The 144,179-nt window shown below is 44.4% G+C and overlaps 2 protein-coding genes across 3 annotated transcripts; both read right to left on the bottom strand.

Annotated features, from left to right (window-relative positions):
• Positions 1-23,760: 23,760 nt before the first annotated feature.
• LOC145859586 (uncharacterized) lies at positions 23,761-29,743 on the bottom strand. The gene is made up of 7 exons (XM_082959564.1): positions 29,682-29,743; positions 29,521-29,529; positions 28,904-29,133; positions 28,333-28,464; positions 27,789-27,851; positions 25,471-25,653; positions 23,761-24,493 (listed from the first exon to the last, which is right to left on the bottom strand). Exons 1-7 carry the CDS (start codon positions 29,741-29,743, stop codon positions 24,465-24,467), a joined length of 708 nt encoding a protein of 235 aa, XP_082815690.1. The 3' UTR covers positions 23,761-24,464.
• A 5-nt stretch (positions 29,744-29,748) lies between these two features.
• LOC106565565 (collagen alpha-1(VII) chain-like) lies at positions 29,749-122,840 on the bottom strand. 2 transcript variants are annotated; one of them, XM_014132828.3, is made up of 115 exons: positions 122,491-122,840; positions 102,913-102,985; positions 102,576-102,756; positions 102,244-102,400; positions 102,044-102,137; positions 101,486-101,644; positions 101,196-101,353; positions 99,163-99,292; positions 98,536-98,655; positions 95,268-95,423; positions 93,131-93,250; positions 92,008-92,157; positions 89,820-89,936; positions 89,458-89,604; positions 89,196-89,321; positions 88,955-89,101; positions 88,381-88,503; positions 87,923-88,195; positions 85,869-86,012; positions 85,515-85,646; positions 84,603-84,749; positions 83,999-84,130; positions 83,689-83,835; positions 83,313-83,432; positions 83,042-83,191; positions 82,789-82,925; positions 82,568-82,694; positions 81,871-82,014; positions 81,414-81,589; positions 81,175-81,213; positions 81,004-81,030; positions 80,853-80,897; positions 80,643-80,756; positions 80,239-80,310; positions 79,793-79,828; positions 79,638-79,691; positions 79,459-79,533; positions 79,145-79,258; positions 75,719-75,745; positions 75,521-75,574; positions 75,297-75,368; positions 75,143-75,202; positions 74,110-74,145; positions 73,940-73,984; positions 73,809-73,844; positions 73,489-73,533; positions 73,268-73,303; positions 73,086-73,121; positions 72,872-72,904; positions 72,667-72,738; positions 72,409-72,468; positions 71,744-71,779; positions 71,482-71,562; positions 67,925-67,960; positions 67,260-67,304; positions 65,398-65,469; positions 65,032-65,076; positions 64,900-64,935; positions 64,685-64,726; positions 64,484-64,564; positions 63,850-63,885; positions 63,660-63,695; positions 63,134-63,214; positions 62,975-63,010; positions 54,937-55,008; positions 54,674-54,718; positions 54,068-54,103; positions 53,824-53,859; positions 53,082-53,186; positions 52,904-52,969; positions 52,734-52,769; positions 52,575-52,610; positions 52,408-52,455; positions 52,258-52,293; positions 51,891-52,016; positions 51,444-51,653; positions 51,272-51,307; positions 51,136-51,180; positions 50,906-51,022; positions 50,641-50,712; positions 50,281-50,325; positions 49,608-49,643; positions 47,448-47,483; positions 47,301-47,345; positions 47,081-47,113; positions 46,312-46,374; positions 46,068-46,103; positions 45,836-45,916; positions 45,634-45,702; positions 44,358-44,393; positions 40,071-40,130; positions 39,864-39,908; positions 39,734-39,769; positions 39,606-39,641; positions 39,460-39,519; positions 39,151-39,276; positions 38,967-39,038; positions 38,442-38,477; positions 38,295-38,354; positions 38,125-38,169; positions 35,512-35,547; positions 35,284-35,319; positions 35,037-35,093; positions 34,781-34,852; positions 34,451-34,522; positions 34,134-34,169; positions 33,838-33,918; positions 32,476-32,529; positions 32,165-32,218; positions 31,944-32,006; positions 31,778-31,840; positions 30,614-30,730; positions 30,455-30,532; positions 29,983-30,036; positions 29,749-29,823 (listed from the first exon to the last, which is right to left on the bottom strand). In XM_014132828.3, the coding sequence occupies exons 2-115, from the start codon at positions 102,974-102,976 to the stop codon at positions 29,764-29,766; spliced, it is 8,940 nt and encodes a 2,979-aa protein (XP_013988303.3). In that variant the 5' UTR covers positions 102,977-102,985; positions 122,491-122,840; the 3' UTR covers positions 29,749-29,763. The 2 variants fall into 2 exon arrangements, with proteins under 2 accessions (XP_013988303.3, XP_045547601.2); XM_045691645.2 differs by lacking the exon at positions 49,608-49,643 and adding an exon at positions 49,223-49,258 and having other exon boundaries at positions 122,491-122,839.
• Positions 122,841-144,179: the final 21,339 nt, after the last annotated feature.

Raw genomic sequence — 144,179 nt, 5'->3', positions numbered from 1 at the left:
ACCCTTCTGATAGTGTCTTGAACGCACGAACAAAATGCCGCTATTTGGATATAACAATGGATTATTTGGGACCAAACCAACATTTGTTATTGAAGTAGAAGTCCTGGGAGTGCATTCTGACGAAGAACAGCAAAGGTAATAACATTTTTCTTATAGTAAATCTGACTTTGGTGAGTGCTAAACTTGCTGGGTGTCTAAATAGCTAGCCCTGTGATGCCGGGCTATCTACTGAGAATATTGCAAAATGTGCTTTCACCGAAAAGCTATTTTAAAATCGGACATAGCGAGTGCATAGAGGAGTTCTGTATCTATAATTCTTAAAATAATTTATGTTTTTTGTGAACGTTTATCGTGAGTAATTTAGTAAATTCACCGGAAGTTTGCGGGGGGTATGCTAGTTCTGAACGTCACATGCTAATGTAAAAAGCAGTTTTTTTTATATAAATATGAACTTGATTGAACAAAACATGCATGTATTGTATAACATAATGTCCTAGGGGTGTCATCTGATGAAGATCATCAAAGGTTAGTGCTGCATTTAGCTGTGGTTTGGATTTATGTGACATTATATGCTAGCTTGAAAAATGGGTGTCTGATTATTTCTGGCTGGGTACTCTGCTGACATAATCTAATGTTTTGCTTTCGTTGTAAAGCCTTTTTGAAATCGGTCAGTGTGGTTAGATAAAGGAGAGTCTTGTCTTTAAAATGGTGTAAAATAGTCATATGTTTGAAAAATGGAAGTTTTTGTATTTTTGAGGAATTTGTAATTCGCGCCACGCCCATCATTGGCTACTGGAGCAGTGTTCCGCTAGCGGAACGTCTAGATGTAAGAGGTTAATCAAACATGCCATAGCATGTTTACAGTGTCTTTGTTTGAGAGCTTACTATTGGCAATGCACAAAGAGTTCTTATTCTGAAAACTGGAAGCATCTACAGGTATCAGATGAAATGTTACTAGTCACATGCGCCGAATACAACAAGGGTAGACCTTACAGTGAAATTCTTACTTACGAGCCCCTAACCAACAATGCATTTAAAAAAAATATGAATAAGAAATAAAAGTAACAAGTAATTAAAGGGCAGCTGTAAAATAACAATAGCGAGACTATATACAGGGGGGTACCAGTACAGAGTCAATGTGCGAGGGCATCGGTTAGTTGAGGTAATATGCACATGTAGGTAGAGTTATTAAAGTGACTATGCATAGATGAAAACAACAGAGAGTAGCAGCAGTGTAAAGGGGGGGGGGGGGGGGGGGGGGCAATGCAAATAGTCCGGGTAGCCATTTGATTAGATGGGGGTTGAAGCTGTTTAGAAGCTGTTTAGAAGCCTCTTGGACCTAGACTTGGCGCTCCGGTACCGCTTGCTGTGCGGTAGCAGAGAGAACAGTCTATGATTAGGGTGGCTGGAGCCTTTGACAATTTTTAGGGCCTTCCTCTGACACCACCTGGTATAGAGGTCCTGGATGGCAGGAAGCTTGGCCCCAGTGATGTACTGGGCCGTTCATATTACCCTCTGTAGTGCCTTGCGGTAGGAGGCCGAGCAGTTGCCATACCAGGCAGTGATGCAACCAGTCAGGATTCCCATCTGTGAGGGTAGTCTGTCTGGCATTAGGAGAGTCTGTCTGGCAGTAGGAGAGTCTGTGTGGCAGTAGGAGAGTCTGTCTGGCAGTAGAGGAGTCTGTGTGGCAGTAGGAGAGTCTGTCTGGCAGTAGGGGAGTCTGTCTGGCAGTAGGGGAGTCTGTCTGGCAGTAGGGGAGTCTGTCTGGCATTAGGGGAGTCTGTCTGGCAGCAGGGGAGTCTGTCTGGCATTAGGGGAGTCTGTCTGGCAGTAGGGGAGTCTGTCTGGCAGTAGGGGAGTCTGTCTGGCATTAGGGGAGTCTGTCTGGCAGTAGGGGAGTCTGTCTGGCAGTAGGGGAGTCTGTCTGGCATTAGGGGAGTCTGTCTGGCAGTAGGGGAGTCTGTCTGGCATTAGGGGAGTCTGTCTGGCAGTAGGGGAGTCTGTCTGGCATTAGGGGAGTCTGTCTGGCAGTAGTAGGTGTTTAGTAGACCTAAAAAGCATTCTATAATTGTATTTGACCATAAGAAAAATAGCTATTGTGTAGGAAATACTGACCAAATCGAGATCTCAACCTATACACTTGAGGAAACAAGGTCCATCTCACAATGTGAGCATACGGGTTTATAAATCAGTGTTTGTTGGTTATCATGCACCAGGCAGCTGTTCTGTCTCTGTTTGTTTACTTGCCATTGTGGTTTTCACATGTCTAATGGGGTGTGAAATGAGTTTCTTCTGTGAACACAATGATGCTTAGAGACCAACTCTGGCCCTAAGGCAGCTCTCAATATAACATTTAGGAGGGGCATCATGTCAAATGATGGAAGCATCAACTGAAAGATATAACCACTGGCCAAGTCATTTCACAGAGGGCCGATAGTCCATCCTGTTATGTTGGCCTAAATACATAATCAGTTAAAATGTGTGTGTCAGTGTATATAACCGTGTGTGTGGATGATCTATACAAGTGTTCCCCAACTGTAGTCCTCGAATACTCCCAACAGCATACATTGTTGTTGTGGACCTGGACACCTAATTCAACTTGTCAACTAATCATCGAGTCCTCAACAAGTTGAATCAGGTGAGTTTGTCTGGAGCTACAACAAAGATGTGTGCTGTCTGAGGTACTGGAGGACGGGAGTTGTGAAACACTGGTCTATACAATGGTTCCTACATGTACACCTGTGTACATGTGGCTGTGTGTGTACGTGCCTGTGCGAGGCAGGCTATCTGTGCAGTCTAGATAGCTTTCATTCCACAGCACCATAGAGGGCATCCAGTGACAGATAGAGGATGAGAAGCGCATTGGCTGTCACTGCAACCCCTACTTTCCCTCCTCCACCCTCCCTAGTATGTTCTCCCAGGATGCCAGTGTCCCATGTACCTATATCTGTCAGCTCACCCCCTCACCCCCTTCCTGTCAAGCCCTCCCACCTTTTCCTCCCCTCCCTCATCCCCTGCCCTCTGTTCTCTCTCACCTCCGCATCCCATTTTTTATAAATCTCCACCATATTCCACCTGAATGGCTGATGGCATCACAACGGTTCACAACTGTATAAACCTCTACTCTAGAGAGTATCCTTCACAATATGACCAGTGGTGACTGTCTCCGACTGGCTCTGAATGGGACCACTGACGTAGCGCAGTTTCTCTGGACCCCCCAGCAAAGGCAGAGCTTGCCAATAAAAATGCAGTCGATGGGATGTGGGATGCCACCAAAGGTTTTATAAAAAATTATGCACCTTAATTTGCATCTGGGTTGAATACATCACAATTAAAGAAGATATCAGAATTGGAAATGTTAACTGCCTTCTCAACCATCACTATTTTCAGACCAGGTAGCTATTACTCTTTCCAAAGTCAAGACAGAACCGAAAGGAAAGTTTCACCCATTTTGAATGTTATATTGCCTTTGTGCATCTCTGAGTGATATTCTATCGATTTCCTGGGTAATTTCATGTTTTCATGTATATCAAGCAGGCAGAAATCTGGCACAGCAGAGTTTTGTATGACCCCCCCCCCCCCCCCCCCCCCCCCCCTTTGTTTCATGCTGGCTGAAGACCTAGATAACACCAGACACAGATAAAAGGGGAAGTGCAAGTGCTGGTTAAGTGTTATTTTATTATTATTATTGTTTTATTTTATTTTGGGAGGGAGGATCGAGGTGAGTAAAGTTTATGCGAGTAAAATCATACCATATATTTAAAAAAATCACGACGAAGTTTCAGTACAATTTTATAAATGCAGACAGATAATTTGTTTGTTCGAAATGGTGGGATCTTTCTGTGTCGGAAAAAATGTATAATGCGACAAATGGAGGTGGAAATGCCTTTATGCACAAATATTGATATTATAACCATCAAATCGAAGTAAACTTGGAGTCACGCAATGATATGGTGTGTGCTCCTCCCACTACGACTTAGGAAACCATGCAGTTTATTAGGCTACAGATGAAATAAGTTATGATGAACTTCACAGGGTGGTGGAAGTGCACGGTATGATCTTGATGCTCCTTTCCAATAAATGTCGAGGGTCTTATTCTGGTGACATTATGATCGATGCTTGACTGACGTTTGACAACAACAAAAAGATTCTCGCCCTTATCCATAATAATCTCATCATGTTCAGGTGATTAAAATTAGCATCACCTGATTCAACTACTCAAGGGCTTGATGAATTGTTGAATCAGGTGTGTTAATGTTGGCTTGGAAGAAAAGCAATGTGCCATCTGAGGGGGACCGAGAACTGGAATAGAACCACCTGGATTAAATCCTATAGAGCTCAAGATGGTGAATTGACTTGATAGAGAAGGCAGTGTGACATTGTCCCAGGGTTGGGGCGGAGGTAATAGCAGGGTAGGGTTGAGGGACTCAACTTACCTCAAGCGTCCAAATAACCCCGCAGTCCTCTCAATTAAATTGAAGGGCTTTATTGGCATGGGACACATATAACATTGAAATAAACAATGAAAATGAACAGTAAACATTACACTCACAGAATTTCCAAAACAATAAAGACATTTCAAATGTCATATGTCTATAGACAGTGTTGTAATGATGTGCAAATAGTTAAAGTACAAAAGGGAAAATAAATAAACATAAATATGGGTTGTATTTACAGTGGTGTTAGTTCTTCACCCTTTTCTTGTGACAACAGGTCACACATCTTGCTGCTGTGATGGCACACTGTGGTATTTCTGTCACAGGTGTCGTATGGATTTGACCAAAATGCAGCGGGAATATGTATACTCATCTTTTTATTAGGCAGAAAGAAGGAAAACCAAAACAAACGTATACAAAAACAACGACGATAAACAGTCCTGTAAGGCGTACAGCTATACAAGGAACAACTACCCACAAAATCCCATAGAAAAACACCCCTCTTAAATAGGACCTTCAATTAGAAGCAACTAGGAGCAGCTGCTTCCAATTGAAGGTCAACCCAACAAACACCACATAGAAATAGACATACTAGAACTAACATTGAAATAGACTAACAAGAACATAACCCAACAAACCCAGAAACACGCTAAACAAACACCCCTCTTTAAACAGAACATAGCCCAACAAACCCCGAAACACTCTAAACAAACACCCCTCTTAAAACAGAACATAGCCCAACAAACCCCGAAACACTCTAAACAAACACACCCCTGCCACGTCCTGACCAAACTACAATAACAAATAACCCCTTTACTGGTCAGGACGTGACAATTTCACCCATTAGATATGGGAGTCTCTTTTTCTCCGCCCCCTTCTTTCTCTCCCTAAATGACAGCTCCACTTCCTGCTCAGCTGCAAAATTATCCTCCTTTTAGCTGAGAGAGGGAAGAAGATAGGAGGAGAGAGGAGAGAGGGAGGATGGAGAGAGACAGAGGGAGAGATGCTCTATCCTCTCATGTTGTCATTTTGTCTTGTGGTACATGTTAGTCATCATCCCTTCGTATGGTGTCCCATATAAGACAGTTCCTTGACATCTTTGAAGAATACACAGGGTCCCCCCTTACCATTCAATTCAATAACAACAAAAGACGATGAAAAGTAATAGATTGTGCATGATTTTAATGCTGCGTGTAAAGTCTCTCCCAGTTCAGACATATGTATCAACCTGTCTTTTAGTCAGGGGACTCCATGATAGGGTTGAATTAGCGCAAACCAGGTTACCGAGATTTACCGGCATTTACCGCCCAAAAATGCTCCCTTTTCCCCGGATAAATAGCGGCAAAAAAAGTATAAATTATTTATATGAATAACATGGCTTGAAATGGAACTGTTAAATTATATGCGATGTCTAAATCTGGCTTCTCTAGAGCCTCTGCATGATGAATCAACGCTCAGGGTGGGGACAGACAGCCCATCTCAGTATGGAGCGCAGTTCACAATGCATGTAGACCTATCATCTCATCATGGTAAAGGTTTTTCTTGTAGGCCTACATTTTCTACAGCAGTGCCTATGCTACAGTAATATAAAGACCGAATGCATGTCCAATTTACCTCGTGTCCAAAATAGCCCATCATTCCTCTCTCTCTCTTTCCCATCCTCTCTTTCTCTAAATGACGTTTCTTTCCACCACTCTCCACTTCCTGTTCAACAGCAAAACAATCCTTCTATTAGCAGAGAGAGGGTAGAAGATAGGGGAGAGAGAGGATGGAGAGAGGGTAGAAGATATGAGAGAGAGGGTAGAAGATAGAGAGAGAGGATGGAGAGAGGGTAGAATATAAGAGAGAGAGGATGGAGAGAGGGTAGAATATAGGAGAGAGAGGATGGAGAGAGGGTAGAATATAGGAGAGAGAGGATGGAGAGAGGGTAGAATATAGGAGAGAGAGGATGGAGAGAGAGTAGAATATAGGAGAGAGAGGATGGAGAGAGGGTAGAATATAGGAGAGAGAGGATGGAGAGAGGGTAGAATATAGGAGAGAGAGGATGGAGAGAGAGTAGAATATAGGAGAGAGAGGATGGAGAGAGGGTAGAATATAGGAGAGAGAGGATGGAGAGAGGGTAGAATATAGGAGAGAGAGGATGGAGAGAGGGTAGAATATAGGAGAGAGAGGATGGAGAGAGGGTAGAATATAGGAGAGAGAGGATGGAGAGAGGGTAGAATATAGGAGAGAGAGGATGGAGAGAGAGTAGAATATAGGAGAGAGAGGATGGAGAGAGACAAAGAGGAAGAGAAGCTCTATCCTCTTGTGTTGGTAAAGCCGAAGATCAGTTGAGAGCAGTCCAGCAAAGCACCAACCAGGGTAGAAAGTTAAGCTGAGCCACCTCTCAAAGTCAATGGCAGTTGTCTGTCCAGAGAATCTGTGTGTGTGTATGTGTGTGTGTGTGTGTGTGTGTGTGTGTGTGTGTGTGTGTGTGTGTGTGTGTGTGTGTGTGTGTGTGTGTGTGTGTGTGTGTGTGTGTGTGTGTGTGTGTGTGTGTGTGTGCGTGTGTGTGTGTGTGTGTGTGTGTGCGTGTGTGTGTGTGTGTGTGCGTGTGTGTGTGTGTGTGTGTGTGTGTGTGTGTGTGTGTGTGTGTGTGTGCCATGCACACATCATGTAAGGGGAGAGCAGTGCAACAGAAACAACCTAATAAAACTGGGTCTGTTAATAGTTTTAACATCAATTGGAGTGAAGAATGAAACAGTGAATGACAGCTGTCGGGGAAGAGGAATTGCGCATGTTAATGTAGGCTTATGAGCTGGAGACGGCCCCCAGAGAGACTTTCAAGAACGCTCAGCCATTCTGGCACAGGCATTCAGGTGGCCCATAATCTGCACTGTCTTAATTAAGAGAATATGCTGATAAAAAATTTTAAAAAAGGTTTTGTGCATGTTCGTGTGTGAGTGTGAGTGTGAGAGAGAGAGAGAGAGAGAGAGCGAGAGATAGTTCACAAACACAAACAGACACCACAGAGCCCCAGGACAAACAACACAATTTGACCCAACCAAATCATGAGAAAACAAAAAGATAATTACATGAAAAAATGGAAAGAATTAACAAAAGAACTAAGCAAAATAGAATGCTATTTGGTTCTGAACAGAGAGTACACAGTGGCAGAAAAACTGACCAATGTGACTGACCCAAAATTAAGGAAAGCTTTGTACCGACTCAGTGAGCATAGCCTTGCTATTGAGGAAGGCCGCCGTAGGCAGACCTGGTAATCTCCCATATCTACTGGGTGAAATACCACAGTGTGCCATCACAGCAGCAAGATTTGTGACCTGTTGCCACAAGAAAAGGGCAACCAGTGAAGAACAAACACCATTGTAAATACAACCCATATTTATTTATTTGCATTGTGAACTGCGCTCCATACTGAGATGGGCTGTCTGTCCCCACCCTGAGCGTTGATTCATCATGCAGAGGCCGGTGAGAAGCCAGATTTGGGCATTGCATTTAATTTCACGCCATGCTGTTCATATAAATCATTTATTATAATTTACCATTTCTTTGCAGTTTTTTATCCCGGGGAAAAGGGAGTGTTTTAGGCGGTAAATGCCGGTAAATCTCGGTAACCTGGTTTGCGCTAATTCAACCCTATCATGGAGTCCCCTGACTAAAAGACAGGTTGATACATATGTCTGAACTGGGAGAGACTTTACACGCAGCATTAAAATCATGCAAAATCTATTACTTTTCATCATCTTTTGTTGTTATTGAATTGAATGGTAAGGGGGGACCCTGTGTATTCTTCAAAGATGTCAAGGAACTGTCTTATATGGGAGACCATACGAAGGGATGATGACTAACATGTACCACAAGACAAAATGACAACATGAGAGGATAGAGCATCTCTCCCTCTGTCTCTCTCCATCCTCCCTCTCTCCTCTCTCCTCCTATCTTCTTCCCTCTCTCCTCTCTCCTCCTCTCTCCTCTCTCCTCCTATCTTCTTCCCTCTCTCCTCTCTCCTCCTATCTTCTTTCCTCTCTCCTCCCTCCTCCTATCTTCTTCCCTCTCTCCTCCTATCTTCTTCCCTCTCTCCTCTCTCCTCCTATCTTCTTCCCTCTCTCCTCTCTCCTCCTATCTTCTTCCCTCTCTCCTCTCTCCTCCTATCTTCTTCCCTCTCTCCTCTCTCCTCCTATCTTCTTCCCTCTCTCCTCTCTCCTCCTATCTTCTTCCCTCTCTCGGCTGAAAGGAGGATAATTTTGAACCACTGAAGAACAAACATCGTTGTAAATACAACCCATATTTATGTTTATTTATTTTCCCTTTTGTACTTTAACTATTTGCACAATGTTACAACACTGTATATAGAGATACTATGACATTTGAAATGTCTCTATTCCTTTGGAACTTTTGTGAGTGTAATATTTACTGTTCATATGTTTCAAATTGGGAGAGCGAGAGAGAAAGAGAGAGAGAGAGGTGAAAAGGAGGTTATTGCTTCTCATACTCTGACCTTACCCACATTGTCTCTCCAGAACTTCTCAAATGTGTCATGGGTATTGAAACCATGATAAGCTCTCAATTTTGCAGTTTTAGCTTCAATTAGTGGTTCTCAACACCGTCATAAGCGTTAAATCACTTCCCTGAATAAATATCTGCCATGCATTATAGACCCCCGCTAATAGTAGCAATGGTCATCAAAATTGTTAAAAAGTTTTAAAACCAATTGTAATACATGCAACAGTTGGACAATAGATTCATATATTCCAAAACTTTTAGCATTTTTAAAATCCATCAAATATTGACTGTATTAACATTTTACTGGCAGGGACAAATAATGAATTCAGTTTGAGGATTTTGGTGGGAATTCATAGAATGCAGTCATATATACATTTTCTAACAGTATCAGGTATTTTTTTTTATGTTGCGTAAAATGAATAATAATGTGCCTATTTGCATAAATACACTGGGAGCATTTGCATATACAAATACATTAACATAAATAGTGGGCCAGGGCTGGAACCACCAAAAACATGCACTGTCTAGGCCTACCTGCACTCACCTGCGCTGTCTAGACTGCCTCATTAAAGGTGAACTGCACTCACTGATTCCGCATGTGTTTCTTCCGGTGCTCATTAAGAAATACAGTGGCCATTACTGAAGACCAAAAGAGAGTTGGCTTTGGGGTGTGGTTTAATGTGGGTGTTTATTGGGTGTGTCTTTGCCATTCAATCACAACAAACAAACAAGGGCAGTAGTGAGTAACTTAGTGAGAGCGAGGTAAGATAAGCTAGCTTTGCTTTGGAGAGAAGTTTTGAAGTTGAGAACTTCTCCTCTCCTGCTCGACTCGCCATCTCAAGATCATCAGCTGATTCAGTTCTATGTGTAGGCTAAAGCCTGTGCTGACCTTGTGTGTAGCCAACCTGACAACAGCTAGCTAGCATAGCTTGGGGATAGCTACAACTGGCCAGCCTATCTAGCTAGCTGATATTATATTTCAAGAAGTACCAGTGTCTGGAATGTGTTTCATGAGACACTCGTTCTACAACACCTTGCTACGAAAGTAGCTTGCAACTTGAAGTTTTATCACATCATGTGAAGACATGTTACAGTGGAAATGGTATTAACAACTGTGAGTTGAAAGGGAAAGGGGGATACCTTGTCAGTTGCACAACTGAATGCATTCAGCTGAAATGTGTCTTCCGCATTTAACCCAACCCCTCTGAATCAGATAAGACATGAGGTCAAAGCCTGAAAGGAGATGACGGGTAAAATAGGAATCAGAGGGGTGCGGGGGATGCCAAAATTGATATCCACATCTTCGGCGCCTGGGGAACAGTGTGTTAACTGCCTTGTTCAGGGGCAGAACGACAGATTTTTACCTTGTCAGCTCGGGGATTCCATCCAGCAACCTTTCGGTTATTGGCCCAACGCTCTAATGCCCAGTCTTCAGTCAGCTCAGCTGTCAACACAATATTCTACAACTGGCTAGTTTTGTCTCGTCTCGTCTCTCCTTCTGTCTGCTGTTAGAGCTTTAGGTCTCAAATCCCAGAACTAATATCCCTACAGGTGTAGGCTACATGTGGACAATGCACAAACATGGCCAGCTTGAATGTAGATACATTTATCAACAAAAAAATCGATGGGAGTGTTTGTGTTTCAAAGACAAAACATTTTCTGCTGTAAATAGGCTATCATATTGATTTGCTTATGAAGACAGTAGCCTAAACTTTAACTAGCAAATGAAAATAAGTTGTGGGTAGAGTACAACCACAGATAGAACAAGGAGCATAAAGATATTTGTTACAACTTCAGCTGTCCCAGAACTAACATGTCATTCTGTTCTATTTCTATGGTCTATTCTAAGGATTTGTCAGTCTAACCACACTGACATGTACAGCTCTCTGTCTTCAAGTCTCCAGTGGGTGGAGAAGTCCCTTCCATCTATGTCATGTATTACAGGTTATGGACAGGTGCAGTCAGGTGACAGGAGGGGTGAAGTGCATGGCACTCCATCCTGGATATGACAGTTTGCCTCAAACCATGGGTCCAGCAGGCAGAGATCAATAAATATAGGCAGTTGTGAGATCCAGGAGGAAGCTTTGAATCGGTCAGTAGCCTACAGAGTAATATAAGAAGAGAGCAATTGCTGAACTTATGTACATATTCTTAACTTGTTTTGATAACTTTCAAGTGTAACACTTCCATGTACACCGAACAAAAATATAAACGCAACATGTAACAATTTCAAAGGTTTTACTGAGTTATAGTTCATTTAAGAAAATCAGTCAATTGATGTAAATAAATGAAATGAACACTCTGTTGTACACGTCGATCCAGACCATTCCAAACATGCTCAATGGGAGACATGTCTGGTGAGTGTGTAGGCCATGGAAGAACTGGGACATTTTCAACTTCCAGGAATTGTGTACAGATCCTTGCAATATGGGGCTGTGCATTATCATGCTGAAACATGAGGTGATGGCGGCGGATGAATGGCTCGACAACGGGCCACAGGATCTCGTCACGGTATCTCTGTGCATTCAAATTACCATCGATAAAATGCAATTGTGTTTGTTGTCCGTAGCTTAGCCTGGTTCACCAACTACCTCTCAGACAGAGTTCAGTGTGTCAAATCGGAGGGCCTGTTGTCCGGACCTCTGGCAGTCTCTATGGGGGTGCCACAGGGTTAAATTCTCGGGCCGACTCTTTTCTCTGTATACATTAATGATGTCGCTCTTGCTGCTGGTGATTCTCTGATCCACCTCTACGCAGACGACACCATTATGTATAGTTCTGGCCCTTCTTTGGACACTGTGTTAACTAACCTCCAGACGAGCTTCAATGCCATACAACTCTCCTTTTGTGGCCTCCAACTGCTCTTAAATGCTAGTAAAACTAAATGCATGCTCTTCAACCGATCGCTGCCCGCACCTGCCCACCTTTCTAGCATCACTACTCTGGACGTTTCTAACTTAGAATATATGGACAAGTACAAATACCTAGGTGTCTGGTTAGACTGTAAACTCTCCTTCTAGACTCACATTAAGCATCTCCAATCCAAAATTAAATCTAGAACAGGCTTCCTATGTCGCAACAAAGCATCCTTCGCTCATGCTGCCAAACATACCCTCGTAAAACTGACAATCCTACCAATCCTTGACTTCGGCGATATCATTTAAAAAATAGCCTCCAACACTCTACTCAGCAAATTGGATGCAGTCTATCACAGCGCCATCTGTTTCGTCACCAAAGCCCATATACTACCCACCACTGCGACCTGTATGCTCTCGTTGGCTGCCCCTCTACATATTCGTCGCCAAACCCACTGGCTCCAGGTCATCTATAAGTATTTGCTAGATAAAGCCCCGCCTTATCTCAGCTCACTGGTCACCATAGCAGCACCCATACCATAGCACGCGCTCCAGCAGGTATATTTCACTGGTCACCCCCAAAGCCAATTCATCTTTGGCCGCCTTTCCTTCCAGTTCTCTGTTGCCAATGACTGGAACGAATTGCAAAAATCACTGAAGATGGAAACTCATATTTCCCTCACTAACTTTAAGCATTAGCTGTCAGAACAGCTTACAGATCATTGCACCTGTACATAGACCATCTGTTAATTTCCCACCCAACTACCTCATCCCCATATTGTAATTTTTTTGTTCTTGCTCTTTTGTACCCAAGTATCTCTACTTGCACATTCATCTTCTGCACATCTATCACTCCAGTGTTTAATTGCTAAATTGTAGTTATTTCGCCACTATGGCCTATTTATTGCCTTACCTTCCTAATCTTACCTCATTTGCACACACTGTATATATACTTTTCTATTGTGTTATTGACTGTACGTTTGTTTATTCCATGTGTAACTCTGTGTTGTTGTTTGTGTCGCACTGCTTTGCGAACTTGTTCTCAACTGGCCTACCTGGTTAAATAAAGGTGAAATGAATAAAAAAAAAATAAAAAAAAATGCCTGCCCATACCATAATGCCTGCCCATACCACCATGGGGCACTCTGTTCACAATGTTGACATCAGCAAACCACTCACCCACACGATGCAATACACGCCATACATGCCCAGTAGAGTTGAAACCAGGATTCATCTGTGAAGAGCACACTCCAGCATACCAGTGGCCATCGAAGATGAGCATTTGCCCACTCAAGTCGGTTACGACCCCAAACTGCAGTCAGGTCAAGACCCTGGTGAGGACGACGAGCACGCAGATGAGCTTCCCTGAGACGGTTTCTGACAGTTTGTGCAGCTGTCTGGGTGGCCGGTCTCAGATGATTCCGCAGGTGAAGAAGCCAAATATGGAGGTCCTGGACTGGCATTGTGGTCTGCGGTTGGGAGGCCGGTTGGACGTACTGCCATATTCTCTAAAATGACGTTGAAGGCGGCTTATGGTAGAGAAATGAACATTCAATTCTCTGGAAACACCTCTGGTGGACATTTCTGCAGTCAGCATGCCAACCGCACGGTCCCTCAAAACTTGAGGCATCTGTGGTATTGTGTAGTGTGACAAAACTACGCATTTTAGAGCGTTTGACAGTTCATTACAAACATTTCCATGGTCATAACGTTAATGGGAAAAAACAACAGGCACAAGCAAGAGTATGAAAGAGTTGTATGAGTGAAATGAAAGCAATCAATTCAGTGATATTTAAGTGACAAGTGGATTTTGCACCCATCTAACAAGAAATATAGATGGCAGAAAAAGACAGATCCTCAGGTAGGTGGGGCACCCACATTGCTACTAATGGTAATTGAGAAAGGCAGATAGGGTATGTATAAAGAGGCAGAGAGTAAGGTGTGCAATATCCATTTCTAATTTGTTTCTAGTGAAACTGCTTACTGGCAGCGGAGAGACAGCCAAAAGCACAGCAGGGTGCAACTAAGGTTCGGATCAATAGGCCAAATAAATGCTTACAGTGGCACTACTCTGAGTTAAATTCTTAGAGGACAGAGGGACCTTTGAATGCCCATACTCACACACTCCTGCAGACACACACACACACACACACACACACACACACACACACACACACACACACACACACACACACACACACACACACGATAGATAAAGGGAAACTGAATGCATTCAGCTGAAATGTGTCTTCCGCATTTAACCCAACCCCTCTGAATCAGATAAGACATGAGGTCAAAGCCTGAAAGGAGATGACAGGTAAAATAGGACACACGCATGTGCTCTCACACATGATATGTGCACACTCATTCATGCCAAACACACACACACACACACACACACACACACACACACACACACACACACACACACACACACACACACACACACACACACACACACACACACACACACACACACACACACACACACACACACTACGGTTATCTGAGGATTGAACAAAAGTATCATAGTTACATATATCACATGACAGAGGGTAAAAAGCAATGGAAGCAAAAAATACATGCCAGTAAATGTTCATTGCCATGGCAATAGCCCTTGGGGCACATGGATAGGGAAGTTGGCAGGAGAAGGAGTGAGCGGAGGAGAGGTGGAGGGAGGGAGAAAGAGTGACTTCTTGGCATGCGCTGTCCTCCTGTTGGCTTGTTCCTACTACTCTAGCGCTCTGCCAACTACAGACCCTGCGGCTTCAAACAGACAAGGTCACTCAAGAGGAAAAATGAACAACTTCAGAATGTGCCTCTGCTTCATGCTGATAGGTGTTAGGGTGCAGTACTGGCACATGGAGACAGGGGGAGACACCTCTGTCTAATACAGTGCTAATTTTGGCAGCTATTTTATTTGTAGTCTTTATGACTAAAATACTTTTTAGTCTTAGCCTCATTTTAGTAATTTCATCCTTCTTAGTTTTAGTTACTATTAGTAGACTAAAACTCTGGACAATTTTAGTCTAGTTTTAGTCACAGTTGTTTAGTCACCTGTCGTCAGTGCATTGTTTTCCATTAAATAATTAATATTTACCTTTAACTTCGATCATGTGCACATTAATATAGCCTTGTCCAATTAGGCCCACTATCCCCTCATATACAGGTAACTAACAAAGTAAAGGAAACACTTGTGTAAATGAGAGATATAATATAGTATATTGAAAGTAGGTGCTTCCACACAGGTATGGTTCCTGAGTTAATTAAGCAATTAAAATCCCATCATGCTTATGGTCATGTATACAAATGCACAGTTGCATATTATTTTGTCTACCATGGCTAGAAGAAGAGATCTTATCCTGGTTGCGCATTTGGACTAACAGCAGACATATCCATGAACGTGTCCTGTCTTGTTACCTGAAGGTATAAAGAAGAGATCTCAGTGACTTGAAAGAGGGGTCACAAAGGAGCATAGGGGGTTTAAAGTCTGTCTGTCTGTGTCTGTGTCTGTGTCTGTGTGTGTGTCATTAGATCTCAGCCCAAATGAACACCTATGGGAGATTTTGGAGGGGTGCCTAAGACAGAGTTTTCCACCACCATCAACAAAACACAGAATGATGGAATTTCTCATGGAAGGTTGATGTCGCATCCCTCCAATAGAGTCCCAGACACTTTTAGAATCTATGCCAAGGCGCATTGAAACTGTTCTGGTGGCTTGTGTTGGCCCAACGCCCTATTAAGACACTTTATGTTGATGTTTCCTTTATTTTGGCAGTTACCTGTAGCTGGCACATTGCTATTGTGGTAGATTGTAACCAAAAACACCCAGAACAAAAATTATTTTTGTATGGGTTGATACATTTTTCAAATCAAGTCTGACATTTTAAAGTGGAAATGAAAAACTTGGAAGCATTTTTAAACTTCGAATACACTGCAAGTTTTAATTTCCTGCGGCGAAGGAACATTTCTCTTGCAAAGGGGTGGTCAAATTAAGATCCTGTATACTGTAGGCCTAACAACCAATTATATGTATTGACAAGAACAAACAGCCCAGCAAACCGGGAACATTCCCAGAACATCAGCTAACATTCCCATTAAGTTCTAGTTAGGGTTTGAGCTAACATTAGGATGAAAACATCCCATAAACATTCAAAGAATGTTTTTGATCACCAAACATTATTTTCAAGAAAATGTTAGAAATTAAATATAATTGGAACATTCTCTTAACATTCAGTAAAATGTTCACAACATCAGTAAAAACTACTACAGAACATTCCATTAAGGTTATCATTACATTGCCAGGGAATGTAATAACAGTGTTCTGATAATGCTCTTAGAACATACTGGCAACAAAATGTGGGAGCAATAGAAGTGGTTCTGAGGAAACATTACAGGAACGTTCTGGATGTGTTATTCAAAACAGCCATAACAACAAGCAGGGAATATTCCTACAATAATCTCATAAAATTATAGTGTGACATTATGACATGATGGTTATAATAAAGTTCACTGAACATACAATACATCAGCAATAAAATGTTAGGGATTCCTGGAATATTCAGTTAATCTTGATGGAGATATTACTACTAACACCTACAACAACAAACATTTGCGCTAGACTTTTATAAAGTTAATCTATAAGGTAATGACATGATGATCCAGGGGCCTCATTTATCCACCGTACATACATTTCTTACTAAATTCTGGCGTGCATGGAGATTCTAGGATTTGCCGTGCACACACACACACAACATACAGTATATGCATGTTTTCATTGATAAATCAGAGCCATATTATATTTGTGCACTCGTGAGCAAGCTCTACAACCCCTCCTGGAAAACACCCTCTATTCACCTTTTGGTAACACTTTACTTGACACCCAGCGCCATAACACATTAAGACACGGTCATAACCATGTCATAACAGCTCACATAACTTGTCATACCCTGTTATAATATGGTCGTAACACTGCCATGACACATTTAGACCTGTTGGGACATATATTGCATTATTTTATGGCTATAATGGAAGTAGTGATGAAAACATTGCTGCAATGTTCTGCTAATATTTATATGAAATGTAACATTAATATATCAAGTTGCCAAACTTTGAATGACATTTACATTTTCTTACAACATATTTTCTTAGATTATTGTCCAAACATATAGTTTTTTAAAAGAATGACAATGAAGCACATAGATTTTAACCTGCGATCTGCCATCGTCGAGCCTTGTAGGTTACTGAGTCTGCTGCACCACCAGGATCATAATATGATTGCCTTTGATACTGTGAACCATCAGATCCTCCTCTCCACCCTCTCCGAGTTGGGCATCTCCGGCGCGGCCCACGTTTGGATTGCGTCCTACCTGACAGGTCGCTCCTACCAGGTGGCGTGGCGAGAATCTGTCTCCGCACCATGCGCTCTCACCACTGGTGTCCCCCAGGGCTCTGTTCTAGGCCCTCTCCTATTCTCGCTATACACCAAGTCACTTGGCTCTGTCATATCCTCACATGGTCTCTCCTATCATTGCTATGCAGACGACACACAATTAATCTTCTCCTTTCCCCCTTCTGATAACCAGGCGGCGAATCGCATCTCTGCATGTCTGTCAGACATATCAGTGTGGATGACGGATCACCACCTCAAGCTGAACCTCGGCAAGACGGAGCTGCTCTTCCTCCCGGGGAAGGACTGCCCGTTCCATGATCTCGCCATCACGGTTGACAACTCCCTTGTGTCCTCCTCCCAGAGTGCTAAGAACCTTGGCGTGATCCTGGACAACACCCTGTCGTTCTCCACTAACATCAAGGCGGTGACCCGATCCTGTAGGTTCATGCTCTACAACATTCGCAGAGTACGACCCTGCCTCACACAGGAAGCGGCGCAGGTCCTAATCCAGGCACTTGTCATCTCCCGTCTGGATTACTGCAACTCGCTGTTGGCTGGGCTCCCTGCCTGTGCCATTAAACCCCTACAACTCATCCAGAACGCCGCAGCCCGTCTGGTGTTCAACCTTCCCAAGTTCTCTCACGTCACCCCGCTCCTCCGCTCTCTCCACTGGCTTCCAGTTGAAGCTCGCATCCGCTACAAGACCATGGTGATTGCCTACGGAGCTGTGAAGGGAACGGCACCTCCATACCTTCAGGCTCTGATCAGGCCCTACACCCAAACAAGGGCACTGCGTTCATCCACCACTGGCCTGCTGGCCCCCCTACCTCTGAGGAAGCACAGTTCCCGCTCAGCCCAGTCAAAACTGTTCGCTGCTCTGGCACCCCAATGGTGGAACAAGCTCCCTCACGACGCCAGGACAGCGGAGTCAATCACCACCTTCCGGAGACACCTGAAACCCCACCTCTTTAAGGAATACCTAGGATAGGATAAGGTAATCCTTCTAACCCCCCCCCCCCCCCCCTTAAAAGATTTAGATGCACTATTGTAAAGTGGTTGTTCCTCTGGATATCATAAGGTGAATGCACCATTTTGTAAGTCGCTCTGGATAAGAGCGTCTGCTAAATGACTTAAATGTAAAATGTAATAATGTTTCTAGTGGATTTCCCTTTGCACTGAAATCCTTAAATTATGATCCAAACTATGGCTATATGTCTTAGTACATACAGTGCGTTGGGAAAGTATTCAGACCCCTTGACTTTTTCCCAAAACAATTTACATTACAGTCTTATTCTACAATTGATTAAATTGTTTTCCCCCCTAATCAATCTACTGTACACACAGTACCCCATAATGACAAAGCAAAAGCAGGCTTTTAGAAATAGTTGCTAATTTATGAGAAATTCCCACCTGGAAATATCACATTTACATACAGTTGAAGTCGGAAGTTAACATAGACTTAGGTTGGAGTCATTAAAACTCGTTTTTCAATCACTCCACAAATTTCTTGTTAACAAACTATAGTTTTGGCAAGTTGGTTAGGACATCTACTTTGTGCATGACACAAGTCATTTTTCCAACAATTGTTTACAGACAGATTATTTCACTTATAATTCACTGTATCACAATTCCAGTGGGTCAGAAGTTTACATACACTAAGTTGACTGTGCCTTTAAACAGCTTGGAAAATTCCCGAAAATGACTTTAGAAGATGTTGAAGGAAACCGTTACAAAATTATCTATATCCACAGTAAAACGAGCCCTGTATTGACATAACCTGAAAGGCCGCTCAGCAAGGAAGAAGCCACTGCTCCAAAATCGCCATAAAAAAGCCAGAATACGGTTTGTAACTGCACATGGGGACAAAGATCGTACTTTTTGGAGAAATGTCCTCTGGTCTGATGAAACAAAAATAGAACTGTTTGGCCATAATGACCATTATTATGCTTGGAGGAAAAAGGGGGAGGCTTGCTAGCTGAAGAACACCATCCCAACCGTGAAGCACGGTGGTGGTGGCAGCATCAAGTTGTGGGGATGCTTTGCTGCAGGAGGGACTGGTGCACTTCACAAAATAGATGGCATCATGAGGGAGGAAAATGATGTGGCTATATTGAAGCAACATCTCAAGACATCAGTCAGGAAGTTAAAGCTTGGTCGCAAATGGGTCTTCCAAATGGACAGTGACCCCAAGCATACTTCCAAAGTTGTGGCAAAATGGCTTTAAGGACAACAAAGTCAAGGTATTGGAGTGGCCATCACAAAGCCTGACCTAAATCCTATAGAAAATTTGTGGGCAGAACTGAAAAAGCGTGTGCCCGCAAGCAGGCCTACAAACCTGACTCAGTTACACCAGCTCTGTCAGGAGGAATGGGCCAAAATTCACCCAACTTATTGTGGGAAGCTTGTGGAAGGCTACCCAAAACATTTGACCCAAGTTAAACAATTTAAAGGTAATGCTACCAAATACTAATTGAGTGTATGTAAACTTCTGACCCACTGCGAATGTGATGAAAGAAATGAAAGCTGAAATAAATCATTCTCTCTACTATTATTCTGACATTTCACATTCTTAAAATAAAGTGGTAATCCTAACTGACCTAAAACAGGGAATTTTTACTAGGAATAAATGTCAGGAATGGCGAAAAACTGAGTTTAAATACATTTGGCTAAGGTGTATGTAAACTTCTGACTTCAACTGTAAGTATTCAGACTCTTTCTTTACTCAGTACTTTGTTGATGCACCTTTGGCAGTGATTACAGCCTCGAGTCTTCTTGGGTATGGCGCTACAAGCGTGGCACACCTATATTTGGGGAGTTTCTCCCATTCTTCTCTGCCGATCCTCTCAAGCTTTGTCAGGTTGGATGGGAGCTTTGCTGCACAGCTATTTTCTGCTCTCTACAGAGATGTTCGATCAGGTTCAAGTCCGGGCTCTGGCTGGGCCACTCAAGGACATGCACACAGCTGGATGCTGCCACCACCATGATTCACCGTAGGGATGGTGCCACGGTTTCCTCCAGATGTGACGCTTGGCATTCAGGCCAAAGAGTTCAATCTGGTTTCATCAGAGCACAGAATCTTGTTTATCATGGTCTGAGAGTCTTTAGGTGCCTTTTGGCAAACTCCAATGCTGGCTATCATGTGCCTTTTACTGAGGAGTGCCTTCCGTCTGGCCACTCTACCACAAAGGCCTGATTGGTGGAGTGCTGCAGAGATGATTGTCCTTATGGAAGGTTCTCCCATTTCCACAGAGGAACTCTAGAGCTGTTAGAGTGACCATCAGGTTCTTGGTCACCTCCTTGACCAAGGTACTTCTCTCCAGATTGCTCAGTTTGGCCGGGTGGCCAGCTCTAGGAAGAGTCTTGGTGGTTCCAAACTTCTTCCATTCAAGAAGGATGGAGGCCACTGTGTTCTTGGGGTCCTTCAATGCTGCCAAAATGTTTTGGTACCAGAGTAAATGTTTGTGTTAGTCCCATGTCAGTGTTGCAGTGGATTAATTCCAGAGATAACACTCCAAAGCTCCCAGGTTTTATCCCTGCTCATGACTATCAACAAAATACGGTAAAATTATGTTTGTACAATAAATGTCTAATAAATTGTCATGTGATTCCAAATTATTGCCATATATGTGTGTCTACATGGATTGTTGTATACTGTAACTATCTTCATCAACATTAAATTAACACTGACACATGAAAGAAATCTTCATGGACTGTTCAAAACTTAATTTTATAATTCTGGGAACATATGAATAACATTCAAAGGCCATTGAGGGAATGTTTCGTGTACCTTGATATAAAAATTATAACAATGTTATCACAACTGGACAGATTTTGTGTTTTGGGAATCTCTCTCTTGTCATATCCACACAATGTTCCCGAAACTTAAAGAAATGTTTTCTTTAAATTGCGTACTAGTTCACATATGTGCACCACATCATTGCTCTCTCCCTCTTTCGCGCTTCTGCTCTACCTTTCTCATTAGTACCACAGCACCCCAGCCCCCCTCTCCTCAGAAGTACCACATTCCCCCAGCCCCTCTCTCCTCATAGGTACCACATCCCCCCAGCCCCCTCTCCTCATAGGTACCACATCCCCCCAGCCCCCTCTCCTCATAGGTACCACATCCCCCCAGCCCCCACTCCTCATAGGTACCACATCCCCCCAGCCCCCTCTCCTCATAGGTACCACATCCCCCCAGCCCCCTCTCCTCATAGGTACCACATCCCCCCAGCCCCCTCTCCTCAGAAGTACCACAGCCCCCCAGCCCCCCTCTCCTCAGAAGTACCACAGCCTCCCAGCCCCCCTCTCCTGAGGTACCACAGCCACACAGCCCCTCTCCTCAGAGATACCACAGCCTCCCAGCCCCTCTCTCCTCAAAGGTACCACAGCCCCCCTCTCCTCAGAGGTACCACATCCCCCCAGCCCCTCTCTCCTCAGAGGTACCACAGACTCCCAGCAACCCTCTCCTCTATCAGAGATACCACAGCCACCCTCTCCTTTCTCAGAGGTACCACAGCCCCCCTCTCCTCTCTAAGTTGGTACCACAGAGGAAAGCAGGAAAGAAGCCCCCCAGACAGAGACTCATGGGAAGGGTAACCCCCCCCCCCCCCCCCCCCCTCCCTTGATCAGGCAGGGTCAGAAGATGTTACTGTATGCACCACTGGTTGCTAAAATCTGTATGATTCAATGACAGATGCTGTTGATCAGATATAAGGAGAGGAAAACATTTACTCTACACAGCAAATTGGCTAGTGTTGATTTTTCAGTGAAACATTTCTAGTAAAAAAAAAACAGTGTTGGTGTTAATAACCAGTGTTGAGTGTGAGAGTCTGGTGTGTCAGTTTTACTCTGTGGAGAGTAAAACATTTCCATCAAAACCACGCTCATCATTATCAGATTTCCCAGCATACGCTACTGCATTTTTTGGGGGCATTGTTTTAAATATCTATGTTTTTGCATGTACATTGATTAATTAATCTTATGCTAGACAAAGATAAATAACATAGATTTTCACAAACTAATCAAATCAGTCCTAACTCTGGCTGGATTCAAATGAAAATGACACATCATTTTGCAAGCCAGCATAATGTTATTTGCAGGGCCTGATGTACTTGCAGTGCCTGATGTGAGTGACCTGTAAACCAGGAGTTTAGGGTAAAACTTGTCCATCAAAGTATGTAATGTATTGTCAACCAAGGAACTCACTTTTTGACGGCCACAGGACTTTAAAAGGAACAAATTTAACAACCATGTCGCTGTCACTAACAAATAAAGTAATGGGTGGTAACTCTACAATTCACTTGAAAAGGCAAGGCACCCTGGGAAATATGCAAATTAGGGTTTTACACCAGACAGTGTTAAAACATCAAAAAACGAGTTAATGTAACACTATAGGTGTTCATTTCTTAGACAGAGAAAGATGAACAGCGTCAGCACTAAGCAAAGCGATAATAGTACACTGAAGAGTGTGAACCCATATAGACACTGGAATAGTGTTAAACTTAACACTCTTAGTGTTGATTCAACACTGGAGAATTTGCAGTGTACCATAGACAACGCACACACACACACACACACACACACACACACACACACACACACACACACACACACACACACACACACACACACACACACACACCCTGAGTAACAGTAATAGACAGAGGAACTGAGCAGATTGAGGGCAAGGCTGGGTGCAGAGAAGTGTGATGAATGAATGCTAAAACACATCCAGGTCTTAGGGCTTGTCCTGAAGTGTCTCCCCAGGGGAAATCAGAGGAGAGAGAGAGAGAGAGAGAGAGAGAGAGAGACAGACAGAGAGAGAGAGAGAGAGACAGAGAGAGAGACAGAGAGACAGACAGAGAGACAGAGAGAGAGAGAGAGAGCGACAGAGTGAGAGAGAGAGAGATAGAGACAGAGAGACAGGCAGAGAGACAGAGAGAGATAGAGAGAGATAGAGAGAGAGAGCGACAGAGAGAGAGAGAGAGAGAGAGATAAAGAGAGACAGGCAGAGAGACAGAGAGAGAGATAGAGAGAGCGACAGAGAGAGAGATAGAGAGAGAGATAGAGAGAGACAGCCAGAGAGACAGAGAGAGAGAGAGAGAGAGAGAGAGAGAGAGAGAGAGAGAGAGACAGAGAGAGACAGAGAGGACCAGGGGAGGATGAGTCACACCCAACAGACAGAACATCCTCTCAATAATAAAACATTCTCCGTTGGAATTAGAACATTCAACACACATCATACACACAGTAAAGACATATGAAGGAGGGAAGTGTAAACAGATCGAAGTATCAGCCTCAACATGGTCATCATCAATATCCTCATCCTCTCTACGTTCCAGGTGGTGCCATCAATAATTCATCCTTACTCAGGTACAGGAACTGCACATGACATAGCTAAAACTAAGGCCAGGAATCTTTCCTGACCATGTGACCTGACCAGGAAAAACTCTTGGCTTCTCAGCTATACCGACATTATCATATATCCCAGTGTGCTGACCCAAGCCCTAAACAAACTACCACTTCAAAAAGTCTCTTTCATTAAAAAAACATTGTAGAAATACTCTTGTTCAAATTCTCTGGTTAATTTATATATTTAATAAAACAATGATTAATGTTGTCAAGCCAACATGAGTGTGTTCCTTTGCAATTTGAACATTAAACTTGACGAAAAAACTAACTTTAGTTTTTTCTTTGAAAACAACAAATGAAAAGTGCAATACAAAAATACATTTTAAAATAGCACCTTTCCTCTGTCAGGTAAAAACATGCAGAGTTTAACATGAATCATTAGGGCACACAAAACACTTTTTCCCAGGTAATAAAAATATACATTTATATGTACATCACATTGGCAAAATATTATAACATACTATATAACGTATTGTGCGTGCCTCTTCATACATACAGAACAGCTCTGTACTTTAGTGGACAGATTTGGAACTCATGAGCTGTACATCCACCAAAGGCAGGTCCTGCTTTCTGTGGTAAGGTTGTGTCAATGTTTGGACAACATTGTCTTCCAGTAATACAGGACTGCTGTAATCGCTAGATGTAATTCTGAGAGGGATTAAAATGTTTGGCTGCAATTAATGTAATATAAATGTACTTGAAATAAATAAGCAAATCAACAATGTGACCTGTGGCCATGAGACAAGATCCATTAATGCTATATATATATATATATTCAAAACCTTGCCAATGTTTATAGTTTTAAATATTAAACAAACATTTGTTGACATTCTTTAGGGTGGAGAGGTGGTCATGACATGCAGTTCATCATCGCCCCTTCTTCAAAGGAACATCACCTGCAACAAAAGACAACGTGCTGTTTTTTTTTATATATATTTGCTTGTGTGTACGTGTGTATGTGTAGCATGAATGTATCTGTATTCAGCATAATGTACAGGTAACTACCTAAATATAGGAAACATTTGAGTAAATGAGGAATACAAAGTATATGGAAAGCAGGCACTTCCACACAGGTGGTTCTTGAGTTAATTAAGCAATCAACATCCCATCATGCTTAGGGTAATGTATAAAAATGGCCAGTTGAGCATAGGGGAGTGTGTATCTGTCTGTGTGCGTGCGTGTCTGTCTGTCTGTCTGTCACCAGCTCTCAACCCAATTGAACACTTATGGGAGATTCTGTAGAGGTTCGTGGTGGCCCAACAACCTATTAAGACACTGCGTTGGTGTTTCCTTTATTTTGCCAGTGTCAGGGATTTCTTAGTCGGAGGACGATATAGCGAAATCATCATCGGAAAATGAGGACCAATATGCAGCAGAGTTGAGATGGTTCATTTTGAACTTTTAATAAATTCCAAAACGAACATACAAAATAACAAAAACGAACGCACGATAGTCCTGTTAGGTTTACACACACTAAACACGGAACAATCTCCCACAAATACGCAGACAAACACACCCAACTAATATAGGACTTCCAATCAAAGGCAACACCACACAGCTGCCTTCAATTGGAAGTCCACCCCAATTAACTCAACATAGAAACAGATCAACCAGACTACACATAGAAATACATCAACATAGACCATAACTCAAAACCCGGAAATAATAAATCAAACGCCCTCCTAACTAACACACCACCCTGAACCACATAAAACAAATACCCTCTGCCACGTCCTGACCAAACTAAAATGACAATTAACCCTTATACTGGCCAGGACATGACAGCCAGTTAACTGTATGCATGTGTGTGTGTGTGTGTGTGTGTGTGTGTGTGTGTGTGTGTGTGTGTGTGTGTGTGTGTGTGTGTGTGTACCTGTGTCCTCCCCAAGGCAGCGCTCCTCACAGGTCTCCTGCTGGAGGAACCGGTTGGCGTTGCCCTCACAGCCGCTGTAGATGAAGGGTCGGCAGGCCTGGACCTGGCTGTTAAAGTACCAGCGCAGAGTAAATCTCCCACAGTTTCCCTCCTCCAGGGGCAACACACAAGGATCCACTGGAGCTGGAATACATCACACACACACACAATGAGGCAGATGGAGAGAGAGAGGCAGAGAGAGAGAGAGAGAGAGAGAGAGAGAGAGGCAGAGAGAGAGAGAGAGAGAGGCAGAGAGAGAGAGAGAGAGAGAGAGAGAGAGAGAGAGAGAGAGAGCGGCAGAGAGAGAGAGAGCGGCAGAGAGAGAGGCAGAGAGAGAGAGGCGCCGAGAGAGAGACGCAGAGAGAGATGCAGAGAGAGAGAGAGAGGCAGAGAGAGAGAGAGAGGCAGAGAGAGAGAGAGAGGCAGAGAGAGAGAGAGGCAGAGAGAGAGAGAGCGGCAGAGAGAGAGAGTGGCAGAGAGAGAGAGAGCGGCAGAGAGAGAGGCAGAGAGAGAGAGAGACGCAGAGAGAGAGATGCAGAGAGAGATGCAGAGAGAGAGAGAGAGAGAGAGAGAGAGAGAGAGAGGGACAGACCAAAAATCTGGAATCAGAACAGAGGCAAAGTCACAGTGAGGGGTTCAAGCTTCAAAGGCTACAGTAAGCTGTAGGTGATTGTTAGATGAATGTGATATTAGTATTAATGTTACTGTACAGTTGCTAAACATTCTGTGATTATCATGAAATAAGTGATCATACAATTTAAGAGTTTATTTCCAAACGCTATATCCACAAATGTTTCACATTTATGTTTTTTAATCAGAGATTAATGCTTATGGGTACCTTTATGTGTTTGTAAAATATTACTGTCCTCAGATTTTGAATTCAATTTTTGTTATGTGTATTGCAATAGATTTAGTTGCAAAACACTATATATCCAATGTTTAGCTTGAATGGAATGCTTGTTTCCCGCATAACAAGGTTATTATATTTTTGCGTTTTTTATATTTGGTTTTATTTTGATTCATTTTTAGATTTTTATTTAAAATTCTTTTTTGTTTCAGTTCGTTTTCAGACCTGATTTGCTGGTTTTTATTTAGTTATGATTGTATATTTCTATTTCATTTGTATATTATTTAGTTTCAGTTTTAGGGACTAAAAGCATGAGTAGGAAACTAGGGTGGCAGTAGTACACAGGTGATGGGTCAGGTCATAGGTTTAAAAGTCCTGAACAGTCATTCTGATAACTACTTTTACGCTCATGGCTAACTACCTGGAAGTTTGAAAAGACAGGCTCAGTGAGATTCATGAGCTCGCCTTGACTGACAGTTCTTTGAAACGCCTATGTCACGCAAATTGGATGTCAAATCATCTCAAGCAAATTTGGTGACACACAAAGCAACTCAAACATCATCCAAATTGCATCAATGATGTAATATCTTTTTATACATTTCCCGATTGGCATGTCTCTTTTGATGCAGTTCACAGCGGCACTGACAGATGTGTTGACATGACAACTGCGTCAGAGTTTTGAATGACCCTCCCCCCTTTTGTTCCATGCTGGCTGGAGATCTAGCTAGCCAGTAACTAGCTAACACCAAACACAGATGAAAAGGGAAACATATAAGTATCTTTGCCATAGATGAATAGGTTAAACAGCTAGTAAAAATATTAAGTGTGTTTTGAAGTGTCTGTCCTATATCTGAGAGATATAAGAAAGATCAATAAATTATTTCTATTTTTTTGACCCATATTTTAACACCTTTTTTGGCACTAAACTACTTCCATATATACTGTACTTCCATAAAATGTTTTAACTGGTACCGGGCTACCGTCACACGAGTCTTATGGGTGTTCTAGAGCAAAACAATGTACGTGTTCATGAGCGTGTTCACATTAGTTTTGATGCCAAACCGCTCAGACACTACAGACGTTTTCGTGAGAAGACTGATTTTCTGGATGCCTCCTGGTCTGACAAACACCGCTGTAGCTCGGTCACCTTCCACCGCAGACGCAGAAGGCCGACATTGGTGGATGCGGTGGATTGAGACGCAGCCCATACAAAATAAACTGCTCTCTCTTTGGTGTTTTGATTTGTTATCGACAGAAATAAAAATACATCTCAATTGATTATTTGGGATATTTCTTCTGCGAGTGTGTATGTGTGTTCTTCAGAACATCAAAACCCATCACGCTGGAGAAGCCCATGACATGCAGAGATGGGGTGGTGGAGTAAGCCCTTGAAATACCCCAGTAGTGGAGAGGAGGAAGTGGGCGGGTTTACCTTGCCCTTTGACCTCTCTCCTGGGCCTCTTTGTTTTCAGAGGGTCAACAGTGACTCTCTCACCTGCCGACACGTAATCATACAACAAACATGAACATTTATCAACAGACATACTGTAATAAGCACACTAACAACACAAAACAGAAACACTTCAGACACATTAACACAAACAAATACAATCCTAACTTGAGAAACATGCACATAATCGAACAATTCATGTAAATCCCCCATTGTTGGAAATGAGAGATTTGCAAGGCTGTAATAAATACCCATGTATCTCAGGTTAGAAACAGACCAATGTACACAACACATACAAACACACTATCAACACAACAGAGACACCCAGGAAGCTGCATGTTGAGAGCAGAGTGTGAAGGGGAAACAGGGTTGGTCTTAGTGTGGGACTGGGTTTAGTACTTGAAGGTTAGTTAAGTGGATGGTTGGGCTGGGTATGTGAGAGGGATACAAGGTTGAGTTTGTGTGTTAGACTGACCTCAGTGTGTGAGGTTGGATCCAAGGTTAAGGGTGTGCGTGTGTGACGTACCATGGCTCTGATTGGCAGTGGGAGTCAGGTGGATGCTCTGCTCCATGGCCATGGGGTCGTCGTAACTCTCTATAGAGTAGAAGTGTTCGTAGTCGGGGTCGTTGGTGTTCACCACTACACGCAGCTCACGCCCTACAACATATCACAGGGCAGGGGCCGCCACAACGGTCACAAACCTAACCCCCAACCCCTCACTGACCACCGCAACTCCTACAGCACAACGCTGGACTTTCACCAAGGGCTCAGTCCACCAAGGAACGGCGAAGGCCTTTATTCAGCTGGAATACCCCCACTTACAAACCCCCTAACTTTAAAAATCAGACAAAACACAGAGTTAAAAAGTGTGCAAAACTGTCATAGACAGACATATTATTCCTAATGTTCAGAGATTATTGATGAGAAAACAGTGTTCACAGCATCCCCCTGGGCTGTTTGTTAAGACAGACCGACGGACACAGACAGAGACAGACAGACCAACGGACACAGACAGACATACAAACAAACAGGCAGACAGACAAGAGGAGTGATGAGGGATGGAAGGACAGTTGGACGGATGGATGGACACACTCACCGTCCTTGCCCTGCTTGCCCTTCCGGGCCAGCTGTTGCTCTGGAGCAGGACGTACCCTGGGGCTGGGCAGGGTTTCTGTCACAACAATACCTGAGAGCCGGGCCGGAACAGGGGACAGGGGGGGAAGGAAGAGGGTCCAGGAACATAAAAACAACAGGACATCCAGGTTGGTCAGTAAAACACAAACATAACAACCAGACACCACCGAAACCCACAGGCAGCCACACACACTAACATATACACACACATGAGAACATACACTACAGCCAGTGCTTGAAGTGGACTGAAATAGGTACCGATTCTCATTTTGGGTGCCGGTACTATTTATATTTAGTTGCCGATACTCATCATATTTTAGAGCCAATATTCTGTACAGGTCAGTTCTGTACTGGCCCACTTCAAGCACTGAGTAGAACACCTACATGGACCACACCACATGACAACAAAACCAAGACTACATATAGTACGAACACATGTCAGAACCAAAAACACATTGAGTACATACAACTAATAATAAAGCTAATCTAATTGAATAGTTCATGTCAAAGCTAATTATTGCTACAGCCCTTAAACCACCTAGTCCACGTGTCAGACCGTGTCAGACAGAGCCCACTCACCTCCACAAGCTGAAAGACAAAGAGAGAAGGAGGAGAAAATAGAATGTTACTCTCTCTTTCAGTCAACAGCACTGAGAGGTTCTAGATGGATGAGGATGTGCATAACACTCCGTGGCGCATTACGTTCAATAGACATGTGTTAGCACCATTACTTGTTTCACTTGATGATGATGATGATGAACTGAAGTTGAACTGAGAACACCAGCATGTTAGATTGGGACATTGTGTTTTTGGCAGGTGACTTTAAGACTTACCACAGTGTTGGCTCATCTCTGTGCGGACGTATGCACGAATCTCATCCTCCTGCCACAGAGAGCCGGAGGGGAAGAGGAGGAGAGTAAGGGACAGGCAGAGAGACATGACTACATTATAATGTGTGTGTGTGTTTGTGCATGTGTGTGTGGGCAGGTTGGTGGTAGAACCTGCAGATTTGGGCCCTTTAGGCCAAGGTGAAGCACTGACCGTCAAGCCTGGCTCTCCTCTGTCTCCCTTGGCTCCATCTAGACCCAACTCGCCCTGCAGCAGAGACAGGTATTAGAACACACAGCACATGACTGACATAAAGACACTGTTCTCAGAACAGTTGGGCAAACTAATAGCTATACAACCCCAAGGTCAGATGTACTACGCACTGGGTACCTATCTGGCTCAAAGGACCAGAAATAAGCACTGGAAAGGAACAACAGCTGTTTTTTTCAGGGGTTAAATATATAATTTCTTTACAAAACCTTTTCACAAAAACTTGTATTTGACCCTTTTCTACATTTTATGTTGAAGTCCCCAAATGTTCCATGTAGTGCATAATGTTTAGTAAAAGGCCCCCAGTGTCAGAGCTGTGTCTGTTCTATGGCCAGTTTGAAGGAGTTCTTGGGGGACAGTTGCAGTCAGATACTCTATGAGCAGACATACCACACAGTAGAAGGGTGACACTCACCTGCCCGCCTCTTTCTCCTGGTATACCTGGGATACCACGTGGACCAATCTTGGCAGGACCAATAGGCCCCCTCTCCCCCTGACAACAACAACAATCACATTGACCATGTTTAATTTACAACATAACTAGGTGGCATCAACAAACAAAGGAAGTGAGTACCTTCTGTCCTTGGAGCCCTTCTGGGCCCTTAGCTCCAGCGGGCCCCTGAGGCCCTGTCAGTCCAGAGGCCCCGTCCACTCCTGTGGGGCCCGGAGGGCCAGGGATACCCGAGGGGCCCTGTAGAGAGGAAGAGGTAGAGGAAGGGAGCCACAGTCAGATACTATTTACAACCAGTTGTTTTCATCAGACTTGAAATACAGCAGGGGAGAGTGGGGTAAGTTGAGAGAGTTTTTATATTCAGCATCACTCCGTCAAGGATAATATCACATTCTTTCTAACAAAGATATCTACATATATTTCAAGATGTTGTGTATCCCAGGAAATAATCAGACTGAATGGTCAAATTACAGTTTTGAAAACATAGCTTGCACTTGGCACAACTTATCCCGTGTAAGGTTTAAGTTGATCCGCGGGACAGGGTAAGTTAAGCAGCCCATACATTTCTGTACTAAATTAAATATTACCACTACCTTTTTAAAACCATGTCTGTCTTTATTTCCCAAACACAATTGAAAACAATCACATTCGCTTTTTTGTCTTTTAATCATTTTAAGCATCTTTTAACACAGGCTTAACACCTAAGAAACACTTTGTACTTTTTTAAAACACTTTTAACATAGGCCAGGCCCTGTTGTTACCTCATATCCCAGTGATAATGCCGTAACTTGCCATTGGCTCAACTTACCCCATGGCCAAAGGCTCAACTTACCCCAAGGCAAACATTTTTACGAAATTAGCCCACACAGCTACAAAGATGCACTTTCATGCTAGGTTTAGAGCCTCATATAGAAGCTTATAGAGACCCTACCTGATGTATTGAACAATCTTAAAAATATTTACTTTGGTTTAGATACAAGCATCATGAAACCTCTAACACAATGAATTAATTTGACTTGGTAAAATCTGTTTACCACTTTTTCCATGTGGTTTATTCCTTCACCGACCCCATGAAATTATTCTTCCTAAATATTTGGTCAAATGAATCATTTTGTGTATGGTTTCCTAGAAACAAGGGTGTCTCAACCTACCCCACTGGCTCAACTTACCCCACTCTCCCCTACATCTACAGTCAGTGGTCAGCTTGCGGTTTGGCTGTGGTCACATTCAGAGTATTTGTGCCGATCTGCACTTCATGAGTGGATTCAATTGTGGTTAAAGACTCACCCTTTCGCCCTTCTCTCCCTGCGTTCCTTTGGGTCCTAGTACTCCATCAATGCCTCGGTCACCCTACAAACACACAGAGATTAAGTAACACATTAACACACAGTTCTCTTGATACACACACAATTAAGTACACACGCACACACAGACACCATACAAAGACAAATACCTTGGGGCCGATCAGTCCCTCCTTGCCAGGGGTTCCAATGGCCCCTGGAGGCCCCAAGTCTCCCTGAAACACACAGGTACAATACCTGGTAACATGTCTACCCTTTGCTGATAAGGCTGAAAATACAGTTGTAATACCAAATTCCAGATATCAGACAATGGTGTACTGTTCAGAGCCCTTTAAACATTAGGTTATAGTGTACTTCATGGGATAATTCTTACCTGCTCACCTTTCCTTCCAGGCAACCCTGACCTCCCATGGATCCCTGAATCTCCCTGAACACACACAGAGCCAGGTCATTAGAAAGACACAGCATGGTGCATCCCCTACTGTTAATCTTATAAAATGTTCTCATTAACAACTAAAGTGAGAGAGGTCATAGTTACAGTGGTTATGAAAGACTTTCATTATAAAACTTACCATGCAACTACAATAATGGCTCCTCTGGATAAATAAAGTTGATTAAATGTAACTTCCTGTCATTTCTTTCCCTCTCCCCTCCTCATCCCTCCTTCTCTCTCTCCCACTGTACCTTTTCTCCTTTCGGTCCGTCTGATCCACACGCCCCCTTTGATCCTCGGTCACCCTGGAAACGATCAGTTAGTTAGTTAGTCAGAGAGCCAGATGAGGGACCCTGTCAGTCAAAGTGGGACAAACTGCTCCAAACTGCCAATTCAGAATGAAAGAAAGCTTATAGATAGATTTTACAATCCTTTCAGCTGCCAAGAAAAGCCAGCCTAATGCACACAACCCCTCATTCACCAAGTGACTCATCAATAACAACCTTCAATCAGATGGTTGCCAATAACAACCAGCTGGTCAGATCCGGTCTGTGTTGAGTGGGGGTCAACATGGGCTTGTCACAGTGACCAGCAGAACTGAGTTGGATCATGAACAGACCACTGTTTCAGTCTTAAAAGACTTAAAGCAGTCCATCCAGGATTTCACAGGATGTTTTGGTGATATTTGCAGGAAAAAATACTTGACAATGTTTGCAGGAAAAAAATATGACAATGTTATGATTTTGACAAATGTATTGCAAAAATGAGCTGACGAGGGAAAAAGTTTGTTGACGTGTGGCTTGATTGAACCATATCATGCAGTAAATGTGTGTGATTGGTTGAAAACACAAGCCCTGTTTTTGTACTGTGGTGATGGGTCATTTTTTTGCAATAATATTGCAATGATTTGACTGCTTTATGCACAAATAGCGCAATGATCGGTCAGATTCACAAGCCTTCGCATAATATGCAGGATATTGTTGATTTAGCAAAAAAATTGCGATCGCTGAATCCTGGATGGATTAAAGGATGAGTAACTGGGTGATTTGTGGAGAATAATAGCAAGTGACAGATAAGAGGAAATTGAGGGGGTTTGATAGCATGGTGAGACTGAGTGGGCTGGCAGATATTGTGCTGTCTGGATTAGTCATTTCTAAACCCAGATTATCATGCTGTGATTATATTGCCGTTAGTGTGGCAAGGTCATGTGAAGAAAACACAGAACACATCTCAAAGTTTTCCTCAGACACACTTTGCCTCTACTTAAGAGGACAGTGATTCACACAGTAGGAAGGTTAGAGGGTTCTGCAATTAGTCTGTCAGAATGCCAGAGAAACACACTAGTTATATTTCCAACAGTCATTAAAGGTATTTATAGAATATATGAGGATGAAAATCAATTTCCATCTGAATTTCAACTAATCCTCCACAACGTGACGTCAATTTGGAACCATTGAAGCGTTATGACCCAGTGGCATCATCTGGGAGGCTGGCAGTCGCTTAGAGGACATCTCAAGGTTGGCACTAAACTTCTTCACATTTAGTGCCAGACACGTACACAAATAAGATACATCGCGCTGCATACACACACACAAACACACGTGAGTACAAACCTTAATTCCACGCATTCCAGTTATTCCCACGTCTCCCTTATCCCCTCTAAAGCCTGGCATTCCATCTTTTCCTGGTGTACCCTGGGAGAACACACACAATCGACCAGAGGCTTTTATCCACCAACAGGAGAGTAAATGTGGAGTTAGTCATGGGGCTAGGAGTTTTTCCTGACCATGTGACCAGACCAGGAAGAACTTTGGATCCTAGTTATAGGCTATAATAGAGATTTTCAGTTCATGTGGTCAGGAAAAAGTACACATTGTTTTCATAACTGAGGGTGAAATGGGAGACTCACTGATTCTCCAGGTACACCAGGCTGTCCCGCCTCTCCCTTCAGACACAAAGACAAACCCATTAAAACATTGCATTTTTAATGGGTCACCTACAGCATCCAGTCTGAGAAATACACTGTTCATTTTCACAGGGTACACTGTTGTGTGATAATATATTCTCACACGATGGGTGGGAAAACTGTGTGCAATGTCATCCATAATACACAGAGGACATTATGACATTGATGAATATTGATTGACTATTGATGCCATTGGTTCTGACATAGATGACACAGCAGTTTTGATGAAAGCATTGACACAGATCAGGTCATGTAGTCACCTTCTGTCCTCCTGGACCTCTGGCTCCCTGGAACCCTGTAGAGCCCCTGTCTCCTGGCTCACCCCTCAGACCCTGTGGAGACATGCGCACACACACACACACACACACACACACACACACACACACACACACACACACACACACACACACACACACACACACACACACACACACACACACACACACACACACACACACACACACACACACACACACACACACACACACAGTTACAAACACACAGTTACAAACCTGTTATTAATAGCCTGCTCCCAGATCTGTTTATGCTCTTGAAAACTCCAATGGTGTCATTGTCAAGGCCAACCTCACCTGCTCCCCAGCTGGGCCGTCATTGCCTTTCAAGCCTTTCTCCCCCTGCACCCCTTTGGGCCCTCGGTCACCCTGATAAAGAAGAGAACAACAGTTGTAAATGACCATTCTGCACATGCACACACACAGAAGCACAGAGAGATTAGTAGTGTCATAGTCAATACTTGGTGCTCTGAGGTATTTTTGTGATCAATTGTTTATTAGATTAGTCAATAATAAGTGTTGTGGGGTATTTAAGGCAGAGAGGTTCATTCACCGTCTCTCCTTTATTTCCTTTCTCTCCTGTAGGTCCTCCCACCAGGAGAGTATCACCCTGAAAGGGGACAACATCACTGTTAGGCAGAGCAGTATATGTCGTTTTCTGTAATTATTTTCACAACTTTTTTATTTTAACGGTTTTATTCTCATTGTCTCTCCTTTGCTCTTTTCCTGCGATTCTCCACATTATTCTACCACGCACGAGCACACAAACAATATTACTCATCACACATTAAAATTCATACCTTTTCTCCTTTGCCACCTTGCAGCCCCAATTCACCCTGAAATATATTGAGAGTAGGACTCACTAGTCAGGCATGTCAATTTGATTCACTATTTTACATGAGCAGAATGCTGTGGACAGAGAGAGAGAGAGAGAGAGAGAGAGAGAGAGAGAGAGAGAGAGAGAGAGAGAGAGAGAGAGAGCATGATGCAAAATATAATAATCTAATAATAATATTCACAATATTCACCTTATCTCCCCTGCCTCCTTTGCCACCTGGAGAGCCCTGGTGAACACACACAGACACACGCGAGCGCAACACACACACCACACACACAGAGGAATACATTTATCAAGTACAGAACACACACACCACACACACAGAGGAATACATTTATCAAGTACAGAACACACACACCACACACACAGAGGAATACATTTATCAAGTACAGAACACACACATCACACACACAGAGGAATACATTTATCAAGTACAGAACACACACACCACACACACAGAGGAACACATTTATCAAGTACAGAACACACACATCACACACACAGAGGAATACATTTATCAAGTACAGAACACACACACCACACACACAGAGGAATACATTTATCAAGTACAGCACACACACCACACCCGAGGAATCCGCGCACACACGTCCCTTGTACTCCCACATGCACATCCTCAACAGCAATCATCACCATTATGGTTTAAATCATCCAGAACTGCAATAAATAGCTCTCTATATCCACACTGACTAGCACTCTCCTGTATGAGGAAGGACTGTACTATAATAGAAGAGTTGCTGGCTGTTTCTCACCTGAGTTTAAAATGGAATGCCATTGGCACTCTACAATATCCAACCCCCTTTCTAGAGGTTACCAGGCAACTAATGTGAGAGAGGCTGAGTATGTTCCAGATGAGAGCTAGGGTGAAGAGTTTCATATATATATATATATATATATGTCATTTAGCAGATGCTTTTATACAAAGTGACTTACAATCATACATGTATACATTTTTTCGTATGCGTGGTCCCGGGAATTGAACGCTCTACCAACTGATCTACAAAGGACCAGGCTTAGTTTTCTCAGCCTAGAACAAAAGCCTTACTCTCAGTAGGACTGATGTACCGGAAGTGAAGAGGGTCAGAGCCTGGCTGGCAGCTTTTAAAAGAGCTATGTAGTACAAGGTCAATATCATTAAATTAAAGTGGAGGATAAAACATATCGTAAGGACAGATCTACTGCATTACTAGTGATATGTTCAGAGAAACAGGATATACCTATGTTCTATGTTTGGAGCGGTAATGGGCATGACAATAATGGATTGCATTGATTCCTACAATCAAGGTATACTAGGGATGGAGAGTGAAACGATTGAACTGTATACGCATGCTGCTGATGATGATGCTGACGATGATGCTGACGTCTTTTGCTTTCATTACTTTTCCTTTCGTTTGAGTTATTTGTGCACTGCTTAAGCAACATCGTTTTTACAGTTTTTTTTTTAGCTCAATCTATGTCCACTTCAGCCTTCCCACATGCTTTCTCTCATTTTCACTCTCTCTATTAAGTTGGATCAATATCGAGGAATGGGCCAATGACCTCTAATAGTAAACAAACACAAATAAATAAACACCATATAGGCGGTAGAATCAAAATTGGTCATGATGAATTGCCATTTGTGACCCGATTCAGGAAACTCTCTGGAGGATCAAGTTTTGAAATCAGTGGAATTAGAGTATGATAGCTAAAGAGATGGAGAAAACACCTGTATCCGGATTAGAGCTTCAAAATAAGGGCAACTGTGGCACATGTCATCCATGACAAGGAGACGCATCCATCATGCATGATGATGTATACAGGTAAGATATCGAGCGTTAGCTAGCTACATTTTCATATATTACACATTTCTAATTTTGACAGAAAGTGGTTTCATTTCAAGCTAAAGTGTACTGTTATCTAGCTAGCTTGCTAACGTTAGCTGGTTGGCTCCCTAGCTGACGTTATTATTCATATCCCTGAGCTGTTTGCTTTGCTAGTTAAAGCCTAATGTTAGCTAGCAACATTGAACCTGGTTGGTTAGCTCCCAGCATATTCATGCAGTGTAGTAACGACATGATTTGGCACTATGTTCATTGTTATTAAACTAGCTAACGTTAGCTGGCTGGCTCGTTAGCTAACGTTACGTGATGTGTGATTTTACACGTTGTTTACTCAGCTAGGTTCATTGTTTACCTATCTAGCTAGCTGCATGTCTTAAGCTAAAGTGTACTGTTAGCCAACTAGCTAACGTTAGCTGGCTGGCTTCTTAGATTACGTTGTTTTTCATATCCCACCGCTGTTTGCTTCGCTAGTTAGAGCCTAATGTTACCTAGCTAACATTGAACCTGGATGGTTAGTTCCCAGCATATTCATGCAGTGTAGTAACGACATGAGTTGGCACTATGTGCATTGTTGTTTAACTAGCTAACGTTAGCTGGCTGGCTCGTTAGCTAACTTTACATGACGTGTGATTTTACACATTATTTACCTAGCTAGGTTCATCGTTTACCTAGCTAGCTACATGTCTTAAGCTAAAGTGTACATCACGCGTTGAATATGGCTGGGTGTCAGTAAACGTCTGCAAAGAAGCGTAATGAAATGTGCCGCGGCTGGTTGGCCGTTCATGTTATCCATAGGTAATCAAATCATCGGCCAGAGTGTGTAGACAAAGAAGAGCTCTTCACTAGATACCAACACATTCAAAGGCCAATTTCTCAAAAGTGAGTTTACAAGTTGATCAACTTTCAAAGCAGAATTACTTTCCCAGTAAAAAGACAGTGATGTTAACATTAGGCAAGAGATTTACCGCTGGTCCTCTCTCCCCGTTCTGACCACCTCGACCCTCCTCCCCCTGCAAACATCAGACACATAGATCTGTAAATCCCGCAACACACACACACAAATCTTCAATACAACACGTAACTTTCAAAATTAGATACAATTGAAATTCAAACTGAAATGGTGATGTGATTTTACCCTGGGTCCTGGGTCTCCTCTCTCGCCTCTCAATCCAGGTACTCCGGCTCCAATCGCTCCCTAAAGAGGGGATTTATGAGCATCAACATCATATTTGATAAGATATTATACAGTATAGAAGACGTGTTTATCTCGTTGTTAACTCACCTTATCCCCTTTGCCTCCAGCAGTGCCCGGTGAACCCTGGTATGGAAAAAACAGTATACTGATCATGAACACTTACATCACAAAAACGCAAACACACAAAGTCTTTCCCACTGGGCAAAGACGTCAGTTTAATGTCTAGCTTTGATTTACATTTGGTTGAGTTGTCAACTAACGTGAATTCAACAAAACATTTCACAATGTCTTTGGATTTAGTTTAAAAGTTGGGTGAAAAAAATATGACATGCTGTTACATTAATGACTTTTTGCAAATCCAATTAGTTTCCCACCTTGTTTCAAAGTCATCACACTGACTTCTTAGGTGGAAATGACGTGGAAACAACGAAGATTTAACCAGTTTCTGCCTAGTGGGTTCTCTCACTCACTCACTCACTCACTCACTCACTCACTCACTCACTCACTCACTCACTCACTCACTCACTCACTCACTCACTCACTCACTCACTCACTCACTCACTCACTCACTCTCACTCACTCTCACTCATGATGCAATCCAAAGTCACTCACAACTAGGCCAGGGGGTCCGGGAGGCCCAGGAGCTCCAGGGGTCCCTGCCTGACCAGTAAAGCCTTGGATACCCTGGAGATGAGACAACATACAACATAAACATTCCACACAGAGCAGGGCTAAAAAGACCACACCAGTCACCCATGTAATAACTATAGTATTGTGGCGATATAGGCACTCTCACCCTGGGTCCTAGAGGTCCTGGGGGTCCTGGAGTTCCGTTCTCTCCTCTCAGGCCGGCCAGACCAGGGGTCCCTGCTACGCCCTGGGCTCCTGGAGGGCCTGCTGGGCCCGGGAGACCTGTGTCCCCCTAAAACACAAACATAGAGGGGTTCACATTCACTGTGGCAATGGTGTAGTTATGGAGATGTTTAGCTCAGGGAAGATGAGACTGAGAAGTCTGCATATGTTAATATGAACATAGCTACATCATTTATATGATTTATGTGTTTATGAGAACATTTAGATGTATTGTCAAGTCCATGATACTAACATTTAACCCTTGAGGTCCCAGCTGACCAGGAGGCCCTGCCAGTCCGATGCCTCTCTCTCCCTGCAACACATTTCCTGTCAGTACTGTCACATGGTTAACAGCCAGGGAAACACAGACACAGGGAATCAGCTGGTGATGTGTATTACCTTGTCTCCTTTAGGCCCTGCTGGTCCTCTGCCCCCCTGAGAGAGAGAAAGTGGATGGAGAATTTAGTAAGAGTGACATCTGTTAGATATGTGAAATATTTGATGTTACAAAATGTCAAATGACTCACATCTTCTCCAGGCTCCCCATTTTCTCCAGCAGCTCCCTATTTCAACGAGACAAACACACACACAATAACTTCCCTGATCACTGTGTCTGTGAATGTTGAGTAACGTTGTGTGTTAAGTGACTTTACTCACCCTGTCCCCTTTGATGCCTGCAGGACCCTTGTCTCCCCTCTCACCCTAAAGGACAACCATTTTAGAAAAATTGCATTTTAGAAATATGTAATTAAGCCATTACTAAACACGTTCTTGTTATAATAATCTGTATAGTATAATGTGTGTAGTAAATGCCTGAATAATAGCTGAAATATGTTGATAATTGGTTCAACCAATGAGACTCACCCGTAGCCCTGGCAGCCCGCTCTCTCCCACTGTCCCAGGTAAGGTCACACCAGGAGGTCCCTGAACCAATTACAACCAATACACTTCAATTACCTTAAACTCTGTTCCATCCTATTCTATTGCACCTAGTTCCTCACCTTAGTATTGCCGTTCTGCTTTATTCTCTTATTATTATAGGGATAACAAGAGATTTTGGCAATTAAGCCCCATGTTCCAGTAGAATTCACGTCATGGCGCTAACACTAGTTAGCAATGGCTTGCGAAATTACCTTTAACTTCCTTCAAACTGCATGCAGGGACATAAAAATAGTATCCATGTGTTCATCTGACTCTGGCATTATGGCACTATTCCTTTAAAGCAGGAGTGGGCACACTTTTTGGTTTGAGGGCCACACTGGGATTGCGAAATTCAAAGGAGGGCCACACAGATTTCAAATCAAATCAAATTATATTTGTCACATGCGCCGAATACAATAGGTGTCGACCTTACAGTGAAATCTTACTTACAAACCCTTAACCAACAATGCAGTTTTAAGAAATAAATAAGTGTTAAGTAAGTATTTACTAAATAAACTGAAGTAAACAATAAATACAAATGATTTTTTTTAAATAATAATTAAAGAGCAACAATAAAATAACAGTAACGAGGAAATATATACCGGGGGTACCGGTACAGAGTCAATGTGCAGGGACACAGGTTAGTCGAAGTAATATGTACAAGTAGGTAGAGGTAAAGTGACTATGCACAGATAATAAACAGAGTAGCAGCAGCTTAAAAATGGGGTGGTCAATGCAAATAGTCCGGCTAGCCATTTGGTTACCTGTTCAGGAGTCTTATGGCTTGGGGGTAAAAATTGTTGAGAAGCCTTTTTTGTCCTAGACTTGGCACTTTGGTACCGCTTGCCATGCAGTAGTAGAGAGAACAGTCTATGACTGGAGAGGCTGGGGTCTTTGACAATTTTTAAGGCCTTCCTCTGACACCGCCTGGTGTAGAGGTCCTGTATGGCAGGCAGCTTAGCCCCAGTGATGTACTGGGCCGTACACCCTCTGTAGTGCCTTGCGGTCGGAGGCCGAGCAGTTGTCATACCAGGCAGTGATGCAACCAGTCAGGATGCTCTCGATGTTGCAGCTGTAGAACCTTTTGAGGATCTGAGGACCCATGCCAAATATTTTTAGTTTCCTGAGGGGGAATAGGCTTTGTTGTGCCCTCTTCACGACTGTCTTGGTGTGTTTGGACCATGTTAGTTTGTTGGTGATGTGGACACCAAGGAACTTGAAGCTCTCAACCTGCTTCACTACAGCCCCGTCGATGAGAATGGGGGTGTGCTCGGTCCTCCTTTTCCTGTAGTCCACAATCATCTCCTTAGTCTTGGTTATGTTGAGGGATAGGTTGTTATTCTGGAACCACCCGGCCAGGTCTCTGACCTCCTCCCTATAGGCTGTCTCATCATTGTCGGTGGTCAGGCCTACCACTGTTGTGTCGTCTGCAAACTTAATGATGGTGTTGGACTCGTGCCTGGCCATGCAGTTGTGGGTGAACAGGGAGTACAGGAGGGGACTGAGCACACACCCCTGAGGGGCTCCAGTGTTGAGGTTCAGCGTGGCAGATGTGTTGCTACCTACCCTCACCACCTGGGGACGGCCTGTCAGGAAGTCCAGGATCCAGTTGCAGAGGGAGGTGTTTAGTCCCTCGATCCTTAGCTTAGTGATGAGCTTTGAGGGTACTATGGTGTTGAACGCTGAGCTGTAGTCAATGAATAGCATTCTCACATAGGTGTTCCTTTTGTCCAGGTGGGAAAGGGGAATGTGGAGTGCAATAGAGATTGCATCATCTGTCGATCTGTTGGGGCGGTATGCAAATTGGAGTGGGTCTCGGGTTTCTGGGATAAGTGTTGATGTGAGCCATTGCCAGCCTTTCAAAGCACTTCATGGCTACGGACGGGTATGTAGTCATTTAGGCAGGTTGCCTTCGTGTTCTTGGGCACAGGGACTATGGGGGTCTGCTTGCAACATGTTGGTATTACAGACTCAGTCAGGGACATGTTGAAAATGTCAGTGAAGACACCTGCCAGTTGATCAGCACATGCCCGGAGCACACGTTCTGGTAATCCGTCTGGCTCCGCAGCCTTGTGAATGTTGACCTGTTTAAAGGTCTTACTCATGTCGGCTATGGAGAGCATGATCACACAGTTGTCCGGACCAGCTGATGCTCTCATGCATGCCTCAGTGTTGCTTGCCTCGATGCGAGCATAAAAGGGATTTAGCTCGTCTGGTAGGCTCGTGTCACTGGGCAGCTCGCGGCTGTGCCTCCCTTTGTAGTCTGTAATAGTTTGCAAGCCCTGCCACATAAGACGAGCGTCGGAGCAGGTGTAGTACGATTCAATCTTAGCCCTGTATTGACGCTTTGCCTGTTTGATGGTTCGTTGGAGGGCATAGCAGGATTTCTTATAAGCTTCGGGTTAGAGTCCCACACCTTGAAAGAGGCAGCTCTACCGTTTAGCTCAGTGCGAATGTTGCCTGTAATCCATGGTTTCTGGTTGGGGTATGTACGTACAGTCACTGTGGGGACGACGTCCTCGATGCACTTATTGATAAAGCCAGTAACTGATGTGGTGTACTCCTCAATGCCATCGGAAGAATCCCGGAACATGTTCCAGTCTCTGATAGCAAAACAGTCCTGTAGTTTAGCATCTGCTTCACTTGACCCTTTTTTTATAGACCGAGTCACTGGTGCTTCCTGCTTTAATTTTTGCTTGTAAGCAGGAATCAGGCGGATAGAATTGTGGTCGGATTTACCAAATGGAGGGCGAGGGAGAGCTTTGTACGCGTCTCTGTGTGTGGAGTACAGGTGATCTAGAATTGTTTTCCCTCTGGTTGCACATTTAACATGTTGATAGAAATGAGGTAGAACTGATTTAAGTTTCCCTGCATTAAAGTCTCCGGCCACTAGCAGTGCCGCCTCTGGGTGAGCGGTTTCCTGTTTGCTTATTTCCTTATACAGCTGACTGAGTGCGGTCTTAGTGTCAGTATCCGTCTGTGGTGGTAAATAAACAGCCACGAAAAGTATAGCAGACAACTCTCTAGGCAAATAGTGTGGTCTGCATTTTATCACAAGATACTCTACTTCAGGCGAGCAAAATCTAGAGACTTCCTTAGATTTCGTGCACCAGCTGTTGTTTACAAATATGCACAGACCACCCCCCACGCCCCCCGGAGTGTGCTGTTCTATCTTGCCGGTGCAGCGTATATCCCGCTAGCTGAATATCCATGTCATCATTCAGCCACGATTCCGTGTGTAACGCCCTGGCCATAGAGAGGGGTTTTTGTTCTTTATTTTGGTTAGGCCAGGGTGTTACATTGGGTGGGCGTTCTACGTTCCTTTTTCTATGTTTTTGTATTTCTTTGTTTTGGGCCGTGTGTGTGTGTGGCTCCCAATCAGGCACAGCTGAAGTTCGTTGTTGCTGATTGGGAGTCACACATAAGGAGCATGTTTTTCCTTTGGGTTTTGTGGGTAATTGTTTCTGTTCAGTGTGTTTCCTGACAGGACTGTTTCTGGTCGTTTTTGTTTCGTTTTCTAAAGTGTTCTCTTCGTTGTATTAAAATTGTAATGATGAACACATCCTCTGCTGCACCTTGGTCTAATTCTGACGACGGCCGTTACACCGTGAAACAGATTTTACAGTTTTTGATGTCCCGTTGGTAGGATATGTGTGATCGTACCTCGTTTAATTTATTGTCCAATGATTGCACGTTGGCGAGTAATATTGATGGTAACGGCAGCTTTCCCACTCGCCTTCTGCGAATCCTTATAAAGCACACCGCTCTGTGTCCTCTGTACCTGCGTTTCTTCCTCTTGCAAATAACTTGGATGTTGGCCTTGTCGGGTGTTCAGAAAATGTCCTGTGCGTCCTGCTTGTTGAAGAAAAAATCTTTGTCTAATCCGAGGTGAGTGATCGCTGTTCTGATATCCAGAAGCTCTTTTTTGCTGTAAGATACGGTTGCGGTAACATTATGTACAAAATAAGTTACAAATAATGCAAAAAAAAACATAATAGCAGAATTGGTAGGGCGCCCGTAAAACTGCTGCCATTTCTTCCGGCGCCATTTTCTCAAAAATGTTCACAATACATCTGTTTGTTGGCCTATGATTCAGTATAATTCAGTATTGTGATTCACTGATTGTGAGTTGTTTCTATTGTGTCTCCATACACCAGTTAGACATGGTAAGGTTAGTCACCATGACTGGATGTTACCACGACTGGAAGAGTAAGCATGACAATAACTCACCTGTGCTCCTTTCACACCAGGGGGTCCTGCTACAGCCTGTGATGGGGATATGCAGGGAGAACATGACATGAAACTCACATATCTGGATTAGATTGTTTGAAAATGCACTGAAGATGGACAGCAATAGTAAACGATTGAGGAAACTCCTACCCACTATGTTATTATGCAAAGTATCACTTTTATTGTGCTACTGCTTTGGCCTTTTGACCTTCATTAGAGCATCAGACCATGAACGGGAGTTTTAATTTGGTTTTCACACAAACTAGAGGAAGAGTTTAACAGATGTGCTGTCTATAAGTACAGTACATCTCATCCCTTCAAAAGCTCTTATTGCTCAAGAACCGTAGTACATCCTGCTAAAGCTTCCGGGGGAATGATGTGAATGTATGTGTGTGTGTATATATGTGTGTGTGTGTCTATATGTGTGCATCCGTGCTCATATGCTTGAGCATTGGTGTGTCATTGTTTGTGTATTTGTACATGTGCCTCTGCCCTCCTATTCATGCCAATGATTTCCTCGTCTTTGAAATGGAGAGACGTTGGATAAAGAGGATGTGAGTCATGGCCATTTACAGTAAATAGAAGAGGGAATCATGTGCAGATAGAGCTTTTGAATAAAGCACTCAAGAGTCCAAAACATGTTCTAGAATATTGGACTGTTGGCTTTCATACTTTTCGATATCGCAGAGCAGCTCAAGCTATTTCTCCAACTGTCACCACAATCAAATGAATAGGCGTTGAGAACATGGAGCTGCGTTGGTTGGGAATTTAGGGGAGGTGCTAGGTCAGGCTGTGCGTCCCCCGCGGACGGTAGTCTCACAATGGGCCGCCGGACTATCTAGGCTCTGCGGCTGTGGACTCTGAATTAGTCTGAAAGCTGCAATATGTAACTTTTTGGGTGACCAGACCAAATTCACATAGAAATATGTGTATAGATCTGTCATTCTCATTGAAAGCAAGTCTAAGAAGCGGTATATCTGTTCCATGTGCTCCGTTTCTATTCTTCCCGTTCTTCAGTTTAGTTTCTGCGCCTTTTACTTTCGGCTTCAAACAGCTGAAAATATAATATTTTGGGTTATGGAAAATATATTTCACAGCAGTTTAGATGGTACAATGATTCTCTACACTATACTTGTATGTTTGGCACATAAACTGACATTATGTGAATTTTAGCAACCAGGAAATGGTGGAGCAATTTATACATTGTGCATATTTAAGTACAGCTCAATTCAACCTCATGTCACTTCCCAGATCCCCTCTCACCCCTCTGACTCACCTTTCCTGGGGGGCCACTGTCCCCCTGCTCCCCCTTCAACCCCGCGGACCCCATTGGTCCAGCGATACCCTGTAATAAAGATCCAACACAGCACTCTAAAAAACTTTTTCAAAGAAAAATCCACACTAAACCTGATGCCATCCTAACACATACTAGAAACACAGTAGGATGTAGAGAGACAGATACCATACACAATACACACCTGTTTCCCTGGCAACCCTGGTGTTCCCTCTTTTCCAGGTATCCCGTCTCTTCCTGGGACACCTGGCTTGCCCCCCTCCCCCTGTGGAGAGACACACTTAATGTCACCACCAGAACTGATGTTTGCGTGAATGGCTTGCTGTGTGTTAACCATGGCGATGATAGAGGTGTGTGTGTGTCGGCTCTACAGTACAGTATGTGAACTGTGAGTCCCACGGAGCTGCTGTACTCACTGTCTGCCCTGGTAGACCTGGAGGCCCAGATGGACCCTGGGAAGAGACGGTATCATTACAATACATTAAACAATATTAAACACACATTGTGTTGATGGCCTTTTTAATTACAGTAAGCTTAAAGGTAAAGGTGTGAGCATACGAGGAATCCCCAGTCCAATGGGAATGTACTACAACACCAGTTCAGCCAGTAAAACTATACAGTATGAGAGTTGGTTTATAGATGATTGATGCTGTGCCCTACCACAGCTCCAGGAGGCCCTGCAGGTCCAGGCACTCCCATGCTGCCTTCGGGACCAGGAAGTCCCTGTGGAACAGGAGGGTCAATTCAAATAGATTATTATGAAGCTCTGTGACTTTCACTGTGAAAAGTGGGTGAGTAATTCTAAAATCACTGAGGCAATAAACATCTAATAGGAATATACAGTAGTAACATAAAACATATAAGGCCAGTTTCTCAGACACAGATTAAGCCTTGTCCTGGACTAAAAAGCTCTCTCAATGGAGAATCTCTATTTATAACACTTTCTAGACTTGGACTAGACTAAATCTCTGCCTGTGCCACGGATCCCTCCGGAACTGTCATTATGCACACCTGGTCTCTATTCCCTGATTAGTAATTGTATAAGTGTGGCCTTGGTTCACCATTGTCTTGTCGATTATTGTTCCGATGACCATTGGTCGTGTGAGTACCTGTGCTATGTTGTGTTGGCTTTCGTACCACGTGTATTGTGCAGATGATTACGGGTCTCGTCCCGTGTGATAATCATTGTGCGCTTGTGTTATTTATTCAAGGTACTCCTCGCTCTTTTGTTTGGGTTTCAACCTTGTGTTTTGTATAGTGTTTGTTTGGTCTTCGTCCCCGTGCCTTTACACGGCACTCTGTGATTTGGGTAAATAAAAACCCCTATTACGCATTCCTGCGCCTGTCTCTTGACCATTTATGCCATCGTGACAGCCTGGGAAACTGGCCCACAATGTACAACACAACATTTATCATATAAAGTTCTGACCTGAACGCCAACCCCAGGTACTCCTTGATTACCCTGTCAGAGATCAAAACACATTCTCAGAACAACAAAGACAACACTTAAATGGATCATTCCAGTGCTGTAATACTAAGCTACTGTAGACCAAAAAAAATCAACACTACTAAATGCATTAGCAATACCCCCACAGAGCTGGAACTAAGAATGAATGATACTGTAGGTCTATGATGGAAGAAGTTCTCACCTTTACCCCTGACGGACCTGGAGGTCCATTGGTACCGATCGGACCCTACAATTACAAAAGCGATAGCATCAGTACAGCGCGGTACAGCGCGGTGTGTGTGTGTGTGTGTGCACATGCGCATGACGGATATTAGAATATCATACTTACAGTTGGCCCTCTAATTCCAGGTTCTCCAGGGTTTCCCTGCAAACAAGATAAGAGCATGCTGGATTCACATGCCCAAGACATAACACACACACAGAGAACACATGCATGATACGACACACAAACACACACACAGCAAATTCTCCAGTGTTAAATCAACACTGAAAGTGTTAAATTAACACACTGCTTAGTGTAAAGCCTTATTTTTATTTTTCCCAGAGTGCCTTGACTTTCTGGTGAATTGTAGAGTTATCACTCATGACTGCATTTGTTAGTGACAGAGACATGGTTGTTGCAGAATTATTATTTTGTCCTATTGCCTTCACCAAGTGAGATCCTAAGCAAATATGTCATCATTAAATTAAATTACTCAACAGAATACAAGTGCTCAATAAGGCCTTATTTTGAGGGCTTTGTTTACCCTAATATAGTGGCCTGAAACCCATGGCTTTCAGGCATGCAAGTCACATTATGCTGGCTTGCAAAGTGAAGTGTAATTCCTATTGGAATTGAAGTGGGGATATCCAACAATTAGAATTTTTATTCACCCCGCCCTAACCTGCATTCAGAAAGAATGCCTGTTGGGAAGTCTAAAATATTGGACTACCTAAACCATCTAAACTGGAACAACCATTTCAGTAATGGGTGCAATAAATCCAAGTAACAGATTGGATTACTTTAGATTTGTTTATATTTCAGTAGCATAATATTAATTCATCGATGCAAAAACATAGATATTGAAACAAACTATTCTAAAAAGCAACCTGCAATAGAGCATGCTAGGAAATATGATAATGATGGGTGTGGTTTTGTTTTAACACTGGTTATTAACACCAATACTGGGGTTATTTTACACCAATGACTGTTAATTTAACAATTGAATCAACACTAGAAATGTTACACTGAAAAATCAACACTAGGTAACACTGGCCAATTTGCTGTGCATACACACAGCATACTGTACATACTTACATACATGTAGGCTTTGTATAGACATACTTGCCTAGTTAAATAAACATTACAAATAAAAAATAAATAAGAAAAGACATACATTTCATACATGAACATCAAAGAAAGTGTTCACACACACAAACAAATACACAACTGCATACACACACAACTGCATACACACACAATACACAAAGACACACACATGATATACAATGTACAAACAGTGCTTTGGGAGGGCTGAGAAGCAGACAACAGAGCAGGTGAAGCCACATGCACAGAAAGCTAGCACACAATGCACAGAGAGCTATGACACTAAGCAAAATGCATCTGTTACAATTCTGATGGGGCAGGTAATCCATCTCAGTATTCACAACCCTATTGTGTCCAATTGATCTTGGTTAGTGTATGTGGCATATGTGTTACAAACGTGTGGTGTTTAATACATAAAACATTTCAGACATCAGTGGTACTCTGGGAACAGGTGGTCCAGATTAATATTTCATGAGTTTCCTATCAAGGCACAACTCTAGTCTCAGACCCCAGGGAGATGGGACCTAATTCAAATGAAAGAAAATTAAAGTGGAGACATGAATGCAGAGGATGGCGCGGTGGAGGACTCTGTGACTGTGTGCATGTTGATACTGATGACACTAGCGTCCCCTGACAATACTCCCCTCTCTCCAAACCCCTCTGCTGCAGTGCAGTGGAAACTGGTACCGTCACAGCATCCTTGGGTCGTGCTTGTACCCCTCCACCCGACTCATGTACCCCCCCTGCCCCCATTTCCCTGGTCACAAGCATGCCAGCCAGCAGCACAGAAAACCTACCGGTCTCCCCAGCACTCCAGGGAACCCAGGCAGGCCCTAGAGTCAGAGAGGGAGGAGAGGAAGAAGGAGAGGGGGAGAAGAAGGGAAAGAGTAGGATAGTAGGACACAAGGGTAATTGGAAGTGTTGAAAAGAGAGGGAGGGACAGAAAGGGTGTAAAATAGATAAAAATTAGACAGATTGAAGGGGGGAGGTAAGAAGAAAGAGGGAGGAGTTGTTAGAAGCAGGGTTGCAAAAGGTTACATTCTAAAGGTTCTACGTAGCCTCAGCCCAAAGGAAAACATACATCAGCTCCATCAGCGGCCTAGCACTGGCAGCCAATCCACAGGCTTTCCTACGCAGGGCCAGCCCTAAAGGAGGCTGCATGCCTGGGTTACTGTTACTCACTGAGCGGCCTTGAGGACCAGCTGGCCCTTGTGGACCCTGCTTCGAAATATTGTGGGATGAAACAAGAAGCGTGAGTTATCTTATCATCTCTCCACCTCCACACCTCCAAATCTCTTTCTCCTTCTACCCATCTCTTTCCTCCTCATGTTATGACTACTAGGACCCTGAGTTCTTACAGAACAGGAGAAACTCCGGACCCTAGTTAGTCATGGCTGATTACACAACATCAACATCAATGCTTCAGTTACTCACCTTCTGTATGGTTGGACATATTATGATCACTGGAACTCAAACACAACATTATCTGCTTAACTATATACTGTAGTGCAGCCATTCTATTGAAGACCTGAAAACTGTGTAACTCCAGTTTGTCCTTTGATGTCTGGGACCTGTCTCCTGGAAGCTGTCTCTTTGAAAACAGATGAGTGCACAGTGTGCACCTGCATAATGCATCCATGCAGTCATATCTAAAAGGCATCATATATCAACAAAGAAGCACCACCGTATATCACTGTATAATTGTATGGTTATTGATATCAATGAAAATAAAAGCCTGATAGACCGACTTTTTCTGAAAATGTATTAGGTAGGCTAGCTACAGTAACCTTATCATACGATTACAATATTATCATCATTTTAATCTTCCCTTCAACCCCACCCCTCCTCCTCTCACCGGCTTCCCATCCTGTCCCGGTTTGCCAGGTTCTCCTGCTGCCCCCTGAAATGATCAAAACACAACCTGGTTACTACTAGCTACCACTACAACACTGTCTTCACAACCTCCTCCGCACCATAATCACACAATGATAAGGGTAATACAACCTGGTATCAGGTAGTGCCAACTGTTAACCCATATGGTTAGAGCCAGTCACATCTCATCTCACAGCGTAGCACAGAGGTGTCAAAGTCCTTTTCACCAAGGGGTGCACATTGAATCAGATGGCGGGCCAGAAATGGCCCCCGGGCTGCATGTTTGACACCTCAGTTGTAGATGAGATGAGGGATAGCCACTTATTGTAAAGCACACAGTCACCTGAAAACCATCGCGTCCCTGTTCTCCAGATGGACCCCGATCACCTTTATCTCCACGGAGCCCTGCAATACCCTGTAACACACACACACACACACACACACACACACACACACACACACACACACACACACACACACACACACACACACACACACACACACACACACACACACACACACACACACACACACAGCTGATTAAACACAGGGACCCACATCAGGCTTCATGATGAAGTACTGTAATATTTTGAGTGAGGTGTTCTGACCCTGTCGCCTTTGGATCCCTGTGGCCCTGAGGCGCCAGGCTCTCCCTTCGGTCCTGTAACCCCAGGGAGGCCCCTTGCTCCGGGGAGTCCAGCTTCACCCGCTACTGCAGCAGCACCCTTAAACACACACACACACCCCAATAAACACACTGCACCCAGTAACCTCTGGATAAACTATGATATGTTTACTGTAATTACGACTTATTAGAAAAGTAGTCTGTACAGGTCACCTTTGGTCCAGGAGGTCCCACTGAGCCCCCTAGCCCGTTTTTCCCCTGGAGATGAGAACAGTCATGCTCTGGTCAACATCCATACAGTATATACATTACATGAAATGATGATTATTGTGGTGATGAATATACTCACAGCCTCTCCTTTGTCACCCTTCTCTCCTCTCTCCCCCTGGAAGTCAAAGTGGTATCACATGACACATCTCTAATCCACATGATCTTCCTCTTTAAAAAAAATTGTATTTCCTCCTTTCATATTCCTCTCCCTCTCTATCTCTCTCCTTAAACCACTCCTTCCTCCTCCTCACCTTATCTCCAGGTCGTCCAGCCTCTCCCAGTTCTCCGGCTCTCCCTGGTACTCCAGGTATTCCAGGTTTTCCAGGCTCTCCAGCCTGTCCTGGGGGTCCCACTGGGCCCTTCTCTCCAATGGCCCTCCCTGTGGGTCCTGTGGCCCCTACAGGCCCCCGTTCCCCCTGCTCTCCCTTCACACCCCTCTCCCCAGACAGCCCGCGGGCACCCTGACATGGAAATGAGTAAAGACATTACTTACACATACTGTCCTAGAAATCATAATTGTTTTACAGTCATACAGAGAATCACTTTTAGAGTAAGCAGAGAGTTATGCATTACATCATGGGTCAAATAAACACACTAACACCATGTTTTAGTTCACTCTACTACACCATTTGCGTGGAGGTCTTGATATAGTCTCTTTGTTCCCCACACTGCTCCCAAATTGGGGACCGCTCACTCACATCTATCCCTGCTGGTCCTCTCTGCCCGGCCTCTCCCTTGTCTCCTCTCTGGCCCTTCTCAGCCTTCTCCAGCACACTCTTGCCCGGCACATTACTGTTATCCACAAGCACCTTCAGGTCCTGCATCTACAGACAGGACAGTACAGGGACAGAAAGGTCATATTCATCAGGCACCAAACAAAAAGAAGCAAACTGAAACAGGAGGGGCCTACTTGGACTTCGTTTCAAGTTTAAATAAACGTTTTAACACCTTGATACGGTGTGTCCTAATGAAAAGAACCCAGGCTTGTTCAAAGGGAAGGAGACTCATATACAGCACTGCTATGCCTTAATGTCACATCATTGCAAACATTTAGTATCCACTTACCTCAATGCCAAGGTTAGAGAGGGCCTTCTGCACATCCTGACGGGAGAGAGGCACAAACAGTGTCAAGGAGGAGTGAATACAGTACATGGTCATGCCTTTATTAGTCACGTGCTGGGGTTATTCTCCTTTCTTGAATCCGTATTTTCTTACCACTGCTGTTCCAGGCCTGCCCGGTTGCCCGTCCTCTCCTGGATCACCCTGTCAATAACATCTCACATCAGTAATACTAAAGATGCACTAACACATACACCCATACACATACTCAGGAAACAGCATGTGTACACATTCATATGCAAGACACACACACACACACTTACCCTTTCACCTTTACTGCCCACTGCTCCTCTCTCCCCCTGAAATACAAGAGTGAGTGGGTCAGAGATCAGACTGAAGGACAGATGAATGGACAGAGCTGGAGCAGACTGACTGACCATAGAAATAGATAATAGTAAATTATCTCTATGAAAATGACTTACTCTAGCTCCTACGGTCCCTGGGATTCCAGGCACACCCTGAGAGACACAGAGAGAAGGGCATCAGAAACAGAATGCATTAGAAATGTACTTAAGACAAGCACACAGTACTGCTACATCAGGCTATACTATACTGCTATACTACACGGCTCATATCCAACATAGTAACTTACTGGGGTTCCTGGAGGCCCCTGAGGGCCAGGGATAGATGGTGTTGGAGCTCCCTTCGCATAGACCACCTAAGAGAGAGAAGAGAGGGGAGAGAGAGTTAACTGTATAATCAGAGCACCAAGTGACCACACACACACACACACACACTCTAGGAAGCAGAGTCATATGACTGTTCTGTACCTGTCCTGGAGGTCCGATGGTGCCAGGGACCCCTTGGGGCCCAGATAGACCAGTTGGCCCTGCAGGCCCGCCAAGGCCCCGGTCCCCCTTCAGCCCGTCACGGCCCTGAAACGCACGCACGCACGCACGCACGCACGCACGCACGCACGCACGCACACACACACACACACACACACACACACACACACACACACACACACACACACACACACACACCACACACAAACACAAACACACGACAACTTCAGACCAGCACGGACACTCTATTCCATTCCTAAGGGCTCTGGCCTGAACTAGAAAGGAGGCAGATGTCCTAGATAATTTCTATGAATTTGGACATGAAACCACAGCCTTGACATTCTATGCCTGTGCGGATCCCCTCTCAGAAGCGGCTGGCCCTCAAAAGCAGAGCTTGATCATTACCCACCGTTGCATTTATACAGCTGCTGCTTAGAGCGCTATTGATTTCATCGTGAAGGTAGGGTGTGATAGAAATATCAATGTCACAGGAGAGTCCGCTTAATAAACACACACTAGGAGGGGGATTGATGGCGAGAAAGAAACGGAACAGGGATAATCGAGAGATGCTCAGGAGCCGAGGAGAGCAGGATCAATGAAGACGGAGGGAAAGAGGGAGCGAGAGGAAGAGAGAGACAGCAGGGGAGGAAAGAAAGGACATTGTACAGACATTAAAAGAGAGCGAGAGGGGAGAGATAAAGATACAGGGTAACAAGTTACTAACGTCTCTTCCAGAAACCCCAGCCTCTCCTTTGTCACCCTGTGAGGTAGAGAAACATCATTTTCATCACATCACTAAAGACAACAGTGGCACTGCAAAGACACTCACATTAACTCCAAATGAACATGAACAGCAATATCAGCACAGCAATGGGAGGAAACCGTGATGTTTACTGGTCAGTGGACCATAGACCATGAATAAAGTTATGTGAATTTAAATAGTCCTGAGTGCCGTAACGAACACTGACCTTTCTGCCATCTTCCCCTGGTACGCCATCCTCACCCTGCGAAAAACAACAACACAATAACAAACTTACCATACTAACAACACTGAAATGCGCATTTATAAAAGCTCACTATGCTGTTGTATCAAGCTGAGCCTCTCAGTTAGATAGATAATGTATTGCAGAGGCTTCGGTTGATCATCCTATTACCTCCTCACTTAACATTACAACAGATGGGCAGCTCCCCAAATGGCTCCCTAACCCTACATAATGCATTCATTTTGACCAGAGCCCTATAGGGCATGGTCAAAAGTAGTGCACTATATAGGGAATAGGGTGCCATTTGGAATGAACACAAAGTCAGCACAGCCACTTAGGTGGAATAAAAGCCTCAGAGTCACATCTGATCAGTGCACTTTAACCTGAGGATGTGACAAACATGTTTAATGGTAATTACACAGACTGACAGAGACAAATAGGACTAACTGGTGATGATAAAGCTCATAATAAATAGCACTGAATCGCATCCAATTAAAAAAAAATTCATTCAGTTTGTTATTAATCAGAGGTATGATGTAGTGTGGTAATGCCCTGCAGGATGCTATGTTAGAGGTCTGACAGATCCCTCACCATTTTCCCAGCAGCCCCTGGTTTTCCATTTTCTCCTGCTTTGCCCTGAAACACAACAATTAGAGTTATGAGACATCAATGAGACACGTGCTTTGGAAAGTGGAGCGTTGTGTGTGTGTGTGTGTGTGTGTGTGTGTGTGTGTGTGTGTGTGTGTGTGTGTGTGTGTGTGTGTGTGTGTGTGTGTGTGTGTGTGGTGTGTGGGTGGGTGCGTCGTGCATGTATGTGTTTTTGTTTGTGTGGTTGACAGTGTTGGCAAACTCACAGGTGTGCCTGGATTTCCAGCGGGCCCAATAGGGCCTGGGAGGCCCTGTACACCTCTTAGTCCTGGCAGCCCCTGGTGAGACAGACAGACAGACACAGTGGAGGAGTGAGGGCTGAAACCACAGAGCAACACAGTGCCCTCTAGTGTTCAAACACAGTAAGTGACGGCTGGAATAAATAAAAAAAATAGGACAAACCCACATCACGACAAGAGAGACAACACAACATAAAGAGAGACCTAAGACAACAACACAGAATGGTAGCAACACATGACAAAAACACAGTAGCAACACAACACAGCAGCAGAAAATGGTAGCAGCACAAAACATGGTATAAACATTATTGGGCACAGACAATAGCACAAAGGGCAAGAAGTCTGAGAGAACAATACATCACGCGAAGCAGACACAAGTGTCAGTAAGTGTCCATGATTGAGTCTTTGAATGAAGAGATGGAGATAAATAAGCATCAACCAGTGGGTCTTGCGACGGGTATACAGAGATGACCAGTTAACAGAGGAGTATAGAGTGCAGTGATGTGTCTTATAAGGAGCATTGGTGGCAAATCTGATGGCAGAATGGTAAAGAAAATCTAGCCGCTCAAGAGCACTCTTACCTGCCGCCGATCTATAAATTACGTCTCCCTAATCTAGCATGGATAGGGTGGTCATCTGAATCAGGGTTAGTTTGGCAGCTCGGGTGATGGAGAAGTGATTATGATAGAGGAAACCAAGTCTATATTTAACCTTAGCCTGCAGCTTTGATATGTGCCAAGAAAAAGAGTGTACCGTCTAGCCATACTCCCAAGTACTTGTATGAGGTGACTACCTCAAACTCTAAACCCTCAGAAGTAGTAATCACACTGGTGGGGAGAGGGGCATTCTTCTCACCAAATCACATGACCTTTGTTTTGGAGGTGTTCAGAACAAGGTTAACTTCACTAGGGTTGGGGGCAGCATTCGGAATTTTGGATGAAAAGCGTGCCCAAATTAAACTGCCTGCTACTCAGGCCCAGAAGCTAGGATATGCATATAATTAGTAGATTTGGATAGAAAACACTCTAACGTTTCCAAAACTATTAAAATAATGTCTGTGAGTATAACAGAACTGATATGGCAGGAAAATGAGGAAAATCCATCCAGGAAGTACTATTATTTTGAAAGGCTGTTTTTCCATTGAAAGCCTATCCACCATACAAAGACTTAGGACCCAGTTCACGATCTCTATGGCTTCTTCTACATGTGGCCAGTCTTTAGGCATTGTTTCAGGCTTTTACTCTGAAAAATGAGGGAGATATAGCACTTTCAATGAGTGGACAGTGGACATTTCCAGACATGAGTCCAGCGCGTGATCGGGAGCATGCCTATCTTGTTTCTCCTTTTCTATTGACGAAGCTTTTGTCCGGTTGAAATATTATTGATTATTTATGACAAAAACAACCTACTAATCTCACTGCAACTCCCCTCCAAGTCTCTGACCACTACCTTGAATCCTTTTCCCTCTCGCTCTCCTCCAACACTACTCACTCTGCCCCTACTCAGATGGTATTGCGCCGTCGCAACCTTCGCTCTCTCTCTCCTGCTACTCTCTCCTCTTCCATCCTATCATCTCTTCCCTCTGCCTAATCCTTTTCCAATCAATCTCCTGATTCTGCTTCCTCAACCCTCCTCTCCTCCCTTTCTGCATCCTTTGACTCTCTATGTCCCCTATCCTCCCGGCCGGCTCGGTCCTCCCCTCCTGCTCCGTGGCTTGACGACTCATTGCGAGCTCACAGAACAGGGCTCCGGGCAGCCGAGCGGAAATGGAGGAAAACTAGCCTCCCTGCGGACCTGGCATCTTTTCACTCCCTCCTCTCTACATTTTCTTCCTCTGTTTCTGCTGCTAAAGCCACTTTCTACGACTCTAAATTCCAAGCATCTGCCTCTAACCCTAGGAAGTTCTTTGCCACCTTCTCCTCCCTCCTTTTCCTCCTTCCCCTCCCCCCCTCCTCCCTCTCTGCGGATGACTTCGTCAACCATTTTGAAAAGAAGGTTGACGACATCCGATCCTCGTTTGTTAAGTCAAACGACACCGCGGGTCCTGCTCACATTGCCCTCCCCTATGCTTTGACCTCTTTCTCCCCTCTCTCTCCAGATGAAATCTTGCGACTTGTGACGGCCGGCCGCCCAACAACCTGCCTGCTTGACCCTATCCCCTCCTGTCTTCTCCAGACCATTTCCGGAGACCTTCTCCCCTACCTCACCTTGCTCATCAACTCATCCTTGACCGCTGGCTACGTCCCTTCCGTCTTCAAGAGAGCGAGAGTTGCACCCCTTCTCAAAAAACTTACACTCGATCCCAACAACTACAGACCAGTATCCCTTCTTTCTTTTCTCTCCAAAACTCTTGAGCATGCCGTCCTTGGCCAGCTCTCTTGCTATCTCTCTCAGAATGACCTTCTTGATCCAAATCAGACAGGTTTCAAGACTGGTCATTCAGCTGAGACTGCTCTTCTCTGTGTCACGGAGGCTCTCCGCACTGCTAAAGCTAACTCTCTCTCCTCTGTTCTCATCCTTCTAGACCTATCTGCTGCCTTTGATACTGTGAACCATCAGATCCTCCTCTCCACCCTCTCCGAGTTGGGCATCTCCGGCGTGGCTCACTCTTGGATTGCGTCCTACCTGACAGGTCGCTCCTACCAGGTGGCGTGGCGAGAATCCGTCTCCGCACCACATGCTCTCACCACTGGTGTCCCCCAGGGCTCAGTTCTAGGCCCTCTCCTATTCTCGCTATACACCAAGTCACTTGGATCTGTCATATCCTCACATGGTCTCTCCTATCATTGCTACGCAGACGACACACAATTAATCTTCTCCTTTCCCCCTTCTGATAACCAGGTGGCGAATCGCATCTCTGCATGTCTGGCAGACATATCAGTGTGGATGACGGATCACCACCTCAAGCTGACCCTCGGCAAGACGGAGCTGCTCTTCCTCCCGGGGAAGGACTGCCCGTTCCATGATCTCGCCATCACGGTTGACAACTCCATTGTGTCCTCCTCCCAGAGTGCTAAGAGCCTTGGCGTGACCCTGGACAACACCCTGTCGTTCTCCGCTAACATCAAGGTGGTGACCCGATCCTGTAGGTTCATGCTCTACAACATTCGCAGAGTACGACTCTGCCTTACACAGGAAGCGGCGCAGGTCCTAATCCAGGCACTTGTCATCTCCCGTCTGGATTACTGCAACTCGCTGCTGGCGGGGCTCCCTGCCTGTGCCAATAAACCCCTACAACTCATCCAGAACGCCGCAGCCCGTCTGGTGTTCAACCTTCCCAAGTTCTCTCACGTCACCCCGCTCGTCCACACACTCCACTGGCTTCCAGTTGAAGCCAAGACCATGGTGCTTGCCTACGGAGCTGTGAGGGGAACGGCACCTCCGTACCTTCAGGCTCTGATCAGTCCCTACACCCAAAGAAGGGCACTGCGTTCATCCACCTCTGGCCTGCTCGCCTCCCTACCTCTGCAGAAGCACAGTTCCCACTCAGCCCAGTCAAAACTGTTCGCTGCTCTGGCACCCCAATGGTGGAACAAGCTCCCCCACGACGCCAGGACAGCGGAGTCAATCACCACCTTCCGGAGACACCTGAAACCCCACCTCTTTAAGGAATACCTGGGATAGGATAAAGTAATCCTTCTACCCCCCCCCCCCAAAAAAAAGATATAGATGTACTATTGTAAAGTGGTTGTTCCACTGGATATCATAAGGTGAATGCACCAATTTGTAAGTCGCTCTGGATAAGAGCGTCTGCTAAATGACGCAAATGTAATGTAAATGATTGATTTTAAACATCGTTTGACATGTTTCTATGAACTTGACTTTTCGTATGGGTGTTGAGAGCGCGCTTTGTGCCTTTGGATTACTTAACTAAATGCACCAACAAAAATAAGATTTTTGGACATAAAGAGGGACATTATTGAACAAAACGAACATTAATTGTGTAACATGGAGTCCTGTGAGTTCCACCAGATGAAGATCATCAAAGGTAAGTGATTAATTTAATCGCTATTTCTGACTTTTGTGAGTCCTCTCCTTGGCTGGAAAATGTCTGTATGGTGTTTTGTAGCTAGGCGCTGTCCTAACATAATCGCATGGTGTGCTTTTGCCAGAAAGCCTTTTTGAAATCTGACACAGCGGCTGGATTAACAAGAAGTGTATCTTTAATCCTATGTATAACACTTGTATCTTTCATCAATGTTTATGATGAGTATTTCTGTAATTTGATTTGGCTCTCTGCAATTTCACCGGATGTCATTTGAGACAATGCATTACTGAACATAACGCGCCAATTTAAACTGAGGTTTTTGGACATAAAGAGGGACATTATCGAACAAAACAAACATTTATTGTGTAACATGGAGTCCTGGTAGTGCCACCAGATTAAGATCATCAAAGGTTAGTGATAAGAGAATTATCTAATAAAGGTAAATGAATAAAGAATCCATTATTAATTAGTAGTTATGTAGCATGGGTAATGAATAATTAAAGTACTGAACGTTAGTCCCATAAGGTCTAGTAGAGACCCGGAAGGGAGAGAAGTGTATGTGTGTGTGTGTGTGTGTGTGTGATTAGTGGGTCTAAGGGAACTGTAGACATGTGTGTGTGTGTGAAGAGACCGGGAGTAGCCTTCAAGGTTCTCCTAATCTCGGGGGAAAGGAACAGGCAGCGCTGGATGGTGATTAACAGTGGTGGGAAGTCAGGGGAGGGATACTATTCACCTACTGTTTGTGTGGAGGTGTGTGCGTAAGCGGAGAGAGAGGATAAAATGACCTTCTTTGTTAATGTTGGGCAGAACGTTCTCTGAGTAAACCGTACGAACCTTTTGCAGAAAGCTGAGTCCTTGCCTAATTATTCTTTACCCAGTGTCTTACAAACCTTAGGCATTAGTCAAGGCTTATTGATTGTTAATTATTATCATGGGGATAAAATAATTCCCATGACAGCTAGTGATTCATTTAATCACTATTTCTGACTTTTGTGAGTCCTCTCCTTGGCTGTGAAATGTCTGTAGGGTTTCTTGTGGCTAGGCGCTGTCCTAACATAATCGCATGGTGTGCTTTCGCCGTAAAGCCTTTTTGAAATCGGACACTGTGGTTGGATTAACAAGAAGTGTATCTTTAAAATGGTGTATAATACTTGTATGTTTGAGGAATTTTAATTATGGGATTTCTGTTGTTTGAATTTGGCGCCCTGCAATTTCACTGACTGTTGTCGAGGTGGGACGCTAGCGTCCCAATGATACCAGAGAGGTTAAGGGCAGAGAAAGCTTGTTGGACACTAACAAAGCTTTGTTGTAGAGCGTTTAAGAACAAAATCCGGGAAGGGGCCAGCTGAGTATAAGACTGCATATAAATGGATGAGAGAGCTTCCTACTGCCTGAGCTATGTTGTTGATGTAAATTGAGAAGAGCGTGGGGTCTAGGATCGAGTCTTGGGGTACTCCCTTGGTGACATACTCCTTAGCCGGCCCACAAGAATGGAATGGTCTACCGTATCAAAAGCTTTGGCCAAGTCAATAAAAACATTAATTAGAATCAAGGACAATAGTGACATCATTTAGGACCTTTAAGTTGCAGTGAACCAGATGTTTTTTTGGGGTCCTTTAGCACCTCAGACTCAGTGACTGCCTGCAGGGAGAAACTTTGTAGTTGGACAGGGGGAAAAGAGTGAGCAGGCAACGGGAGTAGGTGTCACACCCGCTTGGGAGAAGCTTTTTTCAGGAGGCAGAATCCTTGTAAAAAATCCCAGCTAACGTAGCTAGCAAGTCTCTGTCCACCGTTTTTATTTGTTTATTTTTTTTTGTACATGCAATCGGAGAGCATCCTCCACCACATTTACAGTATACTGAACAAAAATATAAACATGCCACAATTTAAGATTTTACTGAGGTACAGACTTCATAACAGTGTGTTATGTGAATGTATTGTAATGTTTAAAAAAATGTATAAACTGCCTTAATTTTGCTGGACCCCAAGGCAGCAGCTAATGGGGATCCATAATAAATACAAATAAGGAAATCAGTCAATTAAAATAAATTCATTAAGTCCTAATCTATGGGTTTACCATGTTTGGGAATACAGATATGCATCTGCTGGTCATAGATACCTTAAAAAAAAGGTTGGGTCGTGGATCAGAAAACCAGTCAGTATTTGGTGTGACCACCATTCTCCTCAATCAGAGCGACACATCTCCTTCGTATAGATTTGATCAGGCTGTTGATTGTAGCCTGTAGAATGTTGTCCCACTCCTTTTCAATGGCTGTTCGATGTTGCTGGTTATTGGCGGGAACTGGAACATGCTATCGTACATGTCGATCCAGAGCATCCCAAACATGCTCAAGGGTGACATGTCTGGTGAGTGTGCAGCCATGGAAGAACTGGGACATTTTCAGGACTTGTGTACAGATCCTTGCGACATGGGGGCATGCATTATCATGCTGAAACATGAGGTGATGGCGGCGGCTGAATGGCACGACAATGGGCCTCAGGATCTCATCACGGAGCATTCAAATTGCCATCGATAAAATGTAATTGTGTTCGTTGTCTGTGGTTTATGCCTGCCCATACCGTAACCTCACCACCACCACGGGGCACTCTGTTCACAACATTGACGTCAGCAAACAGCTCGCCCACACGACGCCATACACGCTGTCTGCTATCTGCTCGGTACAGTTGAAAGCGGGATTCATCCATGAAGGGCACACTCCTACAGGGTGCCAGTGGCCATCGAAGGTGGTTACGACGCCGAACTGCAGTCAGGTCAAGACCCTGGTGAGGACGACGAGCACGCAAATGAGTTTCCCTGAAACGGTTTCTGACAGTTTGTGCAGAAATTCTTTGTTTGTGCAAACCCACAGTTTCATCTGCTGTCTGGGTGGCTGGTCTCAGACGGTCCTGCAGGTGAAGAAGCCGGATGTGGGGGTCCTGGGCTGGCATGGTTACACATAGTCTGCAGTTGTGAGGCCGGTTGGATGTACTGCCAAATTCTCTAAAACGATGTTGGAGGTGGCTTATGGTAGAGAAATTAACATCAAATTATCTGGCAACAGCTCTGGTGGACATTCCATAGGTCAGCATGCCAATTGCATGCTTCTTCAAAACTTGAGACATCAGTGGAATTGTGTTGTGTGACAAAACTGCACATTTTAGGGTGGCCTTTTATTGTCTCCAGCACAAGGTGCACCTGTGGAATGATCATGCTTCTTGATATGCCACACCTGTCAGGTAGATGGATTACCTTGGCAATGGAGAAATGCTCACTAACAGGGATGTAAACAAATATGTGCACAAAATTTAAGAGAAATACGCTTTTTGTGCGTATGGAAAATTCATGGGATCTTTTATTTCAGCTCATGAAACATGGGACCAACACTTTACATGTTGCGTTCATATTTTTGTTCCATGTACATTGACATTTTAGTAATTTGGCAGATGCGATACTAGCCTGAAGCTGAAAGCAAGAGGCAAAGCGAGAGGGTCGACTCCGCCCAAAAGCTGTCCGCGCAGAATGAGCAGATTTGTTCTGCTTAACGCTATAAGCAAGTGAGGTGTTTTTGTCTGGAGGGCAATGTGAAAGTGACAAATTTGTTTAAGCTGAAAGTGAATTGCTATTTTGATAGCTGAGGCTTATTTGATTTCATAATGCTTTGGTTGTTACGAGTGTATTGATACATTTTCTACAAAAGATCACTGGCTAGAATGTTCCCACCTGATCTCGCCTCCTCCCGCCTGCCTTTCACCTTTGCAGACATGTATTTCCATTGAGCGGCCAGTGGACCCATCAATATAATAGATCATCTTTGCATGAAATCCTTTCTCACTTCTTAATGGGACCTCTCCAAGGTTCAGATAAGACAAATGGTAACAGCTCCACTCACTGACTTTAACAGACCAATGAATGTACCAGAGAGCCACACAAGCCAGCAGAAGTGCTGCCCTCTGGGACTGGGGTTGGGCACCCCGAGTCTAGGGGTTGATTCTGGCCTGGGGAACAGTGGTACTCACATCTCTTCCTGGATCTCCTAGTTTCCCTGGGTCTCCCTGTAACACCAAGGGGAAAGGATTGAGAGACAACTAAAGACAGTAATGTTTATGTCATGTTCACAGTACCCTGAGAATCTACAGCTGTTGTAATGTCTGTATGACAGAGACAGAGGTACTGACCCTCAGGCCGGCCGCTCCTGGTGCCCCTGGTTTGCCATCCAGACCGTTGCGTCCATCCAGCCCAGACGCACCTCTCTCTCCCTACAGAGAGAAGCACACATGATGCATAGAGTATGATCAGAATAAGGGCTGCACAGTGGTTGTATTGGACCGGGGAACATTTTGCACAAGAGGATAAAACTCTACTACTACTGTGGAAAGGCAATTCAGTGCTCCAGCGTCGTTACTCAGAGTTAGTTCAATGTTTGAAAATGACTACGGTGAGGTATTTTTTAGGATGCAGAGCATGTGTGTATACAGTAGTAAGTTGCATGTCTCAGGCTGTGGTGATGTTGTGAGCAGGCCCCACTGAGCTTCATCCCACTGGGAATCTGCAGACTGGTAAACAGGATCCGGTGGAATGAAGGACAGCGCAACCTGCCAATCACCAGCCAGTTTGGAGAACCATATCCTATCAGGATTTGTCAATTACAAAATCTGCCTGTGTGAGAATGTGAGAAGTCACTGTAGTATGTGTTGTTCAGACCTTGTCTCCTGGGCCTCCTCTCTCTCCTGTGTCACCCTAGAGAAAAAGAAAGAAAGAGCAATGAGTGAAATAGAGAGAGGGTAGGTGAGCGGGATAGTGATTAGACAGACAGACAAACATAAGAGACAGACATACAGGCAGACAGGCAGACAGAAAGACAGACACACATGACAGACAGACAGTGACTTACTCTCGACCCTGGAGGTCCACGCTGTCCCTCGAGACCCTACACAGACAAACAACAGAGCAGGTGAGAGAGAGAAGACACAGGGTAAGAATTACACACACTACAGCACACAGACAGACAGACAGCCATCACAGGTCAGTATACTTCAGTAACCGACCGAAGCTTAGGCTTCTCAAAACACTAGATTTGGAAGGATAGCCCTGTAAGACTCTGCTTAAAGTTTAGAGGTAGTTAAGAGACAGTGACCCATCAAGGGTACTTATCTATTGAAAAAGTGTCATCCTACAAATACTTAGGTATATGGTTGGATGACAAGTTGTCCTTTAAACCCAATTAGAAATTGGGTTTTTATTTTCGTAAAAAGGCTTGCTTCCCCCTTAAGGCTAGAAAGGAGCCGAGTGGCGCAGTGGTCGGCACTGTATCTCAGCACTAGAGGCATTACTACAGACCCTGGTTTGATTCCAGGCTGTATCACAACCGACCGTGGTTGGGAGTCCCATAGGGCGGCGTACAATTGGCCCAGCATCGTCCGGGTTTGGCCGGGGTAGGCCGTCATTGTAAATAAGAATTTGTTCTTATCTGACTTACCTAGTTAAATAAAGGTTAGATAAGAGACATAGACAGCAGTCTTACTCACCCGGAGCCCCGCGGCCCCTGAGGACCCTGCCTCGCCCTTCTGACCTTTGCCCCCATGCTCTCCCGGGTCACCAGCATCTCCCTAGACACAGGAAGTGACATCAGACACTGGGAGGTTAGGTGTACTGAGAGAGAGCTGTGCTGTATACACACAAAGATGTGTTCGTACAATGTTAGAAGTAAGTAAGGGACATCTACATACCTTTTCTCCTCTTTCTCCTTTAAGCTTTTGCACTGTATCGCCCTGTAGAAGTTAGAGAGAGACAGAGAGGTGTAGGTAGCTATGTGGTTCTTGTGCTTGTAATACCATTTCTTTGGTATGATTCTCACAGGGACCATATTTGTTGACTGAAAGTCACATTTAGTCTCTGCTAAATGAACATATTGTTAAAGAGTTATAATCTTATCAGGACTCACCACTTTCCCTGGAGGTCCTGGGGGGCCTTGAGCTCCCTATTGTGTCATAAACAACATACAGTTTTGTTACTTTGAGCAGATTTGAACTATTATATCAGATTAGATTAGATAACAAACAGCATAACCTCTGACCTCAACTCCTTTCTCTCCTCTTGGTCCGATAGGTCCTGGGCTGCCCTGTGGATGACACACCATACACATCACACCACACACACACCAACTGTCACTACAGACAGACACCAACTGCTACTGTATTACTCACAGTAACCAACACAAATACTGACACATATAGAGTATCAGATCAATCAGGCAGAAGAGTGTCAGATGTGTGCCACATGAATTATTGACTTATTCATGGGTGTACAGAAGTGTCACGTCACAAACACGCGTCTCACATGTCTTCCATGCTCTCAATAACTATTACACAGAAGACACAGACAGTATATCAGCTCAATCTGTCAGAGGAGTGTCACATTGTCACATAAACATGTGTCTCACATTACGTCCGTGCTCTCCAGGGTCTCCCAGGTCTCCCTTCTCTCCTGCTCGTCCAGGCTGACCCGCAAGACCCTGAGGACGGGGGATAAAACCCACACAGATTGTGCTTAGTTACCATGGCAGTCCTAAAAATATCTTAGAAAAGACAGGAATAGCTGCACACTGATGGCTCCGATGCAAAATTGCATTTAATCAACGACAGCTAAGCGGTCTTCATCAGGGTTTCATCTGTCCTGACAACATCCACTTCATATCATGTAGGTCATGGTTCATCAAATCAAATCACATTTTATTGGTCACATACACGTGTTTAGCAGATGTTATTGCGAGTGTGGCGAATTGCTTGTGCTTCTTGTTCCGACAGAGCAGCAATATCTAACAAGTAATATCTAACAATTTCACAACACATACCTAATACACACAAATCTAAGTAAAGGAATGGAATAAAAATATATAAATATATGGATAAGCAATTTCACTGATTGATCATGACCTACATTAGTGATCAAGCACCATAGACAGTACAGCAAGACGATTCTGAAAAGAGGGCATAAAGGGAGTTTTTTGATGTTTTATAGTGCCCCCTCTCATTGAAGCCACGGAAATTCAAGGCCGACTGCGGTACTGCAGGCATTGTAAGCAGAAAACAGAATCCCCCATTATAGAGAATGGAAAAATGGCAATCTTCATGGTCAATCTTTGTGTAAATATACACTGAACAAAAATATAAACCCAACATGTAAAGTGTTGGTCCCATGTTTAATGAGCTGAAATAAAATATCCCAGACATTTTTCATACGCACAAAAAGCTAATTTCTCTCAAATGTTGTGCACAAAATTGTTCACATCCCTGTTAGTGAGCATTTCTTCTTTGCCAAGATAACTAATCCACCTGGCATGTCAAGAAGCTGATTAAACAGCATGATCATTACACAGGTTCACCTTGTGCTGGGGTCAATAAAAGGCCACTCTAAAATGTGCAGTTTAGTCACATAACACAATGCCACAGATGTCTCAAGTTTTAAGAGAGCGTGCAATTGACATGCTGACTGCAGGAATGTCCACCAGAGCTGTTGCCAGAGAATTTAATGTTAATTTGTCTACCATAAGCCAACTCCAACGTCATTTTTGAGAATTTGGCAGTACGTCCAAATCGCCTCACAACCGCAGACCACATGTATGGCATCGTGTGGGCAAGCTGATGTCGACGTTGTGAACAGAGAACAGAGTGCCCCATGGTGGAAGTGGGGTTATGCTATGGGCAGGCATAAACTACAGACAATGAACAGAAGTGCATTTTATCAATGGCAATTTGAATGCATAGAGATACCATGACGAGATCCTGAGGCCCATTGTATGGCACATTTTTTAATGGTATCTATGACCAAAAAATCTTATCTCTATTCCCAGTCATGTGAAATCCATAGATTAGGGCCAAATTAATTTATTTCAATTTACTGATTTCCTTATATGAACTGTAACTCAGAAAAATCTTTGAAATTGTTGCATGTTGCATTTATATTTTTTTGAAAATGATGCATGGTACAAAAAATGGTATGTCCTTGAACCGAATCTTTTAAACTCACACAGAATAAGATAAGGATAATTTAGTTGCTCATGGCAGCCTGCAGTACACCGGTCGGCCTTCAACAATGAGAGGTGGCAGCACTGAGCAAGCCTGCAACGCCCATTCCTGGAGTAGCTCAAACGGTGCATGTTATGTCTCCGTGAGACGCCATCTTAACCGACTTCTTTTGGCTTCAATATGCTATTGGAATGAATGGTGTCATGTGATCAATGGCTCTGTCCATTCATTTACACCATTCATTGGTTGTATGTAACACAGACATATGACTACTCACCCTAAGTCCTCTCTCCCCTGCCTTCCCTGGGAGTCCAGACTCCCCCTGGTGGAGAGAGCGAGAACATACGGAAAATTAGAGAGACCGATGGAGGAGAGGAAGAGGGGAAGGAGGAGGTGAGGAAGACATAGAAACAGATAAATACTATTCTATTGTCTGCTATTGTCTCTAGTCTCCACCAATCCCCTGTCAGATGAGCAGAGGGTCTGAGGCGTGACTGAATCATATGACAATAATACACATCTCTCACTCACCAATATTAATAAAGAGAATGGGTGCCAGAGAGAGAGAAGTGGCATTCAAACATGGAACACTTTGAATGGAACTGATAGAATCAGATAAGGGAATAAGGGAGCGACAGAGAGAGACAGAGAGAGAGTGAGAGAAAGAGAGATAGAGACAGAAACAGATCGCGAGACAGAGCGAGCGAGCGAACTTTGGAACTTTTATGAGTGAAATGTTTACAGTAAATGTATTAATTGTTTATTTCACATTTGTTTATTACCTATTCCACTTGCTTTGGCAATGTAAAAATATGTTTCCAATGCCAATAAAGCCCTTAAACTGAATTGAAAGAGAAAGAGAGAGAGAGAGAAAAAGAGGTATCATGGTTTGTCACAGGACAAAGTATATATAGAGAGCTGGATGGAGAGATTGTTTCTTACGGGAGTGCCTTCGTCGCCCTTGTCTCCTTTGGCTCCCTGTAAAACACAGTGATCCATAATTCAGTCCCACCACAGTGACCACAGTGACACAGTCAAAATACATCAAACTTTTAAAACTGAACCCCACAACATCACATAGGGAAATGGGAAGTATTCAGACCCTTCCCCTTTTCCACATTTTGTTGCGTTACAGCCTTATTATAAAATTGATTAAATACAATTTTTCCTCATCAATCTACACACAATACCCTATAATGACAACGCGAAAACAAGTTTAGAACACTCCTTAGCACATTACTTAAAAATAAAAACAAACTTTATTTACATAAGTATTCAGACCCTTTGATATGACACTCGAAATTGAGCTCTGGTGCATCCTGTTTTCAATTGATCATCCTTGAGATGTTTCTACAACTTGATTGGAGTCCAGCTGTGGTAAATTCAATTGATTGGACATGATTTGGAAAGGCACACACCTGTCTATATAAGGTCCCACAGTTGACAATGCATGTCAGAGCAAAAACCAAGCCATGAGGTTGAAGGAATTGACCATAGAGCTCCAAGACAGAATTGTGTCGAGACACAGATCTGGGGAAGGGTACCAAAAAATGTCTGCAACCTTGAAGGTCCCCAAGAACACAGTGGCCTCCATCATTCTTAAACGGAAGACATTTGAAACCACCAAGACTCTTCCTAGAGCTGGCCACCCAGCCAAACTGAGCAATCGGGAGAGCAGGGCTTTGGTCAGGGAGGTGATCAAGAACCCAATGGTCACTCTGTGGAGATGGAAGAACCTTAAAGAAGGACAACCATCTCTGCAGCACTCCCCCAATTAGGCTTTTATGGTAGAGTGGCCAGACAGAAGCCACTACTCAGTAAAAGGCACATGACAACCCACTTGGAGTTTGCCAAAAGGCACCTAAAGGACTCTTAGACCATGAGAAACAAGATTCTCTGGTCTGATGAAACCAAGATTGAACTATTCGGCCTGAATGCCAAGCATCACGCCTGGAGGAAACCTGGCACCATCTCTACGGTGAAGCATGGTGGTGGCAGCATCATGCTGTGGGGATGTTTTTCAGAGGTAGGGAATGGGAGACTAGTCTGGATCGAGGGAAAGATGAACGGAGCAAAGTACAGAGAGATCCTTGATGAAGAGGTTCACCTACCAACAGGACAACGACCCTAAACACACAGCCAAGACAACGCAGGAGTGGCTTTGGGACAAGTATTTGGAATGTCCTTGAGTGGCCCAGCCAGAGCCCGGACTTGAACCCGATCGAACATCTCTGGAGAGACCTGAAAATAGCTGTCCAGCGACGCTCCCCATCCAACCTGACAGAGCTTGAGAGGATCTGCAGAGAAGAATGGGAGAAACTCCCCAAATACAGGTGTGCCAAGCTTGTAGCGTCATACCCAAGAAGACTTGAGGCTGTAATCGCTGCCAAAGGTGCTTCAACAAAGTACTGAGTAAAGGGTCTGAATACTAAGGTTGTAACAAATTTCTAAAAATCAGTTTTTACTTTGACATTGAGTGTAGATTGATGAGGGGGAAAAACGATTTAATTAATTTTAGAATAAGATTGTAACGTAACAAAATGTGGGAAAAAAGTCAAGGGGGTTTGAATAATTCCTGAATGCACTGTATACAGAAAAGAGATTGCGGTAGACATGAAATAGACTTAGTAGTAGTAGTAGTAGCAGTAGTATTGTTTGTGTATTATTCCAAAAAGTAGTTGTAGTAATAGTCATTAGTGGTGATGTACCTCTAGTGTCATCAGGGTATGAGGGGGAGAGAGATAGAAAGAAAGCCTTATATGACTGGTTAGGTCATCGTTATATCATAGCAACACTTACACAACAAAGAGGTCAGAGTTAGACACACTGTATTAGTACAGTTATTAGTTGCACTGGAATGGCAGTATGACATTCATTCCCTTTGTGGTACAGTCTTGAATAACATACTAATAGTTTAATTGTCGATCGCGATCTCCAAGCCATTCCTAGTCGATCACCAAACATTTCTGTAAAAAACCCAACATTAAAGCCTTGCGTTCCAATTTTTTTACATTTTGTTTCACTCTGTTGGTGGTAGATGCACTTGATTCAGCAGCCCTGGTGCCGGGAAGGCAAATGTTCACATTTTGAACCATTTCATGCAGAACTTCGCCTACCCTTCGCCTACCCTTGTCAGGCCCAGAGGGAAAATCAAGTGCACTTATAGGCCTACCGCTGGCCAATCAGATAGCTCAGATCACCATGTCTGCACAGTTTCCTCACACTATAGACTGTAAAAAGAAGCCTCGAAAAGATTGCAAAACATTTAAAACCATGACTAGAGAGAGACTCAACGAAAACAGCTGCTGATTTTATGAGTAAGTTCATGTTTAACTTGTTATTCAGCACTGCCAATACTTTGTTCAACGCAAAAAAAGTTGGCTATATCAGTCTGCTAATTACACAACTAGGACCACTTTGTTTGCCCGCAAAACAGTCAGCTATATCGGTCCGTTAATACAGGACTAGTAAAGGCCCAGTGCACTACTTTTGTAAGAATAAAACAAATATATATATATATATATATATATATATATATATATACAAAAATGTACATTCTGACTTTTCAGGGGGTGCTGCAGCAACCTCAGTATCCCTACTTCCCGCGGCTATGTTTAAGTTGTTATTATAGGCAGCTTGTCTTTTTTTATATCAAGGAATATTTCACTTTCTCTGGTCATAGGAGTAACAACATGAATTGGTGCATGAAGCACAAATAATGCAGTGTGACTTAAGTTTTGCCATCAGCTAAAAGTCTGTCCCTTTTTCTCATGGAGGGAAGGAGAGAGGCGGGACGGTGAGTCGGGTGAGAGGCAGCCTCACCGCTGTTCCCTCCCTCCTCTCAGACTGACCATCAGATGCAGGGCATCAGTCCAGCAAAAAAAACAATTTATTATGCTCACTCAGCTGTGCCTCACAAGTAATACAACATACAATCTATTACCAGTGTGATAACATACTTACAATTTTGAAATATAATGTCAAAATGGTCTGAGAAGAACAACATTGGCAGGGCAATTCAAGCGTAGCCAAAATGAGGGTGATGATGTATTGGGCCTGTAGCATACTGCACGAACCTCATCGCTGCAGAACTGTTTTTAATTGGTTAATGTTGCATAGGCTTACATTTTGGAAGTCATGTTTTTAAAGAAATCTGAGCGGTAGATCTCGGGTTGCATTTTGACTCAGAAAGTGATTCTGGCTCAGAAAAGGTTGGTGACTACTGCTGTAGGTTGATTGAACTGGAGAAATAAAAGTGTAGACGTAACCAGGTAATGGGCCCAGTAGTGAAGAAGCAGAGTTTGAGAAAATACAATAGCTATAACATAATAGTTGTATAGATATAACAGAGTAGTAGTATTAGAGTGATAACAGGTCATTAGCGCAGTAAGTGACTACTATTGAAACTGGGATTATTTGCATTGGGTGCGTGATAGTATAACATGCAGGGGTTTGGCAGAGGTGAAAAGCTCCAGGGTCGAATGGGTAGTGTCTCAGACCTCTTTCCCTGGGATGCCATTCTTTCCTGCAGGTCCGGCCCGTCCTGTCTCCCCTCTCTCTCCTGGTTCACCTGAATCTCCCTACAATAGGAACACATTGATATCAGCTGGACACGACACAGTAGTTTTACTATAAGAAAGCTACGAATTACTTACAAGAATGTACAAGTTACTTTATGAGAAAGCAACACTGATCCAACAGAAATACTAAATAGAAGTTAAAATAAAAAAAGACAAAAGCCAGTCAAAGCATGTGTCTCACCTTGATCCCCATTCTTCCAGCTAAGCCAGAGAGTCCCTGAAGGGGAAAGAACATGTTTATGTGTTTACAGACTCTCAGTCTGAGTATGTAGGACATGACCTACATGCTGAGCATCTTTCAGCAGCTACACAGGGAAGCTCAATGAATGATACATATGTTTTACAATATACCTTTGGGGCTTTCTGCAGACACAGTACCAGTCAAAAGTTGAGACAAACCTACTCATTCAAGGGTTTTTCTTTATTTTGACTATTTTCTATATTGTAGAATAATAGTGAAGACATCAAAACTATGTTAAACAAATCAGAACGACAGATTTATACCTTGTCAGCTCGGGGATTCGATCTAGCAACCTTTCTGTTACTGGCCCAACACTAACCACTAGGCTACCTACCACCCCTTAATGAGGTAGTCACCTGGAATGCATTTCAATTAACAGGTGTGCCTTGTTAAAAATGTATTTCTGGAATTTCATTCCTTCTTAAGAATCTAAAATATAGAACACTTTTTTGGTTACTACATGATTCCATATGTGTTATTTCATAGTTTTAAGGTCTTCACTATTATTCTACAATATAGAACAAAATAAAGAAAAAACTGTATATCAAGGAGATTTGTAGCTTAGATAAAGACTGATAAATTATCACAGCTTCCTCTGAACTCACCCGATCCCCCTGCTCTCCTTTAGATCCAGCCTGGCCAGGAGAGCCAGCACCTGGGGATCCCTGGAAGAATGAAAGAGGAGGGAAATTAGAGAATGAGAGACAGTGAGGAACAGAAAGACAGATGAACAGCATAAAACATCGATACCCGCTTGCATAGAGAACATCATTAAATCCCCTGTACACACACACACCACCGAAGGGCATGGAGTGCCAGTTTCCTGCAGAGCACCATCATGTAACCTGTGGGTACCAACTCACTTTTTCACCTTTCTGGGCTGAATCGCCCTTCTGGCCCCTGGGCCCCTCTGGACCTGGCAGACCCGGCTCACCCTGAGGGAAGAGAGGAGAGGGGGAAGAGAGAATGAGTCTATGGAGAAAGTGTTGTAACTGTGTCCAGTACATCAACATATCAACCATTAATATGGAGATGGGAAGTATGAGGAAGTAAAAGTGGGAAACTTGCCTGTTCACCTTTCTTCCCACTTAATCCTGGCCCCTGGATGTGTAGAAATATTCAAAAGGAGGAAATATCATTACATTGACCAACACTGACCAATACTGATCTCTGCCTTTTCAATTACTGTAGAGAAGTACTTCCATAAAAATCCATAAAAAGAAATCATATCGGTCCATCTAACGATGAGGCATCAAAATAAACCATGTATGTGGTGACTCACACTCCGGCCAGGTTCTCCTTTAGCGCCCTCACTGCCCTGGAGACAGACAGGTTAGGGTGTTTTTATCTGATGTTCATCTGTGTTTAGTTGATGTCATTGTTCTGATTACATAGTTCACTCATGTTTATTTTGTGGAGATTCACTTTAAATGATCAGAGTCAGTCAGACTGTATTAGCCTCACCTTCTCCCCTGGTAGTCCACTGGCGCCAGGCAAACCCTGTGAGCAAGTTAACACACACTTACTCACATACACACACATGACTCACACATGGTAATAAAATATCACAAATATCTAAAGCCTCTGCATGTATCATCAAATCCTATAACTGAACAACATCAATCAATAGTGGTGGGTCACGATGTGAAGATCATGTAGAGGTACAGTAAGACATGGTTACTCACCCTCAGGCCTGGAGCCCCTGTAGAGCCTGGCTGTCCACTCTCCCCCTGAAACACACAGCGCCACACTGTGGTCAGAACAACACACTGCATGACAACCCTCAGCAGGCATTTCCGATACCTGTGACCTTCATGCTAATACAAATGGATTCGGTTCAGTGTAGGAGTAGAAGTGAGCGAGCGAGGATAAACTCTAGTGAACACATGAAAACGGAAAACAAATGTGAAATTCATATACTGTAGCTGTATAATCTCTAGCTTCATGGTCATGAACAAGGTCACAGTGAAAAGAGGCATAACCAAATGCATGGTACTGTACTCACCCTCTCCGCTGCCAAGCCAGCAGGTCCTCTCTCCCCCTGGAAAGACAACACAGTCAGTTACAACCCACAGCAGACAAACCAGTTTAACAGCAGCAGTCTAACTGGGTTAGAGGGGCTGTATCCATACTCACCCTGTCACCTTGTGATCCAGGCTCACCTGGCTGGCCCCGGTCCCCCTGAGAAGACAGAGAGAGCAGGGTCATCCATCCACCCAAACCCACCCAACCACCCAAATATACATTCTATCATACATTCTAGTCCCAAACATGGAGATTTGATTCAATGTTTTGCATTGTCTTACCTTGAGTCCAATGCTTCCAGCAGGGCCACGGGGACCCTAAAACACACAAACGTGTTGGAATATGTTGTACATGACTTGAGTATGTCCTTCATTTTACAGTAACAAGATAAGTATGTATGCATGTATGTACTGTACAAATTTATGTGGACACCCTTTCAGATTAGTGGATTCGGCTATTTCAGCCACACCCATTGCTGACAGGTATATTAAATCACAAGCACACAGCCATGCAATCGCCATAGACAAACATTGGCAGTAGAATGGCCTTACTGAAGAAAGAGCTCAGTGACTTTCAACATGGCACCGTCATAGCATGCCACCTTTTCAACAAGTCAGTTCGTCAAATTTCAACCCTGCTAGAGATACCCCGGTCAACTGTAAGTGCTGTTATTGTGAAGTGGAAACGTCTAGAAGCAACAACGTCTCAGCCGCGAAGTGGTAGGACACACAAGCTCACAGAATGGGACCGGCAAGTGCTGAAGCACGTGGCACGTAAAAATCATCTGTCCTCGGTTGCAACACTCACTACCGAGTTCCAAACTGCCTCTGGAAACAACATCAGCACAATAAATGTTTGTCGGGAGCTTCATGAAATGTGTTCCCATGGCCGAGCAGCTGCACACAACCCTAAGATCACCATGTGAAATGCAAAGGGTCGGCTGGAGTGGCTTGCCACCATTGGACTCTGGAGCACTTAAAAAGCGTTCTCTGGAGTGATGAATCACACTTCACCATCTGGCAGTCTGTTTGGGTTTGGCGGATGCCAGGAGAACGCTACCTGCATAGTGCCAACTGTAAAGTTTGGTGGAGTTGGAATAATGGTCTTAGGCTGTTTTTCAGGGTTTAGGCAAGGCCCCTTAGCTCCAGTGAAGGGAAATCTTAACGCTACAGCATACAATGACATTCTAGACGAGTCTGTGCTTCCAACATTGTGGCAACAGTTTGGGAAAGGCCCTTTCCGGTAACAAAATGTGGAAAAACTCAAGGGGTCTGAAAACTTCCCGAATGCACTGTATGTAAATGTGTATCCTACCCGATCACCAGGCTCTCCTGCCTTCCCAGCCGGTCCTGGCAACCCCTCTGCACTCTCCCCCTGAAACATAAAAAACACTCAGTACACACTCTGTACACACGCATATACTGTACACACACAGGCGCACACACACAGGCACACACACAGTGCCAACCTTGTCTCCTTTGGCTCCTTGTTGTCCTGTAGATCCTCTGGAACCCTGAGCTCCTGGGTTTCCAGTAGACCCCTGAACACAACAAAGCACAATAAGATATGGTAAATAAGTCAGTTATGGTAACACATCAAACCATAGACGTGTACTGTATAATTATCACCCCAGAGATCTGCAGGATACAAAAAGACACACATGCCACATGTCCAGTGATTGACAGAGCTTACCGGTGATCCCTTCTCCCCCTTCACAGCCAAGCCACTGCCCACTCCTGGAGGTCCCTGTCAGCAGGACAAACAGACACACAGACAGAGAGAGACAGAGAAAGATAACAGAGAGGTGACAATCATTATGCTCCATCATTCCTCCAGAGATATATGCAATGAATCTACAAGACATGCTAGGGATAGCCCTGTACGACTCACCCTCTCTCCGGTGCTGCCCTTGTCTCCCTGAAAGGAGAGAGGGAGAGGAAGAGAGCGAGAGGGATAGAGAGGGATAGAGAGAGAGAGAGAGAGAGAGAGCGAGAGAGAGAGAGGGATAGAGATAGAGAGGGATAGAGAGAGAGAGAGAGAGAGAGAGAGAGAGAGAGAGAGAGAGAGAGAGAGAGAGAGAGAGAGAAATGATTAGTGATTGAGCTTTGTAGTTTTGCAGACTCTACATCCCAGTATAGGAATACGTTTGAATTCTAGACACGCACACGTGTGCCAACACACACCCACTCACACCCACAGAAACACACACACAATGCCCGTCTACTGCACTATGACGAAACATCAAGGCCTCTCCAAGTCTAAAGATGCTGGTTGTCAAGGAAACTGATGGAAGGGCATGATCAGGTGGAAGATGAAAACATAAAGAGGATGATGGCAGATATACTCAAAGGCAGAGAATGAAAAGAACCTAGAAATCTAAAATGTAATCCCACATTATCATATCACAGCCATACTGTTGGGAGGTTACTCTTAAGGTGAAGATATATTTTACATGAGGAAGTAAAATATATATGAACATCCCTCACAGCACTTCAATCATTCCAAGTTAGAACCATCTGAGAACTTTTGAAAAGGGGGCATGTTTTTGGGAGCAACTTGAATTGAACTTGAACTGATGAGGTGCCTGTTAGTGGTGCGCAGGTCAGATTTTTGTTCACCGCCCACCTGCCCGCAATTGCTAATAACTTATCCACAACTGCCCGACTACATGTGATCAAGTGAAATCTGAGGCCCACACCCAACCCTAACCCGCAAATATAGAAAATGCACTATAGGTTACAGTCAAAGACGGCATATATATGTTTCTGCTTAGAATTTCCAACATTTTGGTAGGCTGTTTAATAGTCAACTTGTCTATAATTAGATACATGTAGCTTCTCTTCTGTCATTACATGTTGCCCTAGAAGACTAAATAAACCCTTGCCCAACAGAATAATGTAATAGATCGATAGAATAAATGCTTCAATCTAGTTGACATCGGTACAATTTTCTCTGTCATCTTTAGCAGAACAAAGATGTTAAGGCACTCGGGAGAAAATACAATAAAGCAAGCAAAAAAACCTGAAAGATTTCCTGCGCAAAATGTCCAAATTACATCAGTTTCACCAGTTGTAAGGGAAAAGAAAGCTGTGAAAACGACCCAACATGTTTCTGATAAGATTTCAGTTTGGCATACTTTATGTGGTTGAAATACTATCAGCTTTTATGTTGCTTTTATGATAAAGACAGCACCTCTACAGATGCTATCTAACAAAGCATTGCATGCTCTCAAGATGCAGAAAAAAAGAAATTATATTTCTCCACTCCTGTCCCAAGTCCAAAACACAATATTTAATGATCCTAAACCCTTGCAGATATAACTGCGGGCACTGCGGGTTATGAGTCAACCCCCGCATCACTAGTGCCTGTGAAACGAGTAACAACTCTCTTTCACCCCAATGTGGCCAGGTCAAATCAAATGTTATTTGTCACATGCTTGTAAACAACAGGTGTACACTAACAGTGCAATGCTTACTTATGCCTCCTTATCCAACAATGCAGAGTTAAAGATAAAAAATAAAATAAAATGTGACATGAGGAATAAATATATGGATAAGCTGACAACATCAGGGAAACGATGCACGCGCTTTAATGGGGCAGAAGTCTGTGCGTGTTGTGATCCTGGATGGCCAGACAGCTACCAACAATGACAAGAAACTGCCATGTGGGGAATCGTAAGTGACTCGTTCCATCTAGTTTCATTTTGTTCTTGATACCATGTCTTGTTTTGAGGTGTTTTGACTAACCAACAACTGTAACGGTGTATTAGAGAGACAACAAGTGCTCATTGTGCAAATGTATTTATGTTTTCAATAAACATTGTAGACAAAATATTGTTGACAACATGTCAACTATCTAAGCCAGGGGTAGGCAACCCTGGTCCTGGAGTGTTGCAAGCACTTCCTGTTTTTTGATTTAACCAACCTGGAAGACCAGGTGTGTTGAATTTAGGCAATCACTGAACTGATAAATGAGCTCAGTGGTTCAGGTGTGGTGCCTAGTTGGAACAACATCCTGCAGGACCTGAGGCACTCCAGAAACAGGGTTGGCTACCCCTTGATCTAAGCCAACCCAGTTTGTTTTGCCCCATAGTTGCACAAACATCAGTTCTGTTGCTGAACAACCAACCCGTCTATACACAGTGAATAATGAATAGCAATAACATGCCTATATACAGGGAGTACCAGTCAATGTGCAGGGGTACGCAGTAACTACATACATATTTTTTGTTTTTAACTAGGCGAGCCAGTTAAGAACAAATTCTTATTTACAATGACGGCCTAGGAACAGTGGGTTAACTGCCTTGTTCAGGGGCAGAATAACAGATTTTTACCTTGTCAGCTCGGGGATTCGATCTAGCAACCTTCCAGTTACTAGTCAACCCTCTAACCACTAGGCTACCTGCCACCCCACATATAGGTAGGGTTAAAGTGACTAGGCAAGAGGATATATAATAAAGAATAGCAGCAGTGTATGTGGTGAGTGTGTGTGTATGAGTGTATGAGTGTTTGGCGTCAGTATGCATGTATACGCATGTTATGCGTGTGTGTGCGTATGTAGTGTGTGTGGGTGTGTGTTGGGCTGTCAGTGTAAGTATGTGTGAGTGTGTGGGTAGAGTCCAGTGTGTGTCAGTGCAAGAGAGCAAAAAAGGGTCAATGCAGGTAGTCTGGGTATTTAGCTATTTAGCGGTCTTGTTCAGCAGTCTTAATATGGCTTGGGGGTAACCACTGTTCAGGGTCCTGTTGATTCCAGACTTGGTGCACTGGTACCGCTTGCCGTGCGGTAGCAGAGAGAAATGTTGGGTGGGTAGAGAAATGTTTTTGGGCCTTCCACCACCTGGTATAGACGTCCTGGGTGGCAGGGAGCTCAGACCCGGTGACGTACTGAGCCGTACTCACCACCCTCTGTAGCGCCTTGCGGTTGGGTGCCCTGCAGATGCCTTACTAAGCAGTGATGCAGCCAGTCAAGATGCTCTCAATGGTGCAGCTGTAGAACTTTTTGAGGACCTGAGGGCCCATGCCAAATCTTTTCAGCCTCCTGTAGGGGAAGAGGCGCTGTTGTGCCCTCTTCAAAATTGTGAGGGTGTGTGTGGACCATGTTAATTCCTTAGTGATGTGAACACTGAGGAACCAGAAGCTCTCGACCCGTTCCACTACAGCCCCATTGATGTGGATGGGGGCGTGCTCGCTCCTCCTGTAGTCCACGAAAGGCCCTTACATGTTATACAGGTTACAGGCTGCTGGTACTACTCTCTTTCTCCCCCCATGTGTTCTGTTCACTAGTTACTGTGTCAAGGGCCAGACCAGGGTAACTGACCTTGATGGAGAGGCCGGGGGTGCCTGGTATCCCTGGGCGACCATCCTGTCCAGGGGTCCCTGCAGGTCCCACAAAGCCCTTGGCCCCGTCATTCCCTGGACGCCCTAGGGTACCCTGGGTAACGGAGAGATAGTCATTCATCGTCATTCAGAATGAATTAAACTGAAGAGAATATGACTTACCATCACACGTGTCTGACTGTGTGTGTGTGTGTGTGTGTGTGTGTGTGTGTGTGTGTGTGTGTGTGTGTGTGTGTGTGTGTGTGTGTGGTGTGTGTGTGTGTGTGTGTGCGTGTGCGTGTGTGTGTGTCTCACTGGTACTCCTGGGATCCCTGGTTCCCCTTTCCTCCCGGGCAGACCTCCTCCTGAAACAGCTGACCCTGGCTCACCCTGGAACACCAGAGAAACAGCTTAGTGAACATCCAACACACACAGCAGATGGGATTACCTACAATGTATAGTTCACAGAGGATAAAGAGATGTGCTGTACTCACCCTGTCGCCCCTGTCACCCTTTGTCCCTGGTGCTCCTGTAACCCCAGGATCACCCTGCCACAGAGAAAACATCAAACTTCATAATACAACAACACACACATAAACACAAGATACAGTATAAACAGATCCCATTGGCGTTGCTGAGGGATACTCACGGGATCTCCTCTGACACCCGGTAGCCCCTGTGAACCCTGAAAAAGACAAAATAGCAAAACATATTTTGTTAAACCACGTCTACAGCAGGTTGGACCAATTCAGTGGCAATGTGGTTAGAGTGCCACCCTGAGATTGAAAGGTTGGGGGTTTGATCCCCAATAACTCCATTAATGGGACCAGATGCCTCCCTGCTTGACACTCTGCATTAAGGAGATGGATTGGGGCTAAGGCCCTGCGACAGCCTAGTGTCCTCTCCAGGTGATGTACCTGTACATCAAGCTGCCTGCCCCTATGGGCTGCTCAGAAAAGGCTTACATACTTACAGCAGGTTGACCATCTACTACTTACAGTATAAGAACATCAGGATAAAAAACATGTGTTATTGGCAAGTTGATTGACACATTGTGATTGCCCCTGGCTGTAACTGTGGCCCCTGACTACTCACCGGCACACCTCCAGGGCCTGGGGACCCTGGTCGCCCTGGCAACCCTGGACTCCCATCCAGACCAGGAAAACCCTGGAGAATAAACAACAGTAAATACAGCAGTACAGATGTAGGATCTTAATTTGAGACAGTTTGCTACAGCAGGATAATAATCCTACAGGAAATGTGGATTATAATGAACATACATGTTTGAAGAGGTTGATACATTTTTAGTTTAGTTAGTAAATCAAATCTGACATTTTAAAGTGTAAATTACAAACTTTAGAAGCCAAACTTTAGAAGCCTCAGCAACATTCTTAGCAACAAGAGTGATCAAATTAAGATCCTACATCTGTTCACTACATCACTACAGCAGTACACTACAACAGTACAAGTGTTGAGTATAAGTGTTAATGTGTACTCACCCTCTCCCCCTTCTCCCCTCTGACCCCCACTGAGGGGTCCTCACTTCGGCCAGGCTGACCCTGTCGTCCCTCAGGCCCCCTGGGGCCATCCCTGCCAGGCAAACCATCACGACCCTGGAAATCACACACACACAATCTCAGTGGATGATACGCAAATGCTAATGTTTGAGCTACCAGTATTAGATCAGTAATCAGTGGTGAAAGACTCACAGGCTCTCCTTTGCGTCCGTCAGCACCATCTCTTCCACTCTCTCCCTGTAACAGAGTAACTGATCAGGACATCTGACACAACTACTGACCATAGAGCTTCCAAGACAACATACAGTAACAGAAAATGGTATTAAAACAATTCAATTGTTACCTTTCCTCCTCGCTCTCCCCGGTCACCCTAGAGAGAGTAAAATGAACAGATATGAGAGATAGCAGGGCAAAAAGGGATGAAAAAGAGAGCACACAGAAGTTGTAAGGTATGGTGAGAGTGTAATGATGGCTATGTGTGTGTGGATGGAGGAGGTAAAGTACAGTAACTCACCCGAGGACACTGTATGGTACACTGCTCTGTCACTGGCCCCTGATATAGAAAACAACAACATACACACTGAGACACAGAGCACTCCACCATATAGTTGTCACTGAGTCCCTGGAAATGATTCACTGACTGACTGGGAGAGCTTACATTGACAGCAAAATCATGGGCTCTACAGCATGGTCTGACTTCTAATCTCTCTCTCTCACCTCCCCTCCCTACCAACTTTTCCCCTTTTATCTCACCACTCCCTCTGGTATCCTGGCGACGCCACACAGCAGGTCAGCCAGGTCGGCGTGCAGGGTGCCCAGCTGGGTGGCATCACGGGCATATAGAAGGTTCTGGGTGCTGCCATCTGTCACTGCCTGGCGCAGCTCCTCAGAGTCCGCCCTACCTATACCCACCGCCAGCACCGTCACACCTGATACACACACACACACACACACACACACACACACACACACACACACACACACACACACACACACACACACACACACACACACACACACACACACACACCACACACACTAAATATTGGGCTTTTTTAAATTTATTGTTCAAAATGTTAGTTTTAAAACAGTGTGTGACAAGGGACTGTAGGTTAAAAGTTACTGTAGAAAATTCCATTAGTAGAGATGTGCAGTTGCTGTATATGTGCTTGTGTGTTTAACGCTCTCAACACAGTCTGTGTGAGGCTACCTGAGGCTTTGACAACACTGGCTGGGCCAGTGACGTTGTCGGAGGATTTTTCATCTGCAATGATCACCACCGCACCAGGAACTCTGGGTCTACGACCAGCTGTGGGGCTGAGAAGGAACTGTCTGGTGAACGTCATTGCCTGGCCTGCAGGGAGAGATATATTTAAATATCACCATAGAGATGTATAGAGATCTCAACTTTGTATCTGTGCCATTATGGTATCTGTGACAGCATTGGAATCCCCACTGAGGTTATCTCTATTTTAAAGTAGTATGTTTTCTTCTTCTTTTGATGTTTGAAAAAAGTGTAAAGCTAATATTGGTGATTTACTGCCACCTGCAGTGCTGGAGTCTTGAACCAAGTGTTATGTGTCATTTATTTATTGTGGCCACTAGATGGCGGTGATATAGCTTAAAGCCATTTACAAACTAGGCAAACCAACTTGAAGAAGGCAATGCTCTGAGCATTGGCTGATCGCTCCCAACCTATAGAAATCCCCACCAAGTTAACACTAAAATGGCGGAAGCCCTCAATGGCAATGTCCATGCAAAAATTGGTTATTTTCAAGTAATGATCTCTATACCTCTCAATGTTACATATACACATGCACAGGCACCCACGCGCACACACAAACTCACTCACACACACACTCAAGCACGCATGCACACACACACAAGTACGTACAAAACACACACACCTATAGCATTCCCTGGGCCGTCCTCAAAAGGCGTGGACAGGATCTCCTGAAGCAGCGTCTCACTGTTGCTATGGCGATTGAGCAGGAACCAGACCTTGGGTCGGGCGCTGTACACTACAATCCCCAGCTGGAGGATATAGGAAGAACACGCCACAGAATCACACAGAAGAACACTAGCAGCCAACACACACATATCACAGACGTCTGTATGTGTACATTACCTGTGAGTCCCGTTCTCCAATGGTGGTGAGGGAGCCGGCAGCGCTGGTCAGGAGGGAGAGCAGAGAATCAGCCAGGCTGGCCCGATCCCTGGAACCTGGAACCAGGAATACCACGTCGAGACGACCACCCATACACACTGAGGACAGAGACACAGAGACAGAGGAGGGGTTGGAACATAATGGGCCAGTATGAGGACTAAGGAGAAGGGAGGGAATGGAGTGACCGGTTAAAAAGGAGTGATGTCAGTCTTACCAGTGCGTTCGTCCACTGAGGTCTCAGGGCCCACCTCCCTCTGGAAGTTGGGCTGCAGGGTGAAGCGGTATCTCAGGCCCAGACGTAGCCCTGTCACCCTGTAGGAGCTGGATGACCCAGGCAGCGTGGTGGATTGACCCGGACCAGTATCTGGTTAGAGACCAAACACACACAGGCACACACAAACAAAGATTAGCGATCAACCTTTCATTGTGGAACATAGTCAATAAACTACCAAATGTGACCCCATTATACAGTGTTTCTGTCTCACCTCTCTCCTCTTTCCAGCGCAGGATATATCCTGTGGCACCAGTCAGTGGAACCCAGCCTAACAACACAGAATTCTGGGTAACCTCCGCCACACGCAGACCTGTTACAGGCTGTAGGGGAGCTAAAAGGAGAAGAGGAGGAGTGAGTGATCAGTTAAGAGAGAGACAACCGTATGTGAGTGACTTCAGTAATCGTGTGATAGAGAACATTGAGAGGTTGTGACTATACAACAGTTAGAACCTATAGCCATAACCACAAAAACCTTGGGCTTTTATAAGGTTTGATCTTAGTCAGGTCACATGGTGAGGAAAACTCCTGTCCATAACTATAGTGAATGAAAGGAAAGGAGAGGAGATGGTGTGGGCAGAGAAGTGTACCTGTGGAGGCAGTGATAGTGACAGCTTGACTCTCTCTGTCCCTGAAGATGGCAGCCAGCCTCATTGTGTAGCTCACCCCAGGCCGCAGACCATCCAGGTCAAACGAGGTCGCATCTCGACCTATCAGACGGCTCGATTCAGCCTCACCTGCATGGAACCAGTAGAGAATATTAGAAAACGGAAATAAATATTAGATGCTGCCAAAAAATTGCAGACATTTGTTTGGATGAGCATTTTATGTACGTATCTGTGTGTGTGTGTGTGTGTGTGTGTGTGTGTGGTGTGTGTGTGTGTGTGTGTGTGTGTTTACCCAGGGCTGATCTCCAGTAGATGCGGTACCCTGTGACCCCAGCCATTCCTCTCCAGACCAGACGCAGCACCCCTGGGGTAGCCTCCAGCACCCTGACCCCTTCCACCCGGTCTACAGCAACAGGTTCCCCAGCTACACACACACACACACACACACACACACACACACACACACACACACACACACACACACACACACACACACACACACACACACACACACACACACACAGAAAATGCACAATGAGCAAGGAAATACTGAGAATATTGAAAGAGGGAATACAGTACATAGAAGAACACATCAAAATACCACGTTACAGTACTACTGGACATAGTACTATATAGCAGGGTTGGGGTAATTTCCACTTCTTTCCAGTGAATTCAGGAAGCACACTGACATTCCAATTATCTTCAGTGCTTTTCAATGAGGACCATTTGGAATTGAAATTTAGTTTACTTTCTGATTTGACTGGAATTGACCCCAACCCTGCTACATAGTAATTCTGTAAAGTTGTACCTTCCAATGTTTTCATATCCATTCTAATCAAACAGATGTACAATGTAACCGCACAGTCTCTTTTCTTTAAGACTGTAGTGTAACTCACGTGTTGTGACTCTGACAGAGACTGGGGATCCCTCTCTGTTCTGAACCAGGGCCATGACCTGCACCTCGTACTGAGCCCCTGGGTCCAGCTGCTCCAGGTCCACCGCTGTGAGGTCACCACCTACCAGCTGGCTCCTCTCCTCCCCACCTATACCAAGACAGAAGGGGTGGTGGTAAGTGGTCTGGCACAAAATGGCTGCCATGTTTTATTAATACACAGCAAAATCTCCACTGTTAAATCAACACTGACAGTGTGACATTTAACACTGGTCCAGTGTCTATACGGAGTGTTAAATTAACACACTGCTTAGTTTAAAGCCTTATTTACATATTTCCCAGTGCCTTGCCTTTCGAGTGAAGTGTAAAATGACCACCTACGACTGTATTTGTTAGTGACAAAGACATATATCCATCCATTTTCAGTCCTGTGGCAATCCTAGTGAGATCCTAAGTGAATATGTTATCATTAAAATGTAATTATTTAACACAATACAAAGCGTATGTCATAAAGCCTTAGACTCTTATGGGTTAACTAGAACAACCTTTCAGTAACGGATGCAACGTCTAAGTAACAGAAAATGTATGCTATTTATATTTTAGTAGCACAAGGTCAATTAATCAATCAATGCACATGCAAAAACATAGAAATTGAAACCAGCAATTCTAAAAATCAACCTGCATTAGAGGATGCTGGGAAATATGATAATGGTTTAACACTGGTTATTAACACCAACACTGGGGTTACTTTACACCACTGAGTGTTAATTTATATATATATATGTTAAGTGTGGCTGGTGTGAATAGAGGTAATTCCAATATTAAAATGAGCTATGGATAGTACACTATTTAATCATGAAATATTATGGGAATATCATTCACATTTCAAAACAGTAAAGCTAATCAAATCTCTCACCGTCAATTCGCTTCCAAGCCACACGATAGGCTGTTGCTCCCTGCACGCCCACCCATGTTACTCTGACGACCTCACCGCGGGACTCTTGGGCTTTGAGTGAAGTCACTGTTCCCACCACCACCTGGTCTGAGTCTGAGGACATCGAAGTGGAAGAGATCAGTCACCAATTTACAAGCACTGTTCTATAGGATAGCACTCATTTAATTACTTAATTCAATCTTTAAATTTACTAAGTGAGTGCTAAGTGAAGCTGTTACCATATTGTTGATGGCTAACCAACTCATTCAAATCTACTAGGGGTTATCAAGAAGAGAAGGGGTTAGGGGTCAATTTGGTAATGGAGTGATAGAGTACCTGTTCTGGTGTTCAGGGAGGTGGGGTACCCTTCCCGAGACCCAATCAGTGAGGAGACTGACACCCGGTAGGAAGAGTCTTCCTGAAGGCTGTCGATGGTGAAGGAAGTGACATCAGCGGCCACCGTGCGGGAGGACTCCACTCCTGTAGACAGATGTGGTCAGGCCATAAAGAATGATAGAGAAAGCCTCCCTATATAAACTCAGCAAAAAAAGAAACGTCCTCTCACTGTCAAATGCGTTTATTTTCAACGAACTTAACATGTGTAAATATTTGTATGAACATAAAAAGATTCAACAACTGAGACATAAATTGAACAAGTTCCACAGACATGTGACTAACATAAATGGAATAATGTGTCCCTGAACAGGGGGGGGGGGGGGGCAAAATCAAAAGTAAGTCTATATCTGGTGTGGCCACCAGCTAGTTATTTGCCAGTTATTCCATTGAGATGTTACCCCACTCTTCCACCAAGGCACCTGCAAGTTCCCAGACATTTCTGGGGGGAATGGCCCTAGCTCTCACCCTCTGATCCAACAGGTCCCAGACGTACTCAATGGGATTGAGATCCGGGCTCATCGCTGGCCATGGCAGAACACTGAGATTCCTTTCTTTCAGAAAACCATGCACAGAACGAGCAGTATGGCTGGTGGCATTGTCATGCTGGAGGGTCATGTCAGGATGAGCCTGCAGGAAGGGTACCACATGAGGGAGGAGGATGTCTTCCTTGTAACGCACATCGTTGAAATTGCCTGCAATGGCAACAAGCTCAGTCCGATGATGCTGTGACACACCGCCCCAGACCATGACGGACCCTCTACCTCCATATCGATCTCGCTCCAGAGTACAGACCTCGGTGTAACACTCATTCCTTCGACGATAAACGCAATCCGACCATCACCCCTGGTGAGACAAAACCGTGACTCGTCAGTGAAGAGCACTTTTTGCCAGTCCTGTCTGGTCCAGCGACAGTGGGTTTGTGCCCATAGGCGACGTTGTTGCTGGTGATGTCTGGTGAGGACCTGCCTTACAACAGGCCTACAAGCCCTCAGTCCAGCCTTTCTCAGCCTATTGCGGACAGTCTGAGCACTGATGGAGGGATTGTGCGTTCCTGGTGTAACTCGGGCAGTTGTTATTGCCATCCTGTACCTGTCCCGCAGTTGTGATGTTCGGATGTACCGATCCTGTGCAGGTGTTGTTACACGTGGTCTGCCACAGGCGTCTCACAGACATTGCATGCAATTTATTGCCCTGGCCACATCTGCAGTCCTCATGCCTCCTTGCAGCATACCTAAGGCACGTTCACGCAGATGAGCAGGGACCCTGGGAATCTTTCTTTTGGTGCTTTTCAGAGTCAGCAGAAAGGCCTCTTTAGTGTCCTAAGTTTTCATAACTGTGACCTTAATTGCCTACTGTCTGTAAGCTGTTAGTGTCTTAATGACCGTTCCACAGGTGCATGTTCATTAATTGTTTATGGTTTATTGAACAAGCATGGGAAACAGTGTTTAAACCCTTTACAATGAAGATCTGTGAAGTTATTTGGATTTTTACGAATTATCTTTGAAAGACAGGGTCCTGAAAAGGGGACATTTCTTTTTTTGCTGAGTTTAGTTCCAATTATGCCGTCTGGGAGCGCACAGGCAGCGCCATTGAGGCAATCTCCATTTTGAAGTAGTAAATGTTTTTCTATACAATTGGCTGATCCCTCCTGATGACCTGCTTGGACATGACTCCAACAGGGTCATCAGCCAATAAAGTTGTAAGTCCCACCGAATTGACTACATTAAAATGGTGTAAGCCCTCAATGGCTCTGGCCACGCTAAAACAGCCTTTTGGCCACTAGAGGCCTCTATCATTCTCTATGGGTCAGGCAAAGAGGTGAACGCTACTGGGGATTGCTATTACTGTATTACTAGACTACAGCAACTACTAGACAATCCCAATACAATGCGTTCTTTGAGCCTTAATGTGCTTTGAGACCTAAGGTAAGGATCCTTAGGAATGTAATTTATACGTCAGATAACACCCATCTCACTTATCCTAACCACGCCTACCATTTCCACTGCGCCAGGTAATCTTGTAGCCAGTTGCCCTGGAGACCGGTGACCATGTGATGCGTATCCTCTGAGAGGTGACATCAATGATACGCAGGCCGCTAACTGTGCTTGAGCCGTTGTTGCCATTGGTCCTGGCCGAGAGGGTGACCACCTCCCCGATACGTTGACCAATCACAGCCGCCACGCCCAGGACCACAGCTGTGTCTGGCTGCAGCCCCTCCACCGTATAGGACGAGGCCTCTGGCCCCAGAACACGGGACTGCTCCGCATCTAGGAGAGATACACACTGTTAAAGACACACTGGGACTGGTCTGCATCTAAAGGAGAAGGTGAGAGACAGTAACACATACATACAAAAATAGGGACTGCTGCTATAATTATGTTATCACAACATTGTATTTCTGAGGACTAGTTAATCACAAAATCATTCCAAGCATAATTCAGCTGACACTTACTGTTGCCTTGTCTCCAAGTGACCCTGTACCCTGTCGCCCCGGAAACCCCTGTCCAGGCGATTCTGAGTCGCCGACCATTGGTGTTTGTCACACGCAGGTTAGTCACTCTCTCCAATGCTTGTTCTGAAATCACACATCAATAAGAACATTGCAGTTCAGTGCACCACCAAACTATTTCCCATGTTCAATATCAAACTTACATTTCCCATTTCAAAACATTTTGCCATTTCGTGCCTACTAAACACGGCCCTGTTCTTTTATATCTGTCTGTGCTTGCCTCAGCTCACCTCACCTCCCCTCAGTATCACTATTCACCGCCTATTCATATTGACAATCAGCTGGCAGCCATTCATCACACAGCCACAGCACAGCACTGTTTACCAAACTGGCAAACACACTGCAGCCCTGAGCCAAGATCTGCACGCATTCAATCCATCCCCATCCTGTCTCTCACAGGCTGGAGCACGCACTAGCATTCAATCAGTGTGTGTGTGTGTGTGTGTGTGTGTGTGTGTGTGTGTGTGTGTGTGTGTGTGTGTGTGTGTGTGTGTGTGTGTGTGTGTGTGTGTCTCACCTGCTTTGATGTAGACAGTGACTGGGTCCCCCTCGCTGTCTCCCACCACAGCTGTCACGCTGACCCCATAAGACACGCCCTCTGTCAGACCCCTAAGGTCAAGGGTCGTCTGGCTTCCAGGGATACTGCGGGTTTCCTCTGTTTGCGCTGTAAGTGCAGTGTTAAAACATATGTGGGTTCCGGTCTAAAGTAGTGCACTATATAGGGAAGGAATAAGGCGTCATTTGAGATGTGCCCTTACCTTCAGTGTTGACCATGAGGATACGGTACTGCGTTGCCCCGGCAACCCCTGTCCATCCCAGTCGCACAGTGCTGCCCAGGTACTCTACCACTCGCAGGTTGGACACCCTCCCCACCGGCTGTTCCACTGTACACATGAGGGGGGAGGAAAGTCAGTAAAATGGTGAAACAAATAAAATACAAATAATAAGTGAAATATAGAAGTAAATATAAAATACAAAGGGGCTAAAACAAAGCGGGTTGCCCATGCCCCTATCCCTGACCTGTGGGAGAGGTGGTGACAGGGGTGGCCTCTTCTCGTCCCTCATACAGGGTGAACAAGGTGATGACATACTCAGTGCTGGGCTGCAGCCCTGACAGATCATAAATAGTGGTGTTCCTGGAGAACGACTGACTCTGCATTCTGCCACCTGAGGAGAGAGAGACTACAGTAAGGCAGTTTGGCGTTGACAGTCAGTCAGCGAGGGTACATCTATGTTTGTGTGCGTGGATCGGTGTACTCAATGTTGAGGGGTTTGAAAGTACATGAATCTTTCGCTTGTATGTGTGAGTGTACGTATGTGTGTGTGTCCTTAGGTGTGTATGCGAGCATGAGTGTGTGTGTGTGTGTGTGTGTGTGTCTGACCTTCCCCCTGCCTCCACTCCAGGCGGTATCCCCTGGCAGACTGGATGAAGTTCCAGGTGAGGCGGATGGAGGAGGGCCCGGTGGTGGCTGCCCTCAGCACCTGCTGCTCTAGACGCTCTGCATGGGGGGAACAGAGACACAACACAACCATGGGTCTTATCAACTGATATATCATGCTATGCCAGAATCTCTTAAATGGGGTCAAATTAGGGTCATGATAGGGGTTACACCAAATATTTGATGTATTATAATAATTGATTATGCTTATGTTGTATTAATAGAAGAGGAGGGGCTATGGGACCCCTCCTCCTCCACATATATAGGGTCCTAGACTACTGATTAACAATATATATATTCATTATAAGGTTTTAAAATTGTTCCACAGTCTTTTCTAAGTCTCTGCATCTTATGAAGAAATGGTGTGAGAAATGTGTGAATTATTGCATGGGGTCTGTGAGAAAGCACTTGAAAGATAAACATACAGCCCTGTAGGGGGGTAGAAGAGATAAGAGGCTAGTCAGACATACCTCTATAAATCAACTTGGGGGAGTGGACATTTACTGCTGAGGCTTTAGAAAACACTGGAACTATTGTATCTCTCTTGCAAGTTTGTATAGCTGTGTATGCATGGGCTTGGTCGGATGAGTAGCAGGTAATGACGTATGCAGTAACATCACTAGGGCTGGACTTCGGGCTTAATAAAATAACTTGGGACTTTTCCTATGGGGCAGAACTCAGGAGAGACATCAGTTGTATGTGTGATGTTTGAGCTTTGACTTCTGTTTACAGCTATATTTTGATTAAAATTGTTATGATTTATAAGTGCACATTTTGAGTGTTCCTTATTTGATAAGTAAATAAAACAGAGCACAGAAAAACGGAACCAACAAGGGGATATTTAAGCAATAAGGCACAAGGGGGTGTGGTATATGGCCAATACACCACAGCTAAGGGCTGTTCTTACCACAAACGCCCAAGGTGCCTTGCTATTATAAACTGGTTAGCCAACGTATTTAGAACAGTAAAAATAAATGTTTCGTAATACCCGTGGTATAGCTGATATACCACGGCTTTCAGCCAATCAGCATTCAGGGCTCAAACCACCCAGTTTATAATCAGCTATTAGAGGGGATTTCAATTCATAATGCATCTTAGTTGGACTGCCGGTATACTTGTTTAGAACAACTCTTAGCTACACAAACGTGTGTTTCCCTTCCATTTGAGATCAAAGATCCCAGAGAGGAGCATTAGGAGGCATTCTGTTTTAAATAACTACAGTATGCTACCCCCTCTCTGATTTCAATCCAGACCAAGAAACATGATGATGACTCAACTTTAACTCAAACAGCACAAATCCCTGTTAAGTGAAGACATCCCTCAAAAATGTGTCATACACAGGAAGCGGTATATGTGTGTGTTTTTGTGTGTGTGTTTTCTGCACAGTATACATGTGTGCAACAGATTTAACTTCCAAAAAAGGATAAACTGTAAATATTTAGTAAGCAGAATAATATCATTATCTCTCTTCCTCTATTTCCTCTATTTTCTACTGCCTCTATTATCCTCCTTTACACTACGGTCTGTTGGACGCAGCAGAAAGAGTCTTTCATAAAGGCATTCTTTCACTGGCTAAAATGAACCACAAGTGGAAGTTACTGGGACAAAGACTGAGAGGAAAATAGACTGAGGGGAAAATAGATTGAGAGGAAAATAGCCAGAGAGGAAAATAGAACGAGAGGAAAATAGAATGAGAGGAAAATAGAACGAGAGGAAAATAGAACAAGAGGAAAATAGAAGGAGAGGAAAATAGAAGGAGAGGAAAATAGAAGGAGAGGAAAATAGAAGGAGAGGAAAATAGAAGGAGAGGAAAATAGAACGAGAGGAAAATAGAATGAGAGCGAGAGAGGAGGAGAGGGAAATCTGTTTGTGTTTCAGTGATCTCTCCAAATTTGCTTAACTTTGTAAAATGATTAGGAAGTTACTGAATCGTGTGTGTTGTGTATGCGTGTTGTGTGTGTGTGTGTGTGTGTGTGTGTGTGTGTGTGTGTGTGTGTGTGTGTGTGTGTGTGTGTGTGTGTGTGTGTGTGTGTGTGTGTGTGTGTGTGTGTGTGTGTGTGTGTGTGTGTGTGTGCGTGTGTGCAGTGCAGTGCAGTGCAGTGCATACATGGGTGTGTGTGTAGCTCTATACCTATCTTGAACCTGGTGGTAGCACCAGGACCCTCTGTGTTGCCTTCGTAGAGAGCGATGACAGTGACAATGTACTCAGTGTCTGGCTGCAGGTTCAACAGGGTGTGAGTCTCACTGTCACCAGCCACCTCCACAGATTCCACATCACGACCTGGGATAGACACAGAGGCAGGGGGAAAGGAGAGATGGGTGGGGGGAGAGGAGGGTGGGGGGAAAGGAGAGGAGAGAGGGGTGGGGGGAAGGAGAGGGGGTGGGGAGAGAGGTGTGGTGAAAGGAGAGGTGGGTGGGAGGAGAGGAGACAGGAGAGATGGGTGGGGTGAGAGGAGGGTGGGGGGAAAGGAGAGGTGGGTGGGTGGGGGCGAGGAGAGAGGGGAGTGGGGAGAGGAGAGGGGGGTGGGGAGAGGAGAGGAGAGATTGTTGGGAGAGAGGAGAGAGTGGGAGAGGAGAGATGGGTGGGTGGGGGAGAGGAGAGAGGGGTGTGGGGAGAGGAGAGGGGGTGGGGGAGAGGAGAGAGGGGGGAGAGGAGAGACGGGGGAGAGAGTAGAGACGGGGGAGAGGAGAGAGGGGTGTGGGGAGAGGAGAGGGGGGTGGGGGGAGAGGAGGGAGGGGGAGAGGAGAGATGGGTGGGGGAGAGGAGAGATGGGTGGGGGAGAGGAGAGAGGGGGAGAGAGGAGAGATGGGGGAGAGGAGAGAGGGGGGAGAAGAGAGATGGGTGTGGGAGAGGAGAGAGGGGGAGAGAGGAGAGACGGGGAGAGGGGGGAGAAGAGAGATGGGTGGGAGAGAGGGGGAGAGAGGAGAGATGGGGAGAGGAGAGAGGGGGGAGAAGAGAGATGGTTGGGGGAGAGGAGAGCAGAGGAGAGAAGATAGAGGAAGGTATGGAGGGGTGAAAGAAAAGGACAAGGACAGTAGTTGTGCACACATAAATTGTGTCACTGACTGCTCACTATACAAAGTATTAACAGCCTTGCTGATTCTCTCATAAATTCCATTCTGTGTCACTATAGATTTCTGAAGAACAACCCTTCTGTGTAAATATAAATGTTAATAAGGTAAGTCTATATTGATTGGTGCATGTGTATACTGGCACATAATCTGCTGTCAATGGTCACTGTCTCTCTCCTTACCGGTGAATGGTCCCCAGACCAGTCTGTAGGCCCTGGCTCCACCCACTCCTCTCCACAACACCCGGACACTACGCTCTGACACAGTATCCACTGACAGCTGTTGGGCCGCTTCTAGACGCACTGCAAGACACACACAACACACACACGCAAAAGCACACAAAAATAGTGCTAAACACAGTGCACATGAAATAGGGCACAAATGAACATATATGAGAGCTTCAGACTTTTTATGTTTACTGCAGTGCAAATAGTCACCACCAGATGGCAGTATGACGTTCTAACAATTTGAAAGAATAGCGTCAGAGAAAGACGTGCAAAGCTCCCTATCTGGCGATGACAACCTTTCTGATCACTGTTACCTTTCCACCTATGGTTCACATAAAGTCACAAATGCATGAGGCCAATCGGTATGGTTTTCATGGCATGAAATCCATCCATCCAAAAACAGTTCCAAATGATTTCCTCTTAATATAGCCTTCACACGACTGCCACAAGGTACTGTGCTTGCTGTGAGGTCAGGCTCAGGAGCATGACAACTGTAGAACTTCTGTTCTCCTCTTCCATTGACAAACAATGGCTCACAACAATGGCTCAAATTGTGTTTGACCAGATACAATGTTATTTCACAGGAAACAAATTGACAACAGAATTTCAGCATGCTTATAGGGAAGGACACTCAACAAGCATAGCACTTACACAAATGACTGATGATTGGCTGAGAGAAATTGATCATAAAATTATTATGGGGCTGTCTTGTTAGACTTCAGTGCAGCTTTTGACATTATCAATCAAAGTCTGCTGCTGGAAAAACTTTTACACCTCCTGCTATTATGTGGATAAAGAGTTACCTGTCTAACAGAACACAGAGGGTGTTCTTTAATGGGAACCTCTGAAATATAATCCAGTTAGAATCAGGAACTCCCCAGGGCAGTTGTTTAGGCCACCTGTTTTATTTTCAATTTTTACTAATGACATGCCACTGGCTTTGAGTAAAGCTAGTGTGTCTATGTATGCGGATGACTGCAACACTCAACAAAGAGCTGCTGTTAGTTTCAGAGTGTGTGGCAAGTAATAATTTAGCCCTATATATTTCTAAAACTAAAAGCATTGTATTTGGAACAAAACACTCACTAAACCTCAACTAAATCTTGAAATAAATAATGTGGAAATTGAGCAAGTTGAGATGACTAAACTGCTTAGATTGTAAACTGTCATGGTCAAAACATATTGATACAACAGTAGCTAAAATGGGGAGAAGTCTGTCTATAATAAAGCGATGCTCTACCTTCTTAACAGCACTATCAACAAGGCAGGTCCTACAGGCCCTTGTTTTGTCGCACCTGGACTACTGTTCAGTCGTGTGGTCAGGTGCCACAAAAAAGGACTTAGGAAAATTGTAATTGGCACAGAACAGGGCAGCACGGCTGGCCCTTGGATGTACACAGAGAGCTAATATTAATAATATGCATGTCAATCTCTCCTGGCTCAAAGTGGAGAAGAGACTGACTTCATCACTACTTGTATATAGGAGAGGTACTGACATGTTGAATGCACCAAGCTGTCTGTCTAAACTACTGGCACACAGCTCGGACACCCATGCATACCCCCAAGACATGCCACCAGAGGTCTCTTCACAGTCCCCAAGTCCAGAACAGACTATGGGAGGTCCACAGTACTACATAGAGCCATGACTACATGGAACTCTATTCCACATCAGGTAACTGATGCAAGCAGTAAAATTATATTTACACACACACACACACACAAACACACACACACACACACACACACACACACACACACACACACACACACACACACACACACACACACACACACACACACACACACACACACACACACACACATTTAGTACTGTAGATATGTGGTAGTGGTGGAGTAGGGGCCTGAGGACACACAGTGTGTTGTGAAATCTGTGAAAGTATTGTAATGTTTTAAAAATTATATAAACTGCCTTAATTTTGCGGGACCCCAGGAAGAGGAGCTGCTGCTTTGGCAAAATACAAATACAAATACATCAATAATGTGAAGTTCACTTAGAACAGAAGATGATATAATGATGCATCATGCAGTACTGACTGAGGGTAATGGGAGAGAGTGGGTGAGGTGTACTTACATGTCCGTGAGGTGAGGGTGGCGGGGGAGGCAGAGTTTCGGGGGAACAGCGGGTAGAGGGTGAGGAAGTACTCTGTGTCGGGCAGTAGCCTCTCCAGGGTGACAGAAGTAGAGTCTGCAGCCAGAGACTGCTCCAATAGCTGGGCCTTGGGCTGACCTGTCAATCAATCACAGCCAGCCATTCACAAGGGTTAGAGCAGGCAACAGGCAAGTAAATACACAGCTGACTATAGACATCTTTAAATGCACATGCTTGTGCTTGTAGTGTATGTGTATAATATGAGGAAGATCAAGAGCAGTCTGGAGAACCGTTTGTGTGTGTGTGTGCCTGCCTCTCTGTATGTCTGTCTGTCTGTCTGTCTGTCTGTCTGACCTGCAGTCTGAGGCAACCCCAGCCCCACCCAGCTCCACACGCACTTTCAGGCTGTTGCCAAGGCAATGCGCCAGCCTGAGAGGAATGTGTTGCCTGGCGAAATGGGCACAGATCATTATCCTACCACAGACAAGGCATACAAGGGGTGTGTGTGTGTGTGTGTGTGTGTGTGCGTGCGTGCGTACGTGCGTGTGTGTGTTGTGCAGAGATTGTCAGTATTTCTGTTAGTGAGAGGAAAATATGTATTTCAATTACTTTTGAGTATTTTGTCATATGTATTTCATCGGCCTAAACTACAATCCATATATTTTGTAACAAGATACTTTCAAGACCTATAATTTATATATTTGAAATACAAAATACTTCTTCTATATCATTTTGTATAACAGTTCACAATTTTGTTACCCCCTTTCACCCTGCATTAGTATCAGAAGTCTGATGACACTTGGTGTGATAAATGACCAAAATGTAAATGTAAAAATGAACACTTGCAAAGCCTGCTTGGTCATTTAGTAGACACTCTTATCCAGAGCGACTTACAGTCAGTGCATACTGCATTCAACTAAAGTAGATAAACAACCACATATCACAGTCATAGCAAGTGGAATGTTTTTTGTTACCATTACTGAGAATGTTGCTGTAGTACTTGCAAATGTATCTTGTATTTAGAAAAGACAAAATACCTGTATTTTAGTTTGATACATTGGTCTTTAGAGTATCTTGTATTTTTAACAAGACACATCGAAATGTATCTTTTGCCCATCTCTGTGGGTGTGGATGTACTGAGTGCATGATTTAGGGCCTGCAGTTGCTTGCTCCTACACAAAGAATGGCTCCCCCATGTGAAAACTAGGTGAATTACAACAGTACTAGGCTGCATTCAAAACAAATCTCCCGCCTTACTGCATCCCATTTCCCTTAACGGTGAGTTTTGATGGGGTTAAGAATTAACATAAAATCAGGAAAAAGGACCAGACTTGAATGCAACACTTTGACTAGTTGCCCTCAACGCAGCTCCTTACTAACTCAACGAACACCCGCTGCTGCTAACTGCCAATCAGCTTCCAAGCCTGTAGCAACGTTTTAAAGAGTTGACGTTACCGCAGCTCCTCAACATCATCAGCTGCAACTCATTGCTAATCAGCCTCCACACCTGTCCTCACTCTCCGTAATCACCACTGCCGCCCTACTTAAATCTGACCAAACTAAGATTCCTCCTCTGTGTTGTGCAGTGCATGTCGCATTCTACGGCACTGTGTGGTACTAGCCTTCTCAAGTGTCTCTTAGGTTCTTCCAAGGATCTCCTGGGGGGTTGCCATCACCATAGCAGCCTAACTACCATGGCGTGATGGATGTCTACCTGCCTTTGGCTTCATCCAGCTCATTCTCATCCCCTCCTGAATCCTTCTCGCATCCGTTAAATTTTTTTACATAAATATTCTAAGCCCATTTCAATGTCTGGTCCTTCAACTCGTAAAACCAGAGTCGGTGCCTCCTCTTGACAACGCTTCGCTTGAAACGTGCATAAACTAGAGAAGAGTTCAACTTTTTCTGGCGCTCCGCTAGCAGGGTTCTCGCCACTCACAATCCCCCAAACATTTCTCTGCATGCACTTGTTGAAAATGAATGGGGGCAGAAATTCTCCTGCTGAATTCCTTGTTGGTAAAAACCATACGTTACATGGTGGAGACTCGCGCTTGAGCCGTTTACTTTCAGTTTTGGCACACCGGATTCAAACGGCTATAAAAACTTTTTTATTGTTGAAAATATATTTCACAGCGATTTAGATGGTACAATGAATGATTTCCTACACTATTCAGTGCTTGTTTTCTGAAATTGAGCGAACAGTAGAATTTTAGCAACCAGGAAATGACAGAGCGATGTTTACATTGGCCGTTTCCACTAAATGACACAGTCACAAATTCAAAACAGATTTCCCTTTTTGACAACAGAAGCCTTTTGTTGTAAAATAGAAATTCTGCATTTTAGAATGCGATTTTGCATGTGCCCAAAATATTTTTTGGGAGAAAAATATTATGAAACACTATCATTCCACTATTACTGCAGATATATTATGGAAATTGTGTGTAGTACCCTTAAAGAATACACACGGACCTAATTTAAAACAAACACATAAGAGTGCCAGTCTGTCCTCCTAAAGGTTCTCCATGTGAGACTGGTACTCCTGCCACACCCTGACTCAGGGATGGAGCTGCCACGCTGAGTTATGGTGTGCGTATGGTGGTAGTTCCTCTGGGGCACGTCACACCACGCACCTCAACACACCCCATAAATAGATCTGACATAACACACGCTTTCCCTGTATAGAATTGCAGCCACATTCAATCCCTACTACACACCTGAAGTTTCCCTACGTCTCTCCTGCATAGTTTTTAACGTCTCTGTAAAACTATCTGTCAAAGTGTATGTGATATTTGTGGTAATGATTGGGTAATAAAACTCTTCGTTGCCAGGCAGGGAGCGACGGAGGGCGGTATAAGGTAAGACATCGTATCTCCACCATAGTACTGCATACTACCCTGCTGTCCTTAAAACTACACACAGATTTACATTTCTCAACTTGCCACATGTAGGTTTTTATCCCCATCCCTCCCTCTCTCCCCCCTTTCTGTGTCTGTTACACTCTCACCTGCAAAGAAAAGATGTAAGGAGTTTAGTGTTTTGTAACGTCAGTTAACATGAAAGCATGTATTTCTCCTTCATCTGTGAACAATCAATCAAATGTATGTTATAAAGCCCTGTTTACATCAGCAGTTGTCACAAAGAATGAGAGTATGCTTGACTGAGCAGTAGTCGGAGTATAGGTGTTTAGGAATGTGTGCGTGTCTGTGTGAGCATGAGTGTGTGTGTTTGTGCATGCGTGCACGTGTCTCACCTCGGGGTCCGTAGGTGAGTCGGTAGCCCTGGAACTGTGAGGTGGGAGCGTCCCAGGTCAGAGAGAGGGAGAAGAAACCAGCCTGGACCAGACGAAGACCGGACACCCCCGGTAGCGAGTCTGAGAAACGAGGGGTGGAGAGGGAGGGGTGAGAGGCAGATGAGACATACGTGTGTTCTACGAGGATGGTTTGGCTTCACATTAGAGAGTGACACATTGAGGAGAAACGGGAGAGAACTTGTTAGTGCCTAAAGAAAGACAGATGTGGAGAGAGGAGATGATATGACATGTCATTAAGAGATAAGAAAGACTGTGTTGGTATGGTATCCAGAACTCATCTAAAATATACATAGATTGAAAGTAAAGATAAAGCTCCATTTATAAAGTGGTCTTGCTTCTTCCTGTCATCCCCATATCCTCCCCTTCCACACCCGTCTGTCAAATGTAATTGAAATGCATTGACATTTTACTCTCTCCTTCTCTCCTCCAGGCTTCCACTCCCCCTCTTCCTCCCTGCATCTTTCTGTGTGTACTCACTGATTCGTGCATTGGTTTCTAATTATCTCAGCTTCTCCCCTCTCTCCCTCGATCTGCTGCCTCTGTCCCACCCTCTCTCTGTGAACTCACTGGTTCTTGCCTTGGCGGACACAGGCTCTCCCACACTGTTGGGATACTGGGCGATGATCGTCACCAGGTAGTCTGTCCCTGACTTCAGCTCTCTGGCCACGAAGCTCCTCTGACTTGCAGACACCGTCTCCTGCAGGGGGAGAAGGAGGGGTTTGGACATTAGACAGAGGTGCTCAGTTCTGCTCCCCTGAGGGGCTGCAGCATCATCTGATTTTTGATAAGAGACTGGTTTCTACCTGAAAAACTAGGCGTGTGTGCACTTTCTAGACAAACAGGATCACAAAGAAAAGCAGCAGGATTGCAGAACTTGATGATTGTACTTGTGCACCCCTGATACAAAGCTACTGCTGTAAATGGGTCTTCAATGTAATAACATAGCAACAGGTTTTGTCAAAGCCTTTGACTGGGGTGATGTTTCCTTTAATCTATGTCATTCCTCATTATGGTCATGAGTAGGGTTTCAAAGGGAGGGTATATTACTGGAAACATTCTAAGTTTACCAGTAAACTACCAGAAGTCTGGTAAATTTAAAGAATTGTATGTATTTATCACAAGACATCTAGTGGCCTTTTTGGGTTCTTCAGATTATCAAAAGTCTAATTATCTCTGGCCCTCTGTGTGGCCTCATCACATCAAATATATAAAATATTAAAATAAGATGATTTAAAAAAGAAAAGAATGACGAACCTGTAAAACATTATACCAAATATAAACCATCAACTTAGTGAATACCATTGGTGTTCAATCTGAGGGTTTCAGTATGAAATCTATTTATTTATTTTACTACTGTATGTCAATATCTCTTTGTTGTTGTAAATGTTTTGGCACCAAACTGGTGGCAGTTGTGAAAAAAGTCAAAGAGAAGAGTTGCAGAGTTCATTAAAAATAATGCAATTGTTGATTAGATGCTTTTTTTAAATTAATTAGGCAATTTTCTCTTGAACCATATGGTTTATCCACTAGAAACTCATGGACCATATGGTTTATCCACTAGAAACACATGGACCATATGGTTTATCCACTAGAAACTCATGGACCATATGGTTTATCCACTAGAAACTCATGGACCATATGGTTTATCCACTAGAAACTCATGGACCATATGGTTTATCCACTAGAAACTCATGGACCATATGGTCTATCCACTAGAAACTCATGGACCATATGGTTTATCCACTAGAAACTCATGGACCATATGGTTTATCCACTAGAAACTCATGGACCATATGGTTTATCCACTAGAAACTCATGGACCATATGGTTTATCCACTAGAAACTCATGGACCATATGGTTTATCCACTAGAAACTCATGGACCATATGGTCTATCCACTAGAAACTCATGGACCATATGGTTTATCCACTAGAAACTCATGGACCATATGGTTTATCCACTAGAAACTCATGGACCATATGGTCTATCCACTAGAAACTCATGGACCATATGGTTTATCCACTAGAAACTCATGGACCATATGGTTTATCCACTAGAAACTCATGGACCATATGGTTTATCCACTAGAAACTCATGGACCATATGGTCTATCCACTAGAAACTCATTACCCATATGGACACAGATACAGTATAACAAATGAATGCTATATATGAATTCAAAAAAGGTCATTATTGTATAAATTACCAACATTACCATAGATGACCTGTTAATTTCCAGAATTACAGAGGATTCTGGTAACTTTGGTAAATTACCAGTAGCTTTGCAACCCTAGTCATGATTGCCAACATACACACCCAGTCACAGAGGGGGAATTTCACTGTTTTCCTGCCAATGTTTCATCTGCACAGACACAGAAATTCAATTAAACTCCAGATCCACCCATTGAAACATGTTCCTACTCAACCCAATCCCTCTCTCTCTGTCTGTCTGCCATATAATCAGGCTCCCTGGCTGCACCCACTCCCAGAACTGCAATGAGCCATTAGAATCTGGGTCACATCTACAGTATGAGCTGCTGCCCATCCCCTGAGTCAGGAATGAACACCACACCCCCCACCACCCAACCAGCAGTGCCCACCTGACGCAGCTCCGCTGTGATTGGCTGGCCAAGGCCAGAGAGGGGCGTGTACTGTACCACATAGCCAGTCACAGGCCCCCCTGCGGGAGTCCACCGGAACCTGAGCAAATCAGAGGTCTGGCTTGAGAACTGGAGGTTAGAGGGACCGGAGAAGGCATCTGCAAAAAAAAGAGAGAAAGAGAGAGGTAGAGTGGAGGAGAGGTAAGACAATGAAAGGGAGATAAATATAGAGAGGGGATGTTTATAGTGTAATAGACTGTAATGTATTGTACTGAGCTGTGTGTGTATACCATCGCTAGCGTACACTCCACCAGAGCTGGAACAAACACGCGGGCCCACCAGGGAGAGCAGTGTGTTAAGCAACTTAAAGTCCCCCACAAAGAATGTGTAGTCTCTCTGAGGAGGAGTGGCTATCAGAGCCAACTCAGTCTGGTCTGCACTCTTTATACCTGACAGAGACAAAAACAACCAGTTAAATACTGTACACACCCAAACGATCAAGATATACAGCCTGAGGCTTGTGGTCAGGTTTAATGAGTTTTGGCAAATTTGGCATTTGGCAGACAGTGTCGGAACATCAGGTCCTGGACCAACAGGTTCTACCTCCAGGCCATAAGACTGCGGAACATTTAAACCTAGCTATATACCTGCACAGACCTTCTATTCGTCTACTTCTAGTGCTTTTCTATACTTCTTGTTAATATTTTGATTTTGTCATCTGACTTTGATATTTTCTACTACACTGTTGAGGAGCACTTGCAAGTAAGCATTCCACTGTACTGTTTACACCTGCTGTATCCTGTGCATGTGACAAATAAACTTTGATTTGAATGTCTTCCCAAACCTACCCACTGCAAACATCTCGACTCCCAGACTCCGCAGCTTCTGAGCTGGTTCCCTTACACTGTCTTGAGACTTCCCATCTGTGATCAGTATACAGACCTGCATATATATGAGAGAGAGAGGGAAGGAGAGGGAGAAATATGTCATGGTCTGTCACAGGACAAAATATAGTCTGTCTTTCAGCCCACTCTATCCCCCCTCAAACCTTTGAGACGTTCCGGATGGAAGTGGGGTTGAAGAAGTTGTCAGCGACAAATTTGAGGCCAGCACCGGTGCGAGTGTTGCCTCCCTTATAGTTGAGGTTCTCCACAGCGCTGACCAGCTCTGTGCCATTCAGGTACGTGGTGAAGGTGAACTCCACTCTGAACGGGACAAAACACACAACAATAAACAACTTCATTACCTGGGAAAAACCATACACTATTATTATGGCAGTAAGAAAGAAAGAGAGGAAGAGACAAGAATGGAGAGTCAAGTGTTATAGATAGATATTGTCACTAGAAACAAACATAACAGACAAAACTCTCAGTATCTGACCTTGAGGTGTCGCTGTACTGCACAGCGCCGAAGCGGATCCCTGATTGGCCCACGGAGCTGGTGAAGGGCTTGACGATACCGGCCATGAAGCCCTTGACCTGCAGGAAGTTGGCCCTGCCGATACTGGACGAGCCATCTATCAGGAACACTATGTCTGCTGGTCCAACATTATTACACCTGCCTGAGGAGAGGTGCATTAGTGAGTCTCTGTATCTTAGCTCTGGGAGTCGTGGGCTAGAGTAGGCTAGTATGATGATGCATATAGAGAGAATTAGTGCAGAGGCATAGTATGACAGAATAGATAGCTGTTTTACTGTAGGCAGAAGGGTCAATTTACCTTGGGCTTCAGCCTGGTGCACTGAGGACAACAGGACCGCCAGGGGGAAAACCCAGCTCCACATCTTCACAACCTGCACACAGACACACACAGCTGTTACAAAATACACATTCACATGCACATCTACACTGTAGACACACATCTACACTGAGTTGTAAAATATACACATAAACACAGACTGAGTGTGGTCTGACTCACAGCTGTCCCACAGTGTGTCCTCAATAAGTCAGTGAGGCCTCTCTGAGGGTCACAGAGTGGAGGGACACATCACTCTACAGCCTGCCTTGCATCCCCCACACTTCCCTACAAGGGCCTCACTATGTCACAGGTCAATGAAGCTAACTAACTAACACTCTCAGTGATAGTTACTCAGTCTACTCACTTTGAACACCAATATCACAACGACAAAAAGCTCCTGGCCTTAGTCAGGAGGAAAAGGATGCAAGTTATTATTTACTTTAGAATTTTTGGGGAAAAGGAGAGAAGTTAACCAAGCTATTAAGCACAGGCCTCAGATGATTAGCTAGTGATCACTGTTCAGAGCCTTCTCTTATTTCTCATGCAATACCTTGCCTCATCCAATGGTTTAGGATCTGGCAATAAGGTTTGTTTCTTTCCGCGACATGGAAACAGGCAAGGTGATGCACAACAGAAGTAGGGATGGGCATTTGAAATGATTTCACTATTCAAATAATATAATGATTAGTCTAAAAATAAATAACTACAATTCTCTACTCTATTGCCCAATCAGAATAATGCAAAACGCCATAACAGGGTGCTATTCCAGTAGTATTTGGGTAACAGTAGCTTAGGCTAACATCAACAGTGAAAGAGTCTGATGTTCGCCATCATAGAACTGATTCTGTTTAAAAAAAAAAGTTTTCTGTTGAGTGTTTAGCCTTGATCTGTGTCAGGTCTTCTGGACCCTCTGTTGTTGCACGCCTATAGGCTAATCCCTATTTGAAGAGGTGAAAATAGCATACCGCTGTAGGGTCTGACCGGAGGGCTAAATGCTCTATGATAGTAAAATGACTTTTCATGTAAAACCCATCCCATAATCCATGAGAGAAAATTAGCTTGAACATTAAAACAATCAGTTATCAAGATCCTCAGAACTGTAGGTTACATTTACAGTGCACAATGGACTGTCAAAGACACGTGACATCTGACGCAGAGTAGCTTAATGTGCTGAGTAAACACTACATTCTAACGTTTGCTGTTTTATTAAATGAAGCATTTAAAATGTCATGGTACATCCTTCTGTGTAACAATATAACATGGACATTTAAACAAAGCTTTTTCATTATTAAAAATACGCCTTAAAAAATATATCCAAAAATGAATAGCCTACTCTCAAGTGTTTAAACACTAACGGCTGTTTGGATATCCGGATATTCATTTAACCATGACCATCCCCAGAGATCTACCATAGTGACATCTGCTGGTCAATAAATAGCAGCGTGTGAATATCAGATAGAAGCTTTTTATTTGTTGATTAAAACTCCATGGAGCAGTGGTAAGCCATTATCACCAAAAACCTTGAAATTTCCATCCCTAACTATAACATTTTCCGACAAGATAGAACTGCCAAAGGGGGCGGTGTTGCAATCTACTGAAAAGATAACCTGCAGAGTTCTGTCTTACTATCCAGGTCTGTACCCAAACAATTCGAGCTTCTACTTCTAAAAATGAACCTTTCCAGAAACAAGTCTCTCACCGTTGCCGCTTGCTATAGACCACCCTCTGCCCCCAGCTGTGCCCTCGACACCATATGTGATTTGATTGCCCCCATCTATCTTCTCAGCTCGTGCTGCTAGGTGACCTAAACTGGGACATGCTTAACACCCCGGCCATCCTACAATCTAAGCTTGATGCCCTCAACCTCACACAACTTATCAATGAACCGACCAGATATAACCCCAAATCCGTAAACACGGGCACCCTCATAGATATCATCCTAACTAACTCGCCCTCCAAATACACCTCTGCTGTTTTCAACCAAGATCTCAGCGATCACTGCCTCATTGCCTGCATCCGTAATGGGTCTGCGATCAAACGACCACCCCTCATCACTGTCAAACGCTACCTAAAACACTTCTGCGAGCAGGCCTTTCTAATCGACCTGGTCGGGGTATCCTGGAATGACATTGACCTCGTCCCGACAGTAGCGGATGCCTGGTTATTCTTTAAAAGTGCCTTCCTCACCATTTTAAATAAGCATGCCCCATTCAAAAAATGTAGAACCAGGAATAGATATAGCCCTTGGTTCACTCCAGACCTGTCTGCCTTTGACCAGCACAAAAACATCCTGTGGCGTTCTGCATTAGCATCGAATAGCCCCCGTGATATGCAACTTTTCAGGGAAGTTAGGAACCAATATACACAGGCAGTTAGGAAAGCTAAGGCTAGCTTTTTTAAACAGAAATTTGCATCCTGCAGTACAAACTCAAAAAAGTACTGGGACACTGTAAAGTCCATGGAGAATAAGAGCACCTCCTCCCAGCTACCCACTGCTCTGAGGCTAGGAAACACTGTTACAACCGAACAAATCCACTATAATTGAGAATTTCAATAAGCATTTCTCTACGGCTGGCCATGCTTTCCACCTGGCTACCCCTACCCCGGTCAACTGCCCGGCACCCTCCACAGCAACCCGCCCAAGCCCCCACCATTTCTCCTTCACCCATATCCAGATAGCTGATGTTCTGAAAGAGCTGCAAAATCTGGACCCCTACAAATCAGCCGGGCTAGACAATCTGGACCCTCTCTTTCTAAAATGATCTGCCGAAATTGTTGCAACCCCTATTACTAGCCTGTTCAACCTCTCTTTCGTATCGTCTGAGATTCCCAAAGATTGGAAAGCTGCCGTGGTCATCCCCCTCTTCAAAGGGGGAGACACTCTAGACCCAAACTGCTACAGACCTATACTGTATCTATCCTACCCTGCATCTCTAAGGTCTTCGTAAGCCAAGTTAACAAACAGATTACCGACCATTTTGAATCACACCGTACCTTCTCCGCTATGCAATCTGGTTTCAGAGCCGGTCATGGGTGCACCTCAGCCACGCTCAAGGTCCTTAACGATATCATAACCGCCATCGATAAGAGACATTACTGTGCAGCTGTATTCATCGACCTGGCCAAGGCTTTCGACTCTGTCAATCACCACACTCTTATCGGCAGACTCAACAGCCTTGGTTTCTCAAATGATTGCCTCGCCTGGTTCACCAACTACTTCTCTGATAGAGTTCAGTGTGTCAAATCGGAGGGCCTGTTGTCCGGACCTCTGGCAGTCTCTATGGGGGTGCTACAGGGTTCAATTCTCGGGCCGAGTCTCTTCTCTGTATACATCAATGATGTCGCTCTTGCTGCTGGTGAGTCTCTGATCCACCTCTACGCAGACGACACCATTCTGTATACTTCTGTCCCTTCTTTGGACACTGTGTTAACAACCCTCCAGACGAGCTTCAATGCCATACAACTCTCCTTCCGTGGCCTCCAACTGCTCTTAAACGCAAATACAACTAAATGCATGCTATTCAACCGATCATTGCTCGCACCTGCCCGCCCATCCAGCATCACTACTCTGGACGGCTCTGACTTAGAATACGTGGATAACTACAAATACCTAGGTGTCTGGGTAGACTGTAAACTCTCCTTCCAGACTCACATCAAGCATCTCCAATCCAAAATTAAATCTAGAATCGGCTTCCTATTTCACAACAAAGCATCCTTCACTCATGCTGCCAAACATACCCTCGTAAAACTGACCATCCTACCGATCCTCAACATCGGCGATGTCGTCTATAAAATAGCCTCCAACACTCTACTCAACAAACTGGATGCAGTCTATCACAGTGCCATCCGTTTTGTCACCAAAGCCCCATACACTACCCACCACTGCGACCTATACGCTCTCGTTGGTTGGCCCTCGCTTCATACTCGTCGCCAAACCCACTGGCTACAGGTTATCTACAAGTCTCTGCTAGGTAAAGCCCCGCCTTATCTCAGCTCGCTGGTCACCATAGCAGCACCCACTCGTAGCACGCGCTCCAGCAGGTATATCTCACTGGTCACCCCCAAAGCCAATTCCTCCTTTGGTCGCCTTTCCTTCCAGTTCTCTGCTGCCACTGACTGGAACGAACTACAAAAATCACTGAAGCTGGAGATTCCCATTTCCCTCACTAGCTTTAAGCACCAGCTGTCAGAGCAGCTCATCTATCTACCTCATCACCATACTGTATTTATTTATTTATTTTGCTCCTTTTGCTCCCCAGTATCTCTACTTGCACATCCATCTTTTGCACATCTACCATTCCAGTGTTTAATTGCCATATTGTAATTACTTCGCCACCATGGCCTATTTATTGCCTTAATTCCCTTATTTTACCTAATTTGCACTCACTGTATATAGACTTTTCTTTTCTTTTTTGTACTGTATTATTTTACTGTATGTTTTGTTCATTCCATGTGTAACTCTCTGTTGTATGTGTCGAACTGCTGTGCTTTATCTTGGCCAGGTTGCAGTTGCAAATGAGAACTTGTTCTCAACTAGCCTACCTGGTTAAATAAAGGTGAAATAAAAAATTAAATAAAAAATCTGAAGTAGCCTAGAATCAGCGGTAAGCCATTATCTGAAGTAGCCTAGAATCAGTTGGAATACCAGGTTCGCATCTTACATCATGCATCCCTTTTTCGCCTTCCAGTTTACTATTTTTTTTAAAAACAGAATCTATGGCATTATTTAGGATGCTTAAGACAGAAGCTTATACTATACTAAATAAAACTAATTATTTGAACAACAGTGCAGAAAGTGTGGTTTCACGTAAAAAAAATCTAAATAGTGTCTATTTGTAATGGAATTCACCCTCATGTCCCTGAATATTCCATAGTTCCCTACTCTATCTGCTAAACTACCGGTCAGGTGAAACAGTTTGTACAAAATCCTAACTAGATTTGTAAGTACAGTGTCCAGTAGGGGTCGTTGTTTGAAAGCAGCTTGGAATCGGAGAAAGCACCGGAACCATGGCAAAATCAGTGGGATCTCGCATTTTCCAGCACACGGTTTGAAAAAGCATGTGATAAAACTAACCTTCGGACGTCATTGATGATGTACTTCTGATAAAGTGATACACACATCGGCACACTGCTTTGAAGTTAGCTGCTTAGCGATTTCGAGACATGCCTCGGAGCTCCGGTATCAAATGTAACATCACTAGAATCCAGCCAGAGTGAGGATATCCAACATGTTTTTTAATTTTTTATATAACCCACAAACTGCATTCAGAATGACTGCCAGACTGGGACAACTTCAATATGAAACGACCTAAACTGGAACAACCACTTCAGTAACAGGTGCAAAAGTCCAAGTAACAGATTGGATTAGTTTAGAAAAATGTATGTTATTAATATTTGAATAGCATGAGATTAATGAATCAATCAATGTACATGCAAAAACATAGATATTGAAACAAACAATTCTAAAAATCAATAGATGTCACGTCTTGACCATAGTAAGTTGTTATTTTCTATGATATAGTAGGTCAGGGCGTGACAGGGGGTGTTTGTCCGTTTTTGTATTTCTATGTTTAGTTTCTAGTTTTGTATTTCTAGGTTGGTTTTTGTTTGGCATGACCTCCAATTAGAGGCAGCCGGTTGTCGTTGTCTCTAATTGGAGGTCATATTTAAGTTGCTTTTGTCCCACTTGTGTTTTGTGGGTGATTATATTTTGTGAGTGTGTTTTTTCATCCTGCGTCACGGTTTGTTGTTTTGTTCCTTCAGTTTATTTTCGTATCGCATTAAGTTTCACAGTCCAATAAATATGTGGAACGAAACCGACGCTGCATTTTGGTCCGACGCTGCATTTTGGTCCGACGCTGCATTTTGGTCCGGACGCTGGAGGAACAATATGTCACGGCTGTGCCTAATGTCACAGCCGTGACATTAGGCTAGGAAATATGATAATGATGGGCGTGGTTTTTGTTTAACACTGGTTATTAACACCAACACCGGGGTTATTTTACACCAACGAATGTTAATTTAACACTTAAAGAGTGTTTAACACCTGAATCTACACTAGAAATGTTACACTGACAACTCAACACTAGATAATATTGGCCAATTTGCAGTGCAGATTTTGGTGATAGAGAAACCTCTCACTTCGCAATCCCTCAACAGAAGAGTGACTACAAATAACAACCAGACGCTACTTTGGTACTAGTCGTACCAACAGGGACCACTTCAAACCTTCCTTGGGTTAAGAGAGGGAAAAATACATGTTCTGTTCTGATACCATAACAAACGTAGACATTCATAATCATAACTACTGTAGGCTATGCAGATTCCAAACCATTGAATTAAATACAGTTGAAGTCGGAAGTTTACATACACTTAGGTTGGAGTCATTAAAACTAGTTTTTCAACCACTCCACACATTTCTTGTTAACAAACTATAGTTTTGGCAAGTCGGTTAGGACATCTACTTTGTGCATGACACAAGTAATTTTTCCAACGATTGTTTACAGACAGATTATTTCAGTTATACTTCACTGTATCACAATTCCAGTGGGTCAGAAGTTTACATACACTAAGTTGACTGTGCCTTTAAAGAGCTTGTAAAATTCCAGAAAATTAAATCATGGCTTTAGAAGCTTCTGATAGGCTAATTGACATAATTTGATTCAATTGGAGGTGTACCTGTGGATGTATTTCAAGCCTACCTTCAAACTCTTTGCTTGACATCATGGGAAAATCAAAAGAAATCAACAAAGACCTCAGAAGAAAATTGTAGACCTCCACAAGTCTGGTTCATCCTTGGGAGCAATATCGAAATGCCTGAAGGTACCACGTTCATCTGTTCAAACAATAGTATGCAAGTATAAACACCATGGGACCACGCAGCCATCATACCGCTCAGGAAGGAGAAGCGTTCTGTCTCCTAGAGATTAACATACTTTGGTGCGAAAAGTGCAAATCAATTCCAGAACAACAGCAAAGGACCTTGAGAAGATGCTGGAGGAAACAGGTACAAAAGTATCTGTATCCTCAGTAAAACGAGTCCTATATCAACAGAACCTAAAAGGCCGCTCAGCAAGGAAGAAGCCACTGCTCCAAAACCGCCCCAAAAAAACTGACTACGGTTTGCAACTGCACATGGGGACAAAGATCGTACTTTTTGGAGAAATGTCCTCTGGTCTGATGAAACAAAATAGAAATGTTTGGCCATAATGACCATTGTTATGTTTGGAGTAAAAAGAAGGATGCTTGCGAGCCGAAGAACACCATCCCAACCGTGAAGCACGGGGGTGGCAGCATCATGTTGTGGGGGTGCTTTGCTGCAGGAGGGACTGGTGCACTTCACAAAATACATCACATCATGAGGAAGGAAAAGTATGTGGATATATTGAAGCAACATCTCAAGACATCAGTCAGGAAGTTAAAGCTTGGTCGCAAATGGATCTTCCAAATGGACAATGACCCCAAGCATACTTCCAAAATTGTGGCAGAATGGATTAAGGACAACAAAGTCAAGGTATTGGAGTGGCCATCACAAAGCCCTGACCTCAGTCCTATAGAAATGTGTGGGCAGAATTGAAAAAGCGTGTGCGAACAAGGAGGCCTACAAACCTGACTCAGTTACACCAGCTCTGTCAGGAGGAATGGGCCAAAATTCACCCAATTTATTGTGGGAAGCTTGTGGATGGCTCCCCAAAACGTTTGACCCAAGTTAAACAATTTAAAGGCAATGCTACCAAATACTAATTGAGTGTATGTAAACTTCTGACCCACTGGGAATGTGATGAAAGAAATAAAAGCTGAAATAAATAATTCTCTCTACTATTATTCCGACATTTCACATTCTTAAAATAAAGTGGTGATCCTAACTGATGTAAAACAGGGAATTTTTACAAGGATTAAATGTCAGGATTTTTAAAAACTGACTTTAAATGTATTTGGCTAAGGTGTATGTAAAATTCCGACTTCAACTGTATGTTTATATGTAGGCATGACAGAGTAACAGAGGCAGAGAGGACAGAGTATATGTATTGGTCTGTAAAGTGAATCAAAATCCCAGCATCTGTAAGCATTTACAGTAGCATAGCATGTCACACTACTGAACTAACCCTAACCCATAGAGCAGACAATGTCAAGCTGTTCTTCCACATGAAAGAGGTCATGATGGGACTCACCAATTAAAACGCTAATAAACTGCCAGACTCACTAACTACATTAGACTGGAGACCTTTAGAAGCTGACACTGCATTACTTTGTGTAGTCTACAATATGTCCATAAAAACACACACACATGCATGCACATACACAACACACATACACACATGCACGCACACACGCACACATACATATTGGGTACACACACACATTTTAGATATACAGCCCGCGGCTTGTGGTTGGGATGAATGAGTCAATGTCCGACTCATGCTATCAGTCACTAAACACAGACAAGCACACCTGCCTTCAGCAAGGGTGGAATCTATTTAGAGTTGCGATTTGAGTATCTAACTCAAAGCTCACTCTGTTTGTGAAGGGGTAAATGTTTGTCCTGGTACTGGTATGCAGAACTCGTGCTGAACTTCTTGTATCTCAACAATCGACAGCAGGACAAATTTAGAAACATACACAATCTTAGATCCTTGAGGTGACTACGTCGCTTTGGATAAAAGCATCTGCTAAATGGCACATATATTATTATTATTACTGCTACGTGTCAGTGCACAGTTTATTAAAAAGTCCATCATATATTTATTTTTCATAGGATAACCCTTTTAGATAATTGTCTGAAGGCAGAAACTCAAGAGTCTGAAATGTTTGTTCCCCTTGAATAACTTCAAAACCACATAACCGCCATTTCCTGAACTTTTCTCCTAAGCAACCGACATACATATTTAATTCCAAATGTTGTGTCCCTTTCCCCTCTAAAACCCTAGACAGATCGAGATCCTCTATATAGGTTCCTCACCTATAACATGGAATTACTCACAATTGTGCAATAACAGAAACCAAATCCACCCTCTTACGTTTCATGTTATTTTTTACATTTTCTGTGGAATCTATAAAGTTACAGTTCAATTATGGTCCAATTAAATCAAATTGTATTTGTCACATGCGCCAAATACAACAAGTGTAGACCTTACAGTGAAATGCTTACTTAAAAGCCCTTAACCAACAATGCTTTAAGAAGTTAAGAAGAAAAAAAGTGTTAGGCAAAAAATAGATAAGTAAAAAATTGAAAATAAAAAGTAACAAATAATTAAACAGCAGCAGTAAAATAACAATTGCGAAGCTATATACAGGGGGTACCGGTACCGAGTCAATGTGCGGGGGCACCGGTTAGTCGAGGTAATTGAGGTAATATGTACAGTTAAGTTAAGGAAACCAGGTTGTGAGAACACAGTCTGACCACATGTCTTTAAGATCTTAATTTACAACTGAAACACTATATGTTAATGACAGTTAGATATAAAAACAACACCAGTTGGAAACTATATGATCAGTTATAGCATGGTAAACATCCTACAAAGTGCATTCAAGTGGTCTCTCTTGTATTTTCTCTCCCATCTTAGTTTATATGCCAGCTTCTCTCTTCCTTTGGCTCTCCCCCCTTTCTCTCTCTCTTTCTGACTCTCTCGCTCACATTTTTTTTTTACCTTCTGAGACAGCACCTGTCCTTCTGGTATTCATCAATTTAACATAGCTATTAAAAGCTTTTTAACACCATCATTTATTACCACATGGTGTGATCCAAGGACACCCCCATAAGAGTCCATACTTATGCTGCATTCACAACCAAGTGGAACGGTGGTATTTACCACATATGACTAGGACAAATCCACATGAACGCCCCTCCAACTTGTAACTACTAGTGGGAAAATCATCAATCATCCCTGAACTCCGACTTCTCCCACATAACTGACCTCTGACGTCACCTACTAAGGAAATGACCTCGATAACAGCAGTTTCTGCAGTTAAATGTAACAAAACATTATTTATAAAAAGCTATCAATTAATATGTGTGGCAGCCTAGGAAAACGCTAAACTTTGAATTCTTTATAGCTCTGAAAACTACCAACTGTCCCAAATCCAGATTTCTTTAAATCACTGAGATAGCTTTATCAGAACCCGAGTTATGAGCTTTTAAAGTTGACTTCAGCCAAAATGTTAAAACTGAGAAAATGGCAATGAAAAATTCTGTTAAGTTTATTTCTAATTCCATTGAGACGAATGAGAGAAAAACACCAACACTCAGCTTGATTGTTTCAAAAGAGATTGTCAATATATTTATTATTTTTAAAACAGCAACTGCTGGTATTATTTGCATTAAATAATGAAATTATTATACGTAAGAGATCATTTGCCACTAGAAATGGTCCTTTGCCGGTAGAAATGTATTCAACAATCACTAATAAAGGTGCTAGCAAGTTTACTAGATAGCTACTGTAGTTGCCTTGATAACCAAACAAACAGACTTGCTACAGTAGTTTAGCTAACCAAACCATCAGTCCTAGCTTGCTATTATGAAAATCGAATTCAACAATGCCAATAATGTTTTCAAAACAACTTTTCTTTCAAAAGCAGCTCAAACAGAACCTCCCGCACTTCAGACTCCTGGAGCGGACCAGCCACCACCGGCCTGAGGAGAGACACATGGAACGAGGGGTTAATATGGTAATTCGGGGGGAAGCTGTAACCTGTAACATACCTCGTTCACTCTCCTCAGGACTTTGAATGGCCCCACAAACCGCGGGCCCAGCTTCCAGCAGGGCAGGTTTCGGGTCGAGAGCCAGACCCTGTCCCCTAGTGCAAACACCGGGGCCTCACTGCGGTGACGGTCCGCGCTGGTCTTTTGGCGCAGCGCGGCCTGCTGGAGGTGAACATGGGCGGCTTCCCAGGTCTCCTCCGCGCGTCTGAACCACTCGTCCACCGCAGGAGCCTCGGTCTGACACCGATGCCACGGTGCCAGAACCGGCTGGTACCCCAATACACACTGAAAGGGGGAGAGGTTAGTGGAGGAGTGGCGGAGCGAGTTCTGCGCCATCTCTGCCCAGGGCACAAACGCCGCCCACTGGCAATAGGACCGCAGAAACCTGCCCACATCCTGGTTCACTCTCTCCACCTGCCCATTACTCTCGGGGTGGAAACCCGAGGTAAGGCTGATCGAGACCACTAAACGTTCCATGAACGCCCTCCAGACTCTCTAAGTGAACTGGAGACCCCGATCAGACACTATATCCTCAGGCACCTCATAGTGCCGGAAGATGTGTGTATACAGGGCCTCCGCAGTTTGTAGGGCCGTAGGGAGACCGGTCAGAGGGAGGTGACGACAGGACTTAGATAAACGATCCACAACGACCAAGATCGTGGTGTTCCCCTGTGAGGGAGGGAGATCCGTTAGAAAATCAACCGACAGGTGTGACCAAGGCCGTTGTGGAATGGGTAAGGGAAGTAGCTTACCTCTGGGCAGGTGTCTAGGAGCCTTACACTGGGCGCGCACTGAGCAGGAGGAAACATAAACCCTCACGTCCCGAGCCAAGGTGGGCCACCAGTACTTCCCAGACAGACAGAGCACCGTCCAACCAATCCCCGGATGACCAGAGGAGGGTGATGTGTGGGCCCAATAGATCAACTGGTCACGGACAGCAGACGGAACGTACTGAAGTCCGACGGGACACTGGTGTGGAGTGGGTTCAGTACGCAACGCCCGCTCAATGTCCGCGTCCAGCTCCCACACGACCGGCGCTACCAGGCAGAAGGCTGGGATAATGGGAGTCTAATCCATGGGCCGCTCCTCTGTGTCATACAGCCAGGACAGTGCGTCTGCCTTAACATTCTGGGAACCTGGTCTGTAGGACAGGGTAAACACAAAACGGGTAAAGAACATGGCCCACCTTGCCTGACGAGGATTCAGTCTCCTAGCTGCCCGGATGTACTCCAGGTTGCGGTGGTCAGTCCAGATGAGGAAAGGGTGTTTAGCCCATCTCCACACCTTCAAAGCCTTAACCACAGCCAACAGCTCCCGGTCCCCCACATCATAGTTCCGCTCCACCGGGCTGAGCTTCTTCGAGAAGAAAGCACAGGGGCGGAGCATCGGTGGCGTGCCCCAGCGCTGAGAGAGCACGGCTCCGATCCCAGCCTTTGACGCGTCCACCTCCACTATGAATGTCAAAGAGGGATCCGGATGGGCCAGCATGGGAGCCGAGGTAAACAGAGCTCTCAGCTGCCCAAAAGCCCTGTCCGCCTCAACCGACCACTGCAGACGTACAGGACCCCCCTTCAGCAGTGAGGTAATGGGAGCAGCCACCTGGCCAAAACCCCTGAGATCCAGTTTAGTGAAGAAGCGCGCCCCGTGCTTTGACTCAATCGCCGTGGCGATAAGAGGTAGCGGGTAACTGTACCTCACCGTGATTTGATTGAGACCTCTATAATCAATGCATGGGCGCAGACCTCCATCCTTCTTCTTCACAAAAAAGGAACTCGAGGAAGTGGGTGAAGTGGAGGACCGAATGTACCCCTGACGCAGGGATTCAGAGACATATGTCTCCATAGCCACCGTCTCCGCTTGCGACAGGGGATACACGTGACTCCTGGGAAGTTCAGCGTCTACCAGGAGATTTATCGCACAATCCCCCCGTCGATGGGGTGGTAATTGAGTCGCCTTCTGTGCCAAATTGGCATATTCTGGGGGGATGCGCACGGTGGAAACCTGGTCTGGGCTTTCCACCGTGGTAGCACCAACGGAAACCCCTACACCACTCTCGCGACCACCCCGTGAGAGCCCTCTGTTGCCAGGAAATGGTGGGGTTATGAAGAGCCAACCAGGGAAGGCCTAGTACCACGGGAAACGCAGGAGAGTCAATGAGAAAGAGACTGATTCTCTCATCGTGAACCCCCTGTGTCTCCATGGCCAGGGAGATGGTGGCCTCCCTGATTAGCCCGGACCCTAATGGTCAACTATCCAGAGCGTGAAGGTCTATCCACAGGAATAATGGGGATCCCTAAACTAAGTGCTAACGCTCTGTCAATAAAATTCCCAGCTGCGCCTGAATCGACGAGCGCCTTATGCTGGGAATGCGGAGAGAACTCAGGGAAACAAACAGGTGGACAACAGAGGACTCTGGATGAGAGTGGTGCATACTCACCTGGGGTGACACCAGGGTGCCCTGCCTGCTGCCTCGACTCCCAGAGGGACCAACCCGGCACCGACCGGCAGTGTGCCCTCTGCGGCCACAGATGGTGCACGTGATGGCCACCCCTCCAGCCTCCCGACGCACAGCCCCGTCTGACGTCCTCACGTAAGCTGCATCGATAGTGGTCGATGAGGGCCCTGTCGTTCCATCCTGCTCCGGCGGCCAAGGTCCGGAACTCCAGCGCGAAATCCTGTGCGCTCCTCGTCCCCTGCCTCAAATGGAAGAGTCGTTCACCCGCCGCTCTACCTTCGGGCGGATGGTCAAAGACGGCCCAGAAACGGCGGGTAAACTCCTCAAAGTGGTCCAACGCCGGATACATGAAAAATGGAGCGGCGATGGCTAGAAAGCCGGTGACGTCGACCGCCGAACGCTGCCCGAACAAGGAGAGGAGCCACTTGCATTGATAACTACATTGTTGATTGTAAATTACAACTTTATACTACTACATTACTAATTAGCTAGCTAATTATTCTGTGTCTAAACCAGCCGATTTCATTCATCTGTAGCATGTTAGGCTATCTTAAATGGGCCAAGTCAGCTGTGACACTCTCTGGGAAGTTTGAGATAGCGTGTTCACATTGTGCATGCTAGTTAATGTAATTTTTTTTTACCATTTTGGAAATTAACCATTTTCCTTAAGTAATCATACAATATTGTTAAATTACAATAAAGTAAAGGATTTAAAGTATCCAAAACAACCAAAATCGCAATTTCCACAGAAACGGAATTTCATTGCATTTGGCTTTTTTCCCAGCAATAACTCAATGCGACATCCGACGGATTCTCGTAGGCCGATTCACATATGTTTTTTTAAAAACTATAATTTATTAACAAGCATGATAGCTGTACTTTTAGTTTATGTTTGATGCAGATTGTTGGCCATTAGCCAATCTGCATTTCTAAACGGGTTCAAAGCAAGTGAATGCATCCAACTGGTATTTATGACTTCACAACTGGTAATTACCACTTTTCCACTTGGTTATGAATGCAGCATTAGCACATTCTGGGAGCAGCTTTCACACCTGGGTATGACCACACCCACTGTAGCCCACCTGGGGTATGAAGCATAGCACTGAGGTCATAAGGTCATCCCTTTGGTAACAATGACACTGCTGCCCTGGGGTGACCTAATAGACCACTGACTGATTGAGCTGTGTTCCTTACATAGTCATTGATGGAGAGGCAGGGTGTGTGTGTGTGTGTGTGTGTGTGTGTGTGTGTGTGTGTGTGTGTGTGTGTGTGTGTGTGTGTGTGTGTGTGTGTGTGTGTGTGTGTGTGTGTGTGTGTGTGTGTGTGTGTGTGTGTGAGAGAGAGAGAGAGAAAGAGAGAGAGAGGGGGGGGGGGGGGGGGAGAATTAGAGGGTCTGAGTGAGAGATAGAAAGATGAACAAGAAAGGGAAATAGTAGCTAAGGGAGAAAGGAAGAGAGTGAAGGAAAGTAAGGAGGCAGTGAACACACACTGTACTTTCTCCCAAGAGAGCAGCTGTGAAATGGCAGTGTTACAGTTGGTGAGAGATGCCATTCGCCTGGAGTGACAGAGAGGACTGTTGTGTAACAGCAAGGTTCCCTTGGCGTGACATCAGCACAGGGACAGAGGGGGACAGAGGGGAGGGGGACAGGGGGGGAAGTGTCATAGTCAATTATCCCACTATTTCACTCACCGGTGAGATGTTGTGTAGGCCTAAGTGTTCTGTACAGTGTACTGTACACTGGGTAACACAGCATTTGTCTCTTTTTATAACAGGAGCCACGTTAAAGAGCAACTCTACTGTATAAGCCTACAGTACATGTCTGAAGTCAAGAACAGGACGGACAACCCAGTCAGTGACCTCCATGGTAATGCCCCGTTAAAGTGCATATCGGAACTCTGAAATGTCCCACTTGCTAACTGGTTGTAGTTAATCACGTGCCGCGTTCAACGAATTACCAAGTCGGAAATGTATGAGTTTCCTAGTTCCGACAATCATGGAACGCACTAAAGCGTCAAGCTCGGTCATGTCCACGCTCTTTTATCAGCCAAACCAAACAAAGAGACTCCATTTTGATCAATTGTCTTTGAGAAGTCCATAACCCTGTTTGCACAAGCTCCCAACATGCCCCTGGGGATTACAAAATGTAGCAGATGAAATGTCAGGGACCTCATGAACTTGTCTCCAAACTGTAAGAAATGTTTAAGTTTCTTTAAGCTCTGCAAGTTTCACCTGGCTCGTTGTGAGAACATCTATAAGAAAGTAATGAGTCACTTTCACCACATAGACACAGAGAAAGGAAAGAGAAGCCGAGGCAAACATACAAAGAGACTCTTTCCTGTCTAGATTATAGCCTTTGTCCTGTTCATTTTCCATGAGACATTAACGACCACTTAAGAGTCAGCTATCTAACACTAAACCCACTTAAGAGTCAGCTATCTAACACTAAACCCACATAAGAGTCAGATCAGTTCCATACTACTGTATGTCTAGACCTCCCCAACCTTTATAAATACCTTACATTAACTCAGCTTTACTTCATTTCTATTCTGAAACTCTCTGAAGACAATAGAGAATCAGCTCCCTGACAACACCAACATGGACTAACACAGCAAACAGACAGTAACCAACAGCAGTCTTCCCTTCCACAGATGACACACTTGGTAACCGTCCAGGTCTCTACACAACACAGCCCAGGAAAGTGGCACGCCATGAGCAGCAAACAAACCATGGATGAGGAGTAGGAGAATGAATGGATGAAAAAGAAGGATAGAGGGGTGAAAGTGAAGTCTGAGAGGAAGCGAGAGACAGGAAAGTGATTATTGAGAGAAGGTGAGGAGGAAATAAAGACAATTCAGAGAAGGGGGGGCTATGCAGTCTCAGTCGCTGTGGCACTGGAAGGTTAAAAAACCCCAGCAAAAGGCAGAAACCCACAGCAAAGACAGAACTTTCCCAGGGAATGGAACACACGATTGAAACCATTGATACAGACGACCGCTTAATTCATAACAGCTCACAGAAAGGGATGGAATGAGACAGACAGACAGACAGACAGACAGACAGACAGACAGACAGACAGACAGACAGACAGACAGACAGACAGACAGACAGACAGACAGACAGACAGACAGACAGACAGACAGACAGACAGACAGACAGACAGACAGACAGACAGACAGACAGACAGACAGACAGACAGACAGACAGACAGACAGACAGACAGACAGACAGACAGAGGAAAATAGAGAACATAGCAAGGAGAAAGAGAGGGGAAAGAGAAAGAGAGATGAGTGGAAAAAAACAGAGGGAGAGGAGGGGCTTTGCACAGCAAATTAAAGTTGTCTCATTGGATCTGGTCGCCATATTTGTCATGGTAGCATGCCAGTGACAGATAATAGCAGGGGAAACTACAGGATGTTGGCAGAGTTGTTCTCAGGTGGGCCAGTGTGGCTCAACCCGGGCAGGCAGGTGTTGGGTGGGATGTGGTGGCTGATGCTGAGGCTTCCTCTGACATTGTTAAACCGCTGCCAGGGGCAGGGTGGTGGTGGTAACTAACTGGTGCTTTCTGACTCATTCCATTTCCCCCATGCTAGTCTCTTTGATGTGGTGGAATGAAACAGTGTAGGAATCCTAGCTGTTTTTGATCTTCTCCAAACTTTGTGCAAAATCCTGACTACAATTTCAGTCACGACATACAGTACATGGATATTGCAGATAGTTTGGAGTATAAGCAACGACAGCTAAGATTCCTGCACTGTTCCATTCTAGCACATCAAAGAGAATAGCATGGGGGAAATGAGACCACCTGAGAACAACTATCTGCCAGCATATAGGCCTGGCTGTAGTTTTCCCTACTATTACTTAAACAGGGTGGGGTGAGCCCGCTGCATTGCCCCCAGCCTGATATAAAATGGCTACAATTGATTTAAAAATCATAGAACATTTTGATGGACCTTTGGAAATAAACCTCTTGAAATAAATGTCAGTGGCAACAGTTCCAACATGGGTAGACACGTAAGGGGCCCAGCTCTTCAGAGTGTGAAATATCTTCTTTTTAAGACTTTTACACAAAGTGTGAAATATCTAATGTCGCCAAGCAGACAAAGTCAACGCTTATGTCATCACCTGAGTCAAACACTGCAACTACACTATATTTACAGTAACTGCATGCCACAGAATACCATACCAATGTAGAAAGAACATAGGCTGATACTTGATCAAAGACATCCTGTTCTTTTAAATTAACAGGAGGGTCGTTCCACGAAATGAGTTGGTGGATTTTTTTTTTTTTAAGTTCACTTAATTTTAACATTCAAAGCTGATTGTATGCAACAGGGTGGGGCAATTGAATGCAAACTTCACCCAAAAAAAATTCATTGTTCAAACATTTCTAGCCTGTCTATATATGGTAACATGGTTGATGTGTTATAATCGACTCATTTAGTTTTCCACCACATAACACCAGAAAATTGCCAAAAAGAGTAGAACCAGCTCACCTGCTTTTACACTACGATGATTTGACTATTAGAGGTTCAATGTTTCTTTGTTTTGTTCTGTTTTTAAACAGGAACAGTTTCACCAAATTAAAACAACAGTTAAGTTCAAGTCACAGGGTTGACCCTAAAATGAGGGACAGGTTGAATCACATCCTAAATAAATAATCATCTTCAGAAATGACTTCATCAAAGCAACAAAATACCAAGGGCTTTACAATGAAACTTGAAGAAATGTTGGGGTTAAGTGGGTTAAAATCGTCAGAGAAGTCACAGAGAGTGCACAGAGGGGCATACATTCTGAATTTCGGCACTTTAGCAAGTCTTTATTCATATAAAAAAACTGATTCATTGAATTGTCCATGTGATCTATATTAAAGGGAACTTCATTTAATATAACAGGCTTTTAAAATCCAATATTGGTGTACATTTTCTACTTAAAGGTAGACTCTGCGATATGACGTTGATGCAGAAAGTATACAGCATAGTGGGTCAATTTCCGCAACAACTAATAGCATTAAAGCACAAGGCTCAACTTTGCCGCTGTTTTGGTTCCCTGGCTACCACGCTGTAACAGTGTGAAGCGAACCCGTGCACATACGCAGATACTGTGTGTGACTGTGTGAGAGCGAAGTCTTGCATTTCGCTCATCTCAGTACCTACAGTGCTGCTCGTGGCAACATAATTTCTCTGAGTCTACCTTGAAAATATCAAAGGGACTCATTTTGTGGAATGACCCATGAATGAATGCCTGTTTTTAGAAGGTTCTTCTCTAAGAGTTCAGGCCAGGTGCATACAACCTATTCACTTACTCTCTGTGTTTCAAACTCAGCTTTTTTCTTCTTCGGATTATAAAGTCTAATGAACCAGGTGATTTCAGCATTCTGATGCTGGATGCTGAGGTAATGAGATATGCTTACCCCGAAGGCTACAATTTGAGAGTCTGAGACTGTGAAGCAATAGAAGTAGCCTACACTGTAAAACCATGAAACATATGACACGTTTATAACCTAAATGTCAGTGTTTAAAACTTAAACTTTAGGCATTTAGATTTGCCAATAAGTGTTCTCATCTTAAACACATGCGTTTAGAATGCAAGATTAAACATGATAGTCAGCTTTTTCCAGTCAGTTTCCAACCAGGAAAATACCTTTATCTCCTAAGTGTCGGGATTTTAAACATCAGTGTTTCATTTCCCATCGTCCTGTTTAGAGTGCATTTAATCATGAGAAATTTGGCTTTACGGCTTTACACCCTACAGTGTTAAAACAACACCCCCAGTGTTTAGTGTTTAGAACCGAACCACCTTGTGCTGAATAAACATATGTGTGTGTTTAAAAGTGTTACAGCAATCTAAACACTTATGTGTTTTCATTTAAATTCTAAATGCCTTGATGCGTTCAAAAAGTGTTACAGACAAGTGTTTAGTTATGTTTTCAGATCCTAAACACTTGGTTTGACAGTGAAGTCTGACTGTATCAAAAACCAGATTTTAAAACAATTAGGCTGCATTTTGCACCGCAGGAAGAATAGTTGCTGGCTCTGCAAAAGCTAATGGGATCCAAATGAATTTGAATAAAAAAAATATATGAAATAAAAAATGTACAGTTTAAATCATTTGACAGGTAAACAGCTAATCAGTTGTCTGGTCTTGTTCAAGTGCTTTTGCCTCAGGGAGAATGGTGATTTGTGGTTGATTGATTGACATAGGCATATATTTCTGTGTTTAAGCACCACCAGGCTAGAGCAGACATGAATAAACCAAATAAGCATGCACCATAGAAACGGTAGCACTTTTATTAAGTGAGTAAGAACCGTGCGTAATGCTGCATGTCCCGAACCTCTCAGCCGCCGCATCCGAGCTCACAACGGACGGCAACGACCTCACCTGGCAAACTTCCAAGTCCTCACTCACCTTTCCACTTGTTGCATAATAATCCACCCGTCTCCCCGTTCTTCCTCCACGTCTACTGCGAGTTAGTAAATTAATAGGCAAACTATATATTCACTCTGTCACTCCAGTCAGTTGTCAGATAGCCTCCTCTGCTGCATAAAGTTTACGAAGCGTCCCGTGGCGCATGCCAGGTCCCGCGAAAGGATAGTCAGTGTCGTGTTAAGTTTAGCTGTAACACAGGCAGATTGGGTGGCTCAAGTTGGGCAGAAACTGCAGTACTGGGAGGACAGACTTGTTCAGTTGCTTGAACGAGAGTCGTGAGCAATTCCCTCGTTTTCCTTTTTTTTGTCTCACTTTTCTCGCTCCCTCACAGTCCGGGGCTGGGGTTCGCACGCTCTACCCGCCCTCATCAGCAGCAGCCAATGGCGCGAAGTCCTCGTGCGTTGATGAAATATTTGCCTCTATACCAAACCCTTTACATTGGAATAAGAGATACAGTCAAAAGTTTGGATGATTTTAGCATGTAAATCTTTGTGGGGTATAAAATGCCAGCAAAGCCAATACACAGCACAACACTAACAACACATTGACTACTAACAATACATTAATTGCACTATAACGGTGACAAACGGTGCCCACAAACTGTTTGGGCCTACATAAAACTGTTCCAACAGCAGAGTCCCAACAGCAGTCCCAACACTTTAACACTGCTACTGTACACCTGGCTATCAACAGAGCCTTGTCTGGATGTGAAACAGTTCATTTAGCCTCCTTTACTGCTTTAAAAAAAAACATAGCTGATATGGCTGACTTCCTTAAACAAATACAGTTTCTACTGACAATTGAGATGTACAAACTATGGAATAAGGGGATGACAAGCGGATAAGAGGCAATCCGTAATTTTGATTAAGACATTAATGAGCGAGCTAGAACGGACGTAGTCAATATAACTATTTTTTCAGCACTTTTGAAATGTACAGCGACAGAATATAGAACAGGGGCCATTCTTACAGTGTTCTCCCTGTAAGAACCGTAGGATAAATAAAGGGGCCATATAAGCAGACAATGAAAGCTCTTACAATATTCAATTATTATATTTATCTAAAACAAGTTATAGGCTACATGTGCACCACCAAGTCAGAACAGTAGGTGAAATTAAGAGGGGAATATAGACTAAATTATTAGGGTGGCACATTGACTACTAACAGCTTACTACACAACATGCACTTAGTATTACTTTCTTAGCTACAGTATACATACAGTACCAGTCAAATAGTTTGGACACACCTACTCATTCAAGGGTTTTCCTTTATTTTTACTATTTTCTATATTGTAGAGTACTAGTGAAGACATCAAAACTATGTTAAACAAATCAAAATATATTTTATATTTGAGATTCTTCAAAGTAGCCACCCTTTGCCTTGACGACAGCTTTGCAAACCCTTGGCATTCCCTCAACCAGCTCCATGAGGTAGTCACCTGGAATGCATTTCAATTAACAGGTGTGCCTTGTTAAAAGTTAATTTGTGGAATTTCTTTCCTTCTTAATGCATTTGAGCCAATCAGTTGTGTTGTGACAAGGTAGGGGTGGTATACAGAAGATAGGGCAGCGCATAATTGACCCAGCGCTGTCCGGGTTAGGGTTTGGCCAGGGTAGGCCGTCATTGTAAATAAGAATCCATTCCTAACTGGCTTGCTTAGTTAAATAAAAGTTAAATAAACATTTAAAAAATTGCCCTATTTGGTAAAAGACCAAGTCCATATTATGGCAAGAACAGCTCAAATAAGCAAAGAGAAACGACAGTCCATTATTACTTTAAGACATGAAGGTCAGTCAATACGGAAAATGTCAAGAACTTTGAAAGCTTCTTCAAGTGCAGTTGCAAAAACCATCAAGCGCTATGATGAAGCTTGACTCTCATGAGGACCTCCACAGGAAAAGAAGACCCAGAGTTACCTGCAGAGGATAAGTTCGTTAGCGATACCAGCCTCAAAAATTGCAGCCAAAATAAATGCTTCACAGAGTTCAAGTAACAGATACATCTCAATGTCAAATGTTCAGAGGAGACTGTGTGAATCAGGCCTTCATGGTCAAATTGCTGTAAAGAAACCACTACTAAAGGACACCAATAAGAAGAAGAGACTTGTTTGGGCCAAGAAACATGAGCAATGGACATTAGATCGGTGGAAATCTGTTCTTTGGTCTGATGAGTCCAAATTTGCGATTTTTTTATTCCAACCGCAGTGTGAGACACAGAGTAGGTAGTAGTAGTAGTAGTCTTTGTGAGATGCAGAGTAGGTGAACGGATGATCTCCGCATGTGTGGTTCCCACCGTGAAGCATGGAGGAGGTGTGATGGTAGTAGTAGTAGTAGTGGTGGTGGTGTGGGGGTGCTTTGCTGGTGACACTGTCAGTGATTTATTTTGAATTCAAGGTGATACGCAATCCCGGCTGGTTTGGGCTTAGTGGGACTGTCATTAATTTTCACGCGGAACAATGACCCAACACACTTCCAGGCTGTGTAAGGGCTATTTGACCAAGAAAGGGAGTGATGGAGTGCTGCATCAGATGACCTGGCCTCCACAATCACCCAAGTTCCCAGTTGTCTTGAACTCACTGAAGTCAGATTTCACAGTTCCGAGTTAAGTTGTTTTGAGCGCGACAGAAATCCTGATGGATTGACAGCATGGCCAATGTTGTTAGTGTTTATAATTTTAAGCTTGGAAAAGAGACCCTTAAACCCAGAATTGGGACCACACACACACACACACACACACACACACACACACACACACACACACACACACACACACACACACACACACACACACACACACACACACACACGCGCGCGCGCGCGCACACACACACACACACACACTCCACTGAGTAGCAGGCTAGTGATTGCTTTTCAATGCTTTCAGTTAGCCACTGATTTCTTCCAAATCACTCATTGTTGAATTAGCGATTTCCAACTTGATGTGTAATGTTTATGTCCAATGGCCGATGAGCACCAATACGTTTATCAATAATTTATCTTCATTATTTCTCTTCATATGACAAGGATTAAAAAGGATTTGCCAGTAGATTGTCAACTTGATTCATCATGATGACTGATAGCTAAGATTTTGAAAGTATGAGTCCAATCAAAGCCAATCAAAGCTACTGTAGATATAACGTGATTTGACGTCATTATATCTGTGGCCAATGATCTTGAGCCTTCTTGGATGGGCACTTCTGATGTAACTCTATGGCAGCACCCAAGGGGCTTGAATTTTCAAGCTCTACCCTTAGATTTGGCAGTGACGTAGTGTCCCCATGAGTGACAGAACACTCAGCAAATCACGGTGCAACTAGAGAACATTACCAACCCCTACGCTCCGCATTTTCCGCTGGCTGCCCCACCACCACAGAAATCATTGATCTAGGCTGAAACACCTGCATTTTGGAGTTGCCTTACTCAAGAAAGCAAAAAAGAGACAATATTTGTATGGAGGCTTTATTCACCAGGCAGTTCATGTCAGACGGCACAAAGCCCATATCTCGCTGGAGAACTTCCCTGCTGAATTCCAGGAGGGTCATGGTATCTGGTCTGGCTGTTGTTGCTGCTGCTCCTGGTGCTGCTGCTGCTGCTCTCCGGCGATTGGCAGCTCTGTCCCTGGCAGCCTCCTCTTTGGGGATTAGTGTCAGCCACACCACGTTGTAGCGGTGCGTCGCTCCTGGGTTCATTCTGGTCATTTTGCTCAGGTGGGGGATGATGGTTTTGGTTATGGTCTTTGGCCCTTCTGCCGCGCCTCTGGTTCGCATGGTGTCTGGTCTGGTCACTACTTCTGTTGGTCTGCGCCAGGTGATTGCTGGTCAGCTGGTCCTGTTCTGGTCAGTGGTGGCCGTTGGAGGGCAGATAGGAAAAAAGAAAGGCAGGGGAGGAGAGCTGCAGGCCAAGGGTAGAGGGAATAAAGCTTGCCTCGGCAGCACTTTACTCGCCTCAAGGCCTGCAGTCTGTCGTCGCTTCCTCAGGCAGCTGGTCCGGTTCTGTTTCTGGATGGTCCGTGGAGACAGGTTTTTGCCGTGGTCAAGCCACTGTTACCCTTCTGTCTTCCCCAGTCCTTCCGACGATTTCGGCCTTATCCGATGGAGCAGAGAGACAGCGTCAGCAGTGGTCAAGCCACTGTTACTGTTGCTGCCGTCTGGTCTGTCCAAAGAAAAGGTTAGTGAGAGAAGGTAGAGAGAGGGACACAACCCCAGAAAATATCCACCATGCAGGGTTGTGTTTAATGAAGAGAAACCAGAGTCAAAAAGGGATTCAGAATGACTGTCAGGTTGGGAATACTGAGATATGAGACTACCTAAACCATCTAAACTGGAACATCCATTTCAGTAACGCGGTGCAATAAGTCAAAGTAACAGATTGGATTTGTTTAGAAAAATGTATGTTATTTATATTTCAGTAACATAAGATGAATTAATCGATGCAAAAACATAGATATTGAAACAAATAATTCTACAAATCTACCTGCAATAGAGCATGCTCGGAAATATGATAATGATGGGTGTGGTTTTGGTTTAACACTGGTTATTAACACCAACACTGGGGTTATTGTACACCAATGTGTGTTAATTTAACACTTACAGAGTTAATTTAACATCTGAATCAACACTAGAAATGTTACACTGAAAAATCAACACAGCCAATTTGCTGTGTATTAGCAGGCCAATAATACAGCCCACCGTAGCTTGTTCGGAAGGGAAGAAAACATTTCATATAGGCGGGTGTATGGGAGGAGGAAGAAGAAGATTATAAAACAGTAGATCATTGCCTGTCTATCTGTTTTGTTTTCATGACTGTGCAGTAAGAACTTGGTAGGTGTATTCTTACCAGTGCTTAGTATGTTTTGGGTGGGGTTGACATGGGTCAAAGTAGCGTGAGTTCTCAGTTGACAGACGTACATGTTTAAGCATATCAGCGAGGGGGTAAAAAATGCCATTACTGTCTTGACATGCTGTATAGATTACGGTGCATTCTGTTTTTGACCCTGGTTTAAAATCTATACAAGGTATACTATAGGTGTGTGTGGGTGTGTATGCGTGTGTGCATGTGTGTGTCAGTAAAGAAGGGGAAACTGTGCTAGGCAGATGTGCAGCTCTGACTCTCTTGAAGCAGTCAACAAAACTAAAACCATAACCAAAACACATTCCAGTCCAGGACTCTCTGCATGTTCTACTGATGCTTCAAGTTGTGGTGGGAAGAGGAGACAGAAACAAGGGGATTGACTGGGTATACTGTGGTTAGCCCTCTGCCTCCCTAAACCCTACCAGTCATACAGTCACTGACCCAAGTCATGCTTCTTTATGCATATTTATACAACGGGTGGGTTTAATCCTAAATGCTGATTGGTTAAAACCACATTCTAGTAGGTGTCTACTCTACAAGTTACCACTGGCTAAATCTATGACGTTAAAATGCCTATTTACTCTGTTCGATCTGACTGCGCAATCCACTGTCTCATCTGCCCAGCCAAGCAATTTATAAACTTGATCTACACTATAAAAATGTAAAAAATATCAAATGAAACGTGCAGCTAGTTTGCAGTGTTTCTATCTTCAGTTTGAAGTGATTGTGTTAGCTGTGTTGTTGGCTAGCTCCTCTGAACAACAGTGTCCTGACAAGAGAGCACATTTTCTATGCCAGGCGAAATCGCACCTCATTAGCTCATAAATGTCACTAGAAAACAGCTTAAACAAGTGCAAATGCAGCTATTGTTGTTAGTTGGTAATCCGTTGTACAAAAGTGATAATGCCCTCGAAGCCGGTGTTTGGAGGATATATTGACATGGTTTGCCGGCCCTCAACTTCTTCTCGGGCCTAACAACACGATATATCCTCCAAACACCGGCTTCTAAGGCGTTCTAATGCTCTACAACAAAGCTTTCTTAGTGTCCAACAAGATTTCTTTACCCCTAACCTTGTTCTAAACACCTCCAAAACAAAGGTCATGTGGTTTGGTAAGAAGAATGCCCCTCTTCCCACAGGTGTTATTATACCTCTGATGGTTTAGAGCTTGAGGTAGTCACCTCATTTAAGTACTTGGGAGTATGGCTAGACGGTGCACTGTCCTTCTCTCAGCACATATCAAAGCTGCAGGCTAAAGTTAAATCTAGACTTGGTTTCCTCTATTGTAATCGCTCCTCTTTCACCCCAGCTGCCAAACTAACCCTGATTCAGATGACCATCCAAAAAACTGGTCATCTCTGTATACCCGTCGCAAGACCCACTGGTTGATGCTTATTTATAAAACCCTCTAAGGCTTCACTCCCTCCTATCTGACAAATCTACCCATGCTAGATTATGGAGACAAAATGTGTAGATCGGCAGGTAAGGGTACTCTCGAGCGGCTTGACGTTCTTTACCATTCGGCCATCAGATTTGCCACCAATGCTCCTTATAGGACACATCACTGCACTCTATACTCCTCTGTAAACTGGTCATCTCTGTATACCCGTCGCAAGACCCACTGGTTGATGCTTATTTATAAAACCCTCTAAGGCCTCACTCCCTCCTATCTGAGAAATCTACTGCAGTCCTCATCCTCCACATACAACACCCGTTCTGCCAGTCACATTCTGTTAAAGGTCCCCAAAGCACACACATCCTTGGGTCGCTCCTCTTTTCAGTTCGCTGCAGCTAGCAACTGGAACAAGCTGCAACAAACACTCAAACTGGACAGTTTTATCTCAATCTCTTCATTCAAAGACTCAATCATGGACACTCTTACTGACAGTTGTGGCTGCTTTGTGTGATCTATTGTTGTCTCTACCTTCTTGACCTTTGTGTTGTAGACTATGCCCAATAATGTTTGTACCATGTTTTGTGCTGCTACCATGTTATGTTGCTAACATGTTGTTGTTATGTTGTGTTGCTACCATACTGTGTTGTCATGTGTTGCTGCCTTGCTATTTTGTTGACTTAGGTCTCTTTTTATGTGGTGTTGTGTTGTCTCTCTTGTTGTGATGTGTGTTTTGTCCCATATTTATATTGTATTTATTTATTTATTTAAATCCCAGGCCTCCGTCCCCGCAGGAGGCCTTTTGCCTTTTGGTAGGCCGTCATTGTAAATAAGAATTTCTTCTTAACTGACTTGCCTAGTTAAATAAAGGTTAAATAAAAAATGAAATACAAATTATCACTTAAGTAAAGGACGTCACGCTGCTGCTTAGTGAGTACCACTTCTTCCTGATTCGGCTTACACCGAGGCTTGAACTCAGGACCTCAGCCTTGCTAGCACACGTGATCGCCCTCCAGAAGTGTCTTACCAGTTGGTGCTACCAAAATGTTAACAATTTGGCTGCGCAAGTGACGACACTTCAGGCTATGAATCCATAGAAGAAAGCTAGGATTGCAAAGAATGACCAACACACACACCACACACAGCCAAGAGCCCAGAGCCATTTCAACCATGCTGCATTTATGCAACCAGGACAAGATGGAATACAACATTGTCTTCTTTTACTTTGACCTGACATTATTTTGTAATTAGCCAAGAGCCAGACTGTGTCCCACTGCCTGCCTGGATGGCATAACTGTTGTTGTTTTTGTCTGTGTTCCTCTTTCTTCACAAATGCAACAGGAAAATGACCAGACTGAGGGGTATTGAAGAGAGAACAGAGTGTAAGGAAGATGTTAGGGAAGATGCTGAAAATGGGTCACAGAACCTGCGTTCTGTGACCCATTTATGGCCCAGCTTTGTGGTTTAGCATTCTTGACCATTTAGTCAATTCATTGTTCTTATGTGATGGGCAACTTGATGTGTCAGTACATTGTGTACTTCTAGGACAATAATAGAGCAATTGAAAGGGGCTTATTGTCAGGGTTTTTCCTCTATTTACCAACATCCTCTGACCGAGGATGTATGAAGAAGACAGGAGGACAGATCAGGCAGGATGTATGAAGAAGACAGGAGGACAGATCAGGCAGGATGAATGAAGAAGACAGGAAGACAGATCAGGCAGGATATATGAAGAAGACAGGAGGACAGATCAAGCAGGATGGATGAAATAGAGAATGTTTAGAAGGAATGAAAAGAGGCAACAGAATACAATACTACTGTATCTGATGACTGATAACAAAAGAGTGCTATATAAAGGGTAGGTAATCAAGGGAGTACTGAAGTCCAGGTGTGACTAATGATAATGAGATGCAGGTGTGCATAATGATGATTGCCAGGTGTGTGTAAAGATGGGTTGCCAGGACTGGTGTTTAGTAGACCGGTAACGTCGAGCGCTGGAGCAGTGGAGAGGTAGTGAACGTGACAGAGCGTGATGTGTGTGTTCGATACTGCATGCCAGCTGTTGACCAAATAACAGGCAGAAAAGTAGGGTTGGTTACCTTTGACTAAGGGTGGCCATTTTGAATAAATTTACGCCATTCATCCGAGTCACTGCTTCATTGTGGATAGGGGGAATAGATAGAGTGCGGTGCTCCCAGTTGCAATGCAGATGTTCTGAGTGAGGTGTGTCACGTTGTAAATCATCCCTTGCAAAAGCCAAAATCTGGGGGCATGATGTCATCGTCCTCTGTAGTTCCTTATGTATCCAGGAGGTTTAGGGGCCGACACCAGTTCCCCATCCGAGGGCATTTGGGAGGGAGTAGGGCAGGGGAGAGAGTATGGCTGGGAGAGGGTGCTTAGAGAGAATAGAATACATAGAATATAACTTAATTGTCCATTAAGGATGGAATAGTTCCTTTGGCAAGATCTTACAAAATAGGATTCACAGGGAGGAGGATGCCGACTCTCTGATAATAAGGATCTGAAGCACTGTCCAGAACAGAGTCATCAATTGCCTATAGTCCTTGATCAAAGGCATGAGAAAGGAAGAAAGGATGTGATGTGGAGTTTGAAGAAGAGTTTGATGTTCACAGAAAAATGATTCTAGTGGTTTTGTCACCTGTAGTCTACATAACTGCAATTCATTCTGTTAATTCTGTGTACTGTGGAGGCAGTGTTAGGTACTTGCAAAAAACATAAACAGGTGAAATTGTTACATTTTACTGTTTAATAAAAGAGCCACTTCCCTCTCTCTTTCTGTCACAACCAAGTAGAACAATGAGTTTCTGGTGGATCCCTTTGTGCTCCTCCAGGTGGAGAGAGGAATGCAGTGTGACAGAGGGTTGATGGGCGGTCTCATTCATTTGTGATCACTTTGTACTTTCACTTCTTCCTGTCCTCCCTCTCATTGACAGATGTCTCTCTTCTCCCTCTTCTTTTACAGGTTGCACATCGGTTACGCTACATACCTGTCTCAGGTGGATATCAAGGTGTAAGAGTATGCATGGGGGGGAGAGGGAGGAAAGGTTAACAAAACAGGTTGTCCTTTTTACTCTGAAAACTTTATTACAGACCATTTTCCCTTTCCCCTCTATAAACAAACCATTGTGTGAGCGATCGTGTGTGTTGTGTGTCAATGTGTACATGTATGAGTGCGTACTGGTGACAGGGAGTGAATCCTACTGACACAGTGTTTCAAATGGCTCCCCAGCTCAGAAATATCTCCTGATCCCCATAATCAGTTTAGTCCTGATCTTGGCTGTCTGCCTGGGGGAATCTCTGACAGGTATTATGTTCTTAAAAGGCTAGTATTCTTGGTCTCTGCTGAGGTAGTATGGGAGTAGGTAGAAGGGGAAGAGAGTAGGTAGAAGGGGAAGAAGCAAAGTTCTTCTGGAAGACCTCAAGAGAAGAGTGTCTCCCACACCACATCTTGTTCCTGAAACCATCGCCTGCAGCTCTCTCTCCAAATACCACCTGTCCAGGTGACTAACGATGCAATGACCCCTCCAGTCTTTCCTCCAGCTCTGAGTGCCTGGTAAGGCAAGGAGAGAGAGAGAGACATAGGAATGGAGATTGAAATAAATATAGGGGAGAGAGAGAGAGGGAGAGAATGGAGGGATGGGAAAAGAGAGAGGTGGGAAAAAGGGGGTGTACAACAGTATGAAAGGGAATGCGTGGGTATGGCACTGTCAACATGCTATGGAGCCATGTACCTAGATGACTCTCTCTTCTTTACAATATTGGAGAGTAAACCTGGAACACCATCCCACTGGGCACAAACGTCAGTTCAACATCTAGTTTTGATTTAGATTTGGTGGCGCTGTCAACTGGCATGAATTCAATGTGGAATCGACAACAAATACCACAATTTCAGATTTAGAGTAGGAAATGCCCTTATATTTTTTTTCTCCCCCTTTTCATGGTATCCAATTGGTCGTTACAGTCTTGTCTCATCGCTGCAACTCCAGTACAGACTCGGGAGAGGCAAAGGTCGAGAGCAGTTCGACATCTGTGTCACAACCCAACCAAGCCTCACTGCTTCTTGACACAATGTCTGCACTTAACCCGGAAGCCAGCCAGCACCAATGTGTCAGAGGGAGGAGGATGTGTACAGTGTACCACTGTACACCTGGCAAACGTGTCAGCATGCACTGCACCTGGCCCGCCACAGGAGTCCCCAGTGCGCGAAGGGACAAGGACATCCCTGCCAGCCAAACCCTCTCCTAACTCGGACGACGCTGGGCCAATTGTGCACCGCCCCATGGGTCTCCCAGTCACAGCCTGCTGCAACTGAGCCTGAACTCAAACCCAGAATCTCTAGTGGCACAGCTAGCACTGCGATGCAGTGCCTAAGACCATTGCGCCACTCGGGAGGCCACTGCTTTTTGCAAATCCAATCAGTTTTCCATGTTGATTCAACATCAACAAGCATTTCGCTACACCCGCAATAACATCTGCTAAAAAAATATGTATGTGACCAATAACATTTGATTTGATTTGCTCACATAGATTTCTTGGGTTGAAATGACGTGGAAACAATGTTGATTCAACCATTTCTTTTCCCAGTGGGATACTACCAACACAAACTGTATGTGACATGTCCACCCTTGCATAAATTCCTCTGAATATGTAGGAGGAAGCAAATACAGTAGATACTGTATGATGATTTGTCAACATTACACATATTAGCACATACATTGGCAATCAACAAGTATAGCTCTTAAGTTTCTCTAAGGCACTGTATTCTCTTTGCTGTCTTCCTCTCTCCCATTTCAGGAGGGGCACAAGGTGATGGTGTTGATCTGGTGTTCAGGTGCTATTATGGATTGTGTAAATGAAGCAATTACCAAAGCTTTTATCTTGCTGCCTATTACTCTATCCTTGTACATATAAGATCCAGATTACACAGTGAGCAAAATTAAATATTTTAGACTTCCATCGGCTTCGGATGGTGCTCACTGGATAGGCCTAGAACAACACGTGTCATGGAGCTGATCGTGCATTAATTCTAACAAAAGAAAACATACCACTGATTAAAAGTCTTGATTGAAAATATGTTTATTAATCACAGTAGGCCTAATGGTTCTCCACCTTATAATGATTGTTATTTATCTGTGAAAATAGCAGAAATGTGTTCGAGTTTGTGGTTTGCCATGCCAAATCATTTGTGGGCCAAAAATGTTGTTTGTGTCTCCACGCTAGGCAGATGGTGCATTCAAGACAACTGGGAAGATGAAAAAAACTAGGTCAAATCATGACGTCGGTGATCTTCAGATCGGAGATTTAGAAACATGCCAGATGCCGTTTTCAAAACAACTAATAACTGGGAACTCGGAAATCTCAGACTTCCGGATTTAGTGCGTTCGAAGACAACTGGGAATTCAAGAAAAAACGAGCTCAGACTGGTATGTTTTTTTGAATTGTCATCCAACTCGGAATTCCATGTTGGAGCTCTTTTTTTCAGGAGTTCCCAGTCATGAATGCACTGAAGTCGGAGATTTCAGAGTTCCCAGTTGTTTTAAATGTGGCACAAAGGTGCTGTCCCACGTCATGCATGATTGAGCCTGGATCTTGAGTTGTAGATTCGTTAATTTGCTCCTGTTTGTTATTTTGTAGATGTTGTAAAGACGTTTGACACCTATTTATTCTTCACTTGCAAATAAAAGCCATCACGTTGGGGAGAAAAGCTGATATTCCTTGCCTCCTGTTGTTACATCCACAACAACGACCTACCTCACAACATGGTAGGCTACAACCTTTTTTAATTTTCTCTACACAGACTAAAAGGATGATGTGAAAATTTGATGCTGGTCTTTGTGAAAAAGCTTCATTATGTTCTTCCTTCCCCTGCTGGTTGTGTTTACCTAACCAGATGCACTGGTCCTGCCCAGCCACATCCATTCCAAACCGCTAATCTGGAAACAGTTATTATCCAATCCGGTACCAGTTTATCTGGAAACAGTAAGCATCTGCAAACAGCTGATTTGGAAACAGTGAGTAGGCCTACTGTGTCTGCTTAGAGCTGATATTGAAAAGCGGTGAGTATGCAGTACCAGCTGATCTGAAATCAATAAGAAGCTGGTACCAGGGTTTGGTAATATGTCTGCAGATTCGGATCCAGACAGTGGGTAGGCTTTTTCTTCTGATGATTCACCAGCTTGGCTTTCCTGCTTTTAATTTCCTCAGTAAATACACTGCTCAAAAAATAAAGGGAACACTTAACCTGTTGGGGGTAGGGGGCAGTATTGACACGGCTGGATAAAAAACGTACCCGATTTAATCTGGTTACTACTCCTGCCCAGTAACGAGAATATGCATATAATTATTGGCTTTGGATAGAAAACACTCCAAAGTTTCTAAAACTGTTTGAATGGTGTCTGTGAGTATAACAGAACTCAAATGGCAGGTCAAAACCTGAGAGATTCCTTTACAGGAAGTGGCCTGTCTGACCATTTATTGGCTTTCTTTGACATCTCTTTCCAAAACTTAGGATCTCTGCGGTAACGTGACACTTCCCACGGCTCCAATAGGCTCTCAGAGCCCGGGAAAAACCTGAATGTCATCATTCCAGCCCCAGGCTGAAACACATTATCGCCTTTCTGAAGTGGCTGATCAAGGGACAGTGGGCTTAGGCGCGTGCACTGGCCGCCCCCGTCTTTCTGTTTTTTCCTCTGTTTACCGAAAAGCAGATTCCCGGTCGGAATATTATCGCTTTTTTACGAGATAAATTGCATAAAAATTGATTTTAAACAGCGGTTGACATGCTTCGAAGTACGGTAATGGAATATTTCGAATTTTTTTGTCACGAATTGCGCCATGCTCGTAACCCTGATTTACCATTTCGGATAGTGTCTGGAACGCACGAACAAAACGCCGCTATTTGGATATAACGATGGATTATTTGGGACCAAAACAAAAAGCTATTTTAAAATCGGACATATCGAGTGCATAGAGGAGTTCTGTAACTATAATTCTTAAAATAATTGTTATGCTTTTTGTGAACGTTTATCGTGAGTAATTTAGTAAATTGTTAGTAAATTCCCCGGAAGTTTGCGGGGGGTATGCTAGTTCTGAACGTCACATGCTAATGTCAAAAGCTGGTTTTTGATATGAATATGAACTTGATTGAACAAAACATGCATGTGTTGTATAACATAATGTCCTAGGGTTGTCATCTGATGAAGATCATCAAAGGTTAGTGCTGCATTTAGCTGTCTTCTGGGTTTTTGTGACATTATATGCTAGCTTGAAAAATGGGTGTCTGATTATTTCTGGCTGGGTACTCTGCTGACATAATCTAATGTTTTGCTTTCGTTGTAAAGCCTTTTTGAAATCGGACAGTGTGGTTAGATTAACGAGAGTCTTGTCTTTAAAATGCTGTAAAATAGTCATATGTTTGAGAAATTGAAGTAATAGGATTTTTAAGGTATTTGAAAATCGCGCCACTGGATTACACTGGCTGTTGCGTAGGTGGGACGAATTCGTCCCGCCTAGCCCAGAGAGGTTAAACAACACAATGTAACTCCAAGTCAATCACACTTCTGTGAAATCAAACTGTCCACTTAGGAAGCAACACTGATTGACAATAAATGTCACATGCTGTTGTGCAAATGGAATAGACAACAGGTGGAAATTATAGGCAATTAGCAAGACACCCCCAATAAAGGAGTGGTTCTGCAGGTGGGGACCACAGACCACTTCTCAGTTCCTATGCTTCCTGGCTGATGTTTTGGTCACTTTTGAATGCTGGCGGTGCTTTCACTCTAGGGGTAGCATGAGACGGAGTCTACAACCCACACAAGTGGCTCAGGTAGTGCAGCTCATCCAGGATGGCACATCAATGCGAGCTGTGGCAAGAAGGTTTGCTGTGTCTGTCAGCGTAGTGTCCAGAGCATGGAGGCGCTACCAGGAGACAGGCCAGTACATCAGGAGATGTGGAGGAGGCCGTAGGAGGACAACAACCCAGCAGCAGGACCGCTACCTCCGCCTTTGTGCAAGGAGGAGCAGGAGGAGCACTGCCTGCAAAATGACCTCCAGCAGGCCAAAAATGTGCATGTGTCTGCTCAAACGGTCGGAAACAGACTCCATGAGGGTGGTATGAGGGCCCGACGTCCACAGGTGGGGGTTCTGCTTACAGCCCAACACCATGCAGGATGTTTGACATTTGCCAGAGAACACCAAGATTGGCAAATTCGCCACTGGCGCCCTGTGCTCTTCACAGATGAAAGCAGGTTCACACTGAGCACGTGACAGACGTGACAGAGTCTGGAGATGCCGTGGAGAACGTTCTGCTGCCTGCAACATCCTCCAGCATGACCGGTTTGGCGGTGGGTCAGTCATGGTGTGGGGTGGCATTTCTTCTGGGGGCCGCACAGCCCTCCATGTGCTCGCCAGAGGTAGCCTGACTGCCATTAGGTACCGAGATGTGATCCTCAGACCCCTTGTGAGACCATATGCTGGTGCGGTTGGCCCTGGGTTCCTCCTAATGCAAGACAATGCTAGACCTCATGTGGCTGGAGTGTGTCAGCAGTTCCTGCAGGAGGAAGGCATTGATGCTATGGACTGGCCCGCCCGTTCCCCAGACCTGAATCCAATTGAGCACATCTGGGACATCATGTCTCGCTCCATCCACCAACGCCACGTTGCACCACAGACTGTCCAGGAGTTGGCAGATGCTTTAGTCCAGGTCTGGGAGGAGATCCGTCAGGAGACCATCCGCTACGTCATCAGGAGCATGCTCAGGCGTTGTAGGGAGGTCATACAGGCACGTGGAGGCCACACACACTACTGAAACTCATGTTGACTTGTTTTAAGGACATTACATCAAAGTTGGATCAGCCTGTAGTGTGGTTTTCCACTTTAATTTTGAGTGTGACTCCAAATCCAGACCTCCATGGGTTGATAAATTGGATTTCCATTGATTATTTTTGTGTGATTTTGTTGTCAGCACATTCAACTATGTAAAGAAAAAAAGTATTTAATAAGATTATTTCTTTCATTCAGATCTAGGATGTGTTGTTTAAGTGTTCCCTTTATTTTTTGAGCAGTATATATATTTGAGCTGAGATTATGTAGTTGGAAACAGAGCATGAGTGTCTTTGAAGGAATTGATGTATAGCTGGGCTATGAACATAATGTCCCATTTAGGGACAGTTCGCAATTTACTGGGGGAAATGGGTGGTCCAAAATAGGGGAGGGTTGCCACTTATTTTTTTGCTTTGGGGAGGGTTGTGTGGTTTTTTATTTGGCACAGAAGAGAGTAATTTGTTTTTCACTGGTTTACTTTTTATGTTTTGCATTTTTTACTATATACAGTGCATTCAGAAAAGTATTCAGAACCCTAGACTTTTTCCACATTTTGTTATGTTACAGACTTATTCTAAAATGTAGTAATTTTTTTCCCCCCTCCTCGTTAATCTACACACAATACCATTATGACAAAGCAAAAACTTGTTTTTAGAAATTGTAGCAAAATTATAAAGAAAATATCACAAAAATATCACATTTACATAATTATTCAGTCCCCTTGTTGAAGCACCTTTGACAGTGTGTAAAGGAGTGCGTAACTGGCTGCAGGGAAGTCAAGTGCAGGAGAGCAGAAATGGGTAGCAAACGGAGCCCTTTATTGAGGCGAACAAAACATGGCACTCAGAAAACTAAACACACACGTGTTACAATAACCCGGCGCAAACCAGCCTGGAGTACACATACATTTACACATAACAATTCCACACAAAGACAGGGGGGAAACAGAGGGTTCATATGCAAGATGAGTAATGAGGGAATGCAAACCAGGTTTGCGGGAAAACAAGACAAAACAAATGGAAAATGAAAGGTGGATCGGCGATGGCTAGAAGACCGGTGACGTCAACCGCCAAACGCCGCCCCGAACAAGGAGAGGGACCGACCTTGGCGGAAGTCGTGACAGTACCCCCCCCCCCCCCCCCCTTGACGCGCGGCTCCGGCAGCGCGCCGACACCGGCCTCGGGGACGACCCGGAGGGCGAGGCGCAGGGCGATCCGGCCGGAGACAGTGGAACCCCCGCAGCATTGAAGGGTCCAACACGTCCTCCACCGGGACCCAGCACCTCTCCTCCCGTCCGTACCCCTCCCACTCCACGAGGTACTGAAGGCCCCTCGCCCGACGCCTCGAATCCAATATGGAGCGAACGGAGTACGCGGGGCCCCCTCAATGTCCAGAGGGGGCGGAGGAACCTCCTGCACCTCAGACTCCTGGAGTGGGCCAGCCACTACCGGCCTGTGGAGAGACACATGGAACGAGGGGTTAATACGGTAATCGGGGGGAAGCTGTAACCTGTAACTAACCTCGTTCAGTCTCCTCAGGACTTTAAATGGCCCCACAAACCGCGGACCCAGCTTCCGGCAGGGCAGGCGGTGGGGCAGGTTTCGGGTTGAGAGCAAGACCCGGCTCCCCGGGAGCGAACACCGGGGCCTCACTGCGGTGACGGTCTGCGCTGGTTTTCTAGCGCAGCACGGCCCGCTGGAGGTGATCATGGGCGGGGTGCCATGTCTCCTCCGCGCACCTGAACCAGTCGTCCACCGCAGGAGCCTCGGTTTGACTCTGATGCCAAGGTGCCAGAACCGGCTGGTACCCCAGTATGCACTGGAAGGGGGAGAGGTTAGTGGAGGAGTGGCGGAGCGAGTTCTGAGCCATCTCGGCCCAGGGCACGAACGCCGGGCACTCCCCCGGGCCGGTCCTGACAATAAGACCGCAGAAACCTACCCACATCCTGGTTCACTCTCTCCACCTGCCCATTACTCTCGGGGTGAAAATTCGATCAGACGCTATATCCTCAGGCACCCCATAGTGCCGGAAGACGAGCATAAACAAGGCCTCCGCAGTCTATAGGGCCGTAGGGAGACCGGGCAGAGGGAAGAGACGGCAGGACTTAGAGAAACGGTCCACAACGACCAGGATCGTGGTGTTACCCTGTGAGAGGGAGAGATCGGTAAGAAAATCAACCGACAGGTGCGACCAAGGCCGTTGTGGAACGGGTAAGGGGTGTAGCTTACCTCTGGGCAGGTGCCTAGGAGCCTTACACTGGAAGCACACCGAGCAGGAGGAAACATAAACCCTCACATCCTTAGCCAAGGTGGCCCACAAGTACTTCCCACTCAAACAGCGCACTGTCCGACCGATCCCTGGATGACCAGAGGAGGGGGAGGTGTGAGCCCAATAGATCAGCCGGTCACGGACAGCAGACGGAACGTACAGACGCCCAGCGGGACACTGGAGGGGAGCGGGCTCTGCACGTAACGCCTGCTCAATGTCCACGTCCAGCTCCCATACGACCGGCACCACCAGGCAGGAAGCCGGGAGTATGGAGGTAGGATCCATGGGCCGCTCCTCTGTGTCATACAGCCAGGACAGTGCGTCTGCCTTCACACTCTGGGAACCTGGTCTGTAAGAAAGGGTGAAAACAAAACGGGTGAAAAACATGTCCCACCTTGCCTGACGAGGATTCAGTCTCCTCGCTGCCTGGAATTACTCCAGGTTGTGCTAGTCAGTCCAGATGAGAAAAGGGTGTTTAGCCCCCTCAAGCCAATGTTTAGCCCCCTCAAGCCAAACGCTTTGACGAAAGCCAACAGCTCCCGGTCCCCCACATCATAGTTTCGCTCCGCCGGGCTGAGCTTCTTCGAGAAGAAGGCACAGGGGCGGTGCTTCGGTGGCGTGCCCAAGCGTTGAGAGAGCATAGCTCCTATCCCAGCCTTGGATGCATCCACCTCCACCGTGAACCCCAAAGAGGGATCCGGATGGGCCAGCACGGGCGCCGAGGTAAACAGAGCCCTTAAGTGACCAAAAGCCCTATCCGCCTCATCCGACCACTGCAACCGAACCAGACCCCCCTTCAGCAGTGAGGTAATGAGAGCTGCTACCTGACCAAAACCCCAGATAAACCTCAGGTAGTAATTGGCAAACCCTAGAAACCGCTGCACCTCCTTTACCGTGGTGGGAGTCGGCCAATTACGCACGGCTGAAAAGCGGTCACTCTCCATCTCCACCCCTGAGGTGGAAATGCGGTATCCTAGGAAGGAGACGGACTGCTGGAAGAACAGGCATTTCTCAGCCTTGACATACAGGTCATGCTCCAACAGTCGAACAAGAACCTTGCGCACCAAGGACACATGCTCGGCGCGTGCAGCGGAGTATATCAGAATGTCATCGATATACACCATTACACCCTGCCCATGCAAGTCCCTGAAAATCTCGTCCACAAAGGCTTGGAAGACTGATGGAGCATTCATCAACCCATACGGCATGACGAGGTACTCATAATGTCCTGAGGTGGTACTGAATGCTGTCTTCCACTCGTCTCCCTCCCGGATCTGCACCAGGTTGTAAGCGCTCCTGAGATCTAGTTTAGTTAATATCTAGACGTTCCGCTCGTGGAACACCTGCTCCAATATCCAATGATAGGCGTGGCGCGAATTACAAATTCCTCAAAAATACAAAAACTTCAATTTTTCAAACATATGACTATTTCACAGCATTTTAAAGACAAGACTCTCCTTTATCTAACCACACTGTCCGATTTCAAAAAGGCTTTACAGCGAAAGCAAAACATTAGATTATGTCAGCAGAGTACCAAGCCAGAAATAATCAGACACCCATTTTTCAAGCTAGCATATAATGTCACAAAAACCCAGAAGACAGCTAAATGCAGCACTAACCTTTGATGATCTTCATCAGATGACACACCTAGGACATTATGTTATACAATACATGCATGTTTTGTTCAATCAAGTTCATATTTATATCAAAAAACAGCTTTTTACATTAGCATGTGACGTTCAGAACTAGCATACCCCCTGCAAACTTCCGGGGAATTTGCTAACAATATACTAAATTACTCACGATAAACGTTCACAAAAAGCATAACAATTATTTTAAGAATTATAGATACAGAACTCCTCTATGCACTCGATATGTCCGATTTTAAAATAACTTTTTGGTGAAAGCACATTTTGCAATATTCTAAGTACATAGCCCAGCCATCACGGGCTAGCTATTTAGACACCCGGCAGGTTTAGCCTTCACCAAAATCAGATTTACTATTATAAATGGCTAGGGGGCAGAGTGTTTTCTATCCAAAGCTACTAATTATATGCATATTCTAGTTTCTGGGCAGGAGTAATAACCAGATTAAATCGGGTACGTTTTTTATCCGGCCGTGAAAATACTGCCCTCTATCCATAACAAGTTAATCTAACCACATTGTCCGATTTCAAAAAGGCTTTACAGTGAAAGCAAAACATTAGATTATGTTAGGAGAGTACATAGACACAAATAATCACACAGCCATTTTCAAAGCAAGCATATATGTCACATAAACCCAAAACACAGCTAAATGAATCACCAACTTTTGATGATCTTCATCAGATGACACTCCTAGGACATTATGTTATACAATACATGCATGTTTTGTTCAATCAAGTTCATATTTATATCAAAAAACAGCTTTTTACATTAGCATGTGATGTTCAGAACATGCATTCCCCCCCAAAACTTCCGGTGAATTTACTAAATTACTCACCATAAACGTTGACAAAAAGCGTAACAATTATTTTAAGAATTATAGATACAGAACTCCTTTATGCAACTGCTATGTCAGATTTTAAAATAGCTTTTTGGCGAAAGCACATTTTGCAATATTCTGAGTACATAGCTCAGCCATCACGGCTAGCTATTTTGACACCCGCCAACTTCGGGGCTCACTAAACTCAGAATTGCTATTAGAAAAATGGTATTACCTTTGCTGTTCTTCGTCAGAATGCACTCCCAGGACTGCTACTTCCACAAGAAATGTTGTTTTTGTTCCAAATAATCCATAGTTATGTCCAAATACCTTCGTTTTGTTCGTGCGTTCAGGTCACTATCCAAAGGGTAACGCGCGAGCGCATTTCGAGACCAAAAAATTCTAAATGTTCCTTTACCGTACTTAGAAGCATGTCAAACGCTGTTTAAAATCAATTTTTATGGTATTTTTCTCATAAAATAGCGATAATATTCCAACCGGACAATAGTGTATTCATTCAAAGAGAAAAAGAAAAAACAGCATGGTCGCGGGACCGCGCATCTCCAATCTCTTTGTCACTGGGCAGACCACTGACAAACTGTGCTAGTATATTCTGCCCAGAGACAGGAGACGCCTCAATCCGCTTTCTGAAGGCTTTAGAGAGCCAATGGAAGCCTTAGAAAGTGCAACGTAACCCCATGGATACTGTAGTTTTGAAAGGGACTAGAAAGAAGAACTACAATTTCTCAGAGAGGCCACTTCCTGCTTGGACTTTTCTCAGGTTTTTGCCTGCCATATGAGTTCTGTTATACTCACAGACACCATTCAAACAGTTTTAGAAACTTCAGAGTGTTTTCTATCCAAATCTACTAATAATATGCATATTCTCGTTTCTGGGAAAGAGTAGCAACCAGTTTAAATCGGGTACGTTTTTTATCCGGCCGTGAAAATACTGCCCCCTAGCCCAGACAGGTTAAACACCTACCCGAGCACTCTTGTGACCACCCCGTGAGAGCCCTCCGTTGCCAGGAAACAGTGGGGTCAGGACAGGCTAACCAGGGTTGGCCTAGCACCACGGGAAACGCAGGAGAGTCAATGAGGAAGAGACTGATTCTCTCCTTGTGACCCCCCTGCATCACCATGCCCAGGAGAGCGGTGGCCTCCCTAATTAACCCTGACCCTATTGGTCGACTGTCTACGGCGTGAACTGGGAAGGGCATAGCCACTGGAACAATGGGGATCCCTAAACTATGGGCAAATGATCTGTCTATAAAAATCCCAGCCGCTCCTGAATTGACGAGCGCCTTGTGCTGGGAATGCGGGGAAAACTCAGGAAAAGTAACATGCAATAACAGGTGTGCAACAGAGGACTCTGGGTGAGAATGCAGCCGGCTTAACTGGGGGGACGCCAGAGTGCCCTGCCTGCTGCCTCGACCCCCAGAGGAACCAACCCGACACCGACCGGCAGTGTGACCTCTGCAGCCACAGATGGTGCACGTGAAGGAACCTCCTCCGGTCTCCCTGAGCGCAGCACCTCCCAGCTCCATGGGTATCGGAGCGGTGGTGCTGGGGGATGGAACCGTCAGATCCCGATCTGGACGTCCACGGGTAGCCAGCAGGTTATCCAGCCGAATGGACAGGTCCACCAGCTGGTCATAGGTGAGGGTGGTGTCCTTACAGGCCAACTCCCAACGGACGTCCTCGCGCAAACTGCAGAGATAGTGGTCGATCAGGGCCCTGTCGTTCCATCCTGCGCTGGCGGCCAGGGTCCAAAAGTCCATCGTGTTGGGTCCAGTAGTCCAGCGCCGCATCTCCTTCTCCCCACACAGCGTTGGCCCACTCCAGAGCTTT

Source organism: Salmo salar, chromosome 12 (assembly GCF_965601325.2).
Source record: "Salmo salar chromosome 12, fSalSal1, whole genome shotgun sequence".
Taxonomy (NCBI): Eukaryota; Metazoa; Chordata; class Actinopteri; order Salmoniformes; family Salmonidae; genus Salmo; species Salmo salar.
This window is presented reverse-complemented; position numbering and strand designations above follow the sequence as displayed.

Coding starts and splice junctions, on each gene's coding strand:
- LOC145859586 (XM_082959564.1), bottom strand. CDS start 29,743: ATGTCCCAATCTAACATGCTGGTGTTCTCAGTTCAACTTCAGTTCATC. Junction 25,654..27,788: donor GAGAGAGGTCAAAGGGCAAG/GTAAACCCGCCC, acceptor GATGTATTCCAG/CTCCAGTGGATCCTTGTGTG. Junction 24,494..25,470: donor CTGCCTTGGGGAGGACACAG/GTACACACACAC, acceptor CTTTTGTTGCAG/GTGATGTTCCTTTGAAGAAG.
- LOC106565565 (XM_014132828.3), bottom strand. CDS start 102,976: ATGTGGAGCTGGGTTTTCCCCCTGGCGGTCCTGTTGTCCTCAGTGCAC. Junction 84,131..84,602: donor CTCTGTCAGAGTCACAACAC/GTGAGTTACACT, acceptor GTGTGTGTGTAG/CTGGGGAACCTGTTGCTGTA. Junction 49,644..50,280: donor CGGGACAGGATGGGAAGCCG/GTGAGAGGAGGA, acceptor ATTTCGAAGCAG/GGTCCACAAGGGCCAGCTGG.